The 143,613-nt window shown below is 37.5% G+C and overlaps 10 protein-coding genes and 2 long non-coding RNA genes across 21 annotated transcripts in view; 8 read left to right on the top strand and 4 right to left on the bottom strand.

Annotated features, from left to right (window-relative positions):
* The window catches only part of LOC139947194 (mitogen-activated protein kinase kinase kinase 7-like), a 16,556-nt gene extending 6,572 nt beyond the window's left edge, over positions 1-9,984 (top strand). Inside the window, exons 7-17 of one of the 2 annotated variants that reach the window (XM_071945060.1) lie at positions 144-216; positions 967-1,015; positions 1,534-1,655; positions 1,934-2,084; positions 4,518-4,856; positions 5,321-5,434; positions 5,907-5,968; positions 6,549-6,608; positions 7,056-7,111; positions 7,885-7,978; positions 8,336-9,829. In XM_071945060.1, the coding sequence (XP_071801161.1) occupies positions 144-216; positions 967-1,015; positions 1,534-1,655; positions 1,934-2,084; positions 4,518-4,856; positions 5,321-5,434; positions 5,907-5,968; positions 6,549-6,608; positions 7,056-7,111; positions 7,885-7,978; positions 8,336-8,434 (1,219 nt within the window). In that variant the 3' untranslated portion in view covers positions 8,435-9,829. Of the gene's footprint in view, positions 1-143; positions 217-966; positions 1,016-1,533; positions 1,656-1,933; positions 2,085-4,517; positions 4,857-5,320; positions 5,435-5,906; positions 5,969-6,548; positions 6,609-7,055; positions 7,112-7,884; positions 7,979-8,335 lie in introns of both variants that reach the window. The other variant, XM_071945061.1, reaches the window with a different exon arrangement.
* Positions 9,985-11,158: 1,174 nt separating this feature from the next.
* On the bottom strand, positions 11,159-16,610 carry LOC139947323 (organic cation transporter protein-like). Its single transcript, XM_071945221.1, has 11 exons — positions 16,550-16,610; positions 15,912-16,199; positions 15,122-15,225; positions 14,551-14,705; positions 14,241-14,409; positions 13,428-13,569; positions 13,085-13,164; positions 12,238-12,446; positions 11,751-11,859; positions 11,406-11,617; positions 11,159-11,181 (listed from the first exon to the last, which is right to left on the bottom strand). Exons 1-11 carry the CDS (start codon positions 16,553-16,555, stop codon positions 11,159-11,161), a joined length of 1,497 nt encoding a protein of 498 aa, XP_071801322.1. The 5' UTR covers positions 16,556-16,610.
* A 1,310-nt stretch (positions 16,611-17,920) lies between these two features.
* Positions 17,921-33,560, top strand: LOC139947072 (ralBP1-associated Eps domain-containing protein 1-like). 4 transcript variants are annotated; one of them, XM_071944906.1, is made up of 18 exons: positions 17,921-18,238; positions 18,877-19,006; positions 19,438-19,506; positions 19,647-19,813; positions 20,128-20,350; positions 21,069-21,275; positions 21,946-22,009; positions 22,499-22,650; positions 23,536-23,615; positions 24,190-24,288; positions 24,407-24,506; positions 24,970-25,131; positions 27,131-27,197; positions 28,295-28,554; positions 29,710-29,948; positions 30,365-30,487; positions 31,052-31,191; positions 31,612-33,560. In XM_071944906.1, the coding sequence occupies exons 1-18, from the start codon at positions 18,089-18,091 to the stop codon at positions 31,787-31,789; spliced, it is 2,610 nt and encodes an 869-aa protein (XP_071801007.1). In that variant the 5' UTR covers positions 17,921-18,088; the 3' UTR covers positions 31,790-33,560. The 4 variants fall into 4 exon arrangements, with proteins under 4 accessions (XP_071801007.1, XP_071801008.1, XP_071801009.1 ...); XM_071944907.1 differs by lacking the exon at positions 24,190-24,288; XM_071944908.1 differs by lacking the exon at positions 30,365-30,487.
* A 1,080-nt stretch (positions 33,561-34,640) lies between these two features.
* Positions 34,641-55,171, top strand: LOC139947594 (mitochondrial tRNA methylthiotransferase CDK5RAP1-like). Its single transcript, XM_071945545.1, has 10 exons — positions 34,641-35,137; positions 35,897-36,000; positions 37,303-37,438; positions 42,502-42,712; positions 43,541-43,661; positions 44,163-44,518; positions 45,531-45,717; positions 46,280-46,429; positions 51,411-51,551; positions 52,152-55,171. Exons 1-10 carry the CDS (start codon positions 34,648-34,650, stop codon positions 52,257-52,259), a joined length of 2,004 nt encoding a protein of 667 aa, XP_071801646.1. The 5' UTR covers positions 34,641-34,647; the 3' UTR covers positions 52,260-55,171.
* Positions 55,172-57,228: 2,057 nt separating this feature from the next.
* Positions 57,229-73,563, bottom strand: LOC139947593 (metabotropic glutamate receptor 3-like). 3 transcript variants are annotated; one of them, XM_071945543.1, is made up of 4 exons: positions 73,296-73,563; positions 71,669-72,803; positions 60,654-61,834; positions 57,229-60,343 (listed from the first exon to the last, which is right to left on the bottom strand). In XM_071945543.1, exons 2-4 carry the CDS (start codon positions 72,636-72,638, stop codon positions 59,498-59,500), a joined length of 2,997 nt encoding a protein of 998 aa, XP_071801644.1. In that variant the 5' UTR covers positions 72,639-72,803; positions 73,296-73,563; the 3' UTR covers positions 57,229-59,497. The 3 variants fall into 3 exon arrangements, with proteins under 3 accessions (XP_071801644.1, XP_071801645.1, XP_071801643.1); XM_071945544.1 differs by lacking the exon at positions 73,296-73,563 and adding an exon at positions 73,023-73,109; XM_071945542.1 differs by lacking the exon at positions 73,296-73,563 and adding an exon at positions 72,898-73,089.
* A 4,147-nt stretch (positions 73,564-77,710) lies between these two features.
* On the top strand, positions 77,711-103,488 carry LOC139947592 (cytochrome b5 reductase 4-like). Of its 3 annotated transcripts, none has more exons than XM_071945539.1 (14): positions 77,711-77,882; positions 86,018-86,279; positions 87,043-87,143; positions 87,934-88,024; positions 88,611-88,661; positions 88,800-88,860; positions 89,280-89,337; positions 90,465-90,558; positions 92,252-92,284; positions 93,771-93,902; positions 94,544-94,684; positions 97,999-98,305; positions 99,155-99,412; positions 99,534-103,488. In XM_071945539.1, the coding sequence occupies exons 2-14, from the start codon at positions 86,030-86,032 to the stop codon at positions 99,586-99,588; spliced, it is 1,632 nt and encodes a 543-aa protein (XP_071801640.1). In that variant the 5' UTR covers positions 77,711-77,882; positions 86,018-86,029; the 3' UTR covers positions 99,589-103,488. The 3 variants fall into 3 exon arrangements, with proteins under 3 accessions (XP_071801640.1, XP_071801642.1, XP_071801639.1); XM_071945541.1 differs by lacking the exon at positions 77,711-77,882 and adding an exon at positions 84,000-84,009; XM_071945538.1 differs by lacking the exon at positions 77,711-77,882 and adding an exon at positions 85,736-85,809.
* On the bottom strand, positions 99,885-100,457 carry LOC139947322 (uncharacterized). The gene has a single exon (XM_071945220.1). The coding sequence runs from the start codon at positions 100,455-100,457 to the stop codon at positions 99,885-99,887; it is 573 nt and encodes a 190-aa protein (XP_071801321.1).
* Positions 103,489-104,214: 726 nt separating the features above from the next.
* Positions 104,215-110,417, top strand: LOC139947065 (sulfotransferase 1A1-like). Of its 2 annotated transcripts, XM_071944891.1 has the most exons (7): positions 104,215-104,351; positions 104,468-104,679; positions 105,327-105,571; positions 108,403-108,529; positions 108,743-108,840; positions 109,019-109,229; positions 109,352-110,417. In XM_071944891.1, exons 2-7 carry the CDS (start codon positions 104,490-104,492, stop codon positions 109,456-109,458), a joined length of 978 nt encoding a protein of 325 aa, XP_071800992.1. In that variant the 5' UTR covers positions 104,215-104,351; positions 104,468-104,489; the 3' UTR covers positions 109,459-110,417. The 2 variants fall into 2 exon arrangements, with proteins under 2 accessions (XP_071800992.1, XP_071800993.1); XM_071944892.1 differs by lacking the exons at positions 104,215-104,351; positions 104,468-104,679 and adding an exon at positions 104,750-104,776.
* A 2,029-nt stretch (positions 110,418-112,446) lies between these two features.
* Positions 112,447-117,593, bottom strand: LOC139947556 (uncharacterized). Its single transcript, XM_071945498.1, has 2 exons — positions 117,315-117,593; positions 112,447-116,160 (listed from the first exon to the last, which is right to left on the bottom strand). The coding sequence occupies exon 2, from the start codon at positions 116,133-116,135 to the stop codon at positions 114,333-114,335; it is 1,803 nt and encodes a 600-aa protein (XP_071801599.1). The 5' UTR covers positions 116,136-116,160; positions 117,315-117,593; the 3' UTR covers positions 112,447-114,332.
* Positions 117,594-117,911: 318 nt separating this feature from the next.
* On the top strand, positions 117,912-128,322 carry LOC139947202 (E3 ubiquitin-protein ligase TRIM33-like). The gene is made up of 3 exons (XM_071945072.1): positions 117,912-118,185; positions 119,496-120,753; positions 123,569-128,322. Exons 2-3 carry the CDS (start codon positions 119,499-119,501, stop codon positions 124,180-124,182), a joined length of 1,869 nt encoding a protein of 622 aa, XP_071801173.1. The 5' UTR covers positions 117,912-118,185; positions 119,496-119,498; the 3' UTR covers positions 124,183-128,322.
* A 2,636-nt stretch (positions 128,323-130,958) lies between these two features.
* Positions 130,959-136,125, top strand: LOC139947494 (uncharacterized). The gene is made up of 4 exons (XR_011787355.1): positions 130,959-131,553; positions 132,756-132,869; positions 134,748-134,867; positions 135,991-136,125. It is a non-coding gene; the product is annotated as an uncharacterized lncRNA (long non-coding RNA).
* A 2,129-nt stretch (positions 136,126-138,254) lies between these two features.
* LOC139947506 (uncharacterized) lies at positions 138,255-141,537 on the top strand. The gene is made up of 5 exons (XR_011787356.1): positions 138,255-138,382; positions 138,955-139,171; positions 139,756-139,972; positions 140,545-140,761; positions 141,344-141,537. It is a non-coding gene; the product is annotated as an uncharacterized lncRNA (long non-coding RNA).
* The last annotated feature ends 2,076 nt before the right edge of the window (positions 141,538-143,613 follow it).

Raw genomic sequence — 143,613 nt, 5'->3', positions numbered from 1 at the left:
CTTATATAGAACATTGTAAGTTTCTACTGGAGCATTATTAGGCAATGACCAGAGGACCTGGGCATAGAGGCAGTCACCTTCTTTGCTTCCGTGAAGTATCAGGCCTGTGACTGTTTTCAATGTTTGCCAATTGTTCCATTTAGGTGCTGGGCTAAAGAGCCACCTCAGAGACCTGCAATGGCTGAAGTAGTTGGTGTCATGTCTAATCTCATGAAGGTAGGGTTTCAGTTTAATCAGCACTCATCGTCAACATGTTGGTTTTAAGGCCGTTGTCCAGTCTGTTCTTGGATTGGCCTGCTTTCTCCCACAGCTCTCCTCCACTTGGCTCTGTCCGTCATGTCCCTTGCATTGACTCTAAGCAGTTCCATGTCATATGACACGGAGCTCTGCCATGTCTTGCGCGGTCCACCCACAATTACGTTGGTACACCTCTTGACCCAGTTGGCATCCTCCTTTCTCTCCACATGACCGAACCACCTCAGCCTGTGCCTCCTCAATACAGTGCCGATTCCCTCCACTCCGACTCTCCTCCTCAGCTCCTCACTTGACAGCCTGTCACCCAGAGACACCGCACACATCCACCTGATCTAAACTACAAAATGCTGGTCACACTGTGTGCTCATTGATGAGGCTTCAATATTGTCACTAGTAGCCTTAAGGCCGGTTTATAGTCGGTCGCGCGATGGTCGCGTGACGGAAATCTTGTGCGCAATCCTAAGACTGAGGCCTAAAAACCTTGTCTTTTTATGATCGCGCGTCAAGATTTCCGACGCCCGACCATCGCGCGACCGACTATAACTCGGCCTTTATAGCCAAATAAATCTTATAGTTTTGCCTACAATTCTGTCACTGTACGGTGGTAGATTTGCAATCTCGATTATATCATCTCATTGAAGTGTTTGACTATTTGAATGTTTTGACTCTTTTGTTTTTGACTATTTTGTTGAATTCCTTTATTTTAAACAGTACTTTGACGGCCATGAGCAGCCATTGCGATATGAAACTACAGAGGAAGGTGAGTAAGTGTAGTCTGTTTGTTTTCAGTCTCTTTCATTTTGTGTTTGTTGTTGTTGTTTGTTGTTGTTTGTTCTCTCTAGATTTCTTCAGTTGGTTTTGTAAATCCACTGAAGCACTCATTTAAAATAGAACCGTCAAACCATTTTAGGGCAACCAACCATTCAACGATAATAGCTGTTAATTTTGGTTTCACCCTACTGCCTCTAGCTACCGATCAATTTCGGTGGTCTAGTTGGTATGACACTGCTCTAGAATGGCAAAGGTCTTGGGGTTGTCAGTAGACGTTTTAGATGGTCAAGTGTCAGATTGTAAGGGAACATTTGGTGGCCTGCGGAACAATATTCAGAACGTTGGCGGCACTCGAAGGGTTAATGGAAGGTGTTTTGTATTTGTTGTGGTTATTACTTCTCTCTAGTAGACATGTTTCCCAAGTTTTCTTCTGTTGGCTTTTTACAATCTACTTTTAATGTAAGACTATTGGTATTTGTAAAAGCAACTTCACCTTTTTGATAACAGTTGAGGGTGGACTACAGACTCAAGACTCCTGTTATTCTTCAAGTCATTCTACATACTCAAGAACAGGAAATACAGTCATTAAAGCTCCAGACAGGACAGAAGTAGCGCAACAAGAACAAGAGGTTAGTAACTTTGTGGCGTATCATGGCCTAGCGGTTAAGAGCACCGAGGTCAAACTTTGGTGTTTCTGATCAGCAGAGTGTGGGTTGGAGTCCCAGTTGTGACACCTGTGTCCTTACGTCTTTCTCGAAGGCTAAATCACAATTGGAAGGTGTTAGATTTTGTTAAATGTGATCTGTCGGAACGTTCCAGAGAGCTTAGTAGATGTCATTGTTTGATGGAGTACTAGTCTATTGCTTGGTTGTAATACATGATTGACTACATTCTCATCATTCATTAGTATACACCACCATCTAATGTCATCACTACACAAAGACTAAGACTTGACAGCTCATCAAGAAAGAGAGACCCAGAGTATGACAAAAAGAGACGATCCGCTGAAGTTCTTGGCTTCAACAAACAAGAAGACCAGTGGGAGGAGAAACAGTCAAGTAAGTTGCTTTAAAACAATACATACATTGTTCTCACAAAACTTTGTCTGAGGTACACCCTATAACAGGGATTTTTTGTTTACAATGAGATGGTTCTGCGACGGTAATGATGACATTTGGCGTCATCTGCGCATGCGTCGGCTTTGAGGACGGTCGTCCCTCAATTTCTACGACAGTAGTACTGAAAACGACAACGTTTGGCTGAAACTACATACCATCGCAGAACCATCTGTCATCAAAACAAAAACACGTAATATTAATGTTGAGGCACCTTCACATTTAAAATTTCCAAACTCCATCAAACCCCCTTCCACCCACCTCCATGCTTAATGATTTGAAAATACAATCAAACAAAACTAATATATTGATAACATTGTTTATATATTAATGTCAGTGTTTTTAATTTTCAAACCCAAATCACAAGCAATTTTCTTTTTTAAACAAAATTCTTTTTGTTTAAGAAGCATTTAATTTGTGACTTCTCTTTATTTATAACATATGCTGTTTCTTGCAATCCATAAACAATTTAAAGTAAAATATTCTTACCTTTGCTGCTTTACTTAAGAATAATGTTTACTGTTCTTTTGTTTTGTTTGAGTTTTTCAAATATAATGATAAGAATCAATGGAATTTAAAGACAGTGGACACTATTGGTAATTGTCAAAGACCAGTCTTCTCACTTGGTGTATCTCAACATATGCATAAAATAACAAACTTCTAAATCTGAGGTCTCGAAATCAAATTCAATGTCAGAGGGAGCAGTTTCTCATAATAATTTATAATATCAATCTCTCCCCATTACTTGTTACCAAGTAAGGTTTTATGCTAATCATTATTTTGAGTAATTATCAATGGTGTCCACTGCCTTTAAGGAAATAGCATCTTTGATTATTCAACACAACGTTTTTAAAGCTCAAACTTCTGTATATTTTACTCCTTTATAACACCCTAGCTCCGCCTAATCCTCTAATACATGGGTTTGTATGGCCACAAACCTTACCAGGTAGTATCCTTGTTTCTACTTGATATAAGTGTATCATGGCACAATTACATTTACAATTATTATTATTTGACAGGTGTTTTGAGAAGTCACTATAGTTCTAATTAGACTCTTACCCATTGAGTCTCACTTGACAATAGTTAGATACCCACACTCTTACTTTACTAGGTTACCTCTGAATCTCATATTGACCACAAGTTGCATGTATGTTCAAGCCTTGAATGGTTTTTTTAAGGGGCACAGCAATTTTCCTCAGGTGAGGGGTACTTCTTCTAGGACTTTGCAAAGGGCACCAAAGTGGTTTCTAGCCCTGCCTTTTACCTATCCCCCCCTCAGACCAAAGCCTTGCATGTGGATTGGGTTTTCAGTCCCTGATTGCGTGGGTTTCCCCAATTGGGGTTTTCCTCCAGCATCTAACTCTGAGCATTTCCTCTCGTTGACCATTCATCGTGTAATTGGCGCTAATTGTCGAATAAATGGTTTTGTATGCCCGCTAGTTCTTATAAATAAATTACTCTATGTCATGTGCATGTACTTTTAGGGTCATTTCTTTGTGACAAGTCTGATACACAAACCAAGTAATGCACAGCTTTGTTCATTTTGTATAAAAGACTTTAGCCTAAAGAAATGATATGATCCAAATAACCAAGTTCTGACTAGATTAAGAGGTTAGAGTGGGGACAAGACAATTGTCCTACAGCATTATTTTCTGATTTCATTTGACCCTCTTGTAATAAGAAATTGTGAACGGAAATACAAGTAGTTCCTGGGTCAGCATGATAAGTGTTTGTTGTATGGATGGCATGTTTATTGGAATGAAGGAACTATTCACCAAACCATTTATGTATCTTCACGATGATAACAAGAAAAGTACAATACATTGAAGTATACTTGCCGTGAACGTCAGATTCAAATCCTAGCTGTTTTGTTAGTAATGCATGAAATAAACCAGAATTGGGAATGATGATTTGTCATGTCGGTTCAACAATGTCACATCTGAAATAGCACTATAGCTCGCCGAAACACTCCTAACAAAAAAGTAATTTTCTTGGTTTTGTGTACATCCAGGTGATTGTTACGGGAGAAACAACATTATGTCCCTTTTTGAAACCACAGCTTTGACCCTTGGTTCGGCTCAGGTTAGCTTGTCCCAGCAGTTGTGTTGACAATTGCGGTTGCTTTGCGTACGTGTTCAGGGCTTCAGACGAGATCTATATAGGATGGAGCTTGAAGCTGAATCCAAAGGGCTTGTGACACTTTCAAACTGACACGTACACTAAAGAATGCATGTAAATCTAGTGTAATTGGTATTTAGGAGATTAACCTTTGTTGCACTGACACTTAATTTCAAATTGCATTAACCGCATGATCATTTTACTTTGAAATTACTACATGCATGCTAAGATTGTTATTTTGCCTGTGTTTCTTTGCAGAGTCTTCCGTTACTTACACTCATCGCCGTTCTAATTCCCATGGCAAGATCGATTCCTTCTTAGATATCCCAAACCCAGTACCCATTATTCAATCTGTGCCTTCAACCCCAACCACCCACACCTCGCCTTCATCTTCTACTGTCTCAGCATATGCTGTACCCAGAGTTAGCCCACTTCAACGCCCACATTCCAGTCACCTTCCTCATTCACAAACAGCCCCATATGACTTGTATGAGTTTGATCCCATGAATATGAAGCAACGATCTAACTCTGATGATGGTACGTTCCTTAGTTCTGATGAGAGGTCTTCATTGACTGGGTTGGGTCATAGTGTACAGGGTGAGTCAAAATTGACCGAGATTTATGATTTAAAAACAACAAAACAAGTGACACTCAAAACCCAAGTAAAGCATATATTTAACAAGCATTGTTTCCTGCTGAATAACAAATAAAACAAATTGACAATTTCTAAGAGAAAATATTCCTACTTTATTGAAAGCACTCGGGTTTGTAGCTGTCCATGGAATGTTAATGCTTGATTGAAGGGCAGGGCGTTAATTATAGTTTGCATTTGTTTTGTTGAGTAGTCTGTGGACAGCTTGCAAAATGATACCTTTATTAAAATAGACCAAACTCCTCTTAAGAATGATCAATCTCTTTCATTGTTTTTATTCCAATCAGCAGGGGAGAGTGCCTGTTAAATTAATAATGCTTAACTGAACTTATGAGAGTCATTTGTTTATTTTGAAAAACATCACCAATCTCGGTCAATTTGATTTTGACTTGGCCTGTATCTGCTTTAGTCTTGCCTCAGGTTAGCGATGATACACAGAGACACACATCTTATCTTACTACACAGCAGTTTGGTAAAGGAGAAAGACCTGTCCGTAGTGTCTCAATGGAACCTAAACACTCTGGTGAGGACTTGCTAATAACCTTTTCAGTTCTTTTATTTTGCTTTATACTTTCTGCAACTTCATATAATTCACTCAATATTAAAATGTCTGTTTTAGGTGCTTAGTAATTACTCAAAATATATATAAGCATAAAAACTAACTTGGTAATGAGCAACAGATATTTAAGCACATGAAAAGTTTGACGTCTGAAACAGTTAGGAGTGACTGGAATTGCTAGAAGTTGAAAGATCGACTGGTGCAGTCTTTCGGAACAACTCTGGAGCGCCTTGGTTTCAGACGTTGAGCTTGTCATGAGCCGAACTACATGTATGTAAATGTCATGTTAAGGGTCGACCTAGAGCCGCTCCTAATCTATTTGGCTCGGTGCTACTTAGGAGCGCCTGACTGAGATGGGTGAATGCATCAGTGATTACATGATTAATCTGACTTAAGACGCTTACATGTTCAGAATCTTATGGTTTTTGTTATACAGGTACCTTTGAGGAAGAGACTGTTATTCCTATGGCATATATGACACTGGACCATCATCTAAGGGTAATCATTTAACTCTAAAAATCTCATCAATATTATTAGGCTGTGTCTGAACATGGAGGAAGGATGAGAAGGAGCTCGAACGACCCGCAAAACCGCAGAGTAACAAAAGAATACTCTGACAATGCCCCTGTCTGACCAGTGGAAAAAGATAGGGGACCTCCAGCTGGATGGCCGATTAACGAGCAGGATTAGATCTCTTTGTACAGAAGGTGTGGTACCGCCAGACTGCGCTCTTGCCTGCTTGTAAAGTTGAATCATTGGAGACAAGATTTGTGAATATACACGTTTTCATTTACCGTTTGTGGTGTTTCACGGAAACATCATGGCATATTTTTACATTTTTTGTGACTTTCCAGTCACTAGCGGTGGTTCAAGGCAGACGTGCACGATCTAGTCCTAGCTGTAGCCGAAGTCGTCGTTTTAGACACAGCCTTATAAATACCACACATATAAGTATTTCTCATTTGATTTGTGGAACCACGCATGAAGTGTCATCCATTACTTTGCCTCAATAATAATCCTCTCACTGTCTTTATTGTTTTACAGTGTAATGTGATTTATAAATGATTTGTTTTTGCAGCCTCTTGAGCCTAACCCTAATTCCAGAGAGTCAATGGAAATCTTTGCTACACACCGACAGGTAAGAGCTTTATCATCATCATCATCATCATCATCATCATCCTCATCATCAGTCAGGTGCACAGTGCACAGCAGACGGACTAAAGCTTTTCCTTTTCTATCCTGTCTTGTTCTGGTGTGGATTACAAAGAGTTAAGACTAGTCTTTTCTCGAGTTAGGGACGCAGCTCGAGTGAGAACGAGTTACTCAAACTATCCATGACTAGGGTTTGGGTTTTCATTTGACCCAAGAATGAAGCCATTGAAAATCTTTAGTGCTAAAAATGTACTTTCTTTTCCTCCTTGTTTTTAATATTTTTTATTCTAGGAAGTCTTAAATATGTTAAAGTTTAGTCATTTTGTCTTGGTGGCAATTTTTAGAATGTAGAAATTAGTCAAAAATGCTCACAAATATATTGCTGTTATTAGAAATATGTTGCTATTTATTGCTTTGTACTTTACTATTGCAGGCTGCCCAGGAGCTGGTTAGAATACAGACAGAAATGGCTCTCTTTCATCAAAGAAAGTAAGGATTTGTTCTTAACTTGTTTGTTTTTGTCGACACTTTTTAAATCTCTATATTTTATTGGTATTTGTATTGCATATCTGTTGTAAGATTTGATGAGTTTTCTATATATGTATTATGTTATTGCTGATTTGTATACTTTTGTAAAGCCATTTGATAGCCATTTGCATATTCTATATTTGTATTTCTTTTTCTCTGCATTTTTTGTGTTTCTTGTAATGTGCAGTAGAGTACATGTATTGTATATTCATATAGGTGCACTATAAATGTCTGTTGTTATTATTGTTATTACTATATAAGACTCTTGTATAATTATTATTGCTATTAACACTAAACCAATCTACACAGAATTGTTTATTAACAGCTAAAAGATGTTAATAGATTGACTCTTTCTACAACTCATGGTATCATGTACAATTAACATGACTTGTCTTTATAATGGAGTGAGAGAGTCTCTTTTAGTAACTACAGACATGTAGCTTGTCTTTGTCGGTTCAAGCTTTTTGTATTTTCTTTTGTGGTTCTATTGTCTTAAACAACAATTGGTGGGATTATGTCTTTTCAGAGACCTTTTTTTTTCCTTTTTTTTAAGTTAGTGGTTTTTTTTTCTTTTAATTATTTGTATATTTATATATATATATATTTTCACTTCTATATTTTCACTTCTATGAATTATTGTTATTTGTAAAAAGGACTTTTCGGCCTGCTTGGCTGCCAGTGCAGTAGTTAAATAAACCAACTTAATAATAAATAAATGTTGATTTTGTGAACAGGAAAGAGTTAGCGGATGAGTTAGATCAAGATTGGAAGGATCAGCAAGATAGTTTGAGAATGATTGATGAGCATAATGAGTTACAACGAGAAAAGGTAAGTAGAGTGTCGTAGGGTGTTGTGGCCGAGTCGATGAGAGCACCAAACTCAAGCTCAGGTGCTTCTGTTCAGCAGAGTGTGGGTTCGAGTCCTGGTCTTTACACTTTGTGTTCCTGAGCAGAGGCACTGAACTATAACTGCTTCTTTCCACCCAGGGTTTAATGGGTCTTGTGATTGATTTAGCCCAGTAGCGCACGTTTGTGATAGCTGCTTTGTGTTTGTTCTGATAATTACTTTGTGTTTAAAGTTTTTTTTTAAATGTTACTCTGTAAGCGCCATGAAGCATTGTTTTTTTGATGGATTGGGCGCTATACATGTGCAATGTATAAAGGACTTTGTTCTTGTTGTTTTCAGGAGACACTGATGGAAGTCCACAAGAATCTAAGATCTCAACTTGATATAATCAGAGCCCAAGTTCAACGCAAACAGAAGTTACTTGGTAGAAAGTTGTAACCAATTGATGATTGAGATCAGCTCCAAACAACTCTTTGTCTGACTTCAAATACTGCTGCTGGTGTTCACATGGTCAGCCAGTGGTCAGCCAGTGGTCCACCCATTGGTCATCTCATGGTCAGCCCATGTCCACTCATGTTAAGAGTTGGTGTGCATCTATAACTGCTCATGTGACACTTAACATGGGCGTGAAGTATTCTTTATCTGCGATTGCTGAAAGAAATCTCAGAAAATGCTTTGTATTTAAAGGCAGTGCACACTATTGGTAATTGGTAAAAACACCCTTGTCACACGAAGTTGTGTGCGTTTAGATGGTTGATTTCAAGACCTCAAGTTCTAAACTTGAGGTCTCAAAATTAAATTCGTGGAAAATTACTTCTTTCTCCAAAACTATGGCACTTCAGAGGGAGCTGTTTCTCACAATGTTTTATACCACCGACCTCTCCCCATTACTTGTCATTAAGAAAGGTTTTATGCTAATAATTATTTTGAGTAATTACCAATAGTGTCCACTGCCTTTAAGAAAATCTTACTTTTAGTGTAAACTTTTATGTTTTTTAATCGGTTATAAATTAGGGCTATTATCTTTTAAAATAATTGTTTTTTTTTAAGACGGCTATCTTTTTAAACTGATCAAAGTTTTACAGAATTTAAGAATGAGGTAAAAATTTCCTCTTTCTCTCTCAATTTTGTTAATTTTATAGTTAAATAATAGGACATTTCTTTCCCACAATACTTATGCATGAATAAAAGAAAGTTATCCCAACCTTGAAGTTTTAAACATGGAACACAAACAGTTTAAATTTTCAACAATAATACTTGAGGCTTATCATGATATACCAATGCGTTGGAGTTTTATTGTTACATTTATTTTCTTGTTTAATTAAGACTTGAAATTAGCTGACATGAAACTGTTGTATATTGAAGAAATAAATAAACACAATAACATAAAATGTTGTTAGTACTTAGTTTGTACTTGTGTCATTGTAAATCAATCGGTTTTGTTTTCTAAACACTGTACCAATAAAGACATTAGCCCAAGTCGTTCAATTCATATCGCATATCACTCTGATGCATCCAGTGTTGGCTTATGAAGTAATGCTCACAATACTTGGTCCTTCCTCTGAGTTGTATCTAGGCAAACCAGTTCGCCTTATTTTCCCATGCCTTGTCACTTTATTTAACACCAACATTATTGTAAATACATTATTGGTACACTAATTGAATAGTAATAACCATGTGCAACCCCGTCTTCAAAATCATTAGAAACTTGTTGGTCTTTAACTTATCACAATACCACCATTGAACTATCTTAGTACCAAAAACACAATTGACGTTAAATAAGTTTCGATAAATAGACTGAAAGCTTCTTCATAGACATTTATTTCTCGTTGTTCTGAAATAGCCGATACTATAAACGAATCTTACATTGCTAATTTTTAGATTTGATAGGAACCTACATGTATAACGCCATTTTAATTGGTGTTCGATACGTGGCATGGTGTACCCCCAATGTCTGCATTGTGTTCTGGGAATCACTTTAAAGGCTTTAGGGGATCGACCTTCCGTCCGAGAGGTGCCCCCCCCCCCCCCCCCTCTGCTACATATTGTATGCTTTAAGCCATTAAAAGCTGCTGCATTGTAAGAATAGTGATTTACGTCATCAGGAATGCTACATGGAACTGACACCAAATGAAAACAACTTGTGTAATGCCAACAAAATGTGTGTGCCCCCCCCCCAAAAAAAAAAAAATAATAATAATAATAATAATAATAATAATAGTATGCCTTCTGTGCTTGCTTTTACCGCGCAATTTTGTGCTATATTTTAGTCACTGGCACAAGCCAATTTACTTATAATGAAAAACAACGACTTGTAATTCTTAACGTTTTTTCTGTAATTTTTAACAAATCTATTCTTATAAAACTCCGTATTTTTTGTAACTCAATCAGCCTTTGGCTGCGAGTTTTAATGTTTTAAATTATCTTAATGGAACTAAGATTGATAGAACATTCTTGAGACAACCGTGCGTCACGTGCTTGATCCATATAGCCTTAGCCTGAGCATCTTACGTCACACTTCGAGGCTCGTTATTAAGGCTCGAGAGTGGCCTCCAGTCGGAGGTCAATGCCCGTGTATCTTCACCTTTCACCTACATTCATTTCCACATAGAGATACGCAGTAAAATTCTACACCACACTACATGCACGTATGCATAATACACTCGTGGACACAGCATGCAAGTGACCGAAAGTAAGCTCTCATATCTGTGCTTTGATTGGTCCGAGGTGATGTGTGTCACTCTGCACAAACATACATTGGACCAATCAAAACACAGATACGGAAGTTTTTGTCACTGCATTTATCCAATGATATCATTGTACCCAATGGAATCATTGCATCATCTAAATAGCAAGAAGCTGTCGTTATCATTGCGGGTAAAGACATGGGCCCAGTCTACCCTATATAGTTCATTTTTGCTGTTGCCAGTCACTCGTTGCATGCGCTGCCTGTTTTTCCAATAATGTTGTTGCAGTGGTACGTCGAGACGGCAAAACCAAACGCCACGCATGGCGTCTCCATACACTGCTCATTCTGGCTCACACCAAAACAATTTGTCCGTTTTTATTTAAATCCATGATTTACAAAAGTCTCCAAATGTCCTTGAGGTATGGTTTGAACTCCAACCGAGGACACAGCCATTGGAATTACGTCATCTGCCGTTACTTCTTCGCTGTTGATCGTTCTGAAGCCAAAAACACACAAAATACACGTTTTTACAAGCGAGAGGTCTCGTACAAATTCATTTCACAAGAAAAAAACTAAACAAAATGAGGTAAAACACATCTAAAACTTAAAATTAAGTTTGAATAATTTATGCGCATTGACCTTACCAAAGATAATCAGATCGTTAGAGGGCGCTCATTGAGCTCCGAAATTGCATGCACACAAAATAACATAAAGTCTTACTTTTTGCCAAATCTTCTCCTTCTGCTATTGTCTCTGGTAATGCTTTCCCTGCGGTCTCAGGTAACATGAATGTAGGTAGAGCAGATAGTAAGCAAAGCAGTCCAAATATCAACATAAGGCTTGGATCCCAAAGGTCTTGAAGAATAAGACATACTGGAGCTAAGATGGATCCAATTCCAAGACCCATCAGTTGGAGACCCATACCAGCGGACCTGTATTCAGTACAATTAAAATCGCAACAGCCTGCGATGAGATATATGTACAGGTGTAGACATTTTGAGAAATAAGATAATTTAAATAAAGCTTATAAATGGTAACCTTTAAAAATGAAAAAATGTTCTTTACCTAACGGGCGTAGGTAGAAGTTCTAGACAATAAAACGGAACAATACAAAGAGCTCCTGAGGCACCAAACTTCCCAAGGAGAGACACGGACGTCTTCGCGATTCCAGGATCTAAAACATTTAATTGTTATATAATTATTACGTATTCAACCTAAACAATACAAGGGCAACAAGTACAATTCAATGAATTGAAAGGAACAAAGAAGTTGATAATGAAACACATAGCATGTTATTATGCAATAAAAACATGGTTCTACTTTGAAGTTTGATCTGTCTCATTTTGTCCGTCGTCTTGATGTTTTTCGATACACTGCCAATTTTCTATTTAATGATTATTATTTTTTATTTCGTTCATTTTGTTTTCACCTTTCTATGTAAACGTTTTCCCCGTCGTATTGATGCTCTGAATTGTGTATTATGTACATTTGGTGTAACCGTATTGTCTTAATTTTCAAACTCATCTGGTCGTGCCAATGTTCTTCTTCTTACCAAGCCACGCCGTAACTAAACACGCACTAGCTCCAATCAAGAAAAACCCAATTGTCATGAAACGACGACCGATGTTATCGAGGAATATAAGACATAAGACATAGGCAGGGATCTCAATCAGCCCCGACAGCAGGAAGGAAATGTAGTCATTGGTTCCTGAACCTCCAGTATTTAACGTCAGCCCAAAGAAGGTTAGACCAGCAACCATTCTAGAAGAGAAATGACAAATAAATTAAGTTACGTAGTTAAGTTATGTATTACGTATTAAATTAAGTACTTCTCCCGCGATAGTTTATGACAAAGCTGTCGCAAACGAGTTCAAGAATAAACTATAAATCGATAGTGAACATGCGGGTACAACCATTTATAAATCTCTTTTGAGTGAGTGTTGCCTCTGAGATGAGCCAATGTGGTTTCGACGTTTCGAACAGTTTACTCTGCTCGTCTTCAGCCGAATTGAGTTCAATTAAATTAAATTCATTAAACACGTTAGGGGTGTTTCTCTCTCTCTCACGTATACATCTTTATTTCCACTGTAAATAACCAATCACTTAAATATAACAACATGCATTATTGACGCCATTTTCGCTGACAAATTGCATTTTTGGCTCGCCGTCGCTCTGAATGTTTACACCCGCAGCGTTGTTTACTAGCCAATCGTGAAATGAGTTTTGTGACAAAATGTGCACGTACTGCAAGCCGTTCTCGTGCAAAACGCCCGACTTTGTGTTTCAAATTGGCATAACAGATGGCTGCTTTACTTATACTTATTAATATTTAATTAAAATGACATTAAACACTATTCGTTTAATTTGATTGAATTATTTAAAGTATTGAGTAAACTTACGATATCCATACAATGATAAGAATCCGTTTCCTAAGAGTTGGGTACTTCAATAAATCAAAAACCGACGCTTCGTTTGGTTCCTGTATATAGGAACAAGTAGAGATATTTATAACAAGTTTGTTAGAGTTTATAAAAATGCTTTGGGCAATCAATCAATCAATCAATCAATCTACCAAACAATCAATCATTCAAGATAAAATAAACCAATCAGTCATACAAGAAATAATTAAACCAATCGAGTAAACAATCAATCGTCAGGCATTTGAAGAACGCCACCATTCTGGTTGCCTATTCCAAGGCGCGTGTGCAAAGTAAAGAGATTGTTGAAGACAAAAACACAAACCTGTAATTCCTTTATTTCATTCTCAGTAAAGATGACATCTGGTTGTGGAACACCGTTGACTTTAGCTGCCTTGCGAATGATCTTCTCTGCCATTTGAACTTTACCAACAGAAACCAACCATCTTGCAGATTCTGGAATAAATCTGCGTGAATTCACAGTTAGTCGAGATTTTATGCAAATTTTTGAATCAACTTATCGACTTTTTAGTTCACCGAATTGTAATTGATATTCTGCGCCTCAATGCAAATGCATGTCTTAGAGACCAATGCCTACAAGCTTTGCGTCTAAAATGGATCCCTCTCTCCGACATCATTTTCATCTTGATACATTGTATTCTTTAAACTGATTGCTCTTGAGTGATAATGTCTTTAATTTGTTGAAACTGTTGATATAAGCTAAACCTTGAACTTTAAGACCAGCTTGGACGAAAACGACAAGTGATCTTAGATTAAACTCATGTTTTCGATTATTTTAAAACGAAATTTAGTTGTTTACATAATTTTATAAGAAAAACAATATTTTTAAAGACACTTCTCATTATTCTCAGGAGGTACAGAAAATCAAAATCCCACACATGACATCAGAGAAGCGTTTATCAAAACATTGATGTTGGGTCTAAATTATTTTTAACGATAATAACGGAAAATTCGGACGTGTCAAATTAGCAAAATTGCAATTGAATGACAAACAATTAAGTTACAAAGTTTTGACATCGAATTGACTGACAATGTTTACACTCAAGCAGCTATTTAAAGTCTTCCAATCACATAAAAATAATGTTTTTATGAATCATTAATATTAAACAATACTCACGCCAATAATAATACCCCAAGAAGTGGAGGAATAGAAATCACGATTTGTAATAGACGCCAACTACGACAGAACGCGGCCAGTAAAGCTAATGTCATATTACCGAAACTCAGAAAGAAACTTATCACCACACCAGCAAAAACTCGCTTGGAAGGACCGGTAAATTCATTACCTGGATTATAATTAAAAAAAAAAAAAAAAAAAAATAGTAAATCACCGTACGATAATTGCTTTTAAATATAAATTTATATAAAAAATATAATGTGCTAGGGTAAGTCTGTCTACATTATTTAAAACAAAAGTTCTTACTAACCCAAAACAAAGCCAAGTTGGATCACAGTTTGATTAGCCAGTCCAAGAACGGTCCGAAATATCGTGTAGAATATGAAACTAGGTGAGAAGGCAATAATTAAACCAACAAGTCCTTGGACGAGGAGACAAACCAGAAAGATTGATCGACGTCCAAACCTGCAGAGAGATTCATCCACAATCAAAGTCAATTACAGGCACTGGACACTATTGGTTTATTACAACTCAAATTAATTGTAGATGCATGAAAACTTTCTTGGTAACGAGCAGTGAAGGCTGTTGATGTATCACATTGTGAGAAATGGCTCCCTCTGAAGTGCGTGATATTTAGAGAAAGAAATTTGTTGTGCATTATGTTTGGGTACACCAAGAGATATTTATACTCACCTGGTCTTTGACAATTGTTTTCATTACCAAAGGTGTCCAATGTAGTCGGCAACTGCGTGTCATAATCATTATTTACCGATAATTATTGATTCTCAAACGTGTTGTGCACTTTAATTTGTTTTTCTTGCTTTTTGACAACATTATTTTTTTCCAAAAACTATTAATATTTGTTTGATTTAAACTGTTACCTATCGGAAAGGTATCCAAATAGGACGGCTCCTACGACAGTTCCAATAGAGAATGCCATCTGTGCAATATCTGCTCGATTTCCTTCATCACAAACCAAATCAAACTGCGGGGAAAAACACGTTCAATGATTCACGTTTTGAGGTTGGTACACACCGCATCCATTCATGGCCTAACGGTTCTTATGAAACAGCACCGGATTCAAACTCTGGTGTTTCTGACCCAACAGAGTATGGCGGGTTCGAGTCCCAGTCGTGACACTTTGCAAGAAACTTAACCATTAATACTGCTGCATCCCTCGGTCGGGATGTTTAGCCGGTGGTCCCGTGTGGTGTGTAAAACACGTAACAGAACCCAGTGCACTTATCGAAATGAGAAGGGATTCGCTCTGTTTGATTGGCTGCATTATGCACCACATTAATTTGTAAACAATCATAGTGCTTAGCCTTAAACATTATTAGGTATCATACCGATTGCCCCACATACCTTGAAGAATCACTGTAAGTTACGTTTTAGCGACAGGAGCGCCCATGAGCGCTGTAATAAGAAGCCACTGTTATTATCTTCCTTTGTTTAATCTTCGAGGATGTTTTATTTTACAACCCTTGATTTGTAGTAGTAGACCACTTGATATAGACTTGAGCTCGACTTAACTGCGAATGACTCAAACCCAATTTAAAAAAAAAAACATTTCTCGGGTCAGATAACATTTTCAATCAGTCAATGTTTACGTTTTAGCTGTATTGTACATGTTTTGTATTGAATTTTTTTGAATTGAATTTAATCACTTACATCAGAAATGATAGTTGTAGCATATGAAGTAGTATTGTACATCCATCCTTTGTCGCACTGGATCACCTCGACCCCAATATCCGCTCCGGACGTGTTATAAACCAATGGTACCCCTGTCAAATTATATCGTTGACAGTTATCATTAGGGTAGGTAGTGTCAATAGAGGGCGGTATACCAAGCATCATTGTCTGCTCAGTGCATTGTGAACTCGTTAGATTCCATTCGTCACATTCTTGGTTTATGTCCGGCACAGTACACCAGTGATTTGTACTTGCTGCTGAAAAGACCTGAATATCGATGAAAACAAATTATTCTGATTAATTTAGATTATTTACCGGAAGAAAACAAAAAGATACATTAGTGCCATAAACACTGGCAGTGATTCCTCGTTGTTGATAACAATCAACAATAAATCACATTTGATTTTGTTTTCAAAGCTTTGAAAATAGGCCTAGTCGAAAGTCCCTTGAACAAAACTACACAATAAAACTAAAAGATGAACAACGGATTTTAAATCAGAATTTTATTTTCAAACCAATTCGAGTTAAACATACCTGTACATTTGTGTGCCAATACACAGGAATAACCAAAATACAAGCCGTGAAGTACACAATTTGTTGAAATCTGCCAAACTCACCAACATGAGTTAAGATTTCATCAAAATGCATCTTAACAGCTGAAGTTCCAACCGCTTGTTAACCAGTACCTAAACTATCCCTGTGTTGAGAATTGTGTATTATTTCATTTGCTATCAAAAAAATTAATGCGGACAGTACAAAGTCGAGACAGTAAACCCCAGCTATCGGCATTACAACTGTGAGTTACAGATTGTAATCGCCAGGCAGATGCGTTTAGTATCTAAACAAAACCTATTGTAAAAGCTTCATCCGAACTGATTATGTTGACCACAGACATATTATTTGGGTAAAGAAATAATCATACGGATTTGGGTTTTCGGTGATATGCCTATTATACAAAAAATAATAAAACAATTCTTGTTGGATTCGATCGTGTGCCAGGACAACTTCAAAGGTTTATGAATAATTAAGTCGATTAAGATAATTATTCAAAGGATCTTGATTATGATTGTCTTAAAAAGTTTCGGGTAATATTGCTACCCTGCTCTCCGAGAGCAGAGAAGTCTGTTCCCGGAGATCATCTGTCCCCATATGGGAAACTAATGTGGGCTGAAGGAGGATGTTTCAAAACAGGACGATATTAATAAAGGCAGTGGACACTATTGGTAATACTCAAAATAATTATTAGCATAAAACCTTTCTTGGTGACGAGTAATGGGGAGAGGTTGATGGTATAAAACATTGTGAGAAACGGCTCCCTCTGAAGTGCCATAGTTTTCGAGAAGAGGTAATTTTCCACGAATTTGATTTCGAGACCTCAGGTTTAAAACTTGAGGTCTCGAAATCAACCATCTAAACCCACACAACTTCGTGTGACAAGGGTGTTTTTTTCTTTCATTATTATCTCGCAAGTTCGATGACCGATTGAGCTAAAATTTTCACAGGTTTGTTATTTTATGCATATGTTGAGATGGCGAACTGTGAAGGCTAGTCTTTGACAATTACCAATAGTGTCCACTACCTTTAAACGACGTTTGTACACAGCTCGCCATAGTGGGGGACAGAATCTCCGCGGGGGTGGGGTGGGGGGGGGGGGTGTTGGGGACAAAATCTCCTGCCACACCTCTATTTTTATAAATCTAGATGAGACACATTGTATGTTTGTGTCTCATCTGTTAAACCCTTTATAGGCCTAGCCGCCTATCACGTACTTTTCATCAGTAACTTTTAAAAATGTTTATCTATAAGATTACACAGATTATCACTACCCATGCCTCCGACTTCCCATGCCTCACAAATCAAAGATAACAAAATGATCCTCTTATAACCAACTAATAATTGTTTCACCTTCCCAACAATCTACAAAAACAAGTTTTATGAGAAGTTGGTTGCGCTTAGTCTATAGAGGGCGTTGGTGAACGTGACGTCATCATCCCAAGATGGCAGCTCGTGAGAGTAATGGAACTTTGTGAATGTAAAGTAAGACAATTTCAGCCCCGTTTTCTTCCTACTCCTTCGTCTTTAGTTTACACATTGTACAGCTATAGCTGTAAAGGTAAAATAAGGCATATGAGCTATGAAATTAAATTATTTTGGCCATGGATGGATCATTTTTGAGCCCGACAGAACAGCAGTGTTACTCGGCGTTGTTCAGCACACTGGATACGGAGAGTGCAGGTCGAATCAAGACGGTCGAAGTATTGGAGTTTTTCCTGAGGTCTGGTTTGAATCCAGAGGTTTTGCAACAGGTAAATTATTATAAAATGCTCTTAAAAGTTGTGTCAAGCAACCGTAGTATTATTTGTACTATTTAGTATTTTGTATTGTTTCAATTCAAGTCTGTGTTGTTCGTTGTGACTATCTGACCTTGATTCAGCCAGAGCAGAGAGGGAGAAAGGGTTTTCACTTGACTTACAATTTCTAATTAATCTAAGTTTTACTTTGTTTAAAGTTCAAACTCTTTTCATCGACACATCCATATAGTAGCCTACTTTCAAAAATCCTTACAAACATTTTTGGAACACAGAAACTTGAACTGGCTGGAGGTGAAACATTTAATTGAAAATCATTTTGCTGAGAAAATTACAACATTTTATTTAGCCTTTTTTAGTTTTTTTATTGGATATAATACAGGAAATTGTGTTATGTTACGAGAACTAACTAGTGTCATGCTAAACAATGTCTGTTACAGTACTAAGTAGCGTCCGTACATAATTAGCATACAGATAACTGTGATCTGGTTTGTCATGTGTCACATTGTTTAATTTACGTTACCTTGTCAAGAAATGGTGTACACGTAAAAGTGTGCATTCAAAGAAAGGCCATGAAGGCCATATCATATGACTAAATAAACAACATTTCATTCCTTTTTCATTTCTGTTTGCAGATTGTTGAAATATGTGGAGCCAATCGAGTTGGTCACTTTGGTCGAAGTCAGTTCTACATCGCTTTAAAACTGATAGCTATGGCTCAAAACGCTATACCCTTACCGGTGTCCAAGGAAATGATGGTTCAAGGTATATGGTCATTTTGCATTGTTATTTTAATATCACCAAGCACTTAAAGAAAGGGAACTGACTTGCATGTACAAAGAACATGACATGTTTTTATATATATTTATTCTTGGCTTAATTGTGTCTTTGTGTGTCACTGAAAGAATTGTATTGGAGACATATTGTGATTTGTTTGCAACTGAAATGAATTGTTTGCTGTGAACTGCTTTCTACTTTAATTTGACAGCAGTCTTGGGTGCTCCACTACAGAAGGCCTTGTCCTTCTCTCGGATGACACCCACATCTATTCAATTTTGGACTCAACATGTGAACTTGGTTTAGTCTATTTGGTTTAGTCTAGCGCTTTGTGTATTATTAATGTACATTCATACTTACATTCATATAGCCAAGTGAGAAGATACATAACTCACTTTTTGACCATCATTTATTTGCAGGGACTGAAGTTCCACTGCCAACATTTGTGGCTCGCCCAAATGCTGGTGTTAAAACTCAAGCAGATCCAGGTAATATAGACCAGTCTAAATTCAGTTTGAAAGTAAACCATTTTACAATTAATGTTTTTCATTCAAGTTTATGTTAACAAATAGAAGAAATATGTTTGTGTTTTGGAAAAAGGCAATTATTTTTCACTATTTGTACCCAGATGATCCTGGTCAAATGGAGTTCGTCAATCCAGCTTTCATAGATCTTGGTCCTGATCGCAGTGCTGTTCTGTCTGGTAAATTTCAACCAAGTCCGAGATCTCACCCATCTTACCCCCATGGTGATCCAGCGATGTCTCCAACTCGTACAGCTCATGTACCACCTCTTGTAAGTTTTACACGCTAATCATTTCAACTCAAAGATTAATTTACAAATCTTACATTATGTACTTTTCACATTAAATAATTTTTCTTATTGTAGCCCCATACCAAGAGTGGCTTTTAGCCTTGTTTAGGGCGAACTTACATAATAAAAGAAGGATTATAAACATACCAGCCAAGACTGTAAAGAGGAATTATCCTAAATCCTTTTACCCCCATCCTGGATGCTATTTGTTTAACCTGGCGAGGATGGATGACAAGCATTCTTGTGAACTTGACTAATCTTACTTCAATTTTGATTTGATATTTGTTTACCATCAGAATATTGCTAGTTCCCCGCCCCCATCTTCACCACGAGACTCCTCCCCTTTTAATGACAACCCTCCATTGTCCCCACCTAATACAATGGAGAAACAGCCAAGTTTATCATCACCGATCAACGCTCGTGAACATCAACCCATCCTAGATAAACAGGGAAATACTCCTGGATTCTTGCCAAAGTCTGATGAAGGATGGGCATCGTTTGATGAGAGAGATAGGCAAGGTACAATCTCCTCATTTAAGAAATATTTTACTCTGCAAATCATTTCAATTTCTATTGCAATTTTATAAATAATGTTTTTTTTTTGCCTTGCTTACAATTGTAGTTTTTTGAAGCGCTTTAAATGTCTTTGAGATTCATTTGATGCTATGTCAATGTGTTTTGTTACTTCATGAGAAAATAGAATTAGCTGTTGCCAACTGCTTACCCACCAAAAGGACCTATTTTGAATGCCTCTCAAAAATTAATGGCCTGTCATTTCGACCGTAGCAGAGTATTTTTCAAGGCTAATACATCATTAGTCTTATAATACAAATGACTTTGAACATGGAAACAGTTCAATGTTGACACTGCAAAATAATGTGATATTTCATTGAAGTGGTATTGTGCAGCCTGTGCTTTCTTAAAAGTCAAGAGAAATCAATTCAAGGAGTTGAGAATGAAAGAACAACTGAACAACACTTGAATGTCAAGATGATATGTTAATTCAGATTAAATGTTTTAAACTTGGTTTATGAACATATAAAGTGCATACTGTGAAGTTTATGTTACAATTGAACCATATTTGTTTAAGCAAGTCTAAGGTTGGAAAAGACTATTGGTATTTAAAAGAGTAGTATCATTACTTTCCTTGCAGTAAAGACAACAATAAAATCCACATTTTCAGGAAAAATACGGACATTTTTCAATGTTTAATGTTTTTAATTTGCTGTCTTTTTAGGTGACTCAAAAACAACGAACTCAGTTAATAATTTATCAAGTGACACATCCTGGGCTAAGTTTCCAGAGAATCGAGATCGATCTGGTTCAGATAAAAGTTCAGGTCACGATAGCAGTGAGGATGTTTGGTTGATAACTCCAGAACAACGAGAGTATTACACCAAACAGTTCAAGACGTTAATACCGAACACTAAGGGTTTATTATCAGGTGAGTGGTGGAGATTAGAAGGGCTTGAATTTAGGTGGAAAATGCACAAGACTGCGGGGCTTGCAGCTCAACATTTTTACTGGATCAGAATTGTTTTTTTATAAGACCAAAATCAAAATTAGTTGAACAAGCACTCAGAGATGATCTATTTGGTTTGTGTTTATGTGTTTTAGTGTACTTTGATAATCTTGAAAGAGAATTGAAAGATAGTTATCACATTCACAGTCAACATTTTTATCACAAAGGTATTTCATAATGAGGTATGGGCTTGTCCTATTATTAGTTTCCTGGCATGATGCTTTGATCACTGGTCCCAAGCTTGTGGTCCAGTGTTAATTTCGAGCCCCCGTGATAGTATTAGGGTTAAAAGATCTCTTTTGAGTAGTCACAGCTCGGAGAAGGACCAATTAGGACTCGACCACTACTCCAAAAGAGTTGTTGTTCTTTGCCAGTTTGTATGCATCTACACTTGGACAATCACTTGTTGTAGAGATCTCTTACTATATGTAAAAGAATTATCCAAACCATCATAACTTTAAAGGAATCATTTCTCAAAATAGCTGCAGTGCTTCTCACCATTAAGTTTGTATGGCCATTATTCCCAGTCTGTAAGGCTATTATTATTATTGATTATTATTGATAATGGAAGTTGGACTTGTTTTACTTACAGGTGCTGATTCTAAAGAATTCTTTGAAAAGTCTAAACTCCCAACAGCTGAATTATCCAAAATATGGTAAGATACAAAGTGGCTTTCTTCTGAAGATAGTCAGAATATACTGGTACAAATGTTGACTTGATGAATCTTTGTTCCTTTCAACGCAACTAATCAGAGACAAAATTAGCACTATATATTTCCACTTTACTGTCACATTACAATCCTCCACGTTTTCTTTGATCGAAATCACTCGCTTGAATGTCATGAATGTAACCAAGAGCGAACAAAGTTCTAAATGTAAGTCAACTAGCTTTGATTGTACAATGTAGCTGGGCCATTGATTGGAACAATCTTCCTACTGCCATTAGGGAAGCTGTTACTCTAACTGCATTTCATAAAGTTCTAAAGACTCACCTTACCCCATTTTAATTGCTCTCAAGCATGCTTTGATCTTGATGGAATAGGGCCTTATAAATTGTAATTTGTTATTGTTATGCTACAGACATGATACAGTTCATATTGATGTTTTTATTTTGAAGGCAACATTCTGATGTTTTTATTTTGAAGGCAACTTTCTGATGTAAACAAAGATGGAACATTATCCTTAGCAGAGTTCTGTACAGCGATGCATCTTGTCGTTGCTAGGAAACATAAAGTGGATTTACCTGATCAGCTGCCAGCCAGTCTCATTCCTGTCATTGGTCCCAATCAAGAGGAAGGTTGGACCTCATTTGCATCTCATTTGCATCTTTAATTAATTGATAGATTGATTTAATGATATGTTAAAGCACTTATTTACAATGTAGTATACAATTGTCTCGATGAGAAAATAGAATGAGATGTTGCAAGGTGCTTACCAACCAAAATGACCTATGGTATAAATGCAAAAAGTAGTTCATGGCCAGACAATTTGACCTTAGTAGACCCTTTCTCGAAGGCTAAACAAACAGATGCAACTAAAAGACATACAAATGTCTATTATTATTATTATTATTATTATTATTATTATTATTATTATTATTATTATTATTATTATTATTAAAATGAGGAGCGTCTAAGAAACTAGAGGATTACACGATCTTGAAATATTTCAATATTTTGAAACAATCAAAGCAGTAGTGGAAGTGCCGTGGCCGAGTGGTTAAGAGCACCGAATTCAAACTTTGGTGTTTCTGAACAGCAGAGTGTGGGTTCGAATCCCCAGCCGTGACAATGTGTCCTTAAGCAAGACACTTAACCATTGCTTCGTTCTTCGGATGGGATGTAATGCCGTTGGTCCCATGTGTTTTGACAGGCATGTAAAAGAACCCAGTGCAGTTATCAAAAAGAGAAGGGGTTCGTATCGGTGTTCCTAGCTGTGGCTGCTAAATGCGCCAGAGCACCTTGTAAACCCTTATGAAGTGCTACATAATTTAGTCTCATAATTCATAACTTCAATTACCGATCTTTCTGAAAGTTTGTCGGCGCCTTGAGTACCTTGTTAGGTAGACACGTGCGCTATATAAGACTTTGATATTATTATTAGGTTATGAGCTAGGGTTTATGTTGCTTTAATTGTTATTTGTGTTTACCTTGACTTGTAGCCCTCTACTTTATTCCTGCAGTTGGTGTTCCGAAACAAGTGACTACCCCAGCAAGGAGCATAACTCCGCCCACACCTTCTACTAAGAAGGAGAAGGATGAGGTATGTTATTCTTTCTTATTCTTCTTGTTTGCATGTTGAATAGATGTATAGAGACTGTTGTTATCCTAATTGGTTTGCCTAGATGTAAAAGTATTGTAATCCTTGTATTGGATTGACCAGATACATTATTTACGCCTTCACCTCCAATGCCCAATTTCATAGAGCTGCTTAACCAGACAATTTTGCTTACAGATTTTGTTTGCTTGGCAAAAATTTGCAGGACCAGTCACAAATTGTACAAGTGACATGGTATTTTGGCTGGTAACCTTTTCAGTAAGCATAAATTTGTTGTGCATAGCTACTTTTTGTGCTTAAGCAGCTGTATGAAATAGACCTTATGTACATGATGTCATATTAGTAGGGCGCCCTTACCAAGAGGTAAAAAAGCTGCCGTCGTGGCCAAACCTGTGCGCCGCTCAAAAAAAATCTTTGCATTTTGATTGTTTCAGCATCGTTTTACCTCTAAGATGGTGGCTGGATGACGTCAATGCATAAGATCTTTAGTGGTCAGCTGAATCCAAGCACTGTATTTGATCCATGCACCACCATGTCTTGTTATTTTTGCATCCTACAGAATTGGGCCACATTTGCTGATTCTCCTTTTCCTGCCACTCAGTCGCCATCTTCACAATCTCCTGCTAATTTTGACTTTGCCTCCATATCTCCAGACCCTGTAAGTACTGTGTGAGACGCTCCCTAGCCATAAAAACCTCCCTGTTTGATTTCCGCTATGATCTAAGTTGCTTAGTGGGATGTAAATTGATTGACATGTTCTCTGATTGATTGTAAAGGATGCTAACATCTTCCAGCCAGTTGCTCTTCATGTTGCTCCGGATGGCAAGACGGTTAAGATAGCACCAGACGCTGAAGGAAGACAAAGAACTCATTCAGGTAGGCAGTAAGGGTTATTCATTCATTAGGGCTATGATTAGCGCTAACTGTTGAATGAGGCACATGCTGGTCTATCTAGCATGCACCTCATTCCACGCCTGACGCGCGCTTGTCAAATATTTGCGATAAGGTCTATGTCACACAAGGCAATTTACAGATGGACAGTTCCAGGCAATTTCCAAGAAGAGAGTTGAATGTTAACATACTATTCTTTGGGATCGTAAGACATTGTTTGAAAAAGACTAATGTGCTACCAAAAAGGTTTTGTAGCATGCACGGCAGTTGCTTGTAAAAGTTGCCTTATTGTTATCGAGGGTTCCATTCAGAAGCCATCTGACTTTTTGCTGCCAGGGATCACACCCAAGTTGACAATACAACCTGGGAAGCGGATGCAACCTTTCTCATTTCAAATATAATGGGTAAGTTTATTGTAGTCACATGAGGACTTTCTTGATTCTTAAAGATCCCCTACGAATAGAAGCTCTTTCTGATGAAGACAAAGTGGAAGAGGAAGATTCTGCTTTTACGATGAAGAAAAGAGCAGCGACTGTAGGAGAGAAAGACATCTTAGCTAAGCTTGCCCCACCACCACCAGTAGAGAGGACAAGGAGAGGTGACAGTTTAGGTGAGAAATCAATCAATCAATCAATCAACCAATCAATCAATCAATCAATCAATCAATCAATCAATCAATTACCTATGTTTATCACGCCGTTCCGTGGTCACCGTGGTCCGATGGTTATACTGCGAGACTTGTACTCACAAGGTTGTAGGTTGAAATCCTATCAATCTAACGACCAATATCACAATGATTAGAGTTCAAGTATTCAATCACAATATCTTGATGTATGCAACTCATAATCATAGATGTTAAACCAATGTTTTAGAGAGATTGGCTTTTGCCAGCTTGGTATATAAACCCCTGTGTGGGAGTTTGCCAAGTTCCCTTGATGGGAAGATCATATCTAAACAAACAAACAAACAAACAAACAAACAAACAAACAAACAAACAAACAAACAAACAAACAAACAAACAAACAAACAAACAAATAAACAAGGACAATATTGACACACAATGGCAACTATTTATTTGTTCAATTCAGACAGTAAGACCAGTGAGATTGATAAACAAATAACAAACCCTGACTAGGTTTACAGATAACTTAAGTATGACTAAACCATCTGACTAGTTTTACAGATAACTTAAATATGACTAAACCATCTGACTGGGTTTACAGATAACTTAAATATTATGACTAAACCATCTGACTAGGTTTACAGATAACTTCAATATGACTAAACCATCTTTTTTTATGAAATGTTTTGTTCTGAGAAGCACTGGAGTAAAGCCAGACAAACAAAAACAGTTTTCTTTCATAAACATCCTGTCTGAATAAATGAACTCGAATCCAATTCCCTTTTGAGTTTATGATTTATTCATAACACAATCTAGAGGATTTGTTTTATTAGACTACTGACTACATTAGTTTTACAAATGTTTATCTAACCCATAATTTATTTTATGATATTTTAGTTGTTTTGATTTTATTATCCAACAATTTTATGTTTCACGTTAATTTGCTAATGCTAACACAAACAATGATTACCAAATAAAGCTGTAATGTGAATAGTAAACCACACTATGTGGTTTGGGTAATCCAGTCTGATCCAGTCTGAACCAGTTCGATCCGGTTCTAAGGTGAGAGTAAACTGGAACAAACTACTCTTGTTCAGTTCAAACCAGTTTTCATAAACTATCCTGTAGATAATTTTGTTTTTAAATGATGCAGTTTTAAAGGTAAGTGAATCATATCGTTTCAGTTTAACTAATTTTTTGTTCTAAGATAAAACAAGTTTTTGTTGTTTATTTGTAAATCCATATATTTTATATGGTAACTTAGCAAATCATTCTTAAATTCACAAACTCTACACATTAATCTAGTAGTATTTCCTCCTCACTCAAGTATCAGGGTAAACCATGGCTACCTAATCTTAACACAGCACTCTTAACCATAACATCATTAGATTCTGATCATGTCTCTGTGTTACAATAATTTACCTTCACTGGTTTATAAAGGGCGTCGCAATTTCATTATTTTTCGAACTGGTTGGCTGAATTCAACATGTATAAACTACTTCAGTCATGGCCAAGATTGCACTAGGACTATCATTGACCGTAGTTTGACTAACATACCCTAAACTCTGTGTAGTTAGACTATGCTAGTCGACTATTCGGAACCAACCTACCAGGCATTGTGCATCGCTGGTTACCAACAGCCGTGTTCATAGCACAGTGCAGAGTGGACCAGGTATCAAAATGGTAACTTGCGTTTTGAGTCGAAGTCCTGTTGAAAACATGGACTACATACATCTCTTAACCTACGTCACTAAACAACCACTCGTTAACCATTGATCAGTTGCTTATGCTAGCGAGATTGTTATTTTAACATGTGCTTATGCTGCTATGTTAATTGTTTACATGTTAATGTTTCTGACTCTCAACATCTGCATGTTGCAAATATTAACATCATCTGCATGATACTAAAGTTAAGAGTGTTTAGTGCATTGATGTTGATGTAGATGTATTTAGTGCACTGATGTTGATGTAGATGTATTTATTACAGAGCGTGGTGTGATGCAATGTGAAGCTCCTGATGGTTATATAAAGTACACCCCTCGATCTCGATCTAGGTATTGGGGCTTTGTATTCTATCATCAATCATCATCATCTTCATTCTTTACGTCTCTTTTCTATTCAGTATCTCCTGTTTTCAGGCATGCAACTCTTCCGCGGATTTGAGGTTGTCAGCTTTTCATGAAATGGAAATCTGACGTTCCAAAAAACCCCGCGTAAAGTCAAATCACGCTGTACGAAGGAAAAAATCTGTGTTGGATGCTCTGCGGAAGTCCAGACAGTCCAGACACAAACACAAGCTCTCCTTGTACAGCATACACTATTTTTCAAAGTCTGGCTCCACAGTGTTTTTATTGCTCGTTGTATAAGGGGATGCATCAGAACCAGACCCAATAGGCAGCTAGCATTGCAGTCCACGCGATCGATATCTAAACTATTTTCTTTTGGCTGAAGAGTTGCATGCTTGTCATTTATGTCCTGTCACAATACTTTGTCTCTTGATGTTGTTTGATTGAAATTGATTCTACTTGCTCAAACTGTCTCTTCTTCCTTCAATCTCCATGTTCCATAAATCTCATTTCACCTGTGTTTGTCTGTTTTCATTGACTTTTAGTTTACATAATTGTTCTAGTATAGATTATTTGTGAATTGAAAACTTTGTCCATAATATCCTTTGGCCTCGAGAAACCTGCTACATTAATGTTATGAGTGAAAGTTAACAATAAGAAGTACAGCTGTAGTATTTCACTTGGATTGTTACATTTGTTACAACACAATAATAGATAGTATTGGCAATGATAGAATAGTATTAACGTATGATATACCCTCATCTTTCTCTATTTCAAATCAAATCATTGCCTTGAGATACGTACATAGCGCTTCCTAATATGACAATTAATTTGACATAGTGCTTCCTAATATATCAGAAGTTTGTGTGATGTTCCAGATAGTCTTGCTATCAGTAGTCATCTCATCATTATGTACGTACTCCAACATCTTCCACAATAACAGACTACTGTAGTTAGTTTCCCTTAGAAACCCTATTGATATTATTCCATTTCATGTTCATTGGTTTATACCCCCTCCCCTCCTACGTATGACCTTTGACCACCTTTCATGACCTTTCACCCTTGACTCATTTCCACCTGTTTAGATCCTACTCGGGTGTGCCCCTGCAGCAGCGGTTACCAGTGCCCCTCTCTAGACATTCTGCCCTGACAGAGTCCTCTTTGGAGCCCTCTGGACAGGGGCAGTCTCCTACCCCTATAGGTACACCTATAGGTACCTCTGTAGGTACCTCTGTAGGTACCCCTATAGGGGAGGAGTTAACCCCACCTGCCTTACCCCCAAGGTTTAACGGTACCCACTCTCGCTCTATGTCTCTTGATCGTAAACAGCTTATCCTGCTTCCTGGTAAGAGAGTCCTTATTCTACACTAATCCAATCCTAATCCTACACTAATCCCTCCCTCTACTAATCTAAGATGGTTCCTTCACCCAATATCCACTGGAGTTTTCAAGAGTTTAGTCTTGAAAACAAGTCCTTGCATGTCTCAATGTTTGTTTCGCTGTTCCGCTGTTAGTCTAAGCAGTGTTTATTATGAAATAATACAAAAGTAAAACTATAGGATTTGAACTACCCCCTAGCTACTGGGAAAACTCAGCAGTCTAGTGAGCAAGACATCTTCTCTAGATTGGCAAAGGACAAGGGTTCAAATCCTAACCCAAGTAACATGCCTGTGATTTGTGTTCCCAGAACTCAGGAAAATATTAAGTATACGCTGCTTACACACACCAGTGTTTGGGTAAAACCAAATAATATTGTTTAAATCTGGTATCATAAATCAGGTTGATGCATGTTCTAGGTAAAGGATGTTTCAATCATAGGGTTTTTGATAGACTTAGCATACTGCAATTTTTCTTAAATGCTTTGAGAGTATAATTGGTGACGTCTTTATGAAGTTAGCCTTTACTTTATACATGTATGAAGTATTAATTCCAAATGATGAACAATTACTACTACCTGTTTCAGTACCTAAGAATGGTAAGTTTTATTCCAATGATTTCAAGAAATTGTTCAATATTGGTAGTTAGTTTTTGGTTGAGCTACGGTAAGTACACCCGTACAGTTTTTTGGAGCATTTCATGATGTCCTTGTAAAAATAATCTCATTTTGACTTCATATCTTGCAAAAGAGAGACACTTTGCTAAACTGTTGTATCTCTGTGCAAGCTAGAGTATGTTTATCTGAGACAGTTTTGCCAAGGTGTGACTATTTCAGAGTTTTTGGACTGACACTACATTCTTGCTTTAGTATATTTGTCTTTATTCAACCTCAATTTTTGTTTGAACTACCAAGACAGTTTCCCTTGTGGCTTTTGTACAACTTTTTGGTGGTCTAGTTGGTAAGACTATGCTCTAGAATTGCAAGGGTTGTGGGTTGGAATCCCACTCGGGTAATATGCATGTGATATTTTTCACAGGAATCAGGGAAAAGGTTTACAGATAGTTCAATATGCAAAAAGTGGATCTTGAAATCCTGATTAATTGATTGGTTGTTATTTTACAGAGCGACAGGTTCTTCCACCTAGACCTAGCATCCCACCAAGACCCATAACTCACTCCAGTTCTCACTCCAGTGATCAGACGCATTCCTCTGCTGCATCTAGTAATCGTAGCAGCTTCTCCTCATCTCTAGACGGTAATGAGGCAGAAGTTTCACAGGGTGACTTTGCTGACTTTAGTCATTTTCATGATGATAGGAAGGGAGATTCGATGGCAGCTGGGCAGGGTGATTATTTACCAATGGTAAGTCTAAGCCTGTATGCTTCATTTTTAAAAGGGCAAGGGCACCAAGGCATTTTCTCCTTGGTAAAGGGCAACCGATGAGGAAGTTGTACATTTTTACTGGAGCTATTGAAGGGCAGGCACCAAGGTAATGACCAGGGGCATGGAGGCGATGGCCTTGGTTGCCTCCGTCAAGTATCAGGCATGTAGGCCAATCAGGGCCTAGTTACACAAGTTAATTGTGAAGTGAACTTGAGGCAACCAACCAGGCATAAAATCAGATTTCTGCTTTGTTTTTTAAATAGCTTGAAACGTCTGGTAAAGCCTCTGCCACATGTACATGCAGGTCAGCCCTCCTTTTCAATCAAACTTAATATTAAATACAAGTCTATCATCGTGCAAGATGGAGTGTTAAATATCAGTCTAATGTCTTCCAGGATGAAGTTTCTCCTGGTACCTCCCCACCTCCGCAACCTCCTCCTCCTCCTCCTCTCCATCCTCCCCATCCTCCCAGACAGTCACAGAGTGATGATCACATGACTGTTGAGTCACCAAAGGGAGTAAGTAAAACAGGTTCAATGAGAGGCCATCAAGTCTTGTAGAAGTTACGTTGGAATTTGAACCAAAGGGGGCAGCAGATTTACCGGGTAAATTACCATTGTTTACGTAGTTCTCAGCTTGCACACATTATTGAGAACAATGGATTTACCTGGTAAATCTGCTGCCACCTAGTGTCACCAAAAGTCTCTTTACAGACAGACAAGGAAAATCCAAACACCACTGTTTTCACATTTCATAACTTGACACGGGCCGCGAAGTTGCCCACAGCACCGACAGCAATTTCAGTGGTGATCTGTGCTTTTGCTGTGGTGCCCTCTGCAAGATTCCAGTACAAATTGACATTTTCCTCATAGGGGTGGCACGTACCAGAGGCAAATTGCTGTGCCCCTTTAAGAGCCAAGTTCAACGCCCTGCAAACAACAATCATATCTGGATGAATAAGAGACTGTTTTGTTATGATGAATGAAAAAAGTGGCGGTTAGATTGAGTATCTTTTTTCCTTGTATAATTTGATTCTTGTCATGTTTGATAATAATTTATCGGGATTGATTTCTATATTTCAGCATTTGCCATCTCCGATGCTAAGCAGTAAAGATCGACATATGTCTAGTGATATGTTACAAGCAGATGAGAGGAGATCGCAGTTTGCTAATGATAGAAAGAGACATACATCAGCACCTGAAGCTGCCGGTGTGTCATCAGAGTAAGTTCAACAAAAACTTCATGTCTAACCATTTTAAGAGTGTGAACCGTAGAGTTATATATAAGACCTAGAGGGCACACTGACCTAGTTACGCCGTCTGGCGTGCAGCCATTTTTGTAAGTTGAAAAAAACACATCATAGCGTGTATTTATCATAGTCCTTGTAGTTTCATATTTCAACATACATGCATGTATAACGCGTGTGTTCATCTTACAAAATGGCGTGTGTGTCTTGTTTGTGCACGCAGCATCAGACATTGTTTGAAAAATTACTCCTGTGCTACCAAAGTGGTCCTGTAGCATGCACTGCAGTTGGTTGCCTCCAAGTTGCCCGTAAAAATTGCCTCGTGTGACAAGGCCCGTACAGTTTGTGTTAGTCTTAGATGCAATGAGATGTTCTTTGTGGCTCTTTTTTTTTCAGTTTGATGCTATGTGATAGGAAATCAATCCAAGCGGCCATTAGAAGAGCAAAAGAAGAAAACACCAAACTATCCAGACTGAACAGCGAGCTACAACAAGAACTAACACAAATTACAGAAGATCGTCTTTCTTTAGAGATTGACTTAAAGAAACTTCGACCCTTTGCTGTTAATACATAGGGCTTTCAGCATCATCTCTAATGCTAAATAAATAGTGTATTTTTCTTGAGACTGTTAACTCTTTATTCTGTTTTGTGATGGCAATTTTATCTTGACCCTTATAACTTAGAACATTTGCTATTTGGGGTTTGTTCCTTGCTTCCCAGTTTCATTGGTAATATTTCAGTTGAGCTTCCAATGAGGAGATACATTGTGAAGTTATATTCAAGATGGTGAATATTGACACACGTTCACAAAGCTCCAATTTCTTCTCCGTAGCTTGAAGATTGATTAACTGGAATGTCATAAAGAGAATTCTTTCAGTTGTAATCTTGTTTTTCAAATATCCTTTATTATTTTTTAGTCATGCTGAATGAAAGAGTTCTGGTTACATATTTCTTTCCGTACAATGTTATCCCATCACATTTCAGGCATAATTACAAAAGCGTTTATGTTTAACAATGACAAAATCATTAGCGCAGGAATTGAACCTGGGGCCTCCAGATTAATGGGGTTGCAGTTCTCAGGTTCAATTTTCCACTCTTATCAATTTGTCTTTGCCGGAAAATCATACAAGATGTACCATACAGTTTCCCTTGTGGTTTGTTTTCATAGGAACTAGAACAGTGTTTGATATAAATTTGTACATGACTAATGCCTGAAAGGTATCGTTTATGTCTTTATATAAACCCTTCACATCTTTTGGGATAACTTGATACCTTTATTTATTCCATTGTCTACTTATATATGACTGGCATGTGATGTAAACCCTTGATTCTGATTATTTGATGATTGTTGTTTGCTACCCCCATGTTGTTCCTGCTGCTATTTCTTCAAGTACTCATTTAATATCTGTTGCTGCTAACCTGTATATTCTCTCAAACATAAATCTAAATTTTTAATTACTTCTGCCAGGAATTTTAGCCAAATAAGTATATTTATTCGTGTTAAATTGCTTGACAGTCAAATGGGAACTAAAGGTCTATTCAAAATGACCAAATAAAATAAGGACACAATAATCAATCAAGAAAACTATTTCAAGCGTTACTGTGGACTGGTCAAGAGATTTGCGATCTCAAACATTCCAAGTTTAGTTGGAATAAATAAATATTTGTTCACTGACCATTGCATGATATCAAGATTAGTCATTATATAAGTGTATGAAACTAACATGCTTTGCTCCTAAATAAATTGTTTTTTCAAACCATTCAATGAAGAATATTTCCCAAGGAAACATTGACCTTTTGAAGAAATCAAAGACTTTCATTGTAAAAAAAACTGTTTTACTTAAATTTGTTGTCTGGTGGCAGACTGTGCTTTTATTTGATTAATTATGAATTATGATATTAATGGAAAACAAGTATTATTGACGCTTACTTAAAATGTATAAAACTATCGGAAAGTTTGCTTGGGAACTTTTTGTTAAAGCAGACCATACATGTAAGTTAGACTTCCCCTAGTCTCCTGAAGTAAACTCTTTAAAGGGTATGGGTACTTTTTGTATGGAACAAAACACAAATGTCCACAGATTAAAGATAGTGATAGTAGAAAGCTTTCCTTATATTACTTGCTGAGGTGCTGTAGTTTTTGAGAAATGAGTAAAACAAACGGATTCACACATCTTTCCTGAAAACATTGCACTGTGATTTTCACTTTTTCCTCAATAACTTGACCACTAATGAAGCTGAAACTTCTGCAAGCAATTATGTTACATACATCTTCATTCACAGGGAGTAGGGATTCATGTCATGACCGAAACCTTTTATCTACAAAAGGTGTTTGCTTTAGCGAGTACCAAAACTTAGCAAGTTTGAAAGGAAAGAGAAATCTTTAGTAGTGCTTGGTAAATGGCCTACCACGGTGCATGTATGTCATGGTCTGACCCCAAGTAACGACCTAATGTGTATACTTGTAAATTTGCAATATTGTATATGTATATTAAATTTCACTAGCTGTATCCTTATAAGTGATAAGAGAAACTAATAAGTCCTTCAAACTGTAAACTCAATTTAATCCATGTCTGAACCTAGACACTTGGCTATGGCTGTTGCCATTGACAACATTATAGTAAGTCATTGAGCACTGAAGTCATAGCCAACACCAAGGCTTTAGTTTCAAAGTATTATTCCATTTGGCCATGCTACTCATTGTATTAAGAATGGTGGTAGATGATCATTATTGTTATTAATGCACATTTTGCATTTGGGATACAAATAATAAATACTGAACCTAATAATGCTTGTGTAGTGTTTGGCTCTTCTTCCTGGTTTTAGTACACCACCTTGTCCCGTATCATGGAAAAGAGAAACGAGTTAGCTAAGACGTACATGCAGGAACTTGCTCTTGCCCCTTGAGATTCGTTTAAGTTTTCTAAATTTGATTAAACTGACAGACTTGCCCCTCGTGACTTTTTCATTTTTTGCCGAAACTGCTGGACCTACCCTTTTTATTTTTTCCTTTCTACCAAAATTTTATTAATCAGCTGGACTTGCCCCTTGTGATTCCCTTGCCCCCACCCCAGGCCTAAACTTGATTAAAGTGCTAGACTTATTCCTTGTGAATTATTTTTTTATTTTGGCAATTTTTGTATTTAACTGCTGGATTTGTGATTTTTCTGCAGAATTGTAGGTTTCTTTTCTTTTGGGGGGGGGGGAGGGGGGTAACATGTGGGGAGTGTGTTTGTGTATATTATCTGAGCTTTTACTTATGTATAATAATTTATACAAGAAAACCAACTTATCAACATTAGAAAGTCTTTAACCCCCCCCCCAGACACTCCCCCACATTTACCACCCCCACAAGTTACCCCGCCCCTCTCATCTCCAGGACTGGATTTTTGAAGAGCGCCCCCAAGAGCCCAACTTTAAAGAGACTAAAACATGGCGGCTTCCATGGCAGGCACAACGAGAATTGGAACTTGTTTCACAAAAGTTTTGTCTCTTAAAAGACAGACAACTGTTTCTTGCCATCCTTACTTTCTCTGTGGCATGAGGCAACAGATAAGTACATATCACATTGAAGGAATTCATAATTTGTGCTTGAGAAACTGTGAGTCAGCATTGAATAGTCGCGAAAATAAAAAAAGCCACCACCGCAATTTCATTGGTAATCATGTCAACATTAGAAAGTATAGCAATGAACCGCCAGCTACATCATGTACGCCGTCTACCAGTACCAATCCAACAAAGTTACCCAAGATTAAAGTGGCATTTCAGGACAAATTGAAAGATGGGCCTTCCTTGCAAGATTTTATCATATCGAATGTTGATGACAATGTTTCCAATCCTGTCATTCACGGTGAAGATTTCTCGACTGCAGATTCTGTTCCATATCTTGAGGCGAATTCATTTGAAGCTAGGAACAGAAAAGGTTCGTTTTAATTTTGTCAACTCATGAACTGAATAATGACTAACTAACCATGGACTAACTCATAACTTTTATATCCTCCTCTTACCTTACCAGTTTTCATGGTATTGTGCCTTTTTCTTTGACAGAGATGCCAAGTCCAGAGGCCAGCTATGCGTGAGATTTTTCAAAGCTCACCCCCCCCCCCTAAATGCCTAAAATACAAAACTTTTTGCATTTACAAGTACGTGCAAATAACCAGTAGAGCCTTACGTGTCTCTAAGTTTTGGTCAAGGGAGAGGAGACTCTTTGCTTGGCAAATAAAACCACACACTTTTTATCTCTAGGGACTGTTTACTGAGAGGTAAAAGATTTGCCACGATTTTAGGGACACCTCGAAAACAGGACCTCCTACGATACACATGATCTTTTTTAGCAATAATTGTTTTTATTCTTTTGTGCACAATAATTTATTCCCACCTCCCTGCCCATGCTGCCATGATAGCATTCTATTCATCAACAATCTTTTAGAACTATATATTGCTTTTTGATTAACATTTTTGCAATACGTGGAGTTAAAGTTTTCACCAATTGAATTATGATTGTTTGGTTTAATGACCAATTGATTGCAAATGAACTGTTCTGTTCTTGTGAACATATATATATTTGTTTATGTTGATCTTTTGAAGTTTGTTGTGTATTTAGTTCATTTATTAGATAAGAAGGAATTGGCCATTTCGGTGTGTTTACGTTCTTTATACTTCACTTGAAATCATTTCTCAGTATATTTTGAGACGTATGGATGCCAGATGAATGTTAACGACACAGAGATTGCTTGGGCAATACTACAAGAAAATGGATTTCAAAAAGTGCAGGATGTTTTAAAGGTAAGACTTTCTACCATTGACCAATTTCTTATTAAATTTTTTCCAGTTATATTTTGTGGTGCATGTTGGCGCCTGTCCTGTCAGCCACTGCCAGTAGTTTGAGATAAATTATAGCATTGTCTCCCAATTTTAAAATCCTATTCTAAAACTTGTTTTACCTCCAACTTTGCAATGTTTTTTATGCCTTTGCTTGCTTATTGATATTCTTTGTTTGTATTTGATGCATGCTTTTACCTAGACCCAGTAACTGGGGCGCTGTATTTCTTATTTCGAAATTTTGACATTATCTGTCTGCCCCTTTATACTACAATGTATCAATGTCAAAATTTCCAAAAAAAGGAATACAGCGCCTCAGCTTCTGGGTCTAGCTTTATATTTATATTCTCTTAACTGCACGTGTGCTTTTGTGTCTGTATTTTATGCATGCTACATGTAAACCATTTTATGCACAGTTTAATATTCTCTTTAACTATGCTTTTAAGTGTGTATTTGATACATGCGTTTACCAGTTTACATGGTTTACATTTTCTTATCTATGCTTTTGTGTGTGTATTTGATGCATACTTTTACCAGTTTATGCAAAGTTTATATATTCTCTTAACTATAGTTTTGTGTGTCACTGTGGGTGTATTTGATGCATGCTTTTAATAGTTTTGCATAATATTCTCTTAACTATACTTTTGTGTGTGTATTTGCCGGTGCTTACCAGCTTTACTTGTATGCATAATTATTTTTTCTTCTTGCTATACTTTAGTGTGTGTGTGCATCTCATGCATGTTTTAACCTTTAATTGATAACTTATTTTCTTCACTCTGCTTTTGTGTATGTGTGATTTGATGTATGCTTTTACCTGGTTATTATTATTTTTTTTTAAATAAATTATCCATTAGGGTTACATTTGACTGCCCCAGGGACTTGGTTGTCACCTACTCCTGGGGCTAAAACAGGGTTACCCTCGACACAGTCTATATGAGGGTGTAGGCTTGGGTATCATTCTTTAGGAGCCATAGCTGTTTATAGAATGAATATTGCATTAATTTAAAAGAAATACATTTAAAAAGGCACTGTTAGTGACTGTTTAAACCTACATGTAGACTAAGTAGTTAAAAGTTTTAGAAATGAAAACCATATAGAAAAACATGTAGCTATGTAATTCAAGTTGCGCTAATTCCAGACAATGCTGTGCGTGACATTGACAAAACAATTAAAATATTAGGCATAAACCATTAAAAATCACATTACACATTATGACCAAGAGAGAGGATTATAAAAGTTTCTTTTATTTGTTACCTCTTTATTTAGGCTGATGTGATCTTAGCTGTCACATGTGCCATCAGAGAAAATGCAGAGCAGAAGATTTGGAACAGATTGGAATATTTCCAGGCACTTAAGAAGAGAAGAAAAAAGGGACAACCTCCTCTTAAAGTTGGCCTTTTAGGTAAGAGTAAACGAAGTGACTATGGCTATTGCTATGGTTATGGCTCTGGCTGCATTGAGAGCGGTGAGGAATAGGACTTTGGGTATCCTGCGGTTGTAGCCACTGCCAAAGCAGTATTTCAGACACAACAAAATTATCCTCTAAAGTTATTTTGAATCTTGGAAACTTAATACAAAACCAGTTTTCTGGAGGTTGAATTCAATCTTTATTTCGGTGTGAGGTTAAAACGTAATGTAAGTGATTACATTAATGCTCCAATTATGCTTGCAATTTGCACTGGACTGCAGGGCAGGGGCCAGTAGTTTTAGCATTATTTTGGCCAGGCCAGTAAACTCAAAGCTTGATACGTCCGGCAGTCTTATCTTTTTCAAATATGAACACTGGAACATTGACTGTGCCCTTAAGTTCATGGTTGAACATAACGTCTCTCAAAATACAATCCAAACCTTCAACTCATAGAGGAGTGCGTGCAGGGATCCGTAAGCATCGTAATAGATCTGTTTACATTTCACATTTCCTTAAATTTAGTTTGTGGAATGCGCATTCAGTAAGAAATAAGACAATCAGCTGTTCTGAGTATGTGCTGGACAAGGGGATTGACGCATTATTTCTAACAGAGACCTGGCTGAATGACTCTGATAATGTTATTATTGGGGAACTCTGCCCTCCAGGCTATATGTTCATCAATGCTGCGAGAGATTCCGATAACTATGGTGGAATTGGTGTCTTGTACAGATGCCCCCTGAAGTTTCAGATTATACCATTCAATTTCAAATCTGCTACTTTTGAGTACACAATCATTTCAAACACAGGACGCAAGATCTACTATATCCAGATCTACAAACCTCCCCCATCCAGAAATAATGGTTTGAAGACTTCACAGTTTCTTGATGACTTTGCGAACGTTCTAATATGCGTGAACTCGATAGCCGGCAAAGTCGTCCTGTTGGGAGACTTCAACATTCATGTCGATTGCCCGGAGAAAACAGACGTCACCCGTTTTCTAGAAACTGCTGAGATGGCTGGTTTTCAACAATTTGTTCATGGGGCAACCCATATATGTGGCCATACACTGGACTTGGTCCTGTCTCGACCTGAAGATAATCTCATCATGGCCTGTACAGTTGGTGTTAGGCTTTCAGATCACCATGTTGTTGATTTTCAGCTCATGCTGGACAAAGCAGAAAACCCAAAACAAGTTACTACTAATCGGAACTTTCGCACAATTGATACAGCCAACTTTCAGAAAGAGTTGAAATTGAAGTTAAACGACATTATAGCTGGAGTTGATAATATCGATTGTCTGACGGAGGCATTTGAACAGTGCACAATCAATTCCTTGGACCATTTTGCCCCTGTCTCTATGAAAACTCGTAAAACAAGAATTAGACAACCCTGGTATAACTCAAACATACACGAAGCTCGCAGAATTCGACGAAAGTGTGAAAAGAAGTGGCGCAAGACTCGTCTAGAAGTTCATCACCAGCTTTATATTGAACAAAACTGAACAGTCAATTGCAGGATAGAGGAAGTTAAAAAGCAGCATATTTCGGAAAAGCTGCAATCTGCTTCTGATACAAAGACTGTGTTTAAAATTGTTAATGGGCTCTTGAATAATACAAGTAAAGTGTTACCCGCATATGAGTGTGCACAAGATTTAAGTAATGACTTTGCAGTGTATTTCCAAGAGAAAGTTGCTAACATTTATTCTAGTATGAAACATGTTCAATCAAGTGTAACGTGTGGTGATTCCCACAATGTTTGTGTAGCATGTAAACTACCTGAATTCAGTCAAGTGTCTGAAGAAGATGTTATTAAGCTTGTTAACAAAGCTGCCACAAAGTTGTATATTGGATCCTGTACCCACTTGGTTTCTTAAAGCTAATGTTTCCATATTTCTACCGGTTTTAACACGCATCATAAATAAGTCTCTCACAACAGGCATTTTCCCCAAGTATTCTAAAGCATACTGTACTCAACCCTCTCATTAAGAAGCGGTCACTGAATCCTGACGAACTCAAGAACTATCGTCCTGTCGCTAACATCAAGTTCTTATCTAAGCTGATAGAGAAACATGTGGTCAACAACATCAATGATCACATTGTTAAAAACGGTTTGGGTGAGGAATTTCAGTCAGCTTATTGTGTGTCTCATAGTAATGAAACCGCACTACTGAAAGTCAAAAGTGATATCATGGGCATGATCCACAATCAGAAGGGCGTGTTCCTGGTGCTTTTAGACCTAAGTGCCGCATTCGACACTGTTAATCACAATGTCCTTTTCAACAGATTAGAATGTGAGATTGGTTTTGATAGACAATACTTATTCAGCCTCACACGATATGCTTTATGGATTGCCGCAAGGATCAATTGTTGGACCGAAATCCTTTACCATTTACACCATTCCCATTGGTAGAATCATCAAGGGGAACAATCTACTCTATCGCATCTATGCTGATGATATTCAGATATATACCAGTTTCACACCTTCGGATTCATCATCTATTCAGTCTGCCTTACAGGCGCTCACAAAGTGCATTGTAGAATTAAAATCCTGGATGACTGAAAATATGTTGAAACTGAACAACAATAAAACCGAGTTCTTTGTTGCAACCTCACCTCATTTCAATCGCCTCATGCCCAGTGTTCAACTGCATATTGGAGATGAAATTATCACACCCACTAAAACTGTTCGGAACCTTGGCATTGTCTTTGACAATCTTATGTCTATGTCTCCACAAATAACATCATTGTCTAGGTCTGTGTCATACCATCTGCATAACATTACACGTATAAGAAGGTTTCTAGACGTTGACACATGTAGCAGGGTTACAAGGTCTCTTGTTCTTTCACGATTGGACTATGGCAACGCACTTTTACTTGGAGCAAACACAACTCAAACTAGACATTAGGTGTTTGTGAACAAACACAAAGCTGTTCCGTGTTCTTTTGCTTGGATTATGTGCTAAAATGACCAAGGAATCTATAACTGAAAAAAGGTTTGAAATGCTGAAAAGTGTCTTGAGTTATGGTGCCACTTCCGGTTGACCCGGAATTAGAGGTCGACATGGGGTCATGGTAACCAAAGGCTAATCTCCAATGCCCAAGGAGTCTCTAACTGAAAAAAGTTAGAAAATCGATATTGTTCCCACTTCTGGGTGACTCGGAAGTAGAGGTCAACTTGAGGTCACGGTTTTTCAAAGTTTATTTTCAACGCCTAAGGGGTCTAAACTTGAAAAAAGTAAGAAAATTGGTTGTACAGTACTTGAGATATGGTCCCACTTCCGGTTGACCCGGAAATAGAGGTCAATTTGAGGTAACGGTTTTTTGCAACTTATCTCCAATTCCCTAGGAGTCTGTAACTACAAACAGTCTAAAATCTGCCGTGTACTTCTCGAGATATGGTCCCACTTCCGGTTGACCCGGAAGTAGAGGTTAACCTGAGGTGACGGTTTTTCAAAGTTTATCTTTATCGCCCAAGGGGTCTAAAACTGAAAAAAGTTTGAAAATCGGTTGTATAGTACTTGAGATATGGTCCCACTTTCGGTTTACCCGGAAGTACAGGGTCAACTTGAGGTCACGGTTTTTACAAACTAATCTCCAATCCCAAGGAGTCTTTAATTACAAACAGTCTAAAATCGGCCATGTTCTTCTTGAGATATCGTCCCACTTCCGGTTGACCCGGAAGTAGAGGTCAACTTGAGGTCACGGTTTTTCAAAGTTGATTTTTAACGCCAAGGGTCTAAAACTGAAAAAAGTTTGAAAATCGGTTGTATAGTACTTGAGATATGGTCCCACTTCCGGTTAACCCGGAAGTAGAGGTCATCTTGAGGTCACAGGTTTTCAAAATTAATCTCCCCTCCCCAAGGAGTCTATACCTACAAATAGGGTAAGAATCGGCCGTGAACTTCTTAAGATATGATGCTACAAAGATTTCCCAATTAAATATGCAAATGGGGGTCACGTGGTTAATTAATTAAAAATTTTAACATTTGTGACATTTAGAATTAAGCTTAAGTTCTAAGCTTCAATTTGATATATGATTTAACTCTTTTGGATAAACAAAAAACGTGTACAAATGCAATGGGGTTTTAGGCGGAAACAAAGAATAATAATAAAAACAATAAAAATCTCGACGAAAACAAAACCTGTTCCGACCCGTCGGAACAGCTAATTAATAGACTTCAACATCTTCAGAATTGGGCTGCCAAACTAATATTTTGTGCTTCTAAATATGATCATGCAACTCCTTTTCTCAAAAAGCTACATTGGCTCCCGGTGAAAGAGCGCATTCAATTCAAAATATTGGTGCATGTGTATAAATGCTTAAAAGGACTTGCACCAGCATATCTTTCATCTTGTTTTTCTTTTCACATTCAAACTAGGGTTGGGCTTCGCTCAGCATCAGACAAAACCCGTCCTGCTGAAAATAAACCGAGCAGCAAATCTCTTCAATCCGCTGCATATAAATCATTTTCCTTAGCCGCTCCAGGACTGTGGAACCATCTTCCCATCACAATACGCACCTCAATTTCACTGCCTATTTTCAAGAAAGCACTTAAAAAACATCTTTTTCCTTAGTGTCTGTTTATTGCTTCATTATTCATTTGTTGTATTATCTGCATTGCTATTGTTCGTTTAAAGCGCTGTGGTCGAAATGAAATGGCGCTATATAAAAAACCCATTGTATTGTATATTGTATTGTATTCAATTGAATAATAGTACCTCGCTGTGTAACATTTTACCTCTATTTTGAAAAAATCACATATATACTATAGTGTTTTAATGTTGACTTTGAAAAATCTTTCGTTCAATTCTGTTGAGTATTGTAGCACACTCGCCTAGGCTATAACATAAACTGAGATATTCAAACTGTGTGAACAACATTTTCTCATTAATTCTAGTCTTATCAAATGTTAAAACTTGTAGGCTACAACCCCTGCAGTCTTACGGATCCCCTCCCTCCCAATATGGCACATTATAAATGCATTATTATTTGAATCTTGATGACTTTATAAAGAGTCTTAAAACCAGCCTTATGTAATCCTTCTCTCTTCATACCAGGCTGCATGGCAGAACGTCTTAAGAAAGAGATTTTAGAACGTTCTAAGATAGTGGATATTGTTGCTGGACCCGACGCCTACAGAGATCTACCAAGACTCTTGTCCGTCGCTCATTCTGGACAGTCCGCTATTAATGTCATGTTGTCAATGGATGAAACTTATGCAGATGTGATTCCTGTAAGATTAAGTGAAGGATCCAAATCAGCGTTCATGTGAGTATTCAGGAATTAATCATTGAGAAATAGAAATAACTTAACTGTGTTTACAACGGGTTTACTTTCAAAAAATCATCTGTGTTTGTTTTTATTGTGCTAGGCATTGTTCTGTAATCTATATTAATTATTTGTTCGAATAAGAGAATGGGTCAAACAAATAATTCAGGAACATTTTAAATTTTACATTTTGTCCCTTGAACTTGTTTAAATTTTATTGTCACATGACTTAATGCCATGAGCTGTGTTTGGGAATGATTACACCATGTCTTCAATTTATTAGATGTTAAAGTTCTCTTCTTATTATTATTATTTATTTTATGTACTCAAGAAATTACCAAGTATTTAGTTCTTATCACACATTAGTTGTCTCAAGGAAAGCAGTTTCAATTTATTGTAGAGCACTCAACAAATACCGAGTTGTTTTCGCCAACTCGGTAAGCGGCAAGAAAGTAACATAATTATAAATACTCGGTGCTTTTCGGCATCAGAGGCAACAGAAACCGTATACAATCGCTCCAGGTCCCGGGCGTGTGCATTGAACCACACAATGGGTCGTCCGTTGTGAGTTAAAACCGGATGTCATTCTGTCCACACGCAGTGTTAAAAGGTTTAAGTTTTGGGGCTTAGACCCGATCCGGTCTAACTTTATTTGCGTTCACACGCACAAAAGTTGAACCCGAACCGGTCTAAGTGGACTTAGACCAACTTTAGTACGGCGTGTGAACGACCTCTATTTAGTGCTTACCACACGTCAATGTAAGATCAGTCCCAAACAAATTTACATTTTCAGTTAATGTACATTTCTTGTGTATTTTGATACTGTAGATCTATAATGCGAGGCTGTGATAATATGTGTAGTTACTGCATCGTTCCATTCACGAGGGGAAGAGAAAGAAGTCGACCTGTTTCTTCTATTATTGATGAAGTCAAAATACTGTCTGATCAGGTAGGAACTCATTGTGGTTTTAGTGGCCTAGTGGTTAAGAGCACCCGACTCAAGCTCTGCCTTCAATTTCACAAAGAGTTAGGACTCGTCTTATCTCGAGTTATGTAGGACGAGTAACTCTTCCTAACTTAGGATTAATCTTAAGGTCTACATGCTACAGTGCAGGGTTGGGACTCGTCTTAAGTCCTAAGATTAGTCTTAAGTTAGGAAGAGTTTTGTGAAATCGACGGCAGGTGTTTCTGAACAGCAGAGTGTTGGTTAGAATCCCGGTCGTGTCACTTGCGTCCTTAAGCAAGACACTTATCCATGATTGCTTTGGAGAGTTGGGGAGGTCGTGCTTTTTGCTCTACCAGCTAGGCATGCCAGGCTTCTGATGGATGACACTCAAGCCTACATGTACATTTGTATGGACTTCAAAGTGGGTAACCCTGTTTCAGCCCCAGGAGAAGATGGCTAGTTTAAAATTTTAACCTACTAGTATTTCATTTTGTTTAAACACAGGGTGTGAAAGAAATAACTCTACTTGGTCAGAATGTCAACAGCTACAGAGATACCTCGGAAACTCTTTATTATGGACATGAAACAGCAGTTGATAATTCATCTCACCAACCTTCTCATCTTGCTAAGGGATTCAACACCATCTACAAGGACAAAAAGGGTGGTCTAAGATTTGCTGATCTCTTAGAGAAAGTCTCGGCAGTGGATCCTGAAATAAGGATCAGATTTACATCGCCACATCCGAAAGACTTTCCAGATGAAGTGTTGTATTTGATTCGAGATCGAGATAATATATGTAAGCAAGTTCACATGCCGGCACAGAGTGGAAACTCCGATGTCTTGAAGAGGATGCGAAGAGGGTAAATGACTTGTAGATATCACATTCTCAGGAGTTAATAGTAATAATAGATATGGATCAGTACAGTGATGCATACCAAGTCCCTCCGCCTCACATGCTTGTAGAAGTAAAGTTCACTTGAAGATACAACCATGCCTTATTGTGAGGAAGTGTTGTGCTCTGAAATGAGCTGGTTTGTTCTTGACGTTTCAAACAGTGTTCTTGACGTTTCAAACAGTATACTCTGTATATATCGTTGCGGTACCCGCTGCCAAAACATAGGATTCGAACTGCCTCTAGCTGCCGGGCAACCTCGGTAGTCTAGTTGGTAAGACACTGCTCTAGAATTGCAAGGGTCGTGGGTTCGAATCCCAGCCGAGTAACATGCCTGTGATATTTTTTCACAGGACTCGGGAAAGTACTGAGTATACAGTGCTAACACACATCGGTGTATAGGTAAAAACCAAAATTAATATTCAGTATACTCTGCTCGTCTTCAGGGTCAAAATGTTAATGTAATCTGAAACTGGACTCTGATCATCACATTTGATATAGAAAAGTTCATATTTCAGCTTGTAAAGGTCCATACAAATATTTAATGTATCCAAACATTGTTTTTTACTAAAAGACTAATTCAATGAAGGCAGTAAACAAATATAACCAAACTGTACAGTCATTCAAAGCAGGCCTGATCAGGGGGCCTTCTTTACAGAGGCCTCTATGCCCTCTGTATGTTTCGATTTTGAAAGGGCAAGGGCACCAAGGCAATTTCTCCTTGGTAAAGGGCATCCTGTGAGGAAGTTGTAGCACGTACTGTAGCATCTCAAGGGGACCATTAAGGCAATGACCAGGGAGCATGGAGGCAATCGCCTACATTGCCTCTGTGAAGTACATGTATCGGGCATGTAGAGGCTGAAAGAGTAGCATCCATTTTCTTGTCCAGCCCAGTAATGACGTACTAGGTTTGCTACACAATCCTAATTCAGAATCAAAGCCATTTCCTGATGAGTTTAATTGTTTTCTCTTTTTATTAGATACACGCGGGAAGCGTATCTTGAGTTGGTGGCGCACATCAGAGCTATTATTCCTGATGTTTCATTAAGCAGTGATTTTATTGCTGGGTTTTGTGGAGAGACCGAGATGGAACATGAAGATACTTTGTCTTTATTGCAACTTGTCCGCTACAATTATGCCTTCTTGTTTGCTTACAGCATGAGAAAAGTAAGTGCAGTTATATAAATTTTATTTCACTATTTATCAAAGCCTTTTTTTAATTCATGAACCTAACTCCTTCAGCCTGTATTAAAGTTATGCGTCACAACAAGCCTTAATTAAAAGAATAAAGGGGCAAACTTGATGTGAAACCACATCTCATTTTATAGACCTAGTTATGAGGTGCACGTTGAGACAGGTTGGACTCGGGGAAAAAAAGACAGAAAGATTTATATTAAACATTACACCTCAAAGACACACTTGATGTGTAACATCTAAGAAGATTTATTCTGTAAAGGTTGCTGATGAATAACTTTGATATTGAATAAGTGATCTTCAAGTAGAAAACGGTACTGAAATATTTTAGAAAAAATGGATAGGACTAGTTGACAGCAAAGATTCAAGAATCCCACCATCCCATCACCAAACTGATCAAACAGTTGAGTTATTTGACAATTTGTTGATCCATCCAAACTCCTCAGACAAATAGACTTAGTTACTGCAACCATTTCTGGTGCAGAGTTTACAGCTCTGTATGTGATAATAATTGAAGTATTTTGTATCTGCTTAGAAAACAAACGCCTATCATAAGATGAAAGATGATGTTCTTGAAGAAGTGAAACTGAGACGGCTTAAAGAAATCATCACGGTATGTAGACAGGGAATGGAGGAAAGTAACGCAGCACAGATCGGACAAAAACAACTAGTCCTCATTGATGGGGTAAGTCATGATAAAGGTTAAAGGGACACTACAGAATTGGTTTTGCTAACAAAACAGATGCTGGTTGTGGAAGCATTTTATTTAATCCACAATATACAAAAACTTACAAACTTAATTCAAGGGATGTTTTCTACTATCATGACTATCATCGTCAATAGACTGTGTAAGTTTTATGTAAATATATGTGATCTTCCTGATTTGTTTTTTTCTTACCAATTCTGTAATGTTCCTTCAATATGAATCCTGAGTTAAAGAGTATCATAGTGAAGTTGTGACTTATCCCTTCATCCATTTGCCATTGAATCCAAGAAAGCTTTTAGAAACAAATCAATAAAATTACAGTAATTTAGACATAATCAATAGCATAATTTGTGTTTCTTATGCATTGGTAAAATGCTCCACTTATTCAATTGACTGCAGCAATAATACAATGGGTAAGAAGCTAAAACCCAATGGAAATAAGCCTTTAAGATATTGGCTTTGTTTTTTGTGTGATCCTTGGATAGTTTGTTGCTGTATTTTTCTCTTGTGTTCTATTAATTTATTTCATTGTCTTTTCTCCCGTTGTTGTGTATGGATTTTTGACATTTTTTTATCAAAATAAATTCAATCAATCATTCAATCAATCACTCATCAATCAATCATTCATTCAATCAATCAACTAATCATCCTTACCTTCTGATGTTTGATTTTACCGGAATGGGAGAGCAATTAGTCCCAATTTTCTTTTCTTTATATAAAACTGATTTTCGGAAAATGTAGGTTTCTTTACAATTGGGTCATCTAGTTCTTTTTTGTTGCTTGATTAATGTCTAATGGGTTTGTGAAATAAGAAAGGACTTCATATTATGGTGAGAGCACAGCTGTGGCCTGGTTTACATGTACACGTACAGTCAACATCTCTCTAGTTATTCTATAATTAATTTATGTGATGATCTTCTGATGTAATCAAATTATTGCCTATGTTGAGTTGTAGACAGATTGAGCATCTTTGTTAAAATTGATATCAAGGTCACGTAGAGAAACTGGGTAGAGCGGTTTTCATTCTTGTTGCACGTAGCTTAGAATGAGGCTATAGGTAATTGTAGAAGCTTGCGTAAGAGCTAAGGAACGTGACTTATGAGTTATGACCCAATTTGTGATAGTGAGATAATGTAATGAAGGGAAACAGTAGGCAATAATACATATAGGTTTCTTTACTTTTGATGTTCTACAGTTACTTGCTTTGTTACTCAGTCAATACATATTATCCTAAAGTCTCTCACCACCCTCGCCCCCAACAAGATGACAACAAGCAAAATAAAACAATGAAACAATTAATTGACTGTGTGGTAAAACATTGAAAATGTCTGGCAACAAAAAATAAAACAAAACCAAAAAATAGTTATAATAATAATACAAGTAATAATACTAATTTTTGTTTTGTAATTTTGTAAGATTAATTTCCCATCTTAATGATAATTGGCTGATGTTGAAATCGAACTACTACAATATCGGTTATAAGCTGTCAAAACATAAACAATCTTAAAAAAGCGACCCAATTTTAAATGAATGGTACTCGCCCACATACTGAGATCGTTTTCATACATTCATAGCAGTCTTCAAACACCCACCTATATCAATTCATTTAATTATTTACTATTCTTTTATGAAATGCTAATGCAGCCTTTAAATAGGTAAATTTCACATAATCATCCAAATTCAAAGCAATGCATATACAAGCCCAGAAGGATAATTTCGGCCGTTGCCATGCCAATGCCAAATTGGTTAGTTTGGTGCTTCAAATATTATGAATTAAAAATAAATGTTTTTGGCCTCGGCCAACAGTTTCAGAAAAGCTTTGATATTACAGTTCATTACTCCTGAAGGCAGGGTCTACATTTGGTTTTTGGACCTGTTTGAGCTTTAATGCTTTATACATGTGTGAACATTTCATTACAAAAGGTGTTGCGTTTCTGGGTATTGTTAAACATCTAGATTGAAATGTCCGTGCAGGAAGAATAATTAGTGATAGGAATACACAATCTAAGAAGCTTTACTGACAGTCATGCTTTTCAGATTCAAACTTTGGGCCATACAAACTAATATCTTGTCTTATAATCCATTACTTCAAAGTGAAATGTTTCTCCAAATGCTTTAGACTTTCGAAAGCTGCTGTACACTTCTAACCAAATAATTATATTGATTGCCATTAATTTTGAGAGTGATTACACTCCCTTCAAACCTCTTGCTGTTATTAAAATGACTGAGGTTAAGCATAAAACGTACTTGTTATCTCATTGGATTAAGCAGAGCATGCGTGCTGGAAAGTCCAGCTAGATTGATCAGTGTGTGTACCGTCGGGAACCAAAAGCACACTCAGTGATTTAGAAATGATTTGAAGGTGATGATGCGTGTCATTGAAGTTGACGTGAGATTGAGGTTGCTAGAATTGCTTCCCTAATAGACGCCACTAACAACCTGTATAAGGAATGCATGGAGTGTGTTAATTGCAACACTTCGCTCTCAGCGGATGTTGGCTGCTTTTGTGTTATAATAAAAACCTGATTTTACTGGAGGTATACAGGTTGAAACCAAGGTTGAGGAACTAGAATTGGTCTAGGAATTGAAATAATAAAAGCAATAAACGCAAGTCGTAGGAAACAAGACGTGCAAACAGGAAAAGGTTCTGTGAAATTTCATTTAGTGACAAAGAAGGAGCGCTGGTATAAAAGTTGCATTGTTTGCAATTAACCTTTCTTTCTCTACTTCCTTGCCAATATTATAAAGTTACTTTATTTGGACCATTGATTCCTTACACACTGTTATTAGATATATTCTGTTTGACCTATACGTGTACATAATACATTTCAGTTTGTAGGAACGCTTGATCGATGGATTTTTTAATATCATCACCAATATAATATAGATTATGTTCTACCCATACATCGATGTGTGTTGAGCACTTAATACCATCGAGTCCCCTGAAAATAGAATCCATTGGCATATTATCTTGGTTGGATTTGAACCGTATACCTTTGTCATTCTAGAGTAGATGTTTTATTGTGGGTTCAAATCCCTTTGGGATAATAGGTTCTTGATTTCTTGTTTTTACAGAGCTCAAGCAAGTACTGACTGAGTTTACTGAGTTCAGGGATCATCAGGTTTTTTTTAGAATGTAAATAGTTTCCCTTTCCCTGATGTCAATTTAGCATAAAATATTAAAATCACATGTAGATTATATTTAATGAGTAGAAGTTAGTACCGGGTATTAAAGCCCTTCATACACGTAGGTTTGGATGCTCATAAATCTTGCCATGAAATGCTACTCTTATTGAAGTACTAAAACACTATAATATATTCTGGCTGCGGCGGTCTATGATTGCAACCTAGACCTAGTCAGATTCAGTATTCTTGTTCTTATTGTGGTGTTGTGTAGTTCATTGAACAGATGAATAAGCATTACATCAAAGCTCATAAAACACATAAACATGGAGCATCAGATTTTAGAAACTAAATGTCTTATGAAGAAAGTAATATCTGTATTTTAATTAAAGCCAAAAGAAGCAGTTGAATGTTTATGGTTTTCCATTAATAATTAAATTTTAAATTTTAATTACAATGTTTTTAATTAAAAGCTTTACAAATTATTTGTAAAGTTTCCAACCATTCACACAAGACTATTTTCATTTATTTGTCACTGCATGAGAAAGTCTTTCAAAAGAAAAACCCTTTGGCAATATTTCCTTTTTCAGATAATAGAGCTAAATGACGTCATTGTCTTAAAATGTGCAATTGCGCTGAAGTCAAGAAGATTCATTACTTCATTTATTACTCTATTCATTCCTTTATGTTTTTAGATTAACAGAAGGGGAAAAGAAGAGGAAACTACTCAAAAATATGTATTGAATGAAAGACCTTGTTAGATCCTGTTTGTTATTCTTATTATCCTTTGAGAACGAGATGCTTTGTAGTAAACACAACCTGTTTAGATTATTCCTTATTTTACCTCAGGCTAGAGTGTGTCAAGCTAACCAGTGATGAATAACACCTTCAGAAACCAATAATATGAACAAATTTATGTGTAAAGAAGAAGAGGAAATGAAATTGAATAATTTGAGTAGAGGGAAATCAACTGAATAAGTGCAGGAAAGTCCATCAGTATTGTAATGTAATTGACTGGTCTCATCCGTTTATCACTATGTAGTCAAAGCCTTTATTGCATTGTATTGTGTCTCTCCATTATAAAGTACATCACCTTCGGCTTCTTCAGTTGAAATCACTTATCATCAGAGTTTTTTGTATATTTCATATTTAAGTTCAGCAAATATCCTCTTGTTTTAAAATGATCCTTGCCGCAGTGTTTCAGGGAATATTTAATGATGTAGAAAGTGAGGACATCCAATGGTTATGAAGATTAACAAACTGAACATAATAATCAGCTCGTTTTATTTAGTATGCTCTGTGGATTAAAGTATGGAATGAAAAAAAAGGGTATTTATAATGCGCTTTTCCAAAACTTGATCAAAGCGCATAACAAAGAAAAGGCTAAACTAAAACTTGCAGGAAACAAATCATTAATCTACCTTTTAGGAAAGAGATAAGTTTTAAGTTTTTTCTTAAAAGTAACAACACAAGAAGATTTAAGGACATTAATTGGGAGAGTGTTCCAAAGTTCAGCAGCAGAGTGTGAGAAGGCGTGTTTGCCATAAGTTAATCTAGATTCATGAGTGTTAAGCTGAGTTTTATCGGTAGAAGAACGGAGTCCTGAACGAAGACAATAGTCATTCTGCGAGTAGTACACAGAACATTCTGCAAGTTTCAAGCTCGGTTTTTGTTTCTGCAAGTTCCAAATTCTGTTTTGAGCAAATGACATTCTGCCGGCCCAAGGCTCTGTTTTGTCTTTCACACAACATTCTGCAAGGATGAATCCCAAACAAACACATAGTGTGATAACATGCTTCTGTTAATCTAATGTTGTTTTTGTTTGTCTATCATTTAGGTCAGTAAGAGATCTGATAATGATCTTGTTGGTCGTAATGATGGTTACATTAAAGTCATCCTACCTGATATAAAGGTTCCATATGGTCATAATACATCTACTGTGAAGTCAATCCAACCTGGTGATTACGTGGCTGTACATGTAAGTCAATATAAGTTAATCAATAACTAATGACCGTGCTATTCTTGACTAATCCTTCAACCAAAGATAACTTAAGCTTCTTATAAAATACAGAAAGTTTGTTTCTGTTTGTGCAAGTTATTAAAGTGGTGACTTTTCTAAGGTTGTACCCTTAACAAATGTAGGGAAGAGCACTGGACTCAAGCTCTAATGTTTCTGATCAGCAGAGTGTGGGTTCAAGTCCCAGTCGTGACACTTGTGTCCTTATATGCAACAATAAAGTACACTGTATAATGATGGGAAAGATATGAAAATGTTTGAGACAGTATTTCCTGTTATAAATAGATCAGCTAAGACATTTTGATGGGGCTGTCATGATTGCAGCGTTGCTCAGAATTACAGCAATTTGTCTATAGTATCTGGGGCTTTCTTCATTTTATAGGCTGTTCCTAGACATGCCCCGCTTTTTTTAAACCTGCCTCCACATTGATATTTACTGTAGGCCTACTTTTTGTTGCTTCCTTAAGTGTGGAAGTAAATGCTGCTTTGATATGACTTAAAAAACAAATGCTGGATGCTAATTGATGCTAATTGATGATGATTTTGTTGATTTGTTTTCAGATTGGGAGTTGCAATTCACAGGTGTTGAAGGGAACACCGTTGTATCATACGACCATTAAAGAGTTATACAGTCAGGATGTAGATGTGTTTACAAGGCACAGCAGTTAGCGATTCTAAGATAGAAGTGAAGAAATGATAGGTCAGTATAGAGAGGGTTGGTATCAATAAATTGTCTTCAGTTATATACTCTGATCGATTTAGTAGTGCAAGTTTACCTTCTATCTTTCTGAGGGTTCTTGGATGTACTTATTCTAATGTATCTCTTAGCCATTGTCAGTGTAATGATTGAAGTTGCCAACCCTTACAGACTAATAAAATAGAAGGACCTCCCTAAAGAGACACATAGCTGACTGAATACCAAAGTTAAACAGTTTCCAGCGAAGTGTACGTTTCATGCTATATCTCATGTCAGTGAAACTCTTATCTTTAGTGCATTATGTTCTGTGTAGTTTGATTTTTTGAAACCTTGATTACGATAATTGAAGAACCCCTACCCTACAAATAAACAGGCTTATTGAGCTACATTATCAATGAATGTTCAAAGAGAGAGCTTGGTTTGTTCAATCAGTCTTCATTTGTAAGCATAATTGACAACAAATCTATGCTTATTTGAGCAGTGCGTTTGTACAGCAATTATGCTTTGTCTATTATGATAAACATTGTTCATAGTTTACTGTGTTATTAGAGTGTACAACTGGTTGCCTTAAAAAATATGCTTCTATATTATTCAGCTTATCAATAACGCAAACACTGAATTGAAATCTTTACAATTTTGTTTTAAGGCTTAAAGGTGACCAGACCATATAATTTATCGGAATATGGAACTATTCACTTCTGGTCAAATAACCCAAATATTTACAGCGTGGTCCCGACACTTACATCCCTGTTTATTTGAAACCGTGTTTACAACCCAAACGTCTGAGTAGTTAATCGTGTCCTTGCTCTTAGCTTCATAATGGACTGATATGAAGTTCATTTCCATCTGGAAAACCCATTTCCTGTCAGCAGGATTTAATGTTTCCTTTTTTTATCAACCAAACCTGTCATCAAACTGCAAGTCTAGCCTAAACCGAATGCCAAGGTGATAGTTTGTAGAACTATATGGTTTGATTGCTGAATGTCTCAAGACTCATAGTCTTATATCTTGAGGTTTTATAATGTTGTTTAAGGCTGGATTCATGAAGCACTTTAAGCTTTGTTTGACATTGACGAAGAGGAAATTACTAAAGCAATGTTTGTGAGAAGATTTCCGTACAGTTTGCTTGTTCAGCTGTTTCTTTTTCTTACAAGAATAGTCCCTGCTAAGACATTAAGACGAAGAAGAATTGAGGCACATTTATGGATAACCTTTGCTTTACTTTACGAGTAAGTCTCGGTTGCCACTTCTGTTCACTTTCGTAAAAAATAGTTTATATTAAAATCCAAAAGTATCGATTTCGGTTAGTGAAATATGTTCCTGGGTCTGTGTCCAAAATAAATGTTTGTTTGAATTAAAACCGATACTTCTCAAAATGTTATAAAAGGAACAAAGCTAAGTCTGTGAAGTTAACAAATCAAGTATTAGCAACCCTGCGGGGTATGAGCTGAGGTTTTATTGCATTGTTAGTTACAAAACAACTAAACAAGTTGATGAATGGAATTTGATTCAATTTCATGGCTTGAATCCACACGAACCTTTTACATTGAATTATCTTAAGTGATGTATTGGTTTATTAGAAGTTTCAGTTCCGAACTTCTAAACTAACGGAATTACCCATTTTCTTTTGCGAAATTTTTATCAAAAGACGAACATGTCAGTTTGAACTCTGCTGAAAACCTCATTATGATTTTTGTAAAGTTATAACAAGTAACTTCAAACAATGCAGTCAAGTTACTTTTCTAAATGTCTGGAAATTATCTGATACGAAAATACTGATTTTGTTTTGTGTCGTGCGCTTTTATAAATCTAACTTTTGAAACTAAGTATCGAAACGTTGTATGTTCCGGGTTTGAAGTGGAATTGTTTGATAAAACAAATAGGTCAACTGCTAGCCGGTTTTGATGATAAATGAGGCTTTCATTCGTGCAGATTTAAAAGGGAACAAAGTCCGATTTTATACTCCTGTATTCCCCTCTCGAAACAAATGGCACTGCGCTGTCGGTTTTCATGTTCTACATAATGTAACGTGTACTCGCACTTATCAAAAAGTCTATATTAAAGTAATTGCCTTCTTTGCGAACTTTGTGTGACGGACTATGCCATTTTAGGTCTGGACTTCTATTAAGAAAGGAATCTAGATTTGCTTATAAAATCTATCAATTATAGGAGATGTAATGATAAGTATTGGTATTGCAAGCACATACAAAGGGTTAGAGTGTTAGTAGTGTGGGTTCAAATCCCCAGCCATGACACTTGTGTCCTTATTAAGCATGTAACCATTGCTTCGTCCTTATGATGGGACGTAAAGTCGTTGGTCCCATGTGTTGTGTAACGCATGTAAACGAACGCAGTACACTTATCGAAAATAGAAGGGGTACGCCCGATGTTCCTGGCTGTGGCTGCTGTATGCGCCGCTGTAACACCTTGTAAACCCTCATAAGGTCTAAATAATATAGGGTCTCAGAATTCATCACTGCAATAACCCATATCTTTCTGAAAGTTTGTATATACTCAGCGACTCAAGTACCTTGTTTGGTAGATACGTGCGCTTATATAATATAAGACTTATAAGACTTCATAAACTGTCTTGACTGAAATTCATGTTTAAAGACTACATCATGATTAAAAACCCGAGATATTATACGAAGTAAAGGAACAACAGCAACAACAACATATGCAAGCTATGCATGACTACTAGCTACTTTCATGTTCCTATATCTTTCCTCTTAACCCCTGGTTTCATGCCATTTATTTCTGACAGTGTCTGATTTATTTGACCTAGAATACAGTGTTGTTCTTCGCAAGTACGTAGAAAAATAAAGCAACAATAATATAAAAACATCTTGCTCTCTTGGGTGGCTTAAGCTCATACTAGCTCCAAGCAAACACAGACATTAATGGCAACTGACAATCTAAAAATAAGTCCTAAATTATTGCTCCGTGAAACTTGAAGAAAACAAATACTCCCAAGCTTGACATAGTTGCCTTTGGCTGATTTACGAAATTCACTTTTCATTTACTGAGTTCAAGTTATTGAGTAAAAAATTGTCTTAAATTGTCACAAAAAAATGAAATACTGACGAGAAGGTAGATCAATACGAATCATAGACAGATTTGTGTTTTGAGCTTCTGGAAAGCTTGGCCTTGATTGCGGATTGCAGAAAGAAAAAGATGAATATATTGTCCTATGACAACAGTATAAAACCCTGCGACCATATCTTCATGACAACAGTATAAAACCCTGCGACCATATCTTCATGACAACAATATAAAACCCTGCGACCACATCTTCCTGTCGTCACAGGATATTATCTTCAATAAAAAGCCTTTTTTAGTATCTGCGCAAGTGGCACTAACCGTACACGAAACAAGACTAAACATGTCTAATGCGTGCACGATAAAAACCTTCGTCCTCTCTTCTCCATGTTGTGTTACCGCCCTGCTCCTTCTTAGGTTCGTGAGAAACTACCCGATGAGTCAGTAAAACAAAGATAAAGTGCACGCACTTAAAATACATCTACCGCAGGTGTTTGCACACTGCAAGATACTTTGTCAGGATCTTACCTGTCAAGACAGTGTCAAGACAGTGTCAAGATAATGTGAAGACATACCCGAAATAAAATGTCGCCAATAAAGGAAGGACTCATGCAGAAACACACGACAATGGATGAGACAATCGAAATAAATCAAACTGTACAAAAAGACTCTTGGTGCAGAAATGTGTTTATTAAATTACTTTTAATAGCAGGTATAAATCAACTTATTAGTGTCTGATTATAACAGCCGTAATTACAACTAATCGTAAAACACTGTCAGTCCAATACACTGAGATGTGTTGTGTCTGTCCGTTAGTCAGTCTGTCTGTCTGTCCGTCCTTGATTGTTCTGTCAGTCGGTTGATCTAGTCTCTGTTTAAATTGACCTAATGGATCAAGAGCATTTCGGGTGGTTGCACCTGTCCGTCCTGGACTGGACGCAGGCTCTTAGCGAACCCACCAATCACCGAGCAATTAGTGAGACTTGAGTTAGTGGACGTCATGCGTGTAAAGAGAAGGAATTGACCTATCCGTTTAACTTGTACACAATGTATATGGATGTCTACCGAGAAGAAAGGGAAAGTTAATAGACGACGTTATTGCTATACGTCGTCAACACGACCTTCCAGCCCTCCCTCTTGCAATCATCTTAGAATCTTTGGAAAGAGAACCTTTGTTTTGGGGTTATTTGTAGATAAACAAATTCGACATGTAAGGTCTAGGGCCTCTTAAAAGTCTATCAAACAGTGACATTTCTTAGAAGGAATGCCATGGGTGCGTTATTTCGCGTCTGTAATCATTAAATGTTTCGGTCACTGGCCACTGGTTAACCAAAAGCCAATTCAAACGAAACAGTATTAGTTACGACTGCGAAAACGCATCCTAGGGTATGGAAAATGATGCGTCGGACAGACACAAAATAACCCGTATATCCACCTGTTCGTTACGATTCGATATTAAATCACTGCACTTGTGCATGAGCAATTGGTTATAAGATATGAGTGGAACTCTGGTCTGGGCCTTGAGTTTCATGGCAATGCTTATAATCCCGTCTATACGCTCGGGCCCGAAGTCCTATAAACAGAGCCATGACATTGAACGCTGTAAGACACAGGCTGAAACTATAGCTGGATATGAGCACGACAAAAACCCATCAAGCGAAGTTTTAGATATTTTCACATTCTAGATCAGTTTTTATAAGTTCTATCCGTTCTTATAAGTTCTATCAGTTCTTATAAGTTCTATCAGTTCTTATAAGTTCTATCAGTTCTTATCAGCTATATCAGTTCTTATAAGTTATATCAGTTCTTATGAGTTCTAGCAGTTCTTGCAACTTATATTAGTTCTTATAAGTTCTATCAGTTCTAATCAGCTGTATCAGTTCTTATGAGTTCTAGCAGTTCTTTTAAGTTCTAGCAGTTCTTATGAGTGCTATTATTTCTTATAAGTTCTATCAGTTCTAATCAGTTCTAATCATTTCTTAACCTTGTAGTCTCATAAATTGGAAATGCAATATTGACTCTATATCATTTATTACATAGGCCTTAAAATGATCACGTTGAATAAAGAAGCCCAAGACAAGATAACGTTCCTGCTTTGCTTTAGGCATCTTGACAATCTGTTCTTGCGGTATTAACCTTGAGAACAAAATATTATGACTCACTAGAAGGCGCTTACTTCCAGATCGATGTCATCTTCGAATTAAAACCGTTCTATTGTCACTAGACATTGTTGTGTAGCTGTGCGATTTGAATATTAACTTAATTTAATTGTTCAGCATGAATGCGACTTTGGAAAGCTGTTTCCGTCAAATTGGCTCAATATTGTAATTTCATCAAACTCCTCTCTACTTTGTACATAATCCGATTAAACCATGATTGAAACTTAGGAAATAAAATAGAAATAGATAAATAAAAATATATGTAAATACAAATAGATGAAATTGAATTGAATGAAATTGACTTGCCTTGGCTATAACGTCATATTCACAGTCCGGCATAGCTTGTAATTAAAGATTACTTTTGTTGAGATGTCTTCCTGGTGCATTTATTGGTCTTTTGAGTTTGAAATGGTTAAAGAAGTTCTTTAGTAATGTTCACTATTTTTACCTGAAGCTACATTAATTATTTGTTTATTACATATAGCATTATTTGTCGCTTACGCAGTTACATTGTTAGGTGAATGACCCCCTTGGTGAAATGTGCGCGCGTGCAAGGCTACCATTTGCTGATGGTCATGCGCGCACGTTGGCATCGTTTATCAAATATGGTGGTCAGTGACGTCATTTGCAATCCATCCATACAAGTATAAACATTATCCAACTAAGCAAGTATCACGTTTTCAAACCGTATGCATTGTGGATGGTTAGTTGCGCAAGTTTTACTTTATTTTGTAGAGTTGAACAAAGCTAAAACATGCGGCAAAGCAACAACTTTGGTGGTATACTGAGTATAAACGAGTTCTAAAATAATTGTTAAATTAACGATGCTGACAAAGAATTATGTTGTCAGATCTTAGTGAGTAGTCATTACATATCGCTGAAATATGGCCAGCATTTTAAATTAATATACTAAACAACTTGTACACTATAACGCTGTTTATTCCGTTTAAAATAAATAATAGTATAATGTAAAATTCTGTTATCGTTACTGTTCATCAACCTATTATAATTGTCTTTACCGATTGGTTTGAAAATGACAAACCGAAAGACTACCTATAACATTTAGTAATTGTTAAATATGTTATCAATAATTGATAACAAGTAATTTGTCCTGACGAAATACCTAATTAATTTATCTAATCGTGTTTTATGTTACAATGAAGTGCTCGTTATTATCACTCATGTCCAATTAACGACCATGCACTTTATTTACGCCTTAAATAAAATACATTCCATTAAAAAAGGAAATAAGTTTTGCTGTAAAACTTTTTTTCCCAGCTCTTTTGACACCTGTGTAATACAAGCGTGCGGGCTTATTAAGAAAGACAAAAAATGTAATAAATTGAAGCAACTGTAATTCACACATTAAATAAATAGATCATAACCAGTAACGACAAATGAACTTAAAGAAAATAGTTATTTAATAACCAAAATATATCATTAAAGATACAGTCAAATTCAGCCTTGGATTTACTACTTGTATCATTCCATAACAAAAATAATACTTACAGCACTTCTTGGTTCCGTATAACACGTTTGTTTTTCGGAAACACACACACAAAGTCCCCCAAATATATATCAAACTGATTAGAATGAGTACCAGAATGAAAACATTTGGAGAGGAAAACAAAAAAGACAAAATGTTACTGTGCAATTGTACTCACCAACATTACCGTTATATATTTACATCACAACAGTAAACTAAACGAATTAAAGTGTACGGGATTGCACTGAGTTAATTAAAACTATAATTAGTTTAAATTTTGATGCAAAAAGTACATTGCAGGGTGAAATCACTTTGAACAGCTACAATACTCGTGGATTTTTTCTGTTCTATTTTTCACTTTTACCACCAACACACAAAGTCACATCAACGTTGCGTGTCTAGTGTTTCGTATAGGGATGTATTGTGCAATGTTTACAATATGGACGGTATAAGGTTAGTAGGCCTTAATTTAGCTTTCATAAAAGTGTCCTTTTGTAGAAGTAATCTACTTATGTAGCCGTAAGGTTTACATATGGGTATCAAATTCAACCACATCGGGATTAAATATGACTTTTGTATCTGGACTAGCTTCCGCAATTTGATCAGGTGATGTTACACCATTTGCACGTTGAGTTTGGCTGTCGTTATGACGTAACTCTGACGTATCAGGGTCCACCTTATTTGGTCGACTAAGTCTTTCCATAACGCCTGTGGAGTTAGTAGGTTTATTCAGACCTTTGCTACTGTTACTTGAACAACTTCTGTATCGATTACCCCTAGGTTCATTCCTATTGACGTCAGGGTTGGACTTGGTTCCCATTGGCATTGTATTCTTTTCTGCTTCTGTTACATACGTTGGGTTTGAATGAACTTCATTCTGAGTTGTCGATGAAGTAATGTTAGGTGGTGGCATGCCACGAGTCGAAGCTGTCTTGGTATTAGCTCGAAGACGTGTCTGTGTGAAGATGTTCATCTCATCTTCATCTACGAAGTACAAAGCGTAGATTTTAACTGCGAAGAGGCATGTAAGAGTTACTGTAGCATTGATGATAAGACCAGCAGAGTAGTAGCTAGCTTGGTAGTACGGCTCACGTGATGTGAAGTAAATTGGTGAGAAGGTGACGAAAACCACTAAGGTGCAGAAACTGCAAAATGTTATGAAGCGTGTCTCGTTGTAGTTCTCTGGAAGTTTCCGGGTCATAAATGCAAAGATACAACAGACAATAACGAGAGCTACATCCCATATCATTACACCAACAGTCTCAATGATATTAAGATGACATGTTACTTGAAGCTTATTCTCTTTCTCATTCGGCATCTCAGGAACTACTTTAGGTGGATCCACACAAATCCACACAACGGTCCAAATAACCTGAATACAAGATACAAGACAAATCAGATGAATAATTACTCCGCTGCTGAAATCATGCACTTGTATATTGTGGTGTAATACTTGAATAACAATTATTGTCACAATCAAACAGTTATTATAACTGTACTGATCTTTAACTTCAACAAACAAACCACTTAAAACTTCTGTGTTTGATCTGAAATTAAAACTGAAAACGAATCAAGACATTGAACCATATTGTTTTGTTTAGTTTGTAAATCGGCGAACCAATTAGTTTGGAACGTCTTCTACTTTTTTGAAAAAGGTTGAGGTAATTAAGTTGTTTACTCACCGCCAGAGTTGTGACGATAAGCGATAATGCAACTTGAAACATGGATCCGATGTAGTTGGGTCTCTTTGCTGACTTCTTAGATGCTCTGAATATACGATAGAGTCTGATTGTCTTGGTTGCTATGGACGCATAGATGAGAGATGTGGCGATGTTTGGTCCAAGACGTCGGAGGACGCAAACGAAAGGAGAAGGTGCCACAGAGAAGAAGATAGCTGTGACGTAAGACATGATGATGCCAATGAAGATGATGTAACTAAGCTCCCGACTTGAGGCTTTAATAAGTGGCATCTCTTGATTACGGATATAGATACCCATGACGAAGATGGTAGCTGCTACACATATGGAAGCTATACTTAGAATAGTAATAGCCCATGGCTGATCACTAAGGATGAAATCAGAAGGGATATCAACACAAGCTGATTGGTCTTCATTAGGCCAACCAAACTTCTTAATGTCTATATCAATACAAGACTCGCATTGGGTACCGTTATTCACTACGATCTCGGATTGTTCACAAGGTGTGCAGGTCCAGCAGCACAGGTTGTCTGGAATACGGTTGATTTTCTCTCCAGGTTGGCAAGGGAAGCTACATACTGATCTTGGGATACCAGTCTCATTGTTAAAGGATGCTCCTTCCCATAAATACCAAGGGACATCTGTCCCTATTCTTAAATTAGGTTTGGTTGGATCTATGGATTGTCTCCACTCTCCAACACGCAGAAAGCTAAACTTTCCTGTTGAGTTATTACCCTGTAGGTGATTGACGGCATACCTTCCATACATATTCCCTTCATCTGTAAAACTAATCCAACCATTAGCCAGACTTTGAAACTGTGTATCAAGAAGGTACTCCAACAAGGAATCACCGTCAATGTCAGTCATATTGGGACATAGTCCTGTCACATCACCAGGGCATCTATCTCGTCGCATTTTATCGAGAGCATAAGCAAAAGTAAAGACTGAATCAATTACTAGAGTTTCATGAGATGCTTGACCGTCATCTGCTTGACCAATCAGTCCCGGTCTATCACAACTCTGGTTCCCTGTATCCGTTGATGAGCAGTCAGTGTAAGTCTCTAGAAACTCTAGGAGCCAGGGATTCTTGCTGGTTGTATTGAGAGAGTGAAAATACTCATCGAATGTATCCAGCTTCCTCGATAAAGGAGACACTGTAAATGCACCTGCAGACACAAAAACAAAAACAATAGTAGGTATATTAATAGTAATTGGTTTATATACTTATATTATCTCATTCCCCCCCCCCCCCCCCCCCCCAAGACGTTTGGTTTGGGCATGAGTGATGGAGGAATTTCCTTCCTCCATGTTTTGGAGTAGGTTGTGGTGTTTTGGGGGTGGTTTGGGTGAATGATCGGTGGGTGTGTGGGTTTAGTGTAGGTTGGGCTGGGTTGGGTTAGGTTGGGCTGGGTCGGTACAATACAAAAAGCTTATTTTTGTATTTCAAATGTAGCTACGAATGTTTCGCATCCCTGAACGTGTTATATTGTTTTTATTTGTATTTTATTTTTTTTAAGGTTCAGGGTAGAACGCAATTCATTATGATCGTGTTTGTGGAACAACACAACACAAAAAGCTTATTTTTGTATTTCAAATGTAGCTACGAATGTTTCGCATCCCTGAACATGTTATATTGTTTTTATTTGTATTTTATTTTTTTTAAGGTTCTGGGTAGAACGCAATTCATTATGATCGTGTTTGTGGAACTGAAACGTGGCTCTATAGACTCGGGGGAAAAAGCGATTGGTCGTGATGGTTTGTTTTTTAATTTCTCAAATTGCTAATCCTGACATCATTGTTTGTAACCTTAGTGACAAATTATGTCGGTTCGGGGTAGTTTTCGAGGTTATATAAGATGATAATTTTAAGTTAAGTAGACTGAATGATTAAATATTCGATTTAATATTCGTGTGTCCCTGAGTTCGGGCATAGTAGCCTTTCAGCTTACCGCTAAAAACGACCTTTATATGTTTATTTTGTTGGGCTTATTTCCACAGTTTTTCGTGAGCGAACCCTGGGCGGCTTGACGAAGTAAGACAAACAAGCCACCACCATCAATATTTTATTAGTCAATATTGTGTTGCTTCTAAACCATCTTTCTTTCTTTTTAAGAATGTTTATAAAACGCCCTGTCTTGAGAAAGAATATATTTCTGAGAGTACTCCTAGCGTGATTAATATTGATTGTCTGGAAGGAAATGAGACCGGCCTTCATGATGTCCATGAAATGGTTGGCCTTAGGTAAATGACATTCAGGGAGAAAAAAACCTAGTTTGGATTTAACTGCATAAACTGATGCACCGCTACATGTTGTGTAATGTTGACGCATTACTTCCTCACACATGACAACACTGTAAATAAATCACTTAAAGGCACTGGACACCTTTGGTATGGTCATGCAAAGACCAGTATTCTCGCTCGGTGTATCCCAACATATGCATAAAATAAACCTGTGAAAATTTGAACTCAATTGGTCGTCGAAATTGAGAGAATAATAGAAGAAAAACACCATTGTCGCACAAGTTGTGATGTGCTTTCAGATGCTTGAATTCGAGACCTCAGCTGAGATCTCGATTTCAATTCAATAACTGTTTTGAGAAATTACTTCTTTCTCAAAAACTACGTTACTTCAGATGGAGCCGTTTTATACTATCATTAGTTCTCCATTGATCGCTCAAGTTAGTTTTAATGCTACAAATTATTTTGAGTAAAAACCAGTAGTGTCCGGTGCCTTTAAATTCAAAATATCTGCTTGAAATTCGTTATTCACTCAACTGAGATAAATGATATTTAGAGTGAAGGATGACGTGTTGGAAAATAAATTGAGTTTGTGTCCCATTCTACTTTACGTCGATGTCTGTGGGTATAATGCGCATCGGAGCACAACATGATCATTTTATCACTGTATGTTTGTACCGGAATTCACACCATTCAAAAATCGAACCACCTCAAGATGCCATTGATCTTACAAGACATCTTACTGTCATTGATCTTACAATACGTCTTACTGTCATTGATCTTACAATACATCTTACTGTCATTGATCTTACAATACATTTTACTTACGATACATCTCAATAACAGATTGACCTTTAAGTTCAATTGGATATCATCTTCAAAGTAAACATTGACTATGATAAGTAAAACGTACAATGACATTTGCTTGAAACTAATAAGAGGCTTGTTTGAAATACCATGGAGGATGGAAAGACTATCCTGTCGATAAACGTTCAAAGATTAATATTTTAAACTTCAGTCAATGATGGATATCATCTCCAAAGAGAAATTGTTTCTCAATTTGTCAAAATAATGTTAACATTGGTTTGGCGATGAGTTAACTAACTCGGTCCTATAAATGCATGATACACAACCGTCACTGTATTATGATCTTATATTTAAGAATCACATTCACGATGTTTAATACTGTTTTCTTTGGATTAGGTTTAAATTTACCGGCTGTAACCTGCTCATAACCATCAATCGCTAAATCTCCGTAGTTACTCCAGCCATCACTTCCAACCCAGATGAATCGTCTCTTAGCTCCCATGTTATCTGCTGAAGCAAAGATTCTTCTCGCTAGCAGAATATCCACAAATAAAACAACTACAACAGAGGTTGTGTCTTTCTGTATTTCCATCAATTCTTCGATTATTTTATCAAAGACAGTTTTATCATTGAAGACTGAAACAGTATGATACGTTGCAGTACAGATTGGACTTCCAATACTTCTTAACCTAAACTCCTTTTGGCCGTTTTGACCATAAACATCATCAGAGCTAATAAAAGAAATATAAGTCCAGTCAAACTCAAGTAGAATATCATATATAGCTGCAACTTGGAGCACATCTGGGCTAACTGTTCTCATGAAGAAAGGATAGCGATATTTATTACTCAACACGTCACTTGTAGAAAGATAACTAATTTGTGGTATTTTGAACAAACTAAACAATAAAGCAGCTTGAACACTGGAACTGCTTCGTCGGGCACCGACCACACCTACAATGGATTGGTGTGAGTCGTTAAACCTGTACGCAGGAATAAAGTTAAGTGCAGAACGGAGAGTTATTGATTCAGAGAAGCAAGTATCACGAATATCGAATCCGAGATGTACACCTGGTAATATAGTGTCATTATTGTTAATGAAGTTAATAGCATAGACCATTGCTTCCAGTTCCTTTAATGCAGTAATTGAACGAATACCACCACATTCATGAGAATTGAATGGTTTAGGATGATGTAGAGGTAGTAAACCACCAATAATCAAATCGCCATCTTTGGTGAAACTCGTCTCTTTGACGGAAACTCTACAATGACATGAAGATGTCAATATCATAACAACACAAAGTAAAGTCGTCGTCTTATTAAAAAGGCCTGCCATTTCTGTTTCTCAGTCGAATCTTATTTGGTATGAATGGTTCTCAGTCATCATCGTGGATGGAATCAGCTTTATAATGTCTCTAAACATGAAGAAGTAGACCATACGCCATGATGAATACACAGATTCCAATAAGAAGTCAGATTATAGTGCACAAGACGAAGTAGACTAATACGACATGTTTGAATACACAGATTCCATTAAGAAGTCAGATTATAGTGCACAAGACGAAGTAGACTAATACGACATGTTTGAATACAATTAAGCAGACTGAATTTACTAGAAGTCATATAATGGTGTCTCTGCGCAAGGACTGGACAGTGTTTGAGTCAATTGCTGAATTGTGTAAAAATGAACTGCGGAGTGAGTATTTTATACTAAACATCAGATGTCAGATTGCTTTATCACTGAATCTACTTCAACGTCTGAGATATTAAGGTTTGGTCAATAAATTATTGATTGTGTAGGCCCTATGTTAGACTCTATCAATAAATGACTCGTGTTCTGAGCAGTGTACTACATCTATATACAAAGGCCAGATAATTGGTTATGTATTAACAACCACCAATATCTTCTAATGACTTCTAAATAAATCACATCCATCATTTTTCAGTTGAAATCATTGACTTTATTCCACATTAGCTCCAGTGTGTAAACTACGTGACTAAATATAATGAAAGGGGATTGCTTAATAATAATAGACATAATTGCTTGATTGACTGACGGAGCCGATGCGAGAAATACTTCTGTCAACATTGAGTATAAAAAAGACTGAATTACTCTCCATTTTAGCAGGGAAAATATTGTTTATTTTACGTGTTAAAAAGGTGGATTGACTGATTGGCATTGAGAATGGCGGACGTCAATAACTAAAACCGATAAACCGTATATTATGAAAACTACTGACCACTAATTAAAATATTAATCTTTGTACATACATTAAAATCTAGCAAGAGTGTTTGGTGAGGTAACTAGAGTTGGACAATTTAAATTCGACATCAATTTGAAACTTATAGATATCTTGGCACTAAAGACGTTTGGTTTTGATCATTTGGATTTAGCGATAATGAAGTATAGATGTAAATCCAGTTGTCGTTATTGGGCTTTAACTATAGGGGAACACCATACCGAAGATTGGACCACGGTTTGAAAGGAAAGGACAAAATCGATTAAGTGAAAGTGTAATATGAGATCTGATAAAAGAAAGCGTGTAATACAGAGACTGGAATAGATTGTTGATAGAGAGAAATCTGCGTGTAATCTATACACACTCAGTGCTTGGTTGGGCAGGTAGCTCGCAATTCAGGATAAGAAGATGTCTAAGTTTAACATACTGTATCAACAACATTAGGCCGTTTGGTTTGAACAACGCTCCGAGTCCAAACCTAATAATGCATTGGTGAATCTTGGGCTGGAAGTTGTTATGTTGTTTTAATCTCGGACTATTTCGGTCTTAAAATGACAATCTTACGGTGAATAGGGTTTATGCAATCAAATTGCTCTGAATTTTGATATTAAACTAGGGGTGTATTGTTTAAATGACAATCATGATACTGTAGTTTTGTAAATTATTGTCACGGTGACGGGAGACCATGGTTGTCTCTGACAAATGGATAACATGAAATAAGAAATATAAAAAAATACAAAAATTTATGAATAGGGCCTAGATAAATAATTAATAAATAAATGATTACCAATACAACAATAAACAACAAAACCCCGCACTCCCAGAAAAACACCCCCACAAACAAACACAAACAAACAATCAAATAAAAAAATAAACACATTGCAACAAACAATCTTTTAAATAAATTAAAGAAATAATCAAAGTAAACGTTCTTGGCGTAACTAACATTCGTTACTTTCTTTGTGTTTTCATTAATAACTAAATTAAGTTCTTGATTAAATCACATGTCCATTAAGACGTCATAACTGCTTATTAACGTGTCATTTGTTTAGTAATAGTTGTCGAAATGTCACATTGCTAATAAGATACTACTGCCGTGGGCCCGTTGGGTTAACGTACGTTTTTCAAAATAACATTATCACTAAAGGCAATTACACATTGTGTGGGTTTTCAAGCCGAGTATAATTATTAGGGCCCTTCAAAACATATTAAATTAGAGCCTTAAACAAAGAATAAGTTATGTATGCTGATTGGGATATCGTGTTGCTAATCATGTACATCAACAATCTCCAGCGCATACTTATGTACCCATTTTGCTGCTAAAAGGACACAACATGACCGGGACTCGAACCCACGAGTTTCATGCACTAGACAGCTCGTTCACTATACATACCATTCATCAATATTAAGTTTACTTTGCAAAGTTATCCTTTACTTAACAATCTTGAGATTGTTTGTAACTATAACCAATGATTGATAGACCCTTTTCCCCCAGTCCATTAGATACGATGAGACAGGATAAGACAGGACAAGACAAGACAGTAGTCCATGTTTGGAGGAGTATACAATCATTCAAACTACCTTTTGTCTTAAGTGCAATATTCGCTCATGACGGGGTGACCTGATTAAGACCTGTCTTTTTTTAATGGAACAACGACTACTTTATCAAAGATAGAGCTATATCAGTCAACAACACTGGATTTTAAAGAAAAGTTTAAACCAAACATTTAAGACATTCTAGGAGGAAATAAAAACACCCTAAACAAACTAGTATGTGATCCTGCCCTCTTATTATGACAGATACTCGCACGTATAGCTATAAGGCAGTTGTATATATAGGTTATAGTTGACATCATAAAGTACACCAGCCCAATTCCCGTATGCACAGTAAAAACAGTAATGTATCTTCACTTTCAACTTCAGAGAACTTGATTTAAACCTAAAGTTCTTCTGACTGGAATTCACAAGATCAACATAGAGTGCGATTTATTATTGAGACTGTCACATTCCGTTTTATTGTGATAATAAACTGTCTGCTCCGTTAAGAATGATTCAGTGCTACACTGCTCATTAAAGTAAACACGCATGGAGAATAAGACAAAATACAAACCGACAAGCCTTGCCACAATTTTTCACAAACTGAACATTTCAAATTGGAATTCTAATTTCAAAACTGTATCGTAAAGTCGCAGAAGCCAGCAATACATAGCATGTACCTAAAATTAATTCGGAAGAATTAGTTGATGAGTCAAAATCCAAAATGGTAGTATCTTATGGTCTTGAAATTAATCTTTTTTAATGGATTTCTATTGCCACATGTTTTAAAACAGGGCCAAACTGCATAACCTATTCATTGGGTTTAATCCTGGATCTACGTCATAGCCTATAATGCCAATGTCATCGCTTTTCTCATTGATTACATAGCCAAGGACAATCCGTGTTGAAACACAGCTGAACCAGTCTCAGAATCAGAATTATTTTTTCTTTCTACTTTTCTGATTTGAAGGCGAAGACACTCTCTATATAGCAAATATGGATCCAATGAATGATGAATGCCTCAAAAGAAATTATAATGTTTCCACAATAGATCACAGTTTAATATTATTTTCATGTCGTTCTTTTTTATGAAACATCTCATTATGGTTAAAAATATTTCCACGTGACACCCCCCCCCCCCAATAATAGGCATCAATGCTTTGTGTTGAATATTCTATTATATAGCCCATTCACATGACACAGTACTGTGATTTGAAACCTCGATGAAAACATGACTTGTCACCATGAAGTTGTTAAATGTTAATTACTCGACAAAAAAGCTTTAAAGGTAGAGTATAACTTTAGTTTGTGGAATCATTTGACTCCTAATTTAATCCTGATATAAATGTTTAGATATACAATAAACTAACAAGAGAACATTTCATCTCAAATGGTGGTCGCGATATTGCCGAAAATCCCTAAAATATAATTTCATTTCATTATAGAAACATTTATTTCCACATAATTAAGATTTAGAAAACATCACAATTGTTACACAATCTGATAAGTGTTACTGACAGTAACCAATTCTCAAATTCAAATTTTGGAGCATAAAGGCTGATATCTTCTTACATAACCACATGACTTCAAAATTAAATATTTCTGAACTTGCTTCGAAAGCTTCTGTAGGCTTTCGATATAATTCGTTTTTTATTGTCATAGATATTTAAAAGTGATTGTCGTAGGGCACAGCTTTCTTTTCAAACGCGCAATGTCTTTATAAAGGTCTAACTATTATAACATAGGTGGGGATTATTTCAATGACTTGGATAGTGTGTACTTCGGACCATTATTCAAATCTTGCACTCGAATCAAGAGACAATAAGTTCCAATGACATCAACAAGGGTGAACCAATACGCCAATCCTTCGCTTCAAATCACAATGTCCTCCCGATCATTGATCGTAAACCGACGCCAAGCGATTTCAATCCTGAGTCTGGCTGGAGCCATGTAGGAAAGAACTGGGGTCAATTCTTGGCACTACAATAGTGGCTAACTGACAGAGGAATAACCAAATGATGTTATGGGTTGTGTTTTAATAAAATAAATTGACTGGAGCAAGACTTGAACCAAAGACCTCCAGGTTAACGTCTCGGCTTTCTCTGATGAGCTCTCCAGCCCTAGGTTGGTGGTCTACCTATAATAGTCAATATCTTTGTTCGGTGCCATTAGAATGATATGATACTCATTGTTGCAATATAAATAAGGATTACTTTTTTGGCCTTTCTGTCCTCTTAGAATAAATTCATTGGTGACACCTCCAATGTTGATTGAATCTACCCACACGTTCTGTCTCAAGTTGCATAAACCCAATGCTGGTTACCAAAACAAAAGAACAAGGCAATCGATGTACAATGTCTGAATACCATTGTGGTTGTTTTATAGACTCTTGAAAAGGTAGTATTACACCATAAAATGCAACATGTTGTTCTCTTGCTTTTATATCTATTTGTGCAATTGACTAGTATTGGGGTTACTTTATTTCCACGCGTGAAAATTTTACAGTTTAATAACCTGATAAAAACAATAAACATGAAGTTATTTAACACCCTCGCATTCACACAGTACTGTGCAACTTCTTTCGGATGTTTGTAAGACGACTATTTCCCTTTTAGTTTGGTGAGTGTTTACGGAGAGATTATTAAATAAGCGCAGTCGTGTTTGGTCTAATTGTTTGGAGGTTTACACAACACAATGTCAACTTGCAACAAAACGCCTTTATATAAATTAAATGCACTAAAAAGCACTGGACACTAGACTCCAATTAAGTGTTCACAATATTTGTTTACTTTGTTACGAGCAATGGAGAGCTGTTGATATAACGCCTTTTATAATGCATCTGAAAGCACACAAAGTTGTGGAACAAGGGTTTTTTCTTGTTCTTTTTCTCTTGCAACTTCGACGACCAATTGAGCTCAACCTTCACAGGTTTGTTATTTTGTGCATATTATATTGGGCTACATTAACTGAGAATGTGGTATTTGACAGTTACCCAAATTGTCTTGTACCTTTAAGCACAGTGTAAAGCGATATATGTATATCTTGCAATGAGAGTTCATGCTCGTTACTTCTACATATTGATTTACCTTTGACTGAACTTTTGATCATTTCAGACTATCAATCATTTTAGCTGCCAGCTTTTGTCTTTTATTCTTGATGGTATATTTATATGGATCCATGCCAGGGTAGGGTACCAGGAGAACCAGTCAACGTAGTCAATAAAACAGCATAAGGGTCTGAAAATGGACACCCTAAGTGCCATAACCATTGCTTCAAAATGGAATCATACAACCAAACAATGGTATAGTTCTTTCAAGGCAATTTCAAGGGGAATCCCCAATATACGCATACAGATCAATCGTGGGAAGTCTATTAAATTAATTACTATTTGCAGAATAATGTTCACAATTATATGTGGGTTAGGGATAAATCAGTTTGTTATATTGTTATAAGAGAGGTTTGTTATACCATCAGCAGTAGGCCTATTATGAAACCGTCGCTTGTACTAACAGACCTACTCGTCTTTTAGTATCTGTTTCCTGTTTTAACAAGAAATAGCGATTGCTGTTTTTTTTATGAAAACAACAATCCAAAATGAATTTATTTATATACTCTCTATTCTTAACTGGTTGTGATGATACTATAGTTTTGGTTTGTGCGCTTTTTTATCTGAGAGGTAAATTTTGACGTATGTTCGGTAGCGTTTTTACGCGACCCGCGCCTTTAACATGCAAAGTGTCGGTTTGTGGTGACTATGTTTTTTTAAAGTTTTTCTTTTAATTTTTCGTTTTCAAATCTCAACCCATATGCCGATAAATACTACCAGAATTATTTGATTGTGTAATGCCTGCTTTAAGTCATGTCTCTTTGGCGCCTTTTTGTAATAGCTGTGGGTCAGTATAATATGAAAATAAAAATATATTATTGTTAATAAAACTCTTAAAGTTTCCTATAGGTTTATGTGGAAACATCGTGAATGAAAACCGAAGACAATGAACAATGTGTTATATGATATAGAAATCCAACCACGACCCTGTTTCGATTAACATTATACCATAGACATGTACAATTAATGGACTACCGTGTCATTTTACATGCACATGGCGAGACTATTGTAAAAAAAAACAATGAGAAAGACTCTAAATAACACAGTATTTTCTCAATAAAGTCATCAGTAACTTACCAAGTGTGGCATTTTCATTTCCTTTGACTGCGTCATCTCCATAATTCCCCCAACCATCACTTCCTATCCAGATGAATCTACGATTAGCCCCAGCTCTTGTTGCTGAATCAAATATATCTTTTGCCATTTCAAGTTGAACAAATAGAATGACAACAATGGCGTGACTTTTAGTCTGTAAAGTCAGAAGCTCATCAACTAACTCATCAAATGTCTTGTCGGTAGCGTACAAAGACACAGTTCTTGTTATAGCAGTACATATTTTCAGTTCTTGGGCTCTCTTTCTAAATTCTTGCTGCGCACTTTTACCGTATGTATCATCTGAGTTAATGAACGATACATAGTTCCAACCATACTCAACTAGAATATCTACTATTGCAGCAACTTGGAAGCTGTCTGGCCCTACAGTCCTCAAGAAATATGGATAACGATATACATTGTTAAGTTCATCACTTGTTGATAAGTAACTTACTTGAGGTATTTGGTACAGGCCAAGTAAGATAGCTGCTTGGACACTAGAGCCACTTCTTTGTGCTCCGACGACACCTACTATTGGTGGTAAATTTTCAGGGCAAGGATCAGATGTATTACATGAAGAGCAATTGTCTGTCCATCGCTGAGGAGGTATAAAGTTCAAACAATCTCTCAAAGTCACAGCATTTGAAGAACAAGTGTCAAATATCTCAAAGCCTAGATTGATATCTGGTAGAAGACTAGTGTTTGAATTGATCCAATCTACGGCGAATACTATAGCCTCAAGACGCTTCAACGCGCCTAAGGTACGAAGCGTGCCACATTGCTGATTCTTCTCATCATAGTGATGTAATGGAACCAAACCACCAATATTTAAGTCTCCCCGGCGGGTATAATGAATACCACTATAACTGCATACTCCAGAAAATGAAATAAGATGTAAGTTAATGAGAAGAGTGAAACAGAGAGAACTGGAAGCGATGTGTTTCTGATGAACCATCTCGTCTAAAGGTTGATGTTGTTATTCTGAAAGGTAACACAATGACTGTTACATGCTGCTATCTTGGTATTGCTGGTTTCACATTCTCCGTTGTCATTGAACCGCAACATCACCAAGTTAAGAACCGCTATCCATCTCCAATCATGACTGCAACTGTTGATTCGTCTGCGGAGTTAAGTACAAACATGATTTAAGTATTCCTTCAACGAACGATCTGAAAGTCTGCTTGACAAAATAATGTTTAGTCATTTTGACTCACGTAAAATGTTGATTGTTGCTTCATCGAATTAGAGACAGAAAAGTTCCATTATTTGGTGGTGCTACCGGTGCCGAATTGAAGTAATAAGTTTTGAAACAGGACCAGTCTGTACCATACACACTTACACAAACATAACTGATGATAAATACACCGGAACACACTGTGCACAATGCAACCTGAAGTGTAGCGTACAATGTACTTTTCATTTAAGCGGCATCTCGCCCAATTAAGCATAAGTTGTGTAAATAATAACGGTTATGACTTGCGTATAAACACCGTATGGAACCTGAACTTTGATCCGTTTTATTTGACAAACACCTGTGATACATAGTTCTCCATAGGTCTAACACGCATACTGTATTGTTATCAGCTGAGATTAAATTTAGGTGCGTACTTACTTAGCTCACTGTTGACTTATCGTGGATAGGATTTGAACACTCATCATAACAGGGATGGTTAGGTATCGTCACTGATAATCACATCATGTGTAACAGAAGCAACATACCGTACGTACACTGAGACAGTGACTGTAGCAACCAATTGAGGTGTTTTGATTTCATCCTTCCTTCTCTTGATCGGTGATGTGAAATGAACTTCAAACTCAACCGTTTGGTCGTTTTATGCATTTCTGTCTCATCGGTGACTGTAACACGTGGAGAGTCACGGTTAAACGGTAGACTACAAATGGTGTAAGGAATTAAATTTACATACAGTAGGACTGTCCTGACAATTAAAACTTGATGAGGCGCCTGTAGCAACATCATCAAAGCTAAAGTTACTGTCTATCAACTGAGTCTATTAGACGTCAACGGGAAACTTTGGGGAGACGAGGTTAAAGAAAATAGCGAAGTTTATATTTATTAAAGTTTATTGTGTCATAAAAATCATATGAAAGACAAACTACATCCGCGCGTTAGCATGCAGACAACTTGAGCTACAATAACCCTATTAATGGTGGTCTCCCTATGCTTTTGTTCGGAGGTCGAGGGTTCAAGTCCCGCTCACTGTGGTTTATTGATCAAAGTTAAAACGATAACGTAAGTTTTACCAGCAGAGTTTTCATGATACAATCACCTTAACGCTAAACCAATACTTCGTATAAAGGAATTGAAAGTTGCAAATTCATACAATACTGGATCCCATGACCGCTGGACAATACGAGAGTGTTAAATCTATCAAAAAGAATCAATCACATGAAAACGACGTGGGACTTTAATTTTAAATTATCAGCTTATTTTCCCCATTTCCAAAGTGCAGAGTTCTACAGCGGAGTCCACTAGTCTTGAGTCAAATAATTCCTATTCAGCTTTCATATAGGAAGCTAAACTGGTTTGGCGCGTTGGTGACGTCATTGGGCAAGGTCAATGGTGCAAGGTGCGAACAGAAATTAAGAAAAGAAAAGTGTTTGTCTCCAGAAACAAACGCACACTGCAGCTATACCTTCACATTAATTGCGGGGTACTTCCATCATGTTGGCTAGGCTTTTCTTGTGACATCTTCTTTGGTGGAGTAGAACACCACTAGAAAAAATAAAACATGATTGCGGGTAGCATTGTTGGCGTTTGTATGGGTGCGTTCGCTTAGCTTCCCTGGGGCGACCCCGGTGTGTGGCGTGTTTTTTTTTTCAAAGACAAACGTTTGCAGATAATTTACCCACGTTCGTCCTGAGAAAAAAACGCCACACAACGGGGTCGACCCAGGGAAGCTAAACGAACGTACCCTTTAAGGGCACATTACTACCTAAGTGATCGGGATTGTGGGGTCCAAGGTTAACAAAGATAAACTTGTTTTAAAAAATGAAAATTTTTATTCTACACAGTTCCTCTAATGTAGGATAACTTTGAAAAGTATATATTTGTTGCCGCGTCCAGAATACTTTTTAGCCCCGTTTCGGTGCATGCGACACTTTATAATGATCTTTTAAACAATGCTCGTCTGCCGTGTAGAGAAGGACTAACAATAATTGTACAAGAGCTAAGATGACAACAATCAGCATGAGGCATATTATGTTACGGTGTGGTAAGAGATTCGGTCCCCCACCGGGGTATTCAGTCCCCCCGCCCCCCCCCCCCCCATAATGGCGAACTGTGTACTTTTCTGTTAGCGCCATCTTTTGAATCATCCTCCAACAACCCACGATTATTTCCCATGAGGGAGACAGCATGTCCGGCGGAGACACCGGCAACGCGCGTGTATTATTTCGAAGAAGTACCAAGTTACGGACATTCCCATTCCTTGTCCCTGACTTACACCGTCCCCCGTCACGACAAGTCGGTAGGACTGGGGAGAGGGGCACCCATTATTGGCCGAATCACTGCCCAAATGAAATGTCAAAAATAGTTCACCCTTGGAATGTTCAAATTGAACATCTGAGCATGCCTCCAATCTCTACATATCGGAACTCAGAGATGACAAACGCTCCGTATAAACACAATTAGTTACTTGGTTTTCAGCAGCAGCAGAAGTAGTAATTAAATTGAAGAATTCCACATCAAAAGTCAGACGAGTTTCTCGTAGAATAAACGGATGGAAACTACAACAATAATACCGCACATCTCAGTTGTGTATTTGAAATGAGTTTTACTCTTATATTATTCTTCAAGGTTATGGTAAACCGTACAAATCACACACAACATTAATTAAACGTTTTGTACACAATAAAGAATCTCAACTGAAAAACATGAACCGGAATTAATTAAAAACTTTGTTAATGATTCTTATTCTTTGCGTGACCCATTCGGCCTCTGGCAACGAGCATTTCAATTCATTGTCGTTGTAAGGTTTGCTATGGGTTAGTTAACGGATGCAAAATTGGACAATGCAACTTTTTAATATTCTGTATTTTCATCAAGATCTGACTTTTGCCATGTTTTGTCAGAAATATGCATTCAGCTTTACTTTCATTATACAAGTTATTTATGTCCTAGGCACAAGTTGTTCTTCCTGTTTGAATAATGCGTTTTTCAAATCGTTTAATTGTTTGCCAGCATGCTGATTTTAAATTAATCGTTGCTATAGATTGTATTTAATGTCCGTGTCACCCGGCGTCCGTTCTGGTCTGACCCTTTGTGACACTATCGTCGTTGAGGGCGGTACATAACTCTATCGGGATTGTGATATGGGAGCCGAAAGTTATAAAGGTACGATGTTCTTGGACACAGGTTGCAAACGGAAATATTATTTATTCGTGATTAAAAAAAGCATGTGGGTTAATTTGCTCACGAGATCCTGAATGTTTCTATATCAACACCCTCTTGCTCTTATTTGTTTTTCGGGTTTCTAAATAATTTAATCGACCATAATATTCATATGAATCATACCTGAAAAAACAAAGTCGACTACTTAAAGATGCTATGTCAGATTTTTGGCCGATTTGACCCAAAAGTTTTGATTTGAAATTCAATAGGTATTTTGACGGGGGTCGAGAATGTTACAAGCTTTCATTTGAGCCATTGCTCGAAAAAGTCCGCCAATTATTAGTAGCAGTGAAATAAAGTGCTCAATGAATTAGTTTTTGTCGGGAACCCGAATATATCACGTGCGACCAATTCTTATGTGTTTAATAAGAAACGTTTTAAATTTTTGCCATGGTTCCTGACCATTGAAAGTAAAAGTTAAACCTTTTTTCGTTAGAGCGGGTGATACTCTTTGAAATACCATTCACTCAAAAAAAGTCTATTTTTTAATGTTTGGGGCCAAAAATCTGACATGGCATCTTTAAGTACGAACACGATAGTAAGCACAATGAAGCCAACTCAAGCGCCAAACTCATAATAATCAAGTTCTTTCTTAAAGGCAGTGGACACTATTGGTAATTACTCAAAATAATTATTAGCATAAAACCTTACTTGGTAACGAGTAATGGGGAGAGGTTGGTAGTATAAAACATTGTGAGAAACGGCTCCCTCTGAAGTGGAGTAGTTTTCGAAAAAGAAGTAATTTTCCACGAATTTGATTTCGAGACCTCAAGTTTAGAACTTGAGGTCTCGAAATCAACCATCTAAACGCACACAACTTCGTGTGACAAGGGTGTTTTTTTTTTCTTCTTTCATTATTATCTCGCAACTTCGACGACCAATTGAGCTCAGATTTTCACAGGTTTGTTATTTCATGCATATGTTGACATACACCAAGTGAGAAGACTGGTCTTTGACAATTATTACTAATAGTGTCCACTGTCTTTAAACATTTTTTTGAGGGGGGGGGGGGGGGTTTCAATCGCAATTATTGTATATAAATCCATACTAAGGTTTTGTGCTTCAACTTTTTAGGAGACTTGATATACTTTACGGTTCATACAAAGTTGATAATTACACAAAGTTACGTAATTATTATAGGCCCCTATAAATAGCCTGAATATAGCCTACTACTACTAGGTCTAACCGGTTTGGGAAAAGTTCGGGCGTAATAAGTTTTTCTTGGGCGCAATTGGCAACTACAAGGCTGAACTGCAAAAAGTTGAATGACTAATGAGTTTAATTGTCCGAAAATAATTTTATGTTTAATTAGTTTTCGAGAGGCCGAGGGTTTTTAATATGATAATAGTATATATATTTTTTGAGAGTTTTGGGAGTTTTACCCTTACGAAAAAGTTCGATAGAATTCTATAAAAAAAACATAAAAAAATATATACTTTTGCGTTTCTCTGCTTGGGAGTTTTAGTGTGTGTGTGGGGGGGGGGGGCGGGGGCGGGGGGGCGGGGCGGGGGGGGGGCAGCAAAACAATCCAACTGATGACTGAAATTAGAACAGCGCCACCATGAGGTGACCTAAGTTATTATTCGTTTGTTTGGGTAGTACAGTACGGTGTGTGTGCGATGAGATGACCTTGTAACAGAAAGTAATTATTTTATCCAAATAGTTTGTGGTTTCTACGCGTTTATCTACCGAATGTACCTGTGGTGTTTGTATGGTGACATTCTCCATCCATCTACACAGTGGCATAATTGTCAATTTGAGTAAGCAAACACCTCCAAATCAAACAAAGTAAGTGTTGTCATTTTATTTTGTTATTTTTTCAATCAATTCATTCAATGACAATACATGTACAACGAACTTCAACTTACAAGTAGGTCCTATCACAGTATCAGTATCACTAGTATCAGCCTATCTACGGAAATTCCTATCTACCTCCATGGTCCTATGACTATCACTATGTAATAGTCTTTTTTATTTTTAGTTATAAATTAAATTAATAGCGTTGTTTAATTAATAATTTTTATTATAATTTTTTATACAGTCAAACTTGTCCCATTCAACAGCTGCCATATACAACACATAATGATTTACAGTTGGTTATTGGTGGTGTACTACCATCTGTCATTACACTAACTAGCTAGCTGTTAGCCCTGGTAGGACGTCAGTCAGTGCCACTGCACTGACGTCCTGGGTATAAAGGTTCTTTACAATGGGAACACAAATTTGACTACAATTTTCATTATTTTTTACCTGATTTGAGAAGTTGAAATTCGGTTCATATATTCTTAGTGTCCCTTAGTACATTTTCAATTAGTTCACACCTAACAATTATATCCATGGAAGAAATTATTGCCGGAAATAAGCAGAAGTTCTGCACTAGCGATGTGATCATCATGTACTAATTTATAGTGTGAGCTAAAGTGCGCATGGCTTTGAGTATAGTGCCGTAATTGGCCATACGTCGGGTGCAATCAATGAATATGACCCTTTTTAAATTTGCGCAAGCCAGTCGTGCGTTCAAAAAAAGCAGAGGAAAATGAAGTTTGCGCCGTAACAAAAATGCAGCATGCGCAAATTAAGAAAGACTGTCACATCTCCAGCCGCCACGAGAGGGCGGTAGTGATCAATGCAAGAAAGTGTTTACAAGCAAGTCCGTTCTCGACGTGCGAGTGGGAAACGTCAATTTCAATTTACTTTTCACAAAATATGAACACCAAAGGAAAAAATTCAACAATTTTAAATAAAACCGTCTTGGAGTTCCAACTACAAGGAACATGTGAGTAAAAGTTCAGCTTCCTGAGTTAAGTAGATATATTTTAAAAAAATGTTACAAATTTGTTGGCAATGGTACGGAACCTTTATACCCTGGACTCCGTCGCGTTGCCTGCAACGGAGGAGTCCAACCTGGGCTAGCTAGCTGTACAAAATAGCATACAAATACTCTTAGAGTCCTAGAACGAATTTGGGTTCAACTCGTACCCAGGTCAACTCGTACCCAAGTTAAACTCGTACCTAGGTCAACTCGTACACCTAAGTCAACTCGTACCCGAGTCACCTCGCACCAAACTTCCCAAGTCAACTCGTACCCAAATAAAAAAGTATTCCAAACGTTTTGGTTTCAACTCGTTCTGATAAAAATTGTAGTTTAATTTATTTATTTACATTGGTAATTGTCAAAGACTAGTCTTCACAGTTGGTGTATCTCAATCGGTCGTTGAAGTTGCGAGATAATAATAAAAGAAAAATCACCCTTGTCATACGAAGTTGTGTGCTTTCTGATGCTTGATTTCGAGACCTCAAATTCTAAAGTTGAGGTCTCGAAATCAAATTCGTGGAAACTTACATCTTTCTCGAAAACTACGTCACTTCAGAGGGAGCTGTTTCTCACAATGTTTTATACTATCAACCTCTCCCCATTACCGGTAATCAAGAAAGGTTTTGCGAGGATAATTATTTTGAGTAATTACCAATAGTGTCCACTGCCTTTACGTCCAGCAAAAAGTAACAGTGCCAAGGAAGAAATAATTTAAAAAACAAACAACAGGAGTAAAATGAAACAAATACATACATCATGTACGTACTGTACACAAAAAACACCTCTAGGCATTTTACTAAAAAGCAACGTAACACCACTCAGCTGTTTCCATGCTTGTCACGTAGAAATGGAGGAAGCTTGTGTAATTTCATAAACTACGTAACAATGTTGTGATCATTGCAGTACTTTTTAATGTCAAAAAAGTTTGATTTACAAACTTTAGTTAATGCAAGTGATCCATAGCTACATGACAGCTGACTAAGGGAATAAAAGGGTAGCGAAGAGTTTTTAACCGGCCTTTTAAAACCGGCACGGCAACGACCCTGCAAGTAGCGAAACTGTCTTGGGTATTTAAGCAATTAACGCAACCCCATCATAGCCATTGAACATGATGATGATGATCAATCAAGTGCAATCTTACTTGTTTATGTCATTACTAAGACAAGGGTCTTCATATTGACTCTTATTAGAATGGATTATTTCATCATCATCTTGTTCAAATACTTTTAGTGATTGTGTTTCTTTTACTTCAGCTTCCTCTTGTTCCTGGTTCATTGTCTCCAAATAATCAAATGCCAATAAACGGACATTACTGCAAGTATGGCAACAAGATAAACAACTGCTAAACCTATGTAATTCAGTGTATTACTAACTGGTGAAAATTCATTACCATCACACTGTAATTCATCTGTCACATAATTGTTTGAATCTGAGCAATGGACAATTGTAACTGGATCACTTGTTACATATACATTCATTCCAACATCATTGAGTGCTGTGCATGTTATTATTAAACCATCATCTGCATCTGTGAAGTTAGTTATACTCAAGAATCGACCAGAATGAAAAAGTTCATATCTGTCTTGAGATTTGGTAATTAATTGTTCTTGGGATGTATTAGATTTCCAAAGTGACCACTGATGGTCGATAGTGCCAGGTACTACTTTGGAGATGCATTCCAACTGTAATGTTACACCCTCAGAACCAGTAGACTTATAAGTTGGATGTAAAAAAACATGGACAGTCATGTTAATCATTAATGGATTGACTGAACACCATGGTCCATCATTGATGCTATTGCCTGCAATACATCTGAATTCCTTGAAATTATCCTCTTCTTTAAGAACGTGTTCCAATTGGTAGTTCATCCCAGGATAGACTGTCTTTGAGTGTTGTTCTTCTGTGGATGTAATCCATGTTAGCTCTGTGTGTATTTTGGCGTCCTCAGGAACTTCACATTCTAAGCTAATTGTGTCACCAATTGAAGGATTCTGTGGTTTGAAATTGCAAGTAGGTGTTGGAGAATTAAGAACTGTTAAAACTGCACAACTTGAATGGCCAACTTGATTCCCATTATCTGTTAAGAACAATGCATATAATCCAGAGTCTTCTTTCTTGACGTCAGAGATTCTGAGTTCACTGGTAACACCATCTTTAAACAATAGAGACAATCGATGAGCCCTATTTAGGACTGGGTCCAATGCAGGGGAAAGACAGGTAGCAACAGTTTTGAAAGTTCCTCGACTACATGAGGTGTCACTATATATCCAATGTATGCTACCACATGACTGTGGGTCGAGGGTGGTACTAGAAAATGAGGCAAATCCTCCGACTTCCACGGTGATGTTGTCTGTTGGTTCAATTCTAAACAAGTTTTTATTTGTACACTCGACCAAAGGAAGGCAAACTTGAAGTCCAACAATAAGTACAAGTTTAATTATGATTTCCATTTTCTCTGGTCAGCTGACGTAACAACACTCTATGTCCACTCATCTACACTTCAATGTCCACTCACTGAAGTACTGTCTGCAATTGTAGGCAATGGATGTGCTACTTAACTACAAGTAGACCATTTCAGAATTCATTTCAGATTCTCCTTTGTCCAAAACTACATGTATCTTCAAGCAATAAATCAGCTTGTTTGTCAATCATGTAAACTGTATTCTTCAGCCCGCTTGTAAGTTGTTATCCAGAAATATCCATATACATGTAACTTACTACATGTACTATGATGTTGTATAAAACGCGCAGAGCGTTTCAGCTTACATTTTCAGTACTCACAAAACTAAGTCTTAGCCAATGTAGACTACATGTATCACCTTTTGACTATTGACATTCAACTGGAAATAAACAGTTCTGCTGATTTTGAAGTTGAGCTTGCTACTGTGTACGTGTACCAGTGTACAATCTATAAAAAGCCCAACCTGGTTGTGTGATCTATGGTCATGTGGAAGTGAGGAAACTTCCTGAGTGGGTTTGGTTTGATGATTCAGGATGGAGCCCTTTAGGTGCGGGTTTGTGGATGGCTATTGTGGTCGTTACATCAGGGACCTTAGGGACTTTTAGGAAGTGAAAGGTTAATACCGACATGCTTGTTTGTGATGATTAATCAAGTGCAATCTTACTTGTTTAAATGTCATTACTAAGACAAGGGTTTTCATATTGACTCTTATTAGAATGGATTATTTCATCATCATCATGTTCAAATACTTTTAGTGATTGTGTTTCTTTTACTTCAGCTTCCTCTTGTTCCTGGTTCATTGTTTCCTCTCGTCTCCAAATAATCAAATGCCAATAAACGGACATTACTGCAAGTATGGCAACAATATAAACAACTGCTATACCTATGTAATTCAGTGTATTAATAACTGGTGAAAATTCATTTCCATCACACTGTAATTCATCTGTCACATAATTGTTTGAATCTGAGCAATGGACAATTGTAACTGGATCACTTGTTACATTCATTCCAACATCATTGAGTGCTGTGCATGTTAATATTAAACCATCATCTGCATCTGTGATGTTAGTTATTCTCAAGAATCGACCAGAATGAATAAGTTCATATCTGTCTTGAGATATGGTAATTAATTGTTCTTGGGTCATGTGGGTTGTATTAGAATTCCAAAGTGACCACTGATGGTCGATAGTGCCAGGTACTACAATGCATTCCAACTGTAGTGTTACACCTTCAGAACCAGTAGACTTATAAGTTGGATGTAAAAAAACATGGACAGTCATGTTAATCATTAATGGATTGACTGAACACCATGGTCCATCATTGATGCTATTGCCTGCAATACATCTGAATTCCTTGAAATTATCCTCTTCTTTAAGAACGTGTTCCAATTGGTAGTTCATCCCTGGATAGACTGTCTTTGAGTGTTGTTCTTCTGTTGATGTAATCCATGTTAGCTCTGTGTGTATTTTGGCGTCCTCAGGAACTTCACATTCTAAGCTAATTGTGTCACCAATTGAAGGATTCTGTGGTTTGAAATTGCAAGTAGGTGTTGGAGAATTAAGAACTGTTAAAACTGCACAACTTGAATGGCCAACTTGATTCCCATTATCTGTTAAGAACAATGCATATAATCCAGAGTCTTCTTTCTTGATGTCAGATATTCTGAGTTCACTGGTATCACCATCTTTAAACAATAGAGACAATCGATGAGCCCTATTTAGGACTGGGTCCAATGCAGGGGAAAGACAGGTACCAACAGTTTTGAATGATTCTTGACTACATGAGGTGTCACTATATACCCAATGTATGCTACCACATGACTGTGGGTCGAGGGTGGTACTAGAAAATGAGGCAAATCCTCCGACTTCTACGGTGATGTTGTCTGTTGGTTCAATTCTAAACAAGTTTTTATTTGCACACTCGACCAAAGGAAGGCAAACTTGAAGTCCAACAATAAGTACAAGTTTAATTATGATTTCCATTTTCTCTGGTCAGCTGACGTAACAATACTCTATGTCCACTCATCTACACTTCAATGTCCACTCAGTGAAGTACTGTCTGCAATTGTAGTCAATGGATGTGCTAAGCTACGAGTAGACCATTTCTGAATTCATTTCAGATTCTCCTTTGTCCAAAACTATCTTCAAGCAATAAATCAGCTTGTTTGTCAATCATGTAAACTGTATTCTTCAGCCCGCTTGTAAGTTGTTATCCAGAAATATCCATATACATGTAACTTACTACATGTACTATTATGTTGTATAAAACGCGCAGAGCGTTTCAGCTTACATTTTCAGTACTCACAAAACTAAGTCTTAGCCAATGTAGACTATCACCTTTTGACTATTGACATTCAACTGGAAATAAACAGTTCTGCTGGTTCGGAAGTTGAGCTTGCTACTGTGTACGTGTACCAGTGTACAATCTATAAAAAGCCCAACCTGGTTGTGTGATCTATGGTCATGTGGAAGTGAGGAAACTTCCTGAGTGGGTTTGGTTTGATGGTTCAGGATGGAGCCCTATGCGGGTTTGTGGATGGCCATGGTGGTCGTTTCATCAGGGACCTTAGGGACTTTTAGGAAGTGAAAGGTTAATACCGACATGTTTGTGTCGTGATAACTTTTCCTGTTTTACAAAAGGTAACATGCAGTATATTGGTCATGCTTTCATACAATGTACATGGGGGATACACAATTGAAAGTGTTTGGAAAATAATCTGTGTTGAGTGTAAATTACTTTAATTTGAGCTGTTTTAAAAATGATTGGAAACAGAGGTCCTTTGCTTGAACCAAAACTCTTAATACATTGTAAGTAGGCTACATATTAAGACCAAACTGGCTCTTTTCAGAGCCACCACTCCTTCACAAGAGATTTTACTCATGGTTGTACCCGCAAGTTTACTATTCATATTTATATTTAACTTTACTCTTATATGTCTTAGGCTACATTATGTAGGCCCTACACATTACAAATATTAACTTCATACTGAGAAAATGTGAAGTTATAACTCTTAATAAGTGAAATTGTAAAGATTTGTATTAATAAAACATGTACAGTAGATTTTTATTTTTAAAATGAAGCTTTGCAGGCAAGTACACAAACTAGGGGTCTATACTTTTACTGTCATCTTAGACCTAATGGATATTGGTTAAAAAGAATGGTTGGTTGGTACAGTTTAGTCAAACTTACAGCACTGATGAGTAACTACATTAGAGTACTGAGTAGTAAACAATCCTGGCGCAACGATTGATCATTTTACATTCCACCTTTTATCTTCTTGGTAGACCTTTAATTCTAGATTTGTAGGCAATTGGTTGTGTATTGACTGTAAATTTAAAGTACACATTATTAGGGAATTGCCTTGAACCATGGAGGAAGAAACTGACCTTCCTCTGACAATACTAACACTGTTGATTTAGGCCATCATATAAACCCGTTGGTATTTCATTGATCGTGTTCAGCCAAGCTGACATACAGTATTGATGTATAAACCATAGCTCTTTACTCGTACCTGGATGGAGTCAAATAAGATTTATGCAAAATAAGCTTTTCCAGCAGGCACGATCTGGCTGAATATACACACCTTAATACTGTTTGTTGCATACTGTTTGTTGCATACTGTTTGTTGCATAGTACCAGACACTGTGATCTTCAACTTGTTTGAGAATTATCCAGAATGGTTATTTTCAGGAAAGCATGTATTATGAGTTACATGTATAAGTTGAGTCAAAATGAAACTAAGTTTTTTTTGAAAACCTATTCTTCAACTTCCTTATTAACTGAGACCTTTCCTGATCGTGTATGGTACACCTACTCGTTGTCAGTGACTGTACAGCTGTACAGTGTAGTGCAGGGCTCAAATCAACAGAATTAGACTCAAATATTACAAGTCGTTTTACTCGGGAGCGGAGGGATGCATAAATGCATATTGAATTTTGTGGACATTTAGACCTGAATATATAACCTTTTGTGTGCTACCCTTGGCATGCAATTTTGCTGTATGTGGGTCAAGTGCAACTGGTATATATTGACAATTGATATGCGACTGGTTTGTATTGACAATTGATGCGCCTGGTATTGACAATATTGATATGCGACTGGTTTGTATTGACAATTGATGCGCCTGGTATTGACAATATTGATATACGCCTGGTATATTGACAATTGATGCGCCTGGTATTGACAATATTGAGATACGCCTGGTATATTGACAATTGATGCGCCTGGTATTGACAATATTGATATACGCAGGCTGGTATATTGACAATTGATATGCGACTGGTTTGTATTGACAATTGATATGCGACTGGTTTGTATTGACAGTTGACCTGGAAATATCCAGCCTGTTTGAATGAAAGATTTGAATGGAAGTTTGTTGTCCTTAACACCCACAGCAGTATTCTAGAGCTTTTTGAGCTTCACTGTAGCTGGTCATGCTGGTTATTGATTATTCTGAGTTTAAATCAAAATGTTGTTTCTGTATGCAGTTTAAGATTTGTCTTGGCTGTAGTTTGTTGCCTTCAATGTTGTGTGCTCCATTCAGTTCAAAACATTTAGGTATTTTCTGAATGATGATGTTTACATAATTCTCTGTTAGACCAGGGACTAATGATTTATATTTCTTTCTTGTCATCCTTTATTATCCAGTCAGGAACCAAGATGCAGGGTCTACAGGTACCTAAGCCTCAATTCCCATCTCTTAACTCACCACAGCGAGCTTCTGCTACTAATGGTACTAAGCAATCAAGGAAAGTAGCCCTAACCCCTGGTCATTCTCTTATGGACTGGGTACGTCTGGGGAAGAAAGAGGGACGTAACTTAAATGGTAAAGGTGGACAGATTCAGAATGTTAGTGTGGAGGAATTGGCGAGACACAACAAAGTGGACGATGCTTGGATGAGTATAAGAGGTTTGTTTCTTCAAGATTACAATCAAATGTAGCTTTGATTGTATGATAGGCTTACCAGGTGACAGTGACACTTGATTGATACATAGGTGACAATGACAATGACATTGAATTTCTATGTTTTTTATTATTTTCTATTGTTGTCCCTTCCTCTTATCGCTGCGGTGTTTTGTTGTGGGTGTAGTTTTTTGTTTTCTATAGTCTGATTTTGCTTGTGTTTTAATGATTTCTATTGTGTGATTCTTAAATGTTTCAGTGCAATCACCTTTTTATATTGTATAACTATATTTTTATCGTTGGCAGGGGTCTGGTTTTACACATCTTTTGATGACAGTTTTATACTTTTGTTTTAGCCTTGACAGCCCCTGTACAACTTGCAACTATTGTGTATGTCTAAAGATTTAAAATAAATAAATAAATAAAATAATTTCCTGTCAGCCTCTATAGATGCAAAGAGATGACAAATTACCTTCAAAAAACATGAATCCAAGATAAAAATGTACAGCTTGAGGTAGTTGGCTCAATCAGTAAGTAGATGTAGAATTCAAGTGAGTAATGAATTGTATCCCTTAACCTTTCTTGTTTACTGTACACAAACTCCACAATTCCTTTGTGAAACATACATGTACCACTGTCAATTGGCAGTCTGTATTAACTATATCTTTATTTATACATGTATGAAGCTAATTGCTCAAGGCGTTAGTGTTGAAGCCAAGACCATCTTAATAATGAACCCAATTTTATTCTGTTGTATTTGCACATTCAGGCAAGGTGTACAATGTGACTCCATACATGAAGTTTCATCCCGGAGGTGAAGATGAAATGATGCGAGGAGCTGGTGCAGATGGAACAAGTTTATTTGATGATGTAAGTTCAGTATTTAGGAGTTGTTTCTAAGATGGAACAAGTATATTTGATGATGTAAGTTCAGTATTTAGGAGTTGTTTCTAAGATGGAACAAGTTTATTTGATGGTGTAAGTTCAGTATTTAGGAGTTGTTTCTAAGATGGAACAAGTTTATTTGATGATGTAAGTTCAGTATTTAGGAGTTGTTTCTAAGATGGAACAAGTTTATTTGATGATGTAAGTTCAGTTTTTATTTGATGGTGTAAGTTCAGTATTTAGGAGTTGTTCCTAAAATGGAACAAGTTTATTTGATGATGTAAGTTCAGTATTTAGGAGTTGTTCCTAAGATGGAACAAGTTTATTTGATGATGTATGTTCAGTATTTAGGAGTTGTTTCTAAGATGGAACAAGTTTATTTGATGGTGTAAGTTCAGTATTTAGGAGTTGGTTCTAGGCAGTTCTGTGTTGGAAATAACATACGGACAGTAGTCAGTCCTTTCATTAATTTGCCAACAAGTTTAGTGCTTTCTGCTCTACCAGCCAGGCTTCCGAAGGATGATGACCAAGCCTACATCCATATGGACTGTGAAGGGGGCAACCCTGTAGGTGACAATGGCCCCTGGAAAGGTTAATTGTAGCCCACACCTTGAAGTGGCCTTCAGGCCTTAGGTTTCAGGCCACATGGATACAAAGTTTATAAAAACAATAAATATGTATCCACCAATTGGCAGATTGGTGACATGAAAGCTGCTTGATGCCTAGTGGTGGATGGATTACTTGGATATTCATATTTGTTTTTTAATACTTTCAGGTTCATCAGTGGGTCAACGTGGAATCAATGCTGGAGAAATGTTACGTTGGTCAACTTCGGAAATCCATTGAAATCAAAGACAGACTCAAAGGTACCATTTAAGTGTGTAAAAAAAAACTTACGTTTTTTTATAAAATTCACAATTTCTGATGCACAGGGGTAAACACATAGATCTTAAAGGGAATCCAGTTTTCTGGCTTTTTACTTTAGTCTTGTTTTTAATTGGATAAAAAGCATGTAGCATTGTATCTCTATGTCTTCAGCAACTTATGATTTGGTAGCTAAAAATAGATTGTTAGGGGAAATAATGGGGAGAAGTCCACCCTCCTGAAACATGTATTTGGTTTTGGGAAATAATGGGGAGAAGTCCACCCTCCTGACAACATGTATTTGGTTTTGGGTAATAGTGGGGAGAAGTCCACCCTCCTGACAACATGTATTTGGTTTTGGGTAATAATGGGGAGAAGTCCACCCTCCTGACAACATGTATTTGGTTTTAGGAATGGATTGTTACTTTGTGTTATTACTCAAGATCAACATTATAGCTTGGTGTCCTATTACCCAATTAACACTTAATTTGATTTTATGTCTAATGGAATAACAAGTTTACCAAAGACCTCTCATTTTGTATTTTTTTAAAGTCAAAACATATGAACTTATCACTTTTTGATTTGTAGATAACAAGAAAGAAATAAACCACCCCAAGGATACAGCACCAGTAAACTCAGGTAAATTTAAATCAACTTTTAGTTTTCCTCTGTTGATACAATTAAAAAAAAATTACACCCTAGTTAAATAGTTAAAGGATGATTTTTTCAAGTTTGTATTATGTCTTAGTAAGTTGTCAACATCTTTCTTGATCTTAGATTTTAAAACTCCCAGTAACTCTAAGTCGGAAGCAGCTATCGTAGAGAAACCTAAAGCCAGGTAAGAGTGTTGAGTAGGTTTTCAGATCTCAGTATCAAGATTGTCTAATTGTGAAACTATACTTTACACCATCACAGTTTATCAGTTCAGCAACTAGATTGTTGCAAATCTGCCATTATTTATATTTGTAGGGAAGATTATTATTATTGTTTATAATTGACACTGATCTTATTATCTTGAACAACAAGTAATCAGCTTATTTCTAAGCTGAAGATAGTTGGTAAACTAACGCTAATGTTGTTTTCTCATCAAAGCTTCTCTCCTTTAGACCTTTACAAGATGGTGAGACTCTATCATCTTGAACCTTTTTTAATTTCTCGTTTCCAGTTGTTGAGTTAAAAGTTGTGTAAGTTATAGATTTTTAAACTACATGGACATTGGACCTTAATGAATCTTTTAATATACATTTTTTGTTTCAGGTACGACTGGTACCAGAATGGAGGGCAGATAACTGTGACAATATACACCAAGTGTAATGTAAGTTGATGTATGGATTATTTTTTATTCAGTTGACCCAGTAAAATAAGTCATCTTATTTTCTCAACGAATGTTACACAATTATCTCATTTTACAAGTTGTAACTTCTTTACCAAGTCGCTCAATACACCTTATCATGGTGTGGCCATCTTGATAGTCTCTCATTCATAACCAAGTCACTCAATACACCTTATCATGGTGTGGCCATCTTGATTGTCTCTCATTCATAACCAAGTCACTCAATACACCTTATCATGGTGTGGCCATCTTGATTGTCTCTCATTCATAACCAAGTCGCTCAATACACCTTATCATGGTGTGGCCATCTTGATTGTCTCTCATTCATAACCAAGTCACTCAATACACCTTATCATGGTGTGGCCATCTTGATTGTCTCTCATTCATAACCAAGTCACTCAATACACCTTATCATGGTGTGGCCATCTTGATTGTCTCTCATTCATAACCAAGTCGCTCAATACACCTTATCATGGTGTGGCCATCTTGATTGTCTCTCATTCATAACCAAGTCACACAATACACCTTATCATGGTGTGGCCATCTTGATTGTCTCTCATTCATAACCAAGTCGCTCACTACACCTTATCATGGTGTGGCCATCTTGATTGTCTCTCATTTATAACCAAGTCACTCAATACACCTTATCATGGTGGTGCCATCTTGATTGTCTCTCATTCATAACCAAGTCACACAATACACCTTATCATGGTGTGGCCATCTTGATAGTCTCTCATTTATAACCAAGTCACTCAATACACCTTATCATGGTGTGGCCATCTTGATTGTCTCTTATTCTTAACCAAGTCACTCAATACACCTTTTCATGGTGTGGCCATCTTGATGTCTCTCATTCAAATGAAAGTAACCATACCGAGGCTGGAAGGAGAACTAGTCTGGTGCTTTTTTGTACTTTCAGTACTTCATCTAGCTCTTTATATTTACTATGTGTTTACAATCTGTGACTTTTTTATTGAGTTAGTTGTTAAGACTTACTTAAGAACCACATGTTCCTGCCACTTGTTATCAACAGAGAACTTAATATTATTGCTAACTACATGTATGGTTTGTCATCCATTAGTAAAAACAAATTCTTTTTACTGTTGTAGTTTGTGAAAGCAGACCATTTAGTGATTGACAAGAAACAACGTGAACTTCAAGTGACTTTAAACATTGATGAATATGTGTACACTCTGCATGTTGGTAAGTTTAATATCTTGACTCAACTTTAATATAGATAAGGGGTGTGTTCAATGAAGCAAAGTAGTCAGGACTTGTGGTTTTAACAAATTTGTCTTTGCATTAATTTGTTTAGGCAGCATAACATCACTGCTCTCTAAGACCCCGTTTACACTAGATCCCGAAAGCCGGATCAGACCCGGATCGAATCCGGCAAGGTGGATTAACGGCCAGTGTAAACGCAAAAATGCCGGGCCAGACCTGAGTCCGTATCCAGCAATTTCAATCCACCTTGCGAGGAGGGTTGAATCCGGCAATTGGTGGTCTAAGGTCCGGCAATGTGGATTCAAATACAAGTGTAAACGCAAAGGTGGATTAGACACGGCAATTCGAGGTGGCCATTTCCGGTTTCGTTAGGAGTGGCGCGCTTTTCTCTTTGCCGAATATTATTTGTGAGCGTCTTCGTTGTTGTGATGGATGGCATGCACAGTGCACATGGAGTGTGCGTGTGTGAAACGTTTTGTTGTTTTCAGCGTCCCTAAATACATACATTGCTACCTTCGGAGCTTGCTTTGTTGCTGTATTTGGTTCAAGTTGCTATTTATTCTACCTCCATTGTCATTGTCTGAAATATTTACACGTTTTAGAAGTAAATCAAATGATTTTCAAGAGTGAACTTTTCTAAATATCCCAATAATCTCGTTTGAGAAGTTGTACACACGTTCTCATAATTGCGTTCGAACAAATGATTTGCAACGTTACCTTATAACGAGATCGAGCACATGTACAAATGTTTGGGTACGAAAACTAGGTTTTGTCTGGTTCCCTGAACGACATTATACCATTTCTGATCAATTGCTACAACTGAATTGGTGCCAGACTGATTTACTCGACGCTCCGGCCGAGTACAAGAATCTTCACATAATACTTTTCGTTTTTGCCAATAATTACAGATCGCTCCGTCATTTATCTTTGTTGATGTACATGTACCTTGAAGAAAATATGGCGCGCTAAAATCGTGACCCTTGAGCTCTTTCCGAGGAGCGGTGACGTCACTGCCAATAAACATCCTGTTTAAAAGTGTGATCGGAGCCGGATTTAGCACTGGTGTAAACGCGACAATGGATCGTGATCTGCGGTCGTAAAAAAATGCAGAATGTCAATCCACCTTTCTGGATCTAGTGTAAACGCGGTCTATATGTAAATTTGTTGTAATTTGGCCTCTGCTGCTAACAGTTGTTCAATAAACCACTTGTTTATTTATCTATCTAAGTGAGAGTACTGGTTTGCCACTAAGAATAAAACAAATGTGCACTGTTTCCTTAGGTTCCTTAAGAATTGTACTCAACTAAGGTTCATTCTGATCCTCCAGCCTGGTTGTAGTTGAAAGGGAAATGAGGAAAATGAGACTTTTGTTTTCTTGCAAAGACAACACTTGTTATTTTATACCTCTTGTGAATTTCTTGATTTGCCTATTCTTGATGAGTTCAAACTTCAACAGCCCTGTGCTTATTTCAGTGTTGGTTGTAAACATGAAGTTGTAATCTGTTTTTCTGGTCTTGTCTTGGCATTTTAAGCATGGAGCAATAACCTAGTTTATTGCTCCATGGGTTAAGTGACTGATAGATACTGGCAGTCAATCATGTTACCTTCAATCTCAACAGTTGTAGTTTACCAAATCTATTGAGTTTTCAAATAATATGTGATTTTCCTACAGGTTTGTTTGCTGATATCACAGATACCTACAATGGTGAGTGTTCATTTTGAAATCTATAACCTTCACTCCTGTACAGGGGTATAACCTCAGAATAGGGATGGGGGGGGGGGGTGCCTCACTGTTGAGAACCTACTGCCCTGTTGCCCACCTTTACCCTCCTTGCCAAGTGAGGTTTTAAAAATGCTTAAATGAATGGTTTCATACTTAACTACCCCCCCCTCCTATTCAGCCTTTGCGCCTGATTGCCCCCCCCCCCCTCCTGATATAAAGTATGTGGTTACACTATATGCTGCTTTTCATACCCAAGCTTCACTTGTGTGTACCTTCATACACAAAGTGGGCTTGACTCTGTCGTATGGCACTTCAACTCATTCGTGAAGTGCAGCAAGATCTAGCTATGTCTGTATAAATATGTGCGTTTATACTACGACTGCTTCTACTGCTGATAATAATAATGTGAACACCAATGGTGTGCACTTATCTAGTAACTGATCAAAACACCTGCACAAGATGAACAACTATAAATAGACTGAAGATATCTCATAATGTTTAAATATTTGGTTCTGTAATAAAGGGCATTAATTGTTTTCCTTTACATGTTATAGCAATTTTTATGTAGGAACCCCAATGTTACCAACAATAGTAGAATGGAGTAATAATGAATGTTTATGAGAGCATTAGTGCAAATATTTTCATGAGTTGAAAGATGGAATGTTCCACCTCGTTGAATGGATTATTCCATCTTTCAATGAATGAAAATAGTCGCTTCATTGCCAGATGACAAAACAGATTATTTGTTTGTTTAATATAACATCCAAGTTTTGATTGGAGGATAAAACTTTCAAAGTAAACAAATCTTGCCTACAATTTCTGATTGTGACATTACACCTGTTTCTTTTGATTCTGCCTGTTGGATTCAACAGTGGCTATGTGCGTTCTGTAGTGCTATTTTTGAACACGCGGGCGCTGTAATGTAGTATGTGCCTTGCAGTAACTGTACTACTGAATTACCAAAGACAAGCGCACACAGTGATGTTTTTCGCACCTTGAAACAGTACTAATTGGATGGAACGAAATGCCCGGTGAATGGAATGAAAAATGCACGGTGAATGGAATGAAAAATGCATGGTGAGTGACGTAGCGTGCAATAGTACTTTTATTTACTTACACGTGACGGGAAAATCCTCCAATCAAATGGCAAGGATCTGCTTGGGTGTTATATAATAGAGTGTATTAGTTGTTGTAGCTTGGAAAACCCATAGTCCAATCTTAGTCTATGCTTGTAGTAAGTGTGTTATATTATTGTATACTTTTAATTTTTTGCCGAAATGTAGGCATCAATTATCAAAACTTAGTAAAGCGCCTTCAGTATCTTTGAGGCAAATTTTTAGCATTGTATTATCAAGTATTTGTTATAATTAAATAATAGCATAAAGTTCTAAAATCCATCATCCTAGACTATACTGTTATTGATTTTGAGTTAATCTTTGAGTCCAATATTAACTATTTGTTGTTGTAGGTATCAGGGTGCTTAATGGCCCAGTACATCGAGTCATCTTTATTCTGAATAAGAAGGATGTTGACTTGAAATGGGTAACGTTTGGTTCACCTCTTGAAGGGAATAACACAGTGGTACACAAAACAGATAGAGGTAAGATTTCTTATAGGTTTCACCATGAACTAATAACATTAGTTTGTATCATTCACATTGATTGTCTTCTATCTCTGATGCTCATTGACTTGATTAAAAAAAAAAAACCTTCAAACAAAATGTAAAAAACAAAGTAAATCAATCCCCTTTTTCTGTTGTTTATCTAATGACATATTTGCAACTTCTCTCCCTGTTCATTTAATGCATTTTTGGGTGTCCCAGTCCCTCCATGTATTTAGCCACTTCTCATGTCTTTTCTTTTGTATTGTTTAGGCCTACACTTTGCCATTGTTTGTTGTCCTTACTGCAGTACATGTAGGTCCCAACCGAGTGCTTATGTTCTGATCAATGTTTCCTTGTGCAATGTTTATAATAATAGTTATTCCAATTTTCTGCTGTAGATAAACTAGTATACTTTCAACCTCTCCCTATGTTTTTATAAGGCAGTAGCATATGAAACAAAGGCTCCGAGGCCACAGTTATAAGGTTAACTTTTTTATTTCCTATGGGTGTTGCTGGCTTTATTGTATGTTCCTGTGTCATTTTGATTATTGTATTGTGTGAATGCCGAATAAATAATAAATTAATACTAAAGTTTTTGAATGATTTATTATTGATATTTTTATTTCTGTTTTGTATAGATCCAGTATTTCGGTCATGTGAGGTGTTGTCTTGTCAACCATTAACGCACGACATCAAATTGTTAGCTCTTCAGTTACCACAAGGAAGTCACATGATCATTCCTATTGGATACCATGTGTATCTCAGAGTCAATCATAATGGTAAGAAAGTAAAGAAACTGATTCTTAACCATGTGCATCTCAGAGTCAATCATAATGGTAAGAAAGTAAAGAAACTGATTCTTAACCATGTGCATCTCAGAGTCAATCATAATGGTAAGAAAGTAAAGAAACTGATTCTTAACCATGTGCATCTCAGAGTCAATCATAATGGTAAGAAAGTAAAGAAACTGATTCTTAACCATGTGCTTCTCAGTCACAGAAATGCTCAAGAACATAACTCAAGAGACTTCCTCTGACCTAAGATCCACAGTCAACACCCAAAAGCTGCATTCGTCTGGCAGATACCTATCGATCACGCTATTTCATGTATTTATGATATGGTTTGAGAAGGCATTGAGACTATTCTCCCGAGTAGAGAGAACTGTGGATAAGGCGGTCGACGTGACGTCATAATATTTACACCTAAACCCATCTGTAAAATGGGTTTAGTCTATAAACGCCATCCGTCAATATTTACACTTAAACCCATCTTGTTAGAACAATACTTTGTTATTTATGCCATTCAAACTTAATTTCTATTCGGACAATATTATTTATGTTCGAACCCCTCTTCTTGAATGCATAACTTATAAGTGAGTTATCATCGTTTCTTTAGTTAGACCCATAGTAAAACAGGTCTAACACTCGCGCTATTCCTATGTAGAGTGAGTTGGGCGCATTTGATCATTACCCATAAATGAATTTATCTGTAAAACGACTCGGCCGTTTTACTACTCTCCCACTCTTTGTTATTGTTGTGGCTTGTTTGGCCACGTCCTCGGAGACCAAGGTTGTGGCGTCATGTTGTGAACTTGTTTTTTCGCTTGTGTTTGTACTCGTTTCCACCTCTTCCACACCATGGTGGCCAAGTAGTCTATTGCGAGCTTTTCGCAACCACAACGGGATGACATTGGTCTCACACTTTTTAATTAGGTCATGATGAACTACTTGTGTCTTAGCCCTTCTATCCTGTACTTTACACAAGATAGGAGACAATACTTGTGTGACTAGCAAGGGCCCCTTCCAAACTGCCTGTAGTTTTTTTGAAAGGCCAGCTATCGGGGCTTTATTTAGTTTGTAAATGATGTCCCCCTCATCAAATGATGTTTTGTTTTCTCGATAGTCATAATACTTCTTTTGCTGGTGTTGTGCTGACCCGATATTGTCATGTGCTATTGTGTGAACTTGCACCATGTTATCTTTAAGATTTCTGACATATTGGTGTGGCTGCTCGTTAGGGCCATCGTTTCCCTTGAAATCAAACACTAGATCCATGGGTTGCCGAACTTCCCTGCCTAGCATCATTAGATTAGGGATAAGCCCAGTACTACGGTTTGGAAGAGAACAAATAGCCCCTGTGAGAATTCTCATCCCGTTGGGTTACTTTCCCCTTTAGATGATATCTTATTAGTTGTAAAAGCGTCCTATTGTATCTCTCCACTTGACCATTAGAGCAGGGGCGATTTAGGGTTGTTTAGGGCGATTTTAACGATCTTCAATAATTCACAAACTGCTGTAAACAATGAGCTTGTGAAATTGGTGCCCTGGTCAGTATGGATTTGTAAGGGGCATCCGAACCTCGATATGAAATTATCTATTGTCGCCCTTGCAACGCGTTCCGCAGTCTGGTCGGCCAAGGGATAGGCTTCAATCCACTTAGTAAATTGACATATTAACATAAGTATGTATTTGTTCCCAGACCTAGATGGGGTAAAGGGGCCTAGTATATCTAGGTGTAAACGTTCAACTGGTGCCCCAGCATGGAAATTGGTCAAAGGTGCCCTTCGTTTGCGTGATGGTTTTTTGTTCGTGTTGCATTCTTGGCAGGCTTTTACATACAGACAAACATCTTCTTTCATGTTATACCAAAAACATGTCTGCCTCACCTTTTGGAGGGTTCTTGTTATGCCTGGGTGCCCAGCCATTTTACAGTCATGGTACAAATTTAGAATTTCACGTGTCAGAGTGTGGGGGGTCAGGAACAGCAGTTTGACAGAGTGTCCCTCGTCCCATTTGTAAAAAAGAACACCGTCTTTGACACACAGAAGTGAGGCATTTGACCAAAAATGCTTTACGCTTGGTGAGCAACTTTGGAGTTCATTTTGTTGTGGACAGATTGAATTTTCCTTCCATTTGAGTAGTTTCCCTATGTCATGATCCCTACGCTGTATATCACTTATTTGCTGTGTTGAATATTTGGTAAACAAGGAGACGTCGTCGTCAACAAATAGACATCGGTCCGAGTCAGTCTCCTCATTCTCACATGTATTTTCAGTGGCAGCGTTAGTGACCTAGTCGGTCGGTCTTTCGGGGCTAGTTATAGTTATATTAGCATTGACATTATGGATATTAGAGATTTCTCACACTGCAAGGGGAATTACGTCATCGATGTCATCTTCGCAACGGTTCCGCTGCTTATGGACACGCGTACAGTATTGACAACCCCCACATGGGATGCTGTCTACGTTACACCTCGCATAATAACAGTCGCAGACGTGATCAGTGCTTGGGATACATGAAAGTGAGTCGGCGTTAATGTGTTTGACCCCTTTTCGGTGAAGAATTACCATGTCATACTGGCCTAGTTCCTCTAGCCATCTTGCTAACATACCAGAAATAAGCTTAAATCTTGATGAACGGACTTTTCCCCTCGGCGCTGGAACAGAACTGAAGCACATTTATAATTCGGGAAAGTTTCGGTTTCTCTGTGTGTTCAGACAAACAAAACAGACGTACACTGACTTGACGTTATGATGACAATTAACGACGAAATTATGAACTTGTAACTGTTGAAGATAACTGCTAGTAAAACGCAACGATGAAGCTTAACTTTTGGTTTGTTTTTTTGACATGTAAAACTGCATGTCATAACATACATGTTTACAAACCAGCGAAAAACTATATACACTCCCTGTAGCTTGCAGGGTACCAGTCACTTTTCTCTGGTCTGTGTTGATTGGTTAAAAAGGAGCAGTCACTACAAGTCTTTTTCACAGATTTTCCTCATTTAAGTAAATACTGGCCCTTTCATTCTCCCTTCTTTTTCTTGCCTATTCTAACTGCATTCTGCCTCTCTCTGTTTTCACTTCTGCCCATTTGACTACTTCTGTTACACCAGTATACTTTTATGTGTTTGTTGTGTTGTCACTCTACCTTTTGAGAAAGACTCTGCAAAGGTTTAAATTTAAGGCCATTAACTAATTGTGTTTGCATCAATTCATTTCATTGTATTGACAAGTTTCAGAATAGCCAAATAAACCTTTTGAATTGTGAAACTGTTAAAATCTAATTTTCATAATGATTGTTCTTCAAAGGTGAAGAATTAAGCAGACCCTACACTGTCGTCTCTTCAACGCTTCTACCACAAGATTACAAAGCTAAAGAAATATGTGGACGGATTATTTATCTGATGATCAAGATGTATCCAAATGGACATCTTACTCAACAGTTAGCTGGATATAAAGAAGGAGATATGATTGATGTTAGTGATTATGAAGGAAGCTTTGTAGAATCTCGTCTTGATCAAGCTGATACTCTTGTCTTAGTTGCTGCTGGTACTGGCTTTACACCAATGGTTAAACTTCTACAGTGGAATAGGATACACAACAAACAACAAACTAAGTAAGTATTTCAGGAGATTCAAAAACATTATCCAAATAATCATGTGGATTCTTATTGTGTGAATGGGGAATGTTGCTTTTCGGTCCATTGGTTATATTTATTTACCCTTCTAATTGATGCATGGTGCACATGGCTGAAGTACAATGTGCTTGCATGTGGTCTTCCCCCAAATCTGTCAATTCAGAATCACTTAAAGGCAGTGTGAACATTTGGTAAATGACCATGAAACTTACTGGAGAGATGCTGAGTAGTTGGCAAACTATTGATAACCTCTATCTACTATACTATCTTTAATTGTTCTATATTGAATATATTGCTGATTCATTAAGTTACTTGGTTTTTGTATTGATTATTTTGCAAATTTTATCAATCTGATTGGTTTTGTGCTGAGTTTATAATAAGTTCAGTATTGATTATATTGCTGATATATCAAACTGATGTTGCATTTTTATTGTATTTCTCTACCACATGTTCTGGATTCCTTCTAAGCTTGGGCTTATGATCAATTTTGTTATTGAACATGTGTATGTTATTGTTTGTATTTAGTGCCATCAGCATTTTGATGAATTTGTGCGCTTTATAAGTCTTCATTATTATTATCGGTTTTGTACTGAGTGTATAAGTTCTATATTGATTATAATGATTATTGCCAATTGTTCATTCTGATACGTATTGTTCAGTGTACTGAGTTTAAAAGCCCAATTGATGAAATTGCCAATCAAGATGATTGGTTTTGTACTGAATGTATAAGTTCTGTTATAATGATTTTGCTGATACATCAAGCTGATTGGTTTTGTATTGAGTGTATTATTAATTGGTCTCTCATTCCTTTTTTTTAATAAACTGCAGGCATATCAAGCTGATATTCTTTAATAAGACAGAAAGAGATATTCCTTGGAGAGAAGATTTGAGCGAATTACTTAAGACTCAACCAAAGAGCTTTGAGATCATCAACATTTTATCTGAACCTGATGAGAGATGGAGTGGGCCTAAGGGACGCATTAGGAAAGAGATTGTAGAGGAGTATTTTCCATGTCCAGATCAACCTCAACAAAGATTCTTGATGTGTATCTGTGGACCAACACAGTTTACTCAACTTGCTTTCAAGTAAGTAGGAAGTTGCATGTGTTTATTGTCTTTAAACTGACGAATGTGTCATTAATAATTAACTAATTGAAGTAAACAGTGCTTTGGTTAATGTACATTTTCCTTTGTTCTTCTTTTCAAGGTTGTCCAAAGCATACGGCTACACAGATGAGATGATACATGTGTTTGCTGCTTAAAGATGTTGCTCATCTGTTGACAATAACTTGCAGTGAAACATTGGGACTGTACTTCTTAGAATCAACACTTCTACTCCAAGAATTCTTACTTGATGGTTGTACCTTTAAGCTACACACTTCACACCTTACACATCTTTAAGTTTGTACTCAGCAATAACCTGTAAGGTTCCATGTTAATAATAATAATAATAATGAACATTTCTAGTGCGCCATGTCTGTCAATGATGACACTCCTGGCGCAAAAAACAAGAACTCTGCTAATACACACTGACACAAGACAACTAAAAGTTTGAAGGCTATTGTTGCCGAAATAGATATGTTTTGAGGTGAGTTTTGAATTTGGAACAAGTATCTGCTTTTCTGAGTTGAAGTGGGACACTATTCCAAAGAGATGGCCCGGCATGTGAAAAACAGCGATCACCCCAGGAGTGCAGGCAACGTGGAACGTTCAGGAGCAGGTTGTTTGAGGAGCGGAGCTGTCTTGGAGGTTTGTACACATGGATTAAGTCATTGATGTAGTCAGGTGACGTGCCATCCAGTGAGTGGAAGATCATAAGGAGAACCTTACAGATGATGCGGTCCCGAACAGGAAGCCAGTGTAATGCTTGTAGGGTCGGGGTGATATGAGATGAGCGTTTGACACAAGTGATAAGTCTAGCAGCTGAGTTCTGGAGGCGTTGTGGTCGATTTATCTGAAACTCGGGAAGGTTGATCAAAATGGCATTGCAGAAATCGAGCCGTGAGGAGATTAATGAGTGGACCATCACCTCGGTTGCCTCTAAGGTCAGAAACTTACGGATATGAGACAGATTTCTAAGCTGGTACCTGACAGTCTTTGAAATGCTGGATATCTGATGGTTTAGGGTCATGTTGGATTCTATGACAACACCGAGGTTGCAACATTTTTCAGACGGGTATATTTGTGGGGATCCAATTTTGATAGGATGTTTGGAGATCTTGCTCAACTTCCCCTTGGAGCCTATGAGCATGAACTCTGTTTTTAGCTCATTGAATTTCAGGTTGTTTTTGGGCCATCCATTGTTGAATATCAGAGATACACTCTTCTAGATGCTTGATGGTGTTGACCAGTTGTGTATCTGATGGTTTGAAGGAGACATAAAGCTGGATGTCATCAGCGTACATGTGATATCCGACGTTGTGACTGCAGAACGTTGTGACCTATGGAACGAGCTCCCCGCGGGTCTGCGAGAGGCGATCTCGTTGCCTGTGTTCAAAAGCCTCCTCAAGACATTTCTGTTTCCCCACCCATCCTATTTTGTTTGTTTTTCCATTGTCATAGTCTCATGTAAAGCACTCTGTTCTCCGTAGGGCGCTATATAAATGCTTTGTAATATTATTATGTGCATTATACAGGCACAGACATGTGAACATGATATTGATCTAAATGCTGTTATTATTATCTATTCCTTCCGCCATGCTATGACTGTGTCTTTTTGTTTTATATATGTTGGACTACAGTGTGTTCTTGACTGTTTTGTATGATGCACTAAGTTTACCTGATTTATTCTGGTAAGTTCCTTTTTGCATCTATGTGATGTTGCTGAAGTCAGCCATAGGTTTTTTAAGTTGTTGATAAAATCAAATTACTTTACTTAAAGCTATTTTAAGTGATCAATTGTTAGCTGTTGAGTGTGTTGAATGTTCTACTATGCATAACATGAACAACTGGTGTGTAGCTCACACTTCAACAGGAGTCTAACGTACTTAAGCCCAACAGTTTCCAATGAATGCCAGTTGTATACTATCAGAAGAAACCCATGTACCCAATTGCTAGCCTGGAGTGTACATAAATTCAATGGATGGTAGTATTGAATGTACCTTCAAATTTGTTTATTTTTGATCCATGTAGACAACAAATCTTTATACATGTATTTGGTATGGTTGACTTGTAAGAGAACAATGGCCCTTATCTTGCTACTCTAATACCAAGGGTCAACACCAGGGGAAATCAGTTGACCCATTCACACTTGGATCACTTTACCCCTGATCTACCCCGGGGTATGGGCATACCCTGGTGAATAGCCTCCCTCTGGAGTAGGGGGGTAAGTGGTAAAACCCTGGGTTATTCAGTTGACCCATTCACACTTGGATCACTTTACCCCTGATCTACCCCGGGGTATGGGCATACCCTGGTGAATAGCCTCCCTCTGGAGTAGGGGTAAGTGGTAAAACCCTGGGTTATTCAGTTGACCCATTCACACTTGGATCACTTTACCCCTGATCTACCCCGGGGTATGGGCATACCCTGGTGAATAGCCTCCCTCTGGAGTAGGGGTAAGTGGTAAAACCCTGGGTTATTCAGTTGACCCATTCACACTTGGATCACTTTACCCCTGATCTACCCCGGGGAATGGGCATACCCTGGTGAATAGCCTCCCTCTGGAGTAGGGGTAAGTGGTAAAACCCTGGGTTATTCAGTTGACCCATTCACACTTGGATCACTTTACACCTGATCTACCCCGGGGTATGGGCATACCCTGGTGAATAGCCTCCCTCTGGAGTAGGGGGGTAAGTGGTAAAACCCTGGGTTATTCAGTTGACCCATTCACACTTGGATCACTTTACACCTGATCTACCCCGGGGTATGGGCATACCCTGGTGAATAGCCTCCCTCTGGAGTAGGGGGGTAAGTGGTAAAACCCTGGGTTATTCAGTTGACCCATTCACACTTGGATCACTTTACACCTGATCTACCCCGGGGTATGGGCATACCCTGGTGAATAGCCTCCCTCTGGAGTAGGGGGGTAAGTGGTAAAACCCTGGGTTATTCAGTTGACCCATTCACACTTGGATCACTTTACACCTGATCTACCCCGGGGTATGGGCATACCCTGGTGAATAGCCTCCCTCTGGAGTAGGGGTAAGTGGTAAAACCCTGGGTTATTCGCCAAATGTGCCACCAGAACTCCATGGATTAGGGACCTAGGCAGGGAGAGTTTGACTGGCGCTGGGGGGTATTCATAGGGTAAGAAAAACTCCCTTTCTTCTCTAGGGCTGTTTTACATGGGGATAAGAGACAATATAGTTCTAAAAAGGTTTTGCTACAATTTTTATATCATTTATCCAGCACAAAAGGTATTATGTTAATAGCTAGTGAACATTATTATATTGATCACTGTACAGTAGTACTGCAATGAAATATGAATATATGAACATGTATGTGATGATAACATACATTTGTATTTTTTAAGGTAGTTTTTAAAACTTTAAATGTTAAATCTGTGTAGTGTGGGTCTATTTCACAGGTTTGTTTACAGGTACCTAGGTAATGATGGATTCATAATGAACACGGTGCTTTCATGTACGCAGTAAATCAAATACTTAATTCATGTAATATCTTTACATGATCATTTGTATAAAATAATGTATGGTTGAATTAGAACAATATATTTATATATGTATATCAGTGTTTTCTTTTTTCAATAAAATAAAGTGATAAGTATGGACCTCAATGGCTAAAAAGGCAGTTCCCATTTGTGAGTGATAGTAAAATATCTGTTTGCATCCTCTTTGTCCCTCTATGAACACACTTCGTTAGCTAGGTGCATAAGAATCGTTGTTTGGTGGGCGGCAGTCTCTTTCCCCATGTTTCCTGGACGTTTCGTTTAATTGTAATTTGTTGTTTTATAATATAACTAGAACATGCCAAATAACTTTGTCAGTTATGTCGATTGACATGTCTGCCCAATCCTTGGGCTACAACAAGGCAATTCGTACCCTTGGCCAAATCTTCTCTTATACAAAAGTCCCATGTACACAACGTTCCAACCTGCACCAAGGAACAGCATAAGATGCCCCCCCCCCCGCCTCCCGTACCGCCAGTCAATGGAATGTCCTGCCAGAAACTACCGCAGAAGCTCCAACAGTCAACCAATTCAAACTCCTTTAAGTGCCTCACCATCAGACTAGTTCCTTGTTGGTCTCTCTATTTATTTTTCCCTTTTACATAGTCCACCACCCCAGCGCTCTATAAAACGTGCACCAGTTTGAGCTTTTTAGACTTGGGCAATATTTTAATTTGCATTAAAGGTTATAGTGCTTTGTTACTCGAAATACTAAAAAGTTATGTGTTATTGGCCTTGAAACCTTTACGGGGTGGGGTCCGATGCCCCCCCCCCCCCACCGATCCACCAGTAATAAACTACATGAACTAGTGGATAACATAATGCGTAGTTAGTCTCATGCTGTTGTATTTACTACGTCTCAGTAGTCACACTTTACGACAGCCTCCTTGGATTTAGGCATGGGTGGATTCAAAGTTTTTCAGATGGGCGGGGGGTGGGGTCGCAATCTTGGACGTCTGATTTCTACGGTGGGCGTTTTCATGATACAAAAATATATATTGGAAAAGTGTTTTTTGAAAGTTAATGTTATAACTTTTCAAGTCAATATTTTAACATTATTGTCTCGTATAATTAAAAGACATCTATCGACTTAACACTCTCGAAATGTTTTGCAAGATAATATTCCGGGCGGTAAGGCCTGTTCATCGTGTTGTTTACTTTTTTACAAAGTTGGCTCGGTATGTCCACATTGTGTATACATAACGTTAGCGGCTCATGCTAGCCTCAATGTTTACGATACTGCTTATCCCAGCCAGGTAAACACAAAGTCCATGCTGAAGTGGAAATAGCTGAATCATTTAGAATAGTTGAGTAACTTCACTCTCTGCAATCGTTATATATACCCGGTACCACTCTAACATTGGACACAGAAGGCTGATGGTCATCACTTAAAACAAGGTAGGCTTATACCAACAGGCTTTTGTAATTGAATCGTTAATATTTAAGATGCGTTTTGATGGCTTGCTTTCGTATTGTTAGATAGTATATTAATTAAATTAACCTGATTTTCATAGGAGAGAGCACATCTATCTGACTATGGCTGCCACCACCGATACACCTGCTGGTAAAGACACCTCCATGAAACCAAAGCAATCAGATGCACTTAATATTGTTAGACTAAATGGAGTCAATTGGCCATGGATGGTAACACAAGAATCTCTTGATACACTTCGATCTTATGATGTATGGGAGGATGATGTATGGGTTACCACTTATCCCAAAGCAGGTAAGCAAGTTTCTTATATAAGTGTGTTTGCTTGTTTGTTAATGTTTGTTAAATAGCATATCACATGATGTATGGGTTACCACTTATCCCAAAGCAGGTAAGCAAGTTTCTTATATAAATGTGTTTACTTGTTTATTAATGTTTGTTAAATAGCATATCACATCACAAAGCTGGACGGCCACTTCAACACTTAACTAATTTGGGCCGTCGAGTAGTCCCCCCCCCCCCCCAAAAAAAAAAAAAAAAAAAAAAATCAACTTTTACCAAGGGCACGTTGTCATCTACAATTGGTGCTAAAACAGGGTTATCCCCCCTTCCCCCGGTCCGCAAGGATTTCATTGGTATCATCTATGGAGCAGAATGCACCACCTTTCAAACTTACGTAGCGACTGTTATGCCTTGCTCAAGGGCACAAACATCATGATCGGGATTCGAACCCACACTCTGCTGCTGACAACACTAATAGAGCTTGAGTAACTATAAACCGCATAGCAAAGACACGCCACGGCGTTGCTCTGAGGCGTTTTATTTATTTATATGATGATCACTAGCAAAAGAAGAATCCGAATTTGTATCCAAGTACATTAAGAACCCCTTCTAAGCATGAATAAAATAATAATACGATAGTGTATTATTTTGCCATGCAGGTACTCATTGGGTTATGGAGATAGTGAATTTAATCCTCGTCAAGGGTAATGAAGATAAAGCAAATAGAGCTCAGCAATCGTCTCCAGTTGAGTTTGATCCATTCCAGCCAGGGAGACGTCCACTACCTCCCAATTCTCCTGGACCTCAATATAAAGCAATGAAACAATGGAAAGCACCAAGAGTCATCATGACACATCTTAAAGAAGAAATGATGCCTTCTCAGATTTATCAAGGCAAAGGAAAGGCAAGTCATTCATGTATTATTCCTTCTTAACATGGCGATGCCCGTCTCTGATTGGTTGATGTGTGGCTTTTCCTTTTGCATTGCTCTTAAAGAGGAAATGATGCCTACTCTGATTTATCAAAGCACAAGGAAAGGCAAGTCAAAGCACGGAGATGGTCAATTGTTGCTTTGAGTATCATGAACCGAAACAAAACTCTGATCACCCCCGTTGACCCAACACTTTCCCGTTTTCTCAATCTCATGGTGTATTCTAAGCAAACTTTGTGTTCCTTTGTCTAAGCTATAAATACATAATATTATCACACATGCAGGGGCGGATCCAGGATTTCCGAACCGGTGGGGCGTGACTTATATTACGTGCCGACTCTGCAAGGGGTGACTTTGTAAGGGGCTGACTTTGTCAGGGGGTAACTTTGTAAGGGGTGACTTTGTAAGGGGGTAACTTTGTAAGGGGTAGCTTTGTAAGGGGTAGCTTTATAAGGGGTGACTTTGTAAGGGGTGACTTTGTAAGGGGTGACTTTGTCAGGGGGTGACTTTGTAAGGGGTGACTTTGTCAGGGGTAGCTTTGTAGGGGGTGACTTTGTAAGGGGTGACTTTGTAAGGGGGTAACTTTGTAAGGGGTGACTTTGTAAGGGGGTAACTTTGTAAGGGGTGACTTTGTAAGGGGGTAACTTTGTAAGGGGTGACTTTGTCAGGGGGTGACTTTGTAAGGGGTGACTTTGTCAGGGGTAGCTTTGTAGGGGGTGACTTTGTAAGGGGTGACTTTGTAAGGGGGTAACTTTGTAAGGGGTGACTTTGTAAGGGGGTAACTTTGTAAGGGGTGGCTTTGTAAGGGGTAGCTTTATAAGGGGTGACTTTGTAAGGGGTGACTTTGTAAGGGGTAGCTTTGTAAGGGGTAGCTTTATAAGGGGTGACTTTGTAAGGGGTAGCTTTGTAAGGGGTAGCTTTGTAAGGGGTAGCTTTGTATAAGGGGTGACTTTGTAAGGGGTGACTTTGTCAGGGGTAGCTTTATAAGGGGTGACTTTGTAAGGGGTGACTTTGTAAGGGGTAGCTTTGTAAGGGGTAGCTTTATAAGGGGTGACTTTGTAAGGGGTAGCTTTGTAAGGGGTAGCTTTGTAAGGGGTAGCTTTGTATAAGGGGTGACTTTGTAAGGGGTGACTTTGTCAGGGGTAGCTTTATAAGGGGTGACTTTGTAAGGGGTAGCTTTGTAAGGGGTAGCTTTATAAGGGGTGACTTTGTAAGGGGTGACTTTGTAAGGGGGTAACTTTGTAAGGGGTGACTTTGTCAGGGGGTGACTTTGTAAGGGGTGACTTTGTCAGGGGTAGCTTTGTAGGGGGTGACTTTGTAAGGGGTGACTTTGTAAGGGGGTAACTTTGTAAGGGGTGACTTTGTAAGGGGGTAACTTTGTAAGGGGTGGCTTTGTAAGGGGTAGCTTTATAAGGGGTGACTTTGTAAGGGGTGACTTTGTAAGGGGTGACTTTGTAAGGGGGTAACTTTGTAAGGGGTGACTTTGTCAGGGGGTGACTTTGTAAGGGGTGACTTTGTCAGGGGTAGCTTTGTAGGGGGTGACTTTGTAAGGGGTGACTTTGTAAGGGGGTAACTTTGTAAGGGGTGACTTTGTAAGGGGGTAACTTTGTAAGGGGTGGCTTTGTAAGGGGTAGCTTTATAAGGGGTGACTTTGTAAGGGGTAGCTTTGTAAGGGGTAGCTTTGTAAGGGGTAGCTTTGTATAAGGGGTGACTTTGTAAGGGGTGACTTTGTCAGGGGTAGCTTTATAAGGGGTGACTTTGTAAGGGGTGACTTTGTAAGGGGTAGCTTTGTAAGGGGTAGCTTTATAAGGGGTGACTTTGTAAGGGGTAGCTTTGTAAGGGGTAGCTTTGTAAGGGGTAGCTTTGTATAAGGGGTGACTTTGTAAGGGGTGACTTTGTCAGGGGTAGCTTTATAAGGGGTGACTTTGTAAGGGGTAGCTTTGTAAGGGGTAGCTTTATAAGGGGTGACTTTGTAAGGGGTGACTTTGTAAGGGGTAGCTTTGTAAGGGGTAGCTTTGTAAGGGGTAGCTTTGTATAAGGGGTGACTTTGTAAGGGGTGACTTTGTCAGGGGTAGCTTTATAAGGGGTAGCTTTGTAAGGGGTAGCTTTGTAAGGGGTAGCTTTATAAGGGGTGACTTTGTAAGGGGTGACTTTGTAAGGGGTGACTTTGTCAGGGGTAGCTTTATAAGGGGTGACTTTGTAAGGGGTAACTTTGTAAGGGGTAGCTTTGTAAGGGGTAGCTTTATAAGGGGTGACTTTGTAAGGGGTGACTTTGTAAGGGGTAGCTTTGTAAGGGGTAGCTTTGTATAAGGGGTGACTTTGTAAGGGGTAGCTTTGTGAGGGGTGACTTTGTCAGGGGGTGACTTTGTTAGGGGGTAACTTCGTCTTTGTCACGAGGTGACTTTGTCAGGAGGTGACTTTTTTGTCAGGGGTGACTTTGTCAGGAGGTGCCTTTGTCATGAATAGACTTTGTCAGGGGGTGACTTTTTTGTCAGGGTGACTTTGTCAGAAGGTGACTTTGTCACGAGATGACTTTGTCAGGGGGTGACTTTTTTGTCAGGGGTGGCTTTGTCAGGAGCTGACTTTGTCATGAGGTGACTTTGTCAGGGGGTGACTTTGTAAGGGGGTGACTTTGTCAGGGGTGACTTTATACGTGATTTTATACTTTGCAAGGGGTGCGGGTTTTTTCACTGACATGCAGGAAGGGGTGGCGTGCGCCCCCCACGATCCGCGCCTGACTTGGCCGTGTTTTAATCAAATATAATACGATAATGCTAATGATTGGTTTTGTTTGTACTTTGCAGGTGATTTACGTTATTCGGAACCCAAAAGATACAACTGTATCCAACTGGAAGTTTCTTAAGGACTTTGGATTTCACCCTCGCTATAAAGAATGGGACTTTTTTGCTAAAGAGTCTTTCACTGAAGAGAGTAAGTTACATTTTATTGTACAGGGGTTGTTACTCTTTAATGTTTCTACGAAGACCTTTGCAACTGAGTGTTAACAAAGATAGTGAGTCAGGGGTATGTCATTGAAAAGATTGAGCAGAGAAAGTATAGATTTTGATGAGTACAGTAATTAAATGACAAAAGGTTTAGAATAATTGGTTCTTAATAATTCAAAATGTTATGCTTTTATTTCAGTTGTATTTGGTTCGTGGTTTTCTCATGTCTTGGATTTCTGGAACAAACACCAACATGACAAAAACTTTCTGTTCGTCAAATACGAAGATATGAAAAAGGTATAATTTGTAATTGTTTATTTGCTTATTCCTCTCCTATGGTTTATTTTATTAATTTTTGTTATACATAAGCCATTATAACTTTTTTCTCTGCAACTTTTAGATGAACATCTTATCTTATTTTCGTTTGTATAATCAATAAACTTACGTTTCATTTTATTTTATTTATTTTATTTAGGATAGGAAGGGAGCAGTGATCCAAGTTGCGGACTTCCTGGGAAAGCGTCTGTCAGACGAAGAAATAGATCGTGTAACTGAACTCAGCAGCCTGGAAAGCATGAAGCAAAGGTTTTCAACAAGTAAACCAGATGGAAGTGCGCCTTCAAGTGGGAAGCCACCAGCCACTGGAAATAAGCCGAAACTAGGTGCACCTTCAATCATCAGGAAAGGTTGGTGAATTAGATTCTATGGCCATTGTTGATATTAAATTATTACAATATTATGAAAGTTGTAGTAGATGAATGCCAATTGTAATTCTAATATGTTGTATTTATTTGTTTTTTTAACCCAGGGGTTGTTGGAGACTGGAAGTCCTATTTCACTGTTGCCCAAAGCGAGGCTGTTGATACTTTGTATAGAGAGAAAATGGCAGGATCCTCACTCACAGTGGAGTTCTAAAATTGGCATTATAGAGGAAACGATGAATATTAATTTACTATCCCTGGTCCCTGCCCTTAGTAATAAACACAATTGAGCCCCACCTTCCTTTCAATTGAGCTAAGTTCTAATCAAATCAAAATTACACAGAATGGTTTCGTCTCGTCAGCAGCGACTGCAAAAATATCTTGACCAGGCTACGCTTAACCAACTTTCCATCATACGATATATAACCAGGAACTGTACAGAATGTAGCACTTGCACCTATCTCTTCAACTAGGGGGGCAACAAAATACCTGAGAAATGTAACTCTTGGTTTCAGATATCAAGTTATTACACTAGGAAAAGTGACTTGGTGACTCAACAAAATAGGGCGACCGCCAACATAAGGGCTATTATAGATGGATCAGCTGCTATAGCGCCATCACGTTAATCAAGAGGGTTCAAATCCTGAGTTAGTCTTTGCTTAACCACAATTTAATTAAATTGCACCAAATCTTATACACTTTTTAAGTTCTCAGAGGTGTATTTAAAATGCATAAAAAGAACTCATGTGTTTGTATCGCCACCGCTACAATCGGTGCACCATAGGTTAAATCCATCGGTAAACAGTGTTGTCCAAGGCCCACACTACGTGTACTACAACTTATATAAAAAATAACAAACCTGTGAAAGTTTAGGCTCAATCGGTCATCGGAGTCGGGAGAAAATAACAGGAAAACCCACTCTTTGATAATGTTTTAATGTTTTCTCATAAAGTAAAGCATTTCATGGAATAATATTTCAACAGAAGTCTTTCACCATTACCTTCTGTAAACCCTCTAAGTTTTTTGTAAATTTGTGAACTTTTAATTTCTTTTCTGTACCGAAAGTGTATAATGGCTTTAAACAAAAAATACATAAAAGCCTATATTTTTGGTGCCAGTATTTTATGTTAATTCACACACTGAACAATAAATACCAGGAAATCCTGCTTTGGATCCGATGCTTGTTCGTTTGATTTGTGTGTTTTTGCTATCCGTGCAGTACGAGTAGACCCTACAACAGGATCAATATTGTGAAGACTCAATGGTCACGACATTGCTTTGACTTTACTCGTAGTAGCTTTATTCATACTTTTAGGTCATCGTTTGATGTAGGTCATTGGTACTTGAAACCCTAGTTTTTACTTAGAATCCAAGCATTCATAGTTTATTAAGCACTTCATATCAAAATGCCTATCCACAACAATACATCGTAGCTATGATACCACATTATACAAATAAGAGTCATCCATACATAGGATCGTCAGTCTTGCTGGGTCATCTGGTCTATTGACGTTGAATTACTCATGGTAGTGGGTATCACCATTATTATTATTCGCCTCATGTGAAATATAGTTGTAAATTGATTTGTGCAATCAACAGTTAAGTTTGTCATTTTTCCAGACGAGTAATTAAGTCTAAAGACCCGCGTGATTATAGAAGTCCGTTGACGAAATGTCGATTTCCAGCACTGCCCAGAACTGTTAGAGAACGTCTAATTCGTCTAGTTTGTAACTTCTATTTAAACTGAAGGAAACATAATGACAATGGCGCTGCTGGAGTGAATATTACAAACACTCTTCAAGTATGAATACAGGAAGCAAAACCCGACGACGGAAAACGTCAGTTGAAACTAACTTGTCCCTTTTTATGGACAGGGCAAATAAAATCGAATCTCAGCGCCTTCAGAAGCAGTTAGAGTCAATGGAAACAACTGCTCATAAGAACATGGTTTGTTTGTTTCGACGTCGATTAAGTGCCCAAGATGTTCTTGCTTGTCTTCAACGTCAGGAAGGAGATAGCTGTTTGTCAGACCGTGAAACTATGACACAAACTCAAAAGTACTCCTCAAACTCAGCATTCAATAATCGATCAAAAGACAACGGCTCGGACAAGAAAACTCATCAAAATGATACAGGGAGACTACGGTCGAAATCCACAAGTGTTTACCGGATTGACAACACATCAACTGCAGAAGATGGTGTATCTGAAAACAAAGATACAGACGCTGATACAGATTATGTAAAGTGTCTTAAGAATTTAAATATCTCTACTACGATGCCAACTTCGCCTGGACGTGAGATATGTTTGCCCCATAACTTAGCGTTGCGATCTACAAGACCTAAATCAGCTCCTTTGAAGTGGCGACGAAATGCTTGCGGGGTCACTCCTATTTCGGCATCTTATGAAGAAATCACGTCTTCTGCATCAAAATCTCCCCAAGATCTTATTAACCATCAATGTTCATCTTCTGGTTCTAAAACGTACAAACCACAGATGCGTTTACCACGTGGAGTACGCCAACTAAAACAACGGTGTGATGTTACCATAGATACGGGTAAGCTTACACCAACTCACACTGTTCGACAAAGCAACGTAAGTACTCCCCAACACCGTCAAGAGGACTTTTACAAAAATGAAACCAAGTTATCCACTGATTCTAGTCAATCGGTTGATCAAACTAACGATATGCAAGATTCCTTAAGAACAGATTCCCCTAGGCAACATCATAAGCCGAGACTGTTAAGTCGAGCTGAGAAGCTTGGTATTCAGCCGTTGCCCCGAACTCCTGGCTTCCCAATAAGACGTGCCCGTGCAAACACGAATTCAATGTTATTATCAATTGACTCATCTCCAGCCTCTACCCCATCCTCACCAATAACTTCTAGAAAACCTACATCAAGAGTACGAAAAATATCGGCGATGACTCATACAGAGTTCATGAATGATTCTATAAGGTCCAAGGCATATGGACTGGACCATCAAGACTCGAGAATTAAATCCCTAGTTATGCTACCAATGAGACCTCACACTGCAGGAGGAGCTAGGAAACTACAAAGCGCTCTTACGACATCCGAACAAAACCTGGACAGGAGATTACAAGCATTTCTAAAGCAACCGATGCCTGGAGAACATCATCACGAGGACATTTGATTAGTTTAAAACCATTTTGCCGTTGCCAGTTGCAGTCTGGCCAGATGATTTGTTAGAAATTAGTTTTCACTGACCAATTTGCCTTTTGTGTTACCTTAAAGGGAAGGTACACCGTTTGGGTGGTTACTCATATCAACTTGAAAACTGACTTTAAAAACTAAATTTGTACGGGAGCAGAGCCATCCCGTTAGGATGGTGATATTATCATTCTTTAAAAAAAATCCTCTGTCGTCTTCCGGAGTGTTTCATTGGCTGTTGTGGGAAATCATTTATTTCAGAGGATCAATTTTATTTCAGCCAGTGTATTCATCTGCCGTCAGTCACACAAATGAAGATGTTTTTGAATGTCGAAAAACAGGTCAAATTCATAAATTCTTGTAAAAAAGCACAGACGCGTCCGCACTCGGCAAATCTTTGTCACCAGAAGTTCTGAATGTAACTCATTTTCCAGGCATTTTTTCATTTTCTATGCCCTTGTCTCATGCAATAATTAACTTCAATTATTATTTGTTTTCTTTTCTATTAACTGTTTTATTTAGTTAAGCATTCAGCATTTAATATACAGGCTACTTACTTGCAGTTTATAAAAAACAAAAACAAAAACAACAGAAAATAGATACAAAACCTCCCACAAAATCAGAGGAGGAAGATATTTAAAAGACTACAAAAGAACAACTCAAGAAACCTTGGGTTTCAGGCAAAATATTCAAAGAGTCATCATGGCGCTCCATCATTTTCATAAAAATAAAATTATTATAATAATAATTTCGTGAATCACCCATTAACAAACAAACTTTAGTTTGCCAATGACGATCTGGGGTTGGTACTCACCAGTTCGGTAATGACAACTGGAAAGATAATAATATTTGGTAGTAGGCCTATTATACACAACATGTTAACAGGTTAATATTATTTCAGGTGGTTTCATTCAATTCATTTTGCTTCAATTTATACGAAAACTAATCTCACAAAATGTAACACGTTTGGTTGACGTAACAGTTATTTATACAAAGTCAACCCTTTTGTATAGGGTTGACAACAGGAAAATAATGATGGTAGCAGGTAAATTTGCTCAGAAATTCAGACCATACATGTCATTAAATTTAAACACTCATGAGTTCTAATGTTCAACTCAAAATGTAGGTATAATTTCTGACGATTTATAAAAGTCATAATATTATGTGATTTGGAGCTATCATCCTTATCATTATTGGAAAGAATAATACTTTAAAAAGTTTACCTCTAAAGAAAAACTTCGTTTATAATCATACCATGTTATTTCTCACTTTTATATTTACACATTTCACAATAATAGGTGGACTAACGATGAGACAGTATGCGTATCGTATACAAATAATTGTGGTTGATGTTATTATAACAATAATTAATTAAACTATTCTCTACATAAACATTACGATACTAAAGAAAATGGGGGCGAATTACACCCAAGGAATATGCCTGTGATTTTGTTCACATAACTCGGGTAAGTACTGACTCTACAGTGCATCGGTGTATATGGGTAAAAACCAAAACTTTAATTCCATATCCCTGTGTAAATTTAATATTATATTAAATTGTTTGCAGTACCCGCTGCTAAAACATAGGATTCGAAACGCCTCTAGCTACCAGGCAATTTCGGTGGTCTAGTTGGGTTGACCTGCTCTAGATTTGCAAAGGTCGTGGGCTCGAATCACACCCGAGTATATATGCCTGTGATTTGTTTCCACAGAGCTCGGGCAGAGTACTGAGAATACAGTGCTAACACACATCGGTGATATAGGTAAAAGAACAAGATTAATTATTCTTTATCACCCGTGCAAATTTGACACTTATTAAATATCAGATTTTGCTAAATAGCATCTTCTCAAGAAGTTTCAACTTTCAGAACGATCTCTCGCTCTGATTCCTGTGGTCCAATGATAATGTTGGTATCTGTCTTTACTCACGGTGATATACTTGAACTGATGTGCCTGCAGCCACAACCAGATCACCAGCTGGTGTAAATGTGATACAGTGTGGATCCATGCAATCCTTGATGATGGTTCCAATGTACTTTCCATCTTGACTGTACTGATCGATGTCATGATTGATGTCACCCGATGTTGAACATAGTCCGTTCCTTATAACAGCAACATAGATGCTCCCATCCCTGTCACAACACACACTACGAGGCAACCCAAACTGATTGATATCTACTGAGAATATCACCTTACCATAGAAGTCTACTGATACTAACTTCCTGTCCTTCTCGTTGGTGTAGATAAGTCGTTCTTTGAAGATAGTCAAGTATACACCTAACCCTTCAACCCGCAAAGTTCTTTTGAGGGATCCATCTGAGTTGTATAGAAAGATTTCTGGCGTCTGGTAATAACCCAATGCTATCATGGCTATTAGGTTGTCGTCATCCACTGCAATACGTGATGGGATACTCTCTGGTGTGAACTCACGGAGTAGCAGATAATCCCTGCTGAAAATCTTGACTGTTTCGTCATCATCTAGAACAATGAGCTCATCATTCTTGTTCACAGTCACCATGTTTGGTTCTGTTAGACCTTGGATTTGTAGTTCTTGAGGGATGACAGTTGATTGAGGATTGCTCTCTGCTGATTGTATTGTAACCAAGCAACCGTCTGTATCTGACACTGTGACCATATCACCATTGGAGTATACAGCAACGTCACGAGGAGTGAGATTCATTGACCATTCGTCCAGGTTCAGGTACACACCCATATCTGATGTCAATGTCCACTTAATAGTTTTGGTGATGTCTTTTACACGTTGATGTATTTTACTGAACGTTCTTGCCAAAGCTGAAGCAATTGCTTCTAATTGTTGTTCCTCTTTAAGCACCAGTTCCCCCATCGGTTTCTTGCTCTGTTTAAAGTCCATAAAAGTCAACCCAACTGGCAATTTTGTTGACTTGACCTGTTTATATTCTCTGAGGTCATCGAATAGCTTTTCTTTTTGTTGTACAATCTCATACCTCCCTTGATCCATCATCTTGATGACTTCATCCTTCTCGTGTTTTGCTTTGTCCATCTCCATGCTGTTTGTATCTCGTGCAGTTTCTATTGTCTTGACTCTGTCTTCATAAATCTGTTCTGCCTCTTGAATCAGTTTCTCCTTCTCCTCGTCAGCCTTCTTGGAGATTTTCTCTTTGGTGGCAGCAAACATCGAGTCCAATATCTTTCTGGAGATATCTGTTTCTTGAATAGCGACGCTGAAAGTTTCAATACTTTGTGCTATTTTTTCAATTCGTTTTGTGGCTTGCTTTTTATATTTGGCTGAAACTGCATTAACTTCCACAAGGGAATGGGAGTGATGAGAGCTTGCAATGCAAGTTGTGCATATCAACTTCGTGCAATTGTTGCAGTATACGTTAAGATCGTTGTCAGTATGCTCGCTACATTTAAAAACAAGCTCCTTGTCAGGTAGTTGTTTTCTGTTCTGTTCGTCTAGTTGGGTTTCCTGTTTTTCAATATCTTCTAACAGAGACAAGGCTATAATGTTTGTTTTCAGACCATCAATGCCATTTTCCTTTAACAAAGTGTTTTGTCGACACACTGGACATGAAAGTTTTGTAGTTGGATTATTCTGTCTGAGTTGATGGAGGCATTCAAGACAAAATGAATGACAACACTTCAGTAGTTTGGGTTGCTTGAAGCGATCTTTGCAAATCGGGCATTCCAGATGACCCAGGCTAGTCTGTAGCACTGATTGAGCTGTTATATTTGATGCCATGCTGGTTACTTGATGAAGTGCTGATCTGTGAATTAAAAGAAAACAAGATATTTCAGCTCACAAATCTTTACAGAAAAAGTTGAAACTTTTCACAGCTATTTTAAACACGATTGATTTGTTTTGCTAACAAACATTCGGCCGATGTCCCAAGGGAATCTGTCCGCCGTGTGTACTGAAGGAGTTTGTTTCAAAAGAGGGCGCTATCAGAAGAAGTTTGGCTCGCCGTAGATGGGGGACAGATGTTTTTTTTATGTGAAATATCAAGTTAATTATTAGCCTCGCTTTAGGCGGTCGGTCCTAAAAAAAGACGCCGTAAACCCAATTGAAAGTCCGGGAACACGTTGACACTGTGCCTACAGTTTGGGGATGCTGGACTACAGTATCCATTGTTCATTTCGAGTCCAATCACGAGCTTCCCTCTTTAGTAAGTATATTGCTTGCAAACACGTAGCCGGACGAGTCAATTCTGAGGGTGGTAGATTATTGTAAACACTCAAAAACATTGGTAATGTTTGGGTGTCAGCACTGCTCCCGTTCATACAAAAGACAGAAACAAATTAAAACGATCTCACTCTTTGAAGAAAAAAAGAAAAGAAAAAAAACTTCTAATAATAACTAAAGTAAATATTTGTATAAAGAGGATGTCAGAGTGATTGAATAAACTTAAAAATAACGAAAGCTACCCCTTGAAATGCGTCTCCCTAAAAAACATCAGAGGTTACACAATCCGATACAATGAACTCCATAAATGTAGTCTTTCTGTTATCTGACTTGTTGTGCATGCTAATTATTCCAGCCCATTGTCATGATTTGTTGGGCTGATATGGCAACATAAATCCGCCTATTATAACAAAACAGTTTGGCTATATGAAATTCTTCTGGTTTTGTCGTTTGGGAAAAAAATGATCACTCCCCAGCAGCCAGCCCGACTCGACATAGCTTTAAATTCGTTTGTTCGCGAGAGGACGCGACAAAGCGGCTTTGCTTGGTTGTGTCACACTAATAATGGATGTGTTTTCGTAATTTATTAACCTAACCCCATGACAACACAAATGGTCACAATTCTAAACCAAAGATAAGAGGGAAAGTCTGGAATTGTAAACAATCAATTAGGATGCAATCAAATAAAAACACATTCTAATGAGGATTGTGGCAAATTTAACTGATAAAATAACTTACGGGTGTTACGTAGATGTCAGGTATTCGTCAAATCTTGAACTTGAAGAGGAAATTCCTGCGATGACTGTTATTAGCTGATGTTGGCACAAAACGCTGAATGCTACTAGCTAGCTCTGTGTCCCCTTAGTTTTCTTTTCTTTTGATGCAGCTCTGTTGTTAAAATACATTGCACATAATTATTTCACATAAATGCCATTACATTTCGATAAATTTCCCGTATGATGAAACTACGTACATTGCACAATACGCCATTACTCATCACTAGAGGAAATTCCCCTTTCTATATTTTATGACGTTACGTCTTGATTTGATTTATGTGAATATGATTATAAAGTTCAATTATTGTTTATTATTATCTATATATAGGCCATTTTCGAAACCACAGCTTTTATATCTGCTCCATAATCGGCTCAGGCTAGCTTGGCCCGCGGTTGTTTTGACAAAGTGCGTGTTTTTGCGTGCGTGCTCAGGACGGAGCCTAAAGCCGAATCCAAACCCAAAGCCGTGGTTTCGAAAAGGGCATACATTATGACTATGCATCATTTGGCACGCCATACCTCATGGGTTGTCAAAGGTCAGGTCGGCTGGGTAAAAAACAGTGTGTTGTTTTGCCGCTGAGGAAGGATGAATGCATTTTCGTGTCGAAGGAAGGTCAGGTTCAGAGGGTAGGGTGTGACGACGTTGAAAAGCGTTTGTACACTGAGCTGTTCCTGTGTTTGCTTCGAGTCCTATTCCAAGGGGATTTTGGTTCCTGGATGAGTGACTCCAGAACAGTAAATGTATTGCAGTGAGTTTTGTGCAGTGCCATAGATTGAAGCTCAGCATCCCATAGAATCATCGGACTTTCGGCTTTTTTGAACACTTATCTTTGGTAAGTTACATCTAATTTTCCCACACACAAGTAATGGTGAGCTAAAGTATTTGGTATACCATGTCTACTCACAGAAATATTGGGAAAAGTTTCCGTATGGCGCCACCACTTTTTCATTCGAAATAAAATAATATAGTATCTAATTTACCTGACTGATATATCCCTTTTTGTAAAAATGAGTGAAAAAGTGGTGGCGCCATACGGAAAGTTATCCGAAATATTGTCATGGATGTACCCTTGAACTGATATTTAAATTAAAGGAAACTTTCTAATCTAATCTAAAAATATCTTCAAACTGTGTGGGTTTTTATGGATTTCCAATTTCCTTGTTGTTTGTTAATGTTATGTCCTACTCCTACTACTATTTACTAACTCCTACTACTAAACCACGGCCCTTCAGTCTATGAAATATGTGTGAAGGACTGCAGGGATTTATCAAACTTGCAACCCCCTCCTCGGTTTTGACAATGTAACAAATAGTTACTAAAAATTATAGAAAGCTATAACAAAAAACCTGTTTATTGGTCATTTTTTTAAAACAATATTCAACTTTCTTTGTTGTAAATAAGATTTTATGTACTGTTCATCCGGAGCAGAAACACCAGAGCTTGAGTTCTTATCTGCCCGTACACGAAGCACTACTGAGAGAGAAATTTAATTTTTGTCTTGTCTGTCAGTCACAAGCTGGTCAATGGCCAATAACTTTTTTTATGAATAATGAATGCCATTTCTAATTGAAATATAAATTTTAAAATAAAGATTGAGAGAGTCAATGAATAACATGCATGTTCATTATTGGGGTTTGATTTTGTTTTATCCTGCAGTACTTAGAAAGACACTGCAAATATCTTTAAAACATTTTGTTATCGTTTTTTTCACATACATACATGTAGGATTGTAGGCTATCACTTAGCTCAGTCATCATAACATCCCTTTTATCAAACTCGGAAGGAAAACCAACATTTCTTTAATCATGGAAGTTTACAAGCAATTGCTTTGTTCTACTTTGGAAAAAACCTCATATAGAACATATATTTTGTTCTTTATATTTTTTTCTTTAACAACTGAGTTCCAGGAGGAGCTTTTTATTTCAAACTGATGGAATTGTCACAATTCTTTTTCTAACACTATAAATTGTAATTTTAAAAACCAAGGCCCCCTTGTGGGGTAATTACTCAATTGAACAAAGGATCCCCTAAACAAGAAAATCATTTTGTTCACCCAACAAGCCATATATTATACAGATGCATACATGTACACGCTCATTATTCTAAAAAAATAAATTCTCTCACTTTTGTTCTAACTTTTAGAAAATGGCATCTTTTGAAGCAGCCAATGTTTCATCTCTAGAGAAAATCAAACAGGATTATCTGGAGTGCAGTATTTGTCAAGAGGAGTACACAGAACCCAAAGTACTAGACTGTCTTCACAGCTTTTGTAAACACTGTTTACTTGATTATCACACTTCCAAGTACGAAGACGCCAAGACGCTCATTTGTCCTCTTTGTCGAAAGGAGACACAACTTCCTGAAGAGGGTGTTAAAGATCTCAAGACTAACTCTATTTTAACCGGTCTTGCAAGTCAACTGGGGCAGGTCAGTTTATCTCAAAATGCGAAGTTACTCTGTGATTTATGCGAGGAAAAACATGATGCATTGCATTTCTGTTTTGACTGCCCCATGTTCATTTGTGCAAGCTGTTACAAAATGCACCAAAAGGTTCCAGCATCATCAAGTCACAAAGTAGCTACTTTGAAAGACATCCGTGATGGGAAGATTGCAATGAAAAAGACACAAATAAAAAGCCACCCAGCATGCCAAACTCATGAAGGTGAAGTGATGAGGTTCTACTGCACAACATGTGATGTGATGATTTGTAGAGATTGCACAGTCATAGATCACCCTAGACCACACCATGAGTATCTTGAATGCAACCAAGCTTCATCCACATCTAAACAATCATTGGCTAAGCTCTTTAATCCTCTTGAAGACATCTTGAAGAACCTTGACCAATCCAAAGCAAGTGTTTCAGCAATGAAAGACAACCTAGACAATGCAGCTCATGGAACCATGGCAGAGGTGAGGAACAGAGCTGATAAGATCAGGGCTGAGATAGCAGCTCAAGAGAGGCGCATCATGGATGAAATAAAAGCCATCCAAATAGATCGTTGTAAGAAATTGGAGGAGGAGCACCAAACAATGAGTGCAAATATACAGCAAATACAGCATTTACTGCAGGTTGCCAAAGATGCCAGCAATTCTTCAGCGCCTGACTTCCTTGCACTCTATCCTACAATCAGTAAAGACATGACATTGCTTACAGGTCAAAATCCACCAGAGATAGATTCTACCCTTTCCCATCTGAGATTCAATCCAGGAGCATGTGCCATCTCCCTGGGTAATCTGAAGGAACCAAGGTGGGAGCTTTGTTTGAAGTTTGACCCTCAAGCATATGATATTGATGCTTCTTTACCTGGGGATGAGGTGGCAGTGGCAGAATACAGCAATAAAAGAGTGGTGATCTACAACACTAAAGGAGACCAGAGGCAAACTATCCAATTATCACACAGTAAGTCCCTTACAAAGTAAATTACGTAAAGGTAGAACGTACTTGGTGCCAGTTCTAATCATGAGTTATTAAAAGGACACGTTGCCTTGGATCGGGCGAGTTGGTATATGAAAAGTGTTTGAATACCATTTGTTATATGAAATGCATGGTTGGAAAGATATCTCAAAAGTAGGATATAATGATCCACACAAATATGCCTTGAAATTGCGGGGTTTTCCTTTTCCTTTTCAATTTCTCAAACTAATATGTAGGATTTGAAACTTTGCATGGTGGAGATAAGATATAGAAGCGTTTGCGGTAACACCATGTAATAATCTCTAAATGAGTTGAGGTGGTTCTGAAAAGAACCGTTGGTTTAACTCGACGTTTCGATCAGTATGCTCTGATGCTGCATGTTGCTTAAGTACTGGGCGGCGGATTAGCTTGGTGATGTACGAAGGCGGGAAGTTGAACTCGATGATGCGTGGTGAAACCTGCTGTGGAGCCTTGGGTAGTGTGTGGGGGTGTGTGCTCACTGAACTGTGTCAGTAGGAACAAGCACAGGGGATAGTGAGGGTGTGGGGCCTAGGTGACTGAGGGTATAGATGACCCAAAGCAGTCTAAAGGTTGGGGGGGCCTAGGGGGAGACCGTGGATATAGAAGATCCGGAATGTTCCTGCTCCATTGTGAACTTGATACTTGAGTGTTGCTGGTTGAGGTACTGTAGAAATTCATGGAGAGAGTCCTGACCGTGGGGCCACACGACAAAGGTGTCGTCTACGTAGCGGAGCCACAGGCTGGGTCGGAGGTCAGCGGTGAGGAGTGATGAGGACTCGAACTCTTCCATGAATATGTCAGCTAGAACCGGGGATATAGGGGATCCCATGGAGGTCCCAGCTGTCTGCTCGTAGTACTTGCCCTGGAATTGAAAACAACTGGAGGAAACGCATGTGTAAAGTAAATCATGAATCAAGTTCACAATGGAGCAGGAACATTCCGGAAAGTTGCCCTTTCTGGATGTTCTCATCACAAGAAATCAAGACGGCACCCTCCACCACAGCATTTACAGGAAGCCCACCCACACCGACCGTTAACCTACATCAGCGGTCTTTCCATCATCCAACTGTCAAGTCGTCAGTCAACCGTGCGCTGGTTCAACGAGCTTATACCTTTTATGATCCGGACAGCCTCCAGCATGAGTTGCAGCGCATCACCACTTCTCTACAGCGGAATGGATACAACGCCAAGCAAGTCAAGACAAGGAAGCCCGTCCCCCCCGACCAAAGGGTCTCCTATACCCAAGGTCAAACACACACACCCACAGTTAGTTTACCATACCTAGGTCCCCCCTCTCATCGCCTCCAACGCATCTTCAAGCAAGCAGGAATCAAGGTATCACTCCGCTCCGAAGAAACTCCATGGCTCTCTCCAATCGCACAAGGACAAGAAGGACACCTCCACCCGTGCCGGAGTCTATTGCATTCCATGTGGTAAGGTTTATGTCGAGGAAACCGGGCGTAACCTTCCCACTAGACTTAAGGAACACCGAGCACACGGAAGGAGGGGAGACTTCGATAAATCCGCCATCGTCAAGCATTCCCACATCACTGACCAGTGAGTGAACTGGGAAGCCGCAGAAATCATCGCTCCAATCCAGGCGTGGCACCCGAGACGCATTAGAGAGGCCATCGAGATCCACAAGCATGACACCGTACCCCAAGACATCGGCTTCCACATCAGCGACATCTGGCTCCCCCTCCTACCGACCAATGGATCTTCTATATCCACGGTCACCCCCTAGGCCCCCCAACCTTTAGACTGCTTTGGGTCATCTATACCCTCAGTCACCTAGGCCCCACACCCTCACTATCCCCTGTGCTTGTTCCTACTGACACAGTTCAGTGAGCACACACCCCACACACTACCCAAGGCTCCACAGCAGGTTTCACCACGCATCATCGAGTTCAACTTCCCGCCTTTGTGCATCACCAAGCTAATCCGCTGCCCAGTACTTAAGCAGCATGCAGCATCAGAGTCCAGCATTCTCCAGAAGACGATCAGAGCATACTGATCGAAACGTCGAGTTAAACCAACAGTTTCTTTCAGAACCACCTCAACTCATTTACAGATTATTACATGGTGTTACCGCAAACTCTTCTATATCAAACTAATAGGGTCGGCCATGAGTAAAAAATTTGTTTCCACCCAAATGGGCGACTGTGTTACTTCATGATGAATAAAGAAAATCGTGCAATTTTGAGCTTATTTGTGTGGATGGTCATATTATACTTCTAAAACATCTTTCTAACCAGTGATATGATTTCATAACAAACAGTTTTCAAACGCTTTTCATAGACTAAGGCAACATGTCCCTTTAAACACATGATTGGTTACAGGATGACTTTCAAAGTGTAGTCCATGAGAAGAGATTGCCCTTTCTAACCAGTGCTATCAGAGAAGTTTTATCAAACCAAATTTTGATATGACCCTCTGTATAATGTTACTGGATTTGTTTCCTAAAAACTCCATCAACATTTGTTTAACAAGATGACTACATTCTATGCTGTTGTTCTCTTTCATTTTTCCCGACACTGATTTGAATATTTCATAAACCTTGCCTTGACAAACTATAGCATGCTTCTATCGGGTTGTTATTTGTCAGTGCCTCTCTTTCAAAGTGAGCAATTCAGCCTGCATATAAGCCAGTTATTCAAGAGTAATTTCCATTTTAGACTAAAACACAATTTGTTTAATTGAATACCCCCCATACTGGTTTATACATAATGAAGGGTCATTTTTACTTAGTATTCATTTTGGTCATTTTTTTGTTTTGCAGATCCACAGGCTGTAGCAGCATTCCAGGGTCAGCTAGTTGTTGTTGATAGCAGCAACTCTGTCAAGATGTACAACACAGACGGCACCAAGGGATTTGATTTCTACTCAGTGCCTCATCTAGAAGTGGGCAAGACATTAGTAGACCTATACAGTGTAGCAGTTATGAATGATGCCCTCATTGTTGGTGATGTAAAGAGGTCAGTTATCACTAAACACAACTGCAGTGATGGGTCACTCATAAACACTGTTTCAGTTAAGACTGAACCTTACTTCATTGCCATTGACAGCAATGATAGAGTTGTAGTCAGTGGCGGGGACAAACGAGTGGACATTGTTGATGGCAATGGTGCTACACTAGTCACCATCAAACCAACCATTAATGGTCAGCCAGTTAAATACTGCAGAGGTGTATGTTGCGACAGCTCATATATCTACATTGCAGTGTTGAATTGGGATTACAATACTGGTCACATTCACCGGTATGATATTGAGGGTAGATTTCTCAGCTGCATTGTTCGGGGTCTGTACTGCCCAGGTGGAATCTCATTGACCCCAAATGGGCAGCAACTTGCAGTGGCAGACTTCAAATCAGTAAAAATTTATAACAAGGTGTAACCTTGCCATATAACTATGATACTGGTGTTGTCCTGTAGAACTTGTACATTGATGTGAAATTACCACAATGGTTCAATAGTCAATACTTCTCATTTCTCATTAACTCAATCCCCATAAGAAGTGGTATTTGTGGTTTTAATTCAATCAGTTTTTTTTAACAATATTGTTTACCATACCTGTCCAATCCATAGATAGCCGTGACAGTGTTAAAATCATTGTGTTGTAGAGCCAATGAATTATGCAACAAGTGTTCAGTATATAAACATTGATAGACGTAGCAATGACTTCATATTCACCTCATGGAGACTGAGAACAAAACAGGGGAAAACAAAGGGGAATTCTTAAAGACTGGGGTGCTCTGTGAGGAATTTGTGTACAATGTCCCTGTAGGTTCTTAACTATACTATAGGGATAAAGGAAACAAAGATGCAAAACACAAGGATTCCCCAAAATAGATTATGTGTACAGGAAACAAACCAACATCAACAGAGCTTCTTTTTTGACAGTTGCAGTTCAGGGTACGCAACATTCTATTTTCAAGATTGATTATCATACTATCAGTAAAATTAATAACTTGCAATTTCATGACCAGTTTAAAGACACTGGACACTATTGGTAATTGTCAAAGACCAGTCTTCTCACTTGGTGTATCTCAACATATGCATAAAATAACAAACCTGTCAAAATTTGAGCTCAATCGGTCGTCGAGTTTGCGAGATGATAATGAAAGAAAAACACCCTTGTCACACGAAGTTGTGTGCTTTTTGATGCTTGATTTCGAGACCTCAAATTCTAAACTTGAGGTCTCAAAATCAAATTCGTAAAAGATTACTTCTTTCTCGAAAACTATGTCACTTCAGAGGGAGCTGTTTCTCACAATACTTTATACTATCAACCTCTCCCCATTACTCGTTATCAAGAAAGGTTTTATGATGATAATTATTTTGAGTAATTACCAATAGTGTCCACTGCCTTTAAAATAAATGTGCAGTATGTAAATTTGGATACATGTATCATTATAGGAGAAATATCATATGGTTATAGGAGAAATACCATCAAAGCAATTGTTAGATAGTTGATGGTAGTGCTTGATACTCTATATTCTTTATTCAGGATTGACCACAGTGTATTAGTGGACTGAATGTTGTGACCATTTCACTGAGTGTACAGTATATAATCCTTGATACATGTAGCAGTGAGTCTACATTAAAGCCATTGGACCCTTTCGGTACAGAAAAAAAAAAAAAGTTCACAGATTTACAAATAACTTACAGGGTTTACAGAAGGTAGTGGTGAAATACTTCTCTTGAAATATTATTCCATGAAATGCTTTACTTTTTGAGAAAACAGTAAAACAATATCAATTCTCGTTAACGAGAATTACGGATTTATTTTAAACACATGTCATGACACGGCGAAACGCGTGGATACAAGGGTGGGTTTTCCCATTATTTTCTCCCGACTCCGATGACCGATTAAGCCCAAATTTTCACAGGTTTGTTATTTGATATAGAAGTTGTGATACGAAGTGTGGGCCTTGGACAATACTGTTTACCGAAAGGGTCCAATGGCTTTAAACACAAAGAAATATTATGTTGGATGGTTGCAGTTGCACATAGTGCATGATACTCTATATTCAAGATTAAACATTAAACTTGGGACCCATTGTTCATTAAGTGTTATGAGGTTTACTTTTAGCATCCTTCCCGTGTCTTTACAGAAGTATCGTTACTATCTGATGCTCCCTCAATAGATTATATTTCCCTGCTTAAAATTAAATATTGTATTAACAAATTTGACATTAATTCTTGTACATAATTCTAGTCATACTTAATATTCGCATATATTCACCAGACATAAGGAATGTCTTTCAACAGACTACCAGTTCTTGTAAAAACATATGTTTAAAACTATACAGGCCAAAAAGTTGATTGGTAATTTTTCAAAACATTCGAATGTAACTAAAAAGTTCAGTATCAAACCGTTTATTGAACAAGCACTCTCTCTTGCTTATTAAGGGGGAAAAAAGAATAGAAGAAATTGATAATTCCTGAGAAAGAGGAGTTATGTCTATTTTAATAAAGTTACTCATTTTGCAAGCTGTTCATGGAAGACAAAACAAATGAATGACCTTTGTGTACTTTTTTTTGCTGCTTACCCAGATGTAATGCTATTCAGTTCAGCAATAAAGGGAAGGTACACATTTGGTAATTACTCAAAACAAATATTAACTTAAAAACTGACTTGGTAACGAGCATTGGAGAGCTGTTGATAGTATAAAACATTGTGGGAAACGACTCCCTCTGAAATAACGTAGTTTTGGAGAAAGAGGTAATTTCTCACTAAAATAATAAAAGACTTCTAGCTAGAAGACTTTTAGTCTTATCTGAAAGCACTTAAATCGTCCAAAAAGGGTGTTTTTTTTCTTTTATCATTTTCTCACAACTTCGATGACCGCATTGAGCCCAAATGTTCACAGGCTTGTTATTTTATGCTTATGATGGGAAACACCAAGTGAAAACACTGTTCTTTTGCGATTACCAAACATGTATAGTGCCTTTAAAGGCAATGGACACTAATGGTAATTACTCAAAATATTTGTTAGCATAAAAACTTACTTTGTAACAAGTAATGGGGAGCTCCTTCTGAAGTGACGTAGTTTTCAAGAAAGAAGTAGTTTTCCACGAATTTGGTTTCGAGACCTCAGAATTAGAATTTGAGGTCTCAAAATCAAGCATCTGAAAGCATGCACACAAGGGTGTTTTTTTTCCATTATTTTTTGCAACTTTGACGATCAATTGAGCTTAAATTTCCACAGGTTTGTTATTTTATGCGTAAAAAGAATTTGAGATGCACCAATTCAAGTGAGAATACTTGTGTTTGACAATTATCGTCTTTAACATTCCGTGGACAGCTACAAACATGGGTGCTCTCAGGCATAACGTCCCTTCGGTATTGTATTGGTTTCATAATTCTTCTTTTCCAGATAAAAGCAAGAAATAATGCTTGTTTAATATGCGCTTCACTTGTGCTTTTCGTATCAGCTGTTGTTTTTAAATTATCAATCTCGGTCAACCTCTAATTTGCTAACCATGTACATTTTTACTTGTTCTAATTGGTTGCTACAAAACAGTGAATTGTAAAAATATGACAATGGAAATAAATAAATAAGAATAAAAGAAGTGATCTTTAAATGCTTGGAAAAAAGTGTTTCTCTTCAGTTTATTTGAAATAGTTACAATTTTTTCAAAGATAATCCTCATATAGGGCCCATGATGTTGAAACTTATAAAAATTCTGCTATTGGCCTGACTTTTAAAGTTTTTTTTAAAATAATTGTTGCCTTGAAAAGGATGACATTGAAACCGTTTCTTTTTAAAGTAAAAGAAAACACATATTCTTAATATTAATTTAACATTCCGGAGGGTCACACATTGTTGGAAAAAATACACATATCCTAAATGATATTTCAGCTCACAAATCTTTACAGAAAAAGTTTAAACTTGTCACAAGTATTTTAAACACAATTGATTTGTTTCGCTAGCAAATATTGCCCGGTGTCCCTGGGAAATCTGTCCGTGTGCACACTGTGTAATGAAGGAGTTTGTTTCAAAAGAGGGTGCTATCAGAAGAAGTTTGGCTCGCTGTATGGGGGAACAGAATTTGTTATGTGAAAATATTAATATCAAGTTAATTATTAGTCCTGCATGCTTCAAACTTTGAAACCGATTTTAACTGTGCATTCATAAATACCTCAGACAGTTTCGCTATTCACTCAAAACAAATCTATTTTTAATGTTTAGATCAAAAATCTGACATAGCATCTTTAAAAAGTATAGGGAACAAATTATATCACAACAACATGTAACTAGGTAAAGAAATTATTAAACTAAGTTATTGTTACAAATTTGTGATCTGCAAATGTGAGCTGTCTTCGAAGTTTGAGGCTTCTTTTCACAGCATTTATGACGTGGTGTTATTCGGTTGGCCCTGCATTGAAATAGTGCCACGATTGGTAACCTCACTAGGGACGTCAAAGGTGCACTGAAAAAACGTCTGCCGGCATGCAGTGGCAGTCAATTTACTCCAAACCAAAACCCAATATTTATGAATGAAAATTAATGGTTGAATCTAAATATCTGATGGGGTTTTAATAAAGTTTAGAGATTTATCTTTACAATTACATTTTTTATTGGATTTGAGAATATTGAGTATGATTAATAAAAGATTGAAAATGCCTCGACATGTCACGGAGTGAATTGATTTAGAGAAATTACGTAGTTGTACAAAGTTAAGTTTGCGTTTAAGAGTAACAAGATTTTGGTTTTTATGGCCAACGGGCCTGTAAAGTTCGTAGACTTCACTTTAAAGAATGGGAGTTACTAAAGATAATAGAATCCTCTGTGATTGGCTGTAATTTATATGGGTCCAGTAGTGCGTGCTTCTGTTTCGATGATGCACCCCTTCGGTAACAAAACATTGGGAGAGCCTTGACAAGACTCTCCCACTTTCACTTACAAGTCGGATCTTCAATCAATGCATCCTCGTGCTATCCTACGGGGCAGAAACATGGACAACAACTAAGACATTGGAAAAGAAACTGAGAGTCACAGAAAGAGCAATGGAGATGATCATGGTAGGAGTTGCAAGAAAGGACAGGGTCAAAAATGAGGACTTACGAGAAAAAAAATGCCAGGGACACCATACAGGAAATACAAACAGATAAATGGAGGTGGGCAGGCCACCTTGCAAGACGCCACGACAAAAGATGGACACATTGCATTACGGAATGGACCTCAAGAACATATACGAAACGTAGACGAGATGGAACAGAAATTAAGAGGCCTTAGACATTGGAGTCACGTGGTACATCTTTTCGCGGGTTTGATTTTTTTTTCTCGTTTGGGAGCAAAATAATTATTTGAGTGGGTTCTTGTGACTTGAGATATCCGAGGAATTGACGTTGTGTTTGTCAGCCTCGATGATGGAGCCGGTCATTGAAAGCTGACAGTTTCCAGATTAAATTCTGTAGAATTAACGAGAGCGTCAAGTACGGCTTAACCATGGAGGAACTATTCAACTGATCTTTAAAGCAGTTTCATTGGCGAACTGCTCTAGGCCAGGATCGAAAGAACGACCTGTAAGTATCATAATTTTGTTGTGTTTTAAAAAGTATTATTTGATTGATTTAGATGTTGAGGAGATCAAGTAATTTGAGGAGTTTGTGTTTAAAGACAGTGGACACTATTGGTAATTAGTCATGACAAAATAATTATTAGCTGAGCATAAAACCTTACTTGGTGACGAGTAATGGGGAGAGGTTGATTGTATGAAACATTGTGAGAAACCTCTGAAGTGACTAATAGTTTTCGAGAAAAAAGTTATCTTCCACGAATTTGTTTTCGAGACCTCAGATTTAGAATTTGGATGTCTCGAAGTCAACCATCTAAAACGCACACAACTTCGTGTTGTGACCACGGGTGTGTTTTCTTTCATTATTATCTCGCAACTTCGACGACCAATTGGAGCTCAAATTTTCACATGTTTGTTATAATGTTGAGATACACAAAGTGAGAAGACTGGTCTTGACAATTACCAATCTGCCTTTAAGATGTCGCCTTTTGATATTAGTTTTGTATTCAATATTGTAGTGGATTATTATACAAATAATGAATGTTTATGAGTGCAGCGGTGCGAATAATGTTCGTGAGTTGAAAGATGGGATGTTCTATTCAACGTTCAAACCAAAATTTATTTTCTGCTAGTAGAAATTTTGAAGTTTGGTTAGGTGTAAAATCCAAATTTCTGCAAGTGCAAATATATAGAAATTTGGGATGTCGACCGCCAGTCACTGGAAAAAGTAGGTGTCAGGACGCTTCGTACCTTTTCGAGGTACTTCGTACCCTCTTACAAGACGCTTCGTACCTTCTCACGAGTCACTTCGTACTTTCTCACGAGACACTTCCTGCCTTCGTACCAATTCGGGATTTCTGCATCGGTTATGATTTTGTTGACCATTTTGAGGGCGCTGTGCCAATTTTTTTCGCACGTGCGGTCGGTGTTCAGCTGCGGAGTAAACACAACCTGCTGTCGTCTGCTCGTCCAGTGTCTTCAGATGGAGGTCACAATTAAACTGCAAAAAACACATGGTAAGTGTGGATTTTTCTCGAAAGTTTTTATGTCTGGAGAAAGTTAATACGTTTGTTGATTTTGGGTTTAGTGACTTGAAATAGTTTGTATAAAGCTGTAAAAGACACTGGACACTATGAAAGGTAATAATTGTCAAAGACTAGTTTTCTTACTTGGTGTATCCATGGAGTTTATTGCTCCATGGTGTATCTCAACATAATTTTTAAATGCATAAAATAACAGACCTGTGAAAATTTGAGCTCAATTGGTCGTTGAAAGAAAAAAAACACCCTTAACACATATAGTTGTGTGCTTTGAGATGCTTGATTTAAAGACCTCAAATTCTTAACTTGAGGTCTCGAAATAAAATTCGTTTTGCTTGATTTTAGGCGTATTTGCAACGGTCTCCTTCACTTGTCTGCTCTCGCCAAACGCCAGTTAAAATATCCAAGAACTGCAAGTGAATCTAGAATTAGAAACTTCAAACCAAAAACAATTCGCTAATCCCCCAGCAGCAACTAACTAAAATAACTTTTTATGCCCCTCCTGTTTTTGTTTTAAAACTTAATTGCCCTGTGGTTAAAAAATAACAAAATGCATTTGAAAAGGCAATTTAAACATTAAAAAAAAGCAGGGGGCTGAAACTATTTTTCAAGCATGATCTTGGTTAAACAAGATCATATTAAAACATTATTCTTTGTTTTTGGCATCTTTGTGAGTGAAAACTTGTGTAATGTTCGAGGGATTATTTAAAACAAAATTTAAAGCGATTTTTATTTAATAGTTGGAAGGGACTTCTCTCTTAGATAGTGACGTGGTGTGGTTCGTATTGTGGATAATGTTTGCTTAATTTCACTATTTATTCTGTTGCGATTTGTATCTTTAACCAGAATTAATCAAAATCACCCAGCAGGTGGATCTATTATTTTCCAACTCAATTAACTTTGCGCGGGAGACTCTACAATCTGCCAACAACAGAGGGCGCGATTCATATTTTAGTACCTAGTCAGATACCCTAAACCAAATTCACTGCTGAATGTATAGGTGAAGTCAGACTTGATAAGTCCCATTCAAAAACGCATGCTGGATCAGAATTTCTCAAACACATGGGCGGAGAGGAGTCATTTGCCTCTTCGAGAGAATTTTGCCCGCAATTTGGCTCCATTTTACCGTTCCTGAAGAAGGAACGGTAGTTAAGAAATGCAAGAGTTGCCTCAGTTGCCTCACAAAGTAGACGCAAAAAGTAAGTTTGGAATATATATATTTATTGTGGAAACCGGAGCTTGTAAATTTGTGTGTGATAGCCCCCTTGACTTGTGCGTTATTTATAAACGGGGTAGGCGGGGTCGGGACGTGGCCAAGGAGGCGGTGGGGGAGGAGGCTGATGCATGATCGCAACAACACTCAGACTTTAAAGTTTAAATACATTAAATACATTAATGCAAATTCAGCTGAAATACTTTTAGTCTGATGATGTAAATGACCTGTCACTAATAATTTTACAGTTTTAAAACAAAACAAAAATGATTTTTTTTTTAATATTAAAAAAAAGTATTTTTCCGTAAGCTAAGTTTTCAATATTAATTTTGTAATTTACATTTTATATCGTCCTACTTCTACTAGGCCTGTCTGTAGGATTAATGATTGCCTTTTATATCATCCTTTGTAATGATTCCATCCTGGTGCATCCTAGTGGATCATCCGCCGTTGTTTGGTCATGTGATTATAATTTATATAACAAAATTATTTATAAATAAATTCAAAATCTTTTTTAGTTGTGGTAAAAAAACCTGATTCGTGTAATTTACCTCAATGAGATATCCCTATTTGTAAAAATGAGTAAAAAAGTGATGGCACCATACAGAAAGTTATCCCCATTGACTGTCTGACTTGTCTTTTTTGGAAATGATTGTTACAGATTTTCAAATCTTGATGAGGCATGGTTTGTGCTTTGCAACCTGCTGCGCTGTTGCCGGGCACTCATGATTACAAATTGATCACCAACACATTTTTTTTTTAAAGTTAAAATTAAATTCCTTGCACAGATTTTCAACAAAATGTAACACTTGTGTAAAGTTGTGTTTATTAATATTATCAGTGAATTTATTCTTTGTATCAGTGGTGACCGAATATTTTTAAATTTTTTATTATGTATTATTTATTTATATTAATTTATGTTTCCTTTCCTGCAAGCTAGGTTTTTAATCAAATCAAAACAAACTAATCAAAGAACACAATAAAACTATTTGTTTTACCCTATCAAAGGAAATGTTATCAATATTCTAACATTTTGAGGTGCAAAACAATGAAAACTAGGCTTAGATCTAGCTATAAAGGTAAATTAATTAAAACTAGCCTTTTTGTAAAGAAAACAAGTATCATTAGCACAGACAGCATATTTTTGAATGAATGAAAAGTCACTTATTGCCTTCCTTCTCATTACAGCTGCATTACATGGTGTGGTCTATCATTCATACCTGCGTCTCAACTCTGGCAAGACTGTTGGAAGTCGTCACAAGCAGCCACGAGTTCGTCAGCCAGAAACACCTAGGATCACTGGTGAGTGAAACACTGGAGTTTTATCTTAGGAAATATCCAAATTGTTTAGGTTTATATCTTGCTGTTCAAGCCAAGTAAAAAAAGAAACATGTTTAGCATCTTCGCCCGCTTCCTTTTAACAGGCCACCTCCTTTTTTATTTTATTTTTTATTTAAATTTTTTCGGCACATTTTTATTTTTATTATTATTATTAATGTCTGAATGTCTTGACCAAAATGTTTCATTTTTGTGTGTTTCAACAGTAGAAAAACAATGGATATTTGACATTTTAAAAAGTTTGGCAGCCATCTTGAAAAAAATTAAAAAAATAAAAAGCCCCTCCTCCTTCCTTTTTTTGAGAAACCGGACCTAAACAAGTTTCTTTTTTTTACTCGGCCTAACCTCCAAAACATTTTGTTTTTCTTTTTTTCTTTTAGAGGTTTCATCATTTATATATAACTCTGAATGAATAAAAACAGATGTACCGTTAAAAATCTGTGAAAAGGGTTCACCACCCACAAGCCATTTTTGAAATCGGTTTATGACAAAAAAGATGCACAAAAGATGAAATTTATTAGGTGATTTATTTCATGTGGTTTCTTTTTAAGAATATTGCCTCCAAAATTTTTTATTTTATTTCAGGAAAGAAACAAAAACAAATCATGTTAAAGGGTTTGCCACATGTAGGGGAACCTCTGGTCAATTATGAAATTGTTTGAAAGTAAAATGCAAAACTTTGTTTTGCACAAAAGGTAGTTTATCATTTGGTAAACTTTGAAAAATACCAACCCTCATAGTTGCAGGGGTTTTATCCCTCTGAAAACAGCAAAATTGAGTGACAATGGGTTCGCCACCCAAAGGGAAACCTCTGACCAATTTTCTAACTGTGTTGAATCGAAAAATGTACCACTTCATTATAAAAGGTGATTTTTTTGTAGTTATTTTGAAAATTACCCTCCCCAAATATTTGGTTAGAAATAGTTTAGATTTATTTCAGAGGCTTTATATTTAACTGTTAAGACATGTAAGCAAAATTCAGTGATATGGGTTTGCCACCCGTAGGGAAACCCCTGGCCAATCATTATAAAAGGCGATTTTTTTGTAATTTTTTGAAAATTACCCTCCCCCAAATATTTGGTTAGAAAAAAATTTGTTTTATTTCAGAGGTTTGATATTTAACTCTTAAGACATGTCAGCAAAATTCACTGATATGGGTTTGCCACCTGTAGGGAAACCCCTGGCCAATTTTTTAACTGTGTTTATTAGTTGAAAATTGGCCATTCATATTAGGTGATTTATCATTTAGTAAGCTTTGGAAAACGTGCCCCAAAATACTTGGTTTTATATTTTTAATTCTGAAAATGGAAGAACAAAGGGGTCGCCACCCGTAAGGAAACCCCTGGCCAATTTTTTAACAGTGTTTGATTAAAAATTGCGCCACTTCAAACTAATTTGAAAAATAACGTCAACTCCACAAGTATTTTGATGTACGTATAGGTTCGTTTTATTTCAGAGGTTTTGTATTTTACCTGTGAAAACAGGAGCAAAAAACAGTGACAAAGGGTTTGCCACCCGTAGGGAAACCCCTGGCCAATTTTTTTTCAATGTTGGGAAAAAGCAAATATAATTTGTTGATGTATCGAGATCTTTACTTCGGATGGATTCATCGCTACTATGACAGGGTTTTGCTCTCTGTTTTCTCAGCAAGTAGAACCAGTAGACCTATTTTGCTAAACTTTCACAGTTTTATTTCATCTTTCTATATTTTGTTCATTAATCATTGAAAAAAAAAACTTATGGCTCTACCTTTTAGGTTGTTATATCACAAATTTGTTTTGTCAATGTTGGGTTATTTTTCATCACTTCTTAACTTAATTTTTCTATCTGGTCTGGTTTCAGATTGACAGGCCATGTGCTAAGTGCCGTCACGATCAGCACTGGTCATGATGGACTTCATTTCCACACCAGGCAAACAGCTGATGAAGGACAAACCGTCTTCTGTTTCTGCCCATCATGCAAGTAAGTTAATCACTACTTAATTAAGCCTGGTTCATACTTCCTGCAAATGCAAAATGAATTTTGGCGACACAGCCCTGTTTTCTTTGTGAATTGTTGCGAGTGATTCATTGTGAGTTCGTTACAACAAAATTTGCTTCGCATTCGCAGAAAGTATGAACCGGGCTTTAGGCTTGTAGACCCTTTTAGGTTTATCATACTGTTTTCATAGATTGTGCAGGGGTTAGTAGGTACCTGTGAGGGCAGAGATGAGTCTTGTGATTTATTTATCACTACATATTTGGCTGCACAGGCAGTTTCTGTGTTGGTTTGATGAATGAAATATATGGTCCAGTGATCAGGGGTAACATTGTTGACGAGCCACGAGCGTCACTGAATGACGGATTTCAATACTGAATGAAGGATTTCAGTGCTACATGCGGATTGGTAAAAGCAGAACTTCGCCGTTACATGACATGTGTGTAAATCAATGTCAGAAGTGTCATGGCCGAGCACTTTTTGAAAGAGCATCAATTTCAAACTCTGGTGTTTCTGATCAGCAGAGTGTGGGTTTGAACCCCCAGCCATGACACTTATGTTCTTAAGCAAGACACTTAACCATTGCTTCGCCCTTCGGATTGTACAAGAAGCCGTTGGTCCCATGTAGAAGAACTCATGTAAAAGACCGCAGTGCATGCACTTATCGGAAAAGAGAAGGGGTTCACCCCGGTGTTCCTGGCTTTGGCTGCATGGTGTGCTAAGGATTAGGTCTCATAACTACAAAATCTTCGTCCCACTCACCTTGCAGTACAAATATTTGGCGCTTTGTATCTTTTGGAAAAGGCGCGTTATAAATACGTTTATTATTATAATTTTTATTATTGTTATTATTAAAACCCAATATGGTTACAAGTGCATCCATCAGCAAAACAGAAACCAACAAAACATGCAATTGGATCTTGCGAAGGATCTGCGGTGAACTTTACAAAGAGTTAAGACTGGTCTTATGTTGTTAGGACAAGTTACTCGTCAAACTTAGGACTAGCCCTAAGTTAGGACCAGTCCTAACTCTTTGTGAAATCGACTCCAGGATGGTTAGGTTTAAAGGTCCATTTTTAATGTAAAAGTAATTTTGATTTATTTACAGGCATCAGTAAGTTTGAGTACTCCTGAAGAGAATCAATATCTTCAGATCAGTCTACACTGAGAGGAACTCAAGGCAAGAGGTCACTGGAACAAGGAGATGAAATTACCACTGTCGACGACGACGACCCGATGCCAGAGAGATGTCTTACTGATGAGGAGGCAAATTTTTTGGCTGTGTTTATTCATTGAAAAATGCACCACTTTATATAAGGTGATTTAAAAGTTTTGAAAACAAGCCCCAAAATATTTGGTCTTATATTTTTAACTCTAAAAACAGAGGAGCAAAAATTCAGTAACAAAGGGTTTGTGTCCGTATGGAAACCCTTGGCCAATGTTTTTTTTAAACGTTTTGGGAAAAAGCAAACAAAATTTGTTGATGTATCGAATTCTGTACCTCCACAACTGCGACAGGGTTTGCTTCTTTCTGTTTTCTCAGCAAGTAGAACCAATTAACCTATTTTGCTGAAACTTTCACTGTTTTATTTCATCTTTCTAACCATGTGTGAAATCGACCCCAGGATGGTTAGGGTCAAAGGTTAATTTTTTATGTAAAAATAATTTTTTTATCTATTTTTTATATTTACAGGCATCAAGAGATTGAGTACTCCTGAAGAGAATCGACATCTTCGGATCGGTCTACACTTAGAAGTCTTAAGACAAGATCCCACTGGAACAAGGAGATGAAATCACCACCGGCAGCGGCGACATCGATGACGACCTGATACCACAGAGATGTCTTACTGATGAGGAGGCCGATTTTTTGACTATGTTTATTCATTGAAAAATGCGCCACTTCATATAAGGTGATTTGTAAGTTTTGAAAAACAAGCCCCCCAACTATTTGTTTTTATATTTTTAACTCTAAAAACAGAGGAGCAAAAATTCAGTAACAAAGGGTTCGCCACCCGTAAGGAAACCCCTGGCCGATTTTTTAACTGTGTTTGATTGAAAATTGGACCACTTCAAGTTGAAAGTTGACATTTAAGTTTTGAAAAATAACGTAAACCCCTCCAAATATTTTGATATACAAATTGGTTTCTTTGATTTCAGAGGTTTTATATTTTACCCGTGAAAACAGAGAGAAAATATTAGTGACAGTCTGTAAGGAAATCCCTGGCCAATTATTTTTACATGTTTGGGGAAAAAAGCATACATAGTTTGTTGATGTACCTCGGATGGATTCATCGCTACTGTGACAGGGTTTTGCTTCTTTCTGTTTTCTCAGCAAGTAGAACCAATTAACCTATTTTGCTGAAACTTTCACTGTTTTATTTCATTTGTCTAACCATGTGTGAAATCGACCCCAGGATGGTTAGGGTCAAAGGTTCATTTTTTAAGTAAAAGTTATTTTTTTATCTATTTTTTATATTTACAGGCATCAAGAGATTGAGTACTCCTGAAGAGAATCGACATCTTCGGATCGGTCTACACTTAGAAGTCTTAAGACAAGAGCCCACTGGAACAAGGAGATGAAATCACCACCGGCAGCGGCGACATCGATGACGACCTGATACCACAGAGATGTCTTACTGATGAGGAGGCCGATTTTTTGACTATGTTTATTCATTGAAAAATGCACCACTTCATATAAGGTGATTTATAAGTTTTGAAAAACAAGCCCCCCAACTATTTGGTTTTATATTTTTAACTCTAAAAACAGAAGAGCAAAAATTCAGTGACAAAGGGTTCGCCACCCGTAAGGAAACCCCTGGCCGATTTTTTTAAATGTGTTTGATTGAAAATTGCAAAACTTCAAATTAAAAGTTGACATTTAAGTTTTGAAAAATAACGTAAACCCTTCCAAATATTTTGATATACAAATAAGTTCCTTTTATTTCAGAGGTTTTATATTTTACTTGTGAAAACAGAGGAGCAAAAATCAGTGACAAAGGGTTTGTGTCCGTATGGAAACCCTTGGCCAATGTTTTTTTTAAACGTTTTGGGAAAAAGCAAACAAAATTTGTTGATGTATCGAATTCTATACCTCCACAACTGCGACAGGGTTTGCTTCTTTCTGTTTTCTCAGCAAGTAGAACCAATTAACCTATTTTGCTGAAACTTTCACTGTTTTATTTCATCTTTCTAACCATGTGTGAAATCGACCCCAGGATGGTTAGGGTCAAAGGTTAATTTTTTATGTAAAAGTAATTTTTTTATCTATTTTTTATATTTACAGGCATCAAGAGATTGAGCACTCCTGAAAAGAATCGACATCTTCGGATCGGTCTACACTTAGAAGTCTTAAGACAAGATCCCACTGGAACAAGGAGATGAAATCACCACCGGCAGCGGCGACATCGATGACGACCTGATACCACAGAGATGTCTTACTGATGAGGAGGCCGATTTTTTGACTATGTTTATTCATTAGAAAATGCGCCACTTCATATAAGGTGATTTATAAGTTTTGATAAACAAGCCCCCCAACTATTTGTTTTTATATTTTTAACTATAAAAACAGAGGAGCAAAAATTCAGTAACAAAGGGTTCGCCACCCGTAAGGAAACCCCTGGCCGATTTTTTAACTGTGTTTTATTGAAAATTGGACCACTTCAAGTTGAAAGTTGACATTTAAGTTTTGAAAAATAACGTAAACCCCTCCAAATATTTTGATATACAAATTGGTTTCTTTGATTTCAGAGGTTTTATATTTTACCCGTGAAAACAGAGAGAAAATATTAGTGACAGTCTGTAAGGAAATCCCTGGCCAATTATTTTTACATGTTTGGGGAAAAAAGCATACATAGTTTGTTGATGTACCTCGGATGGATTCATCGCTACTGTGACAGGGTTTTGCTTCTTTCTGTTTTCTCAGCAAGTAGAACCAATTAACCTATTTTGCTGAAACTTTCATTGTTTTATTTCATTTTTCTAACCATGTGTGAAATCGACCCCAGGATGGTTAGGGTCAAAGGTTCATATTTTAAGTAAAAGTTATTTTTTTATCTATTTTTTATGTTTACAGGCATCAAGAGATTGAATACTCCTGAAGAGAATCGACATCTTCGGATCGGTCTACACTTAGAAGTCTTAAGACAAGAGCCCACTGGAACAAGGAGATGAAATCACCACCGGCAGCGGCGACATCGATGACGACCTGATACCACAGAGATGTCTTACTGATGAGGAGGCCGATTTTTTGACTATGTTTATTCATTGAAAAATGCGCCACTTCATATAAGGTGATTTATAAGTTTTGAAAAACAAGCCCCCCAACTATTTGGTTTTATATTTTTAACTCTAAAAACAGAAGAGCAAAAATTCAGTGACAAAGGGTTCGCCACCCGTAAGGAAACCCCTGGCCGATTTTTTTAAATGTGTTTGATTGAAAATTGCAAAACTTCAAATTAAAAGTTGACATTTAAGTTTTGAAAAATAACGTAAACCCTTCCAAATATTTTGATATACAAATAAGTTCCTTTTATTTCAGAGGTTTTATATTTTACTTGTGAAAACAGAGGAGCAAAAATCAGTGACAAAGGGTTTGTGTCCGTATGGAAACCCTTGGCCAATGTTTTTTTTAAACGTTTGGGGAAAAAGCAAACAAAATTTGTTGATGTATCGAATTCTATACCTCCACAACTGCGACAGGGTTTGCTTCTTTCTGTTTTCTCAGCAAGTAGAACCAATTAACCTATTTTGCTGAAACTTTCACTGTTTTATTTCATCTTTCTAACCATGTGTGAAATCGACCCCAGGATGGTTAGGGTCAAAGGTTAATTTTGTATGTAAAAGTAATTTTTTTATCTATTTTTTATATTTACAGGCATCAAGAGATTGAGTACTCCTGAAGAGAATCGACATCTTCGGATCGGTCTACACTTAGAAGTCTTAAGACAAGATCCCACTGGAACAAGGAGATGAAATCACCACCGGCAGCGGCGACATCGATGACGACCTGATACCACAGAGATGTCTTACTGATGAGGAGGCCGATTTTTTGACTATGTTTATTCATTAGAAAATGCGCCACTTCATATAAGGTGATTTATAAGTTTTGAAAAACAAGCCCCCCAACTATTTGTTTTTATATTTTTAACTATAAAAACAGAGGAGCAAAAATACAGTAACAAAGGGTTCGCCACCCGTAAGGAAACCCCTGGCCGATTTTTTAACTGTGTTTGATTGAAAATTGGACCACTTCAAGTTGAAAGTTGACATTTAAGTTTTGAAAAATAACGTAAACCCCTCCAAATATTTTGATATACAAATTGGTTTCTTTGATTTCAGAGGTTTTATATTTTACCCGTGAAAACAGAGAGAAAATATTAGTGACAGTCTGTAAGGAAATCCCTGGCCAATTATTTTTACATGTTTGGGGAAAAAAGCATACATAGTTTGTTGATGTACCTCGGATGGATTCATCGCTACTGTGACAGGGTTTTGCTTCTTTCTGTTTTCTCAGCAAGTAGAACCAATTAACCTATTTTGCTGAAACTTTCATTGTTTTATTTCATTTTTCTAACCATGTGTGAAATCGACCCCAGGATGGTTAGGGTCAAAGGTTCATATTTTAAGTAAAAGTTATTTTTTTATCTATTTTTTATGTTTACAGGCATCAAGAGATTGAATACTCCTGAAGAGAATCGACATCTTCGGATCGGTCTACACTTAGAAGTCTTAAGACAAGAGCCCACTGGAACAAGGAGATGAAATCACCACCGGCAGCGGCGACATCGATGACGACCTGATACCACAGAGATGTCTTACTGATGAGGAGGCCGATTTTTTGACTATGTTTATTCATTGAAAAATGCGCCACTTCATATAAGGTGATTTATAAGTTTTGAAAAACAAGCCCCCCAACTATTTGGTTTTATATTTTTAACTCTAAAAACAGAAGAGCAAAAATTCAGTGACAAAGGGTTCGCCACCCGTAAGGAAACCCCTGGCCGATTTTTTTAAATGTGTTTGATTGAAAATTGCAAAACTTCAAATTAAAAGTTGACATTTAAGTTTTGAAAAATAACGTAAACCCTTCCAAATATTTTGATATACAAATAAGTTCCTTTTATTTCAGAGGTTTTATATTTTACTTGTGAAAACAGGAGCAAAAATCAGTGACAAAGGGTTTGTGTCCGTATGGAAACCCTTGGCCAATGTTTTTTTTAAACGTTTGGGGAAAAAGCAAACAAAATTTGTTGATGTATTGAATTCTATACCTCCACAACTGCGACAGGGTTTGTTTCTTTCTGTTTTCTCAGCAAGTAGAACCAATTAACCTATTTTGCTGAAACTTTCACTGTTTTATTTCATCTTTCTAACCATGTGTGAAATCGACCCCAGGATGGTTAGGGTCAAAGGTTAATTTTTTATGTAAAAATAATTTTTTTATCTATTTTTTATATTTACAGGCATCAAGAGATTGAGTACTCCTGAAGAGAATCGACATCTTCGGATCGGTCTACACTTAGAAGTCTTAAGACAAGATCCCACTGGAACAAGGAGATGAAATCACCACCGGCAGCGGCGACATCGATGACGACCTGATACCACAGAGATGTCTTACTGATGAGGAGGCCGATTTTTTGACTATGTTTATTCATTGAAAAATGCGCCACTTCATATAAGGTGATTTATAAGTTTTGAAAAACAAGCCCCCCAACTATTTGTTTTTATATTTTTAACTATAAAAACAGAGGAGCAAAAATTCAGTAACAAAGGGTTCGCCACCCGTAAGGAAACCCCTGGCCGATTTTTTAACTGTGTTTGATTGAAAATTGGACCACTTCAAGTTGAAAGTTGACATTTAAGTTTTGAAAAATAACGTAAACCCCTCCAAATATTTTGATATACAAATTGGTTTCTTTGATTTCAGAGGTTTTATATTTTACCCGTGAAAACAGAGAGAAAATATTAGTGACAGTCTGTAAGGAAATCCCTGGCCAATTATTTTTACATGTTTGGGGAAAAAAGCATACATAGTTTGTTGATGTACCTCGGATGGATTCATCGCTACTGCGACAGGGTTTTGCTTCTTTCTGTTTTCTCAGCAAGTAGAACCAATTAACCTATTTTGCTGAAACTTTCACTGTTTTATTTCATTTTTCTAACCATTTGTGAAATCGACCCCAAGATGGTTAGGGTCAAAGGTTCATTTTTTATGTAAGAGTAATTTTTTATTTATTTATTTTTTTATTTACAGACATCAAGAGATTGAATACTGTTGAAGAGAATCGACATCTTCGGATCGGTCTATACTTAGAAGTCTCAAGACAAGAGCTCACTGGAACAAGGAGATGAAATCACCATCGGCGACGATGACAACGATGACGACCTGATGCCACAGAGATGTCTTACTGATGAGGAGGCCGATTTTTTGTCTGTGTTTATTCATTGAAAAATGCGCCACTTCATATAAGGTGATTTATAAGTTTTGAAAACCGGCCCCCCAACTATTTGGTTTTATATTTTTAACTCTAAAAACAGAAGAGCAAAAATTCAGTGACAAAGGGTTCGCCACCCGTAAGGAAACCCCTGGCCGATTTTTTACTTGTGTTTGATTGAAAATTGTGCCACTTCAAATTGAAAGTTGACATTTAAGTTTTGAAAAATAACGTAAACCCTTCCAAATATTTTGATATACAAATAGGTTCCTTTTATTTCAGAGGTTTTATATTTTACCTGTGAAAACAGAGGAGCAAAAATCAGTGAAAAAGGGTTCGTGTCCGTATGGAAACCCTTGGCCAATGTTTTTTTAAACGTTTGGGGAAAAAGCAAACATAATTTGTTGATGTATCGAATTCTATACCTCGGCTACTGCGACAGGGTTTGCTTCTTTCTGTTTTCTAAGCAAATAGAACCCATTATCTATTTTGCCGAAACTTTCACTGTTTTATTTCATCTTTCTAACCATTTGTGAAATCGACCCCGGGATGGTGAGGGTCGTGGGTTCATTTTTTATGTAAAAGTAATTTTTTTATCTATTTTTTATATTTACAGGCATCAAGAGATTGAGTACTCCTGAAGAGAATCGACATCTTCGGATCGGTCTACACTTAGAAGGCTCAAGACAAGAGCTCACTGGAACAAGGAGATGAAATCACCACCGGCGGCGACGACAACGATGACGACCTGATGCCACAGAGATGTCTTACTGATGAGGAGGCCGATTTTTTGACTGTGTTTATTCATTGAAAAATGCGCCACTTCATATAAGGTGATTTATAAGTTTTGAAAAACAAACTCCACACTTTTTGGTTTTTAATTTTTAACTCTGAAAACTGAAGGGCAAAATTTCAGTGACAAAGAGTTCGCCACCCGTAAGGAAACCCCTGGCCAATTTTTTAACTGTGTTTGATTGAAAATTGCACCACTTCAAATTGAAAGTTGACATTTAAGTTTTGAAAAATAACGTAAACCCCTCCAAATATTTTTTATATTCAAATAGGTTCCTTTTATGTCAGAGGTTTTATATTTTACCTGTGAAAACAGAGGAGCAAAAATCAGTGACAAAGGGTTCATGTCCGTATGGAAACCCTTGGCCAATGTTTTTTATAATGTTTGGGGAAAAAGCAAACATAATTTGTTGATGTATCGAATCCTTTACCTCGGCTTCTGTGAAAGGGTTTGCTTTTTCTGTTTTCTCAGCAAGTAGAACCAATTAACCTATTTCGCTGAAACT

The sequence above is a fragment of the Asterias amurensis genome, chromosome 14, assembly GCF_032118995.1.
Source record: "Asterias amurensis chromosome 14, ASM3211899v1".
NCBI classification, from domain to species: Eukaryota; Metazoa; Echinodermata; class Asteroidea; order Forcipulatida; family Asteriidae; genus Asterias; species Asterias amurensis.
The sequence above is the reverse complement of the archived record's forward strand: the minus strand, read 5'-3'. Positions and strand labels throughout refer to the sequence as shown.

Excerpts from the sequence above, each read along its gene's own strand:
- LOC139947322 (XM_071945220.1), bottom strand. The coding sequence starts at position 100,457 with ATGACCCTAAACCATCAGATATCCAGCATTTCAAAGACTGTCAGGTAC.
- LOC139947072 (XM_071944906.1), top strand. The coding sequence starts at position 18,089 with ATGGATGGATCATTTTTGAGCCCGACAGAACAGCAGTGTTACTCGGCG. Across the intron at positions 20,351-21,068 it reads TGATGAGAGAGATAGGCAAG|GTGACTCAAAAACAACGAAC; the intron begins GTACAATCTCCT and ends CTGTCTTTTTAG. Across the intron at positions 30,488-31,051 it reads CTGTTGAGTCACCAAAGGGA|CATTTGCCATCTCCGATGCT; the intron begins GTAAGTAAAACA and ends TCTATATTTCAG.
- LOC139947323 (XM_071945221.1), bottom strand. Across the intron at positions 14,410-14,550 it reads CCAACTTGGCTTTGTTTTGG|GTAATGAATTTACCGGTCCT; the intron begins GTTAGTAAGAAC and ends ATTATAATCCAG. Across the intron at positions 12,447-13,084 it reads CTTATCATTGTATGGATATC|AATGGTTGCTGGTCTAACCT; the intron begins GTAAGTTTACTC and ends TTTCTCTTCTAG.
- LOC139947593 (XM_071945543.1), bottom strand. The coding sequence starts at position 72,638 with ATGGTTCATCAGAAACACATCGCTTCCAGTTCTCTCTGTTTCACTCTT. Across the intron at positions 61,835-71,668 it reads AAATGAAAATGCCACACTTG|GTGCATTTACAGTGTCTCCT; the intron begins GTAAGTTACTGA and ends TTGTGTCTGCAG. Across the intron at positions 60,344-60,653 it reads TTATCGTCACAACTCTGGCG|GTTATTTGGACCGTTGTGTG; the intron begins GTGAGTAAACAA and ends TCTTGTATTCAG.
- LOC139947592 (XM_071945538.1), top strand. Across the intron at positions 87,144-87,933 it reads GAACAAGTTTATTTGATGAT|GTTCATCAGTGGGTCAACGT; the intron begins GTAAGTTCAGTA and ends TAATACTTTCAG. Across the intron at positions 94,685-97,998 it reads TCTCAGAGTCAATCATAATG|GTGAAGAATTAAGCAGACCC; the intron begins GTAAGAAAGTAA and ends TGTTCTTCAAAG.
- LOC139947065 (XM_071944891.1), top strand. The coding sequence starts at position 104,490 with ATGGCTGCCACCACCGATACACCTGCTGGTAAAGACACCTCCATGAAA. Across the intron at positions 104,680-105,326 it reads TACCACTTATCCCAAAGCAG|GTACTCATTGGGTTATGGAG; the intron begins GTAAGCAAGTTT and ends TTTGCCATGCAG. Across the intron at positions 105,572-108,402 it reads TTTATCAAGGCAAAGGAAAG|GTGATTTACGTTATTCGGAA; the intron begins GCAAGTCATTCA and ends TGTACTTTGCAG.
- LOC139947202 (XM_071945072.1), top strand. The coding sequence starts at position 119,499 with ATGGCATCTTTTGAAGCAGCCAATGTTTCATCTCTAGAGAAAATCAAA. Across the intron at positions 120,754-123,568 it reads AACTATCCAATTATCACACA|ATCCACAGGCTGTAGCAGCA; the intron begins GTAAGTCCCTTA and ends TTTGTTTTGCAG.
- LOC139947556 (XM_071945498.1), bottom strand. The coding sequence starts at position 116,135 with ATGGCATCAAATATAACAGCTCAATCAGTGCTACAGACTAGCCTGGGT.
- LOC139947594 (XM_071945545.1), top strand. The coding sequence starts at position 34,648 with ATGGCGGCTTCCATGGCAGGCACAACGAGAATTGGAACTTGTTTCACA. Across the intron at positions 35,138-35,896 it reads TGAAGCTAGGAACAGAAAAG|TATATTTTGAGACGTATGGA; the intron begins GTTCGTTTTAAT and ends ATCATTTCTCAG. Across the intron at positions 42,713-43,540 it reads GGATCCAAATCAGCGTTCAT|ATCTATAATGCGAGGCTGTG; the intron begins GTGAGTATTCAG and ends TTGATACTGTAG.